Consider the following 133710-nt stretch of genomic DNA (forward strand, 5'->3'; position numbering starts at 1 on the left):
ACATGGGGCATTATGACAATGGTTTTATAAACATTCCTAGAGTGTCTCAGCAATTATTATTCAGGGGGAAAATTCTGTCTTATGACCTACAAAATCCTGTTTTTCCTCCAGAATTCAACCTAGGAATCTGGCTTCCCATTCTGGCTGTAGTTCAGAACCCCCTGGAGTGCTTGCTGGACCTACAGCGGTCCTGCCCCCACTCCCTTCTCTACCAATTTTGACTAATTACATGTGGGACACACTTGGAAAATGTGCATTTACTTTCAGTTGCCCAGGTGATTGTCTCCTGCCTGACAAGGTCTTGGTGTCCCCAGAGAATGCTAAATGCAGAGCCGTGTGCAAAGCAAAGTGGCGAAACTCACCTTCCACACCCTGCAAAATTGCTGGGGAGACTGAGAGTGTAGCACTCTGTGGTCGTAGCAATCTTCTTCCTATCAGGGCTGGAACAGGGAGGGGTGGAGATTCAAGTTGATCATTTACACTAAATATACACTTACTGTTGGTGCTCAAGGTGCCTCCTCATTGGTAAGCAACAGAATTTTCCCTTGTGTGATAAGCCCCTTTTCAGTTCATGACATTGGACATTGGAAATGTATTTGAGGCTGGTGCGCTGATAGTCAAAGTAATTAGGTAGTACTGGCTGCCAAATGAAAGTTTTATGAGGGGAAAATGTATATAAAGGGCAGGAATCATGTACTATTTGAAAAGTTTCTGTTTGCCTACCAGGGACATGGCTTAGACACAACCCGACGAGTTTGACTAGAAAAGAGGAAATGATCATACCCGATACTGGCTTTAATTCAAGAATGTGCCCTGCCCAAAAAAAACAAAGCCTCATACACTGTTGGAAGGAATGTAAATTGGTGCAGCCACTATGGAAAACAGTATGGCGGATCCTCGAGAAATTCAGAATAGAACTACCCGTATGATTCAGCTATCCCACTTCTAGGTATTTATCTGAAGGACAAGAAAACACTAATTTGAAAAGATAAATGCACCCCTATGTTCCTTGTGGCATTATTCACAATAGCCAAGACTTAGAAGCAACCTAAGAGCCCAGTGATGGATGAGTGGATAAAGAAGATGTGGTAGATAGATATACATACAGTGGAATACTACTCAGCCACAAAAAAAGATGATATCTTGCAATTTGTGACAACACGGGTAGACCTTGAGGGTAGTATGCTGAGTGAAATAAGTCAGATAGAGAAAGACAAATACCATAAAATTTCACTCATATATGGAATATTAAAAAACACAGAATTAATGAACAAACAAAACAAAAACCACATAGATATACAGAATAGATTAGCAGTTTCCAGCAGGGAAGGAGGTGGGGGGAGGGCAAAATGGGTAAAGAGGGTCAATTGTACGGTGATGCGTGGAAACTAGATTTTTGGTGTGAGCATGCTATAGTGTGTACAAAAGTCAAGTTATAATGTTACACACATGGAACTTATATAATCTTATAAGGCAATGTTACCTCAGTTAAAAAAAAAAGCGTGCCCTGCATTTTCAGGCCCAGAGTCCTGACCTGCACCAACCCTGCCCTCCTCCCGCTGACAGGTGGCTCTCCCAATTAGAGACGCCTTTTTCTTTTACTCCTCATATTTCTGTCCAGCCTCATCCGTCCCCAGCCCCATAGCACAGTTCAGTCAACAGAGTTGACTGAGTGGGCATAATCTTTTTTTTCTATGGTGATTGTTAATGGTTGATTCATATACAGTTGATCCAATAGCCATATTGATCCAAGCAGTCACATAGCTATATTTCCATTAAAAACTGAGATTCTAAATCACTGAATCAGTCATGTCTCAGCCTGGCTGCCTTTATTATCAAGATTGTCTTATTTTTCACTAATGCATCAAATACGCTTGTGGACACAGTCAGAGGAGACTGGCTAGAATCTTCTTATCCATTTATCTGACCAAATAAGGCAGGCCATTCAAGCTCTCCTCTCATGTAGCCCAGCAAATAGAATTATTACTGCAATTCTGCACATGGAAGGTACATTTCCAGTATTAAATTAGAGAATTTTAGAAATGTCATTCTGCAACCTGGCCCAGTTTTAGACTGTGCTGCTGAGAGAACGCCCGCCTTTCCAGACGCAGACTCTGTATTTGCTTCTTCAGAGATTGCTGGACACTTTGCTGACTTTCTTATTCTGAAGCAAAGGAAGACACCGTGTTACCATCCTTTTTCACAGTGTCAAAAGATGATCAAAGAAGCAAGTGGCGAGAATGCAACAGAAATTGGATGGAGGCTTCAAGTCTAAGACTGCTGCTACTTGGTTATATAACCATGGATAGTCAACGCATTGAGCTCACTTCTCTCAGTCATGCATTTTTTTATTCAACATACGTTTCTTCAATTATGTGCAAATATTTAGAGCCAAAAGAGTCTCAAAAATAAAGTGCTTTGGGAGTCCATGTTTTCGGCTTGGAGAGACAGAGAAGGTCTCCTGGCCTTGAAGCCCAGCCCTGTGCCTGCCTTGTGCACAGTGCAGCGGCTCTTATCTTCGTAAATCCCCCAGCAGTTCACGAGTCATGAACTTGATGAATGTGGCCCTTTGTTGTTATAGAAACAGATAGTTCCCATTATTCTTATTAGCTGTATTAAAATAAATCATTCAGTGAGGTTCTAGTCAAAAGGCTTGGACTTCATTTCCTGCAGGGCAATTCACTCCAAAAGTAAATCAGAATGGTATTTTTGACATTCACATTTAGGATCAAGTTATACCTGATGCTCCAGCTCTGATCCCTCCCCTCTGGCTTCACGGCAGGCTGAAAATTTTTCTCACTGACTGTGGTCAGTCCCACGTCTTGGCCACGCAGCCTTCTTGGCCACACCTGACGTGTCCTGCCTTCTGAATGAGTGGACACAATTCCCTCTTCAACCGCTGTCATCGCCTGTTCTCTTTACTCTTCAGGCTGCAGGGCTGTCTCCTGCAGAACTGGAGGTGAGCTTCGTGACCTCGGGCCCCAGGTCCTGCCTTCTACACAGGGTCTGACAGAAAGTGTCCTGAGTCTGGGAGATAGGAGACCTAGCCATGTGTGGCACATAATAGGCACTCAAATCAAAATCGATTAATTGAATTGAGCCTGTATTCTAGACTTGGGTTTACAACTAACTAGAGCAGGAGGTTCTAAGTTTGCCCACTTGTAAAATAGAAGAGTTAGACTGGGTCACCTTGACTATCTCTTGAGGCTCTGAGATTCTATGATTTACATCCTGCTTACTCACAGCTTGGATCCACAGTTTAATCTTCCTGTGTGGGACCTGATAGCCCCTGAACTGCTCCATGAAAGGGTGCTAGGCAACCTCTCTAAGTCTCAGTGTCCTCATCTATAAAGGTGGACAACTATCCTGAGGTTGTTTTGTGGCTTAAATGAAATAAGTGATATGAGGTGCCTAGAAACATTCCTGACACATAGAAGGTGCCCAACAAATGACAGTTGTTGCTGTTTTCATTACTAACTAACAGCTTTCCCCTACTCTGTTAACTAACAGAGCTTTGCTAAGTCATTTGGGCTTAAGTGAACTAGAATATATAACTCAAGTCTCTAGTTTGAAAATATTCAGTCACAGACTCCAGCATTGGGCAAATTCAGACTCTAGTAATCACTCAGACACTTGCTAGCTGTGTACACTTGGAAAGGTCACGTCACCACTTAGAACCTCAGTCTCCTCATCTGTAAAATATGGATCATTATGCTTCTCTCTGGTTTTCTGTGAGGATTAATTGTACGTAAAGAATCTGGCATAAGAATGGCTCAACAAATACCACTATGATCACAAGGCCATGGTGTTAGGCAAGCCTGGGCTCTGGGCTTTTTATAACTCCACCATCCACTGGAGAAAACAAACGTGTGTACTCTATTAAATTCCATTCTACAATGCAATGTGCAGTGATTTCTGCCAGCCTTCTCCATAATGGTTTTATTCCCCTCTCCCCACCTTATTTGGGAACGTCCAGATTATTATGAAGAACGTTGATAATAAATAGGTGAGAAAATTTAAGCGGTTCCAACAATGAGGATAGTTACTACAACCTACTCCCTGTTACAGTACTGCTAAAACACCAGCTTGGGACAGCTAAGTAATCCAAATCAGTGAGTAATACAAAAATCATTTTGATTTGACTTTGAAATGAGGCTTGGGATGTTGCAGTAACAAACTTCCTCTCCAATTAGTTCTGCCTATGATGAAGTCAATTCCTGTTTCCTGAGCTCGCATCAGTGGAAAGCAGGAAGAGACAGCTCAAAAACTGACTAGGTTTCAGAGAAGCCCACCTTGCTCAGTGTTAAACATTTGCCACAGAAATCCTCCAGCGATCTACAAAATCCGTAGAACCAAAAATTGTCCACTCACCAAGTGGGAAATGTGTGGAGAACTGACTCTGAACCCAGCAGGCCCTGGCCATCCCACGCACAGGCATCTGGGTTCTTCCTGGCCATCTAGGGGCCTGGATGCAGCCCTCGGGGACATCGGACTGCAGACCCCGCTGTCAGTGGCTTTGTCCATGGGACCTCAGGCTCCCCGCTGAGGAATGCCAGAGTCACTGGGAGTTTCATCACCTGAGAGGGGCTGGGGACACCTCTGCAGGGCTGTTAACCCACAGCGAGGCGGCCTTCTGTTTAGATCACAGCTAATAAAAGACCAACCAGGCTGTCCTTAGAACCAGAAATGAAAACAATCTGCAACTCAAAAGGAGGGAGGTTTTGAAGGGCCTCTCTCTTTATTCTTATTCCAGCATCAAAACCCACATAAATATCCAGCGATTCAAGTGCCTGAAGGAGGTCTTGGCCCCCAAGGCGCCTGAAATAGGTCAGCTGCGACCTAGGGAGGAAAAAGCCGCGTTCACTTGAGTGAGTGAAATTGACCCTTTTTTAATATTTTAATTTAGTTCATAGTATATTATATTATAATCCATGGTATCTGGGAATATTTGGGGGAAAAATGTGGAGAAGGAGTAGACGCCTTCTCAACACCTGACAGTGTTTGTGCTCTGGACATGAGGCTTTTGTGTGAACTTTAGAAACTCTGTTTGATGAACTTTGGAACCCCCACCCAGTCAGATAATTCTACTTCAGTTACTCCTGAAAAGCAGATTACTTTGAACTGATTCTTTTAGTGACATTATTGTCCCTTCCCTGAAGGAAGATGAGTTTGGAGCACTAGACATTGTGAAACAGGGGCAGCTGGAACCTGAGCCCCAGGCCTGGCCAGGGGGCAGTGGGAGGGGAGAAGCCACATCTGCTACCCTAAGTGTTGAGAAAACTCCCTGTGCAGAGCATTGCGGCTGGAGGATCGTCTGAACCATGAAGTTCTGTTCTGTCTCCATGAACATTCTCTGTTCTCTCCCCTACCCCCCTCTCCCCGTTCTGGTTCTGGTTTCATTGCCTCAGAGGAGCACAGGCAAGATAGGAAGCAGGAGGGTCCATAGGCCCTTCTGGGTTTTGTTTCCTAAAAGCCAAACCCATGGACAAGGACAGGGTTTGAGGGAGAGGCGGAGGCCTGGAGGACACTGGAGGGAGGTAATTAGGCTTTGATTATGTCGTGAAAATGATACTCTTGTGAAAGATGACACGAGTGGAGCCATAGTAAAAAAGAGCTGGAGCAGCCATGTCAGAGGAATTGCCTCACACATCCTGTTTTCTTTAGTTTCCAAACTGCACCATACCACCAACACTCGGAGAAGTCAGTAAGGACAAGAACATCCTGTTTGTAAGGGCTGATGAAACTGGACCGAATCACTAACCAATCAATGAAGTACAAGTCTACTCTTTTGCCTGATGACCGAATCTCAAGCCAATCTCTGATGTACAAACCTAGCCACACCTCATCTAGTACCCATGAACTCTTTCTTAATACAGTTCACCTCATCTTCCTCCCTTTTCCCATAAACACCCTGAACCCCTCTCCTGCAACTGGGACACTATTTGGGTTTCTACCTTAATCTATGTTCCCCAAATTGCAATTCTTCCATCTCAGATCAACACTTTGCCTCTTAAACTAGTTTCTGTTTTTGTAGGTTGATACTGTCATGATGAGATTAATATTCTTTTAAGAAGAAGAAGAGAGATCGTAGTGAGCTCTCTTCCCACGCACATGCCCCGAGGAAAGACCATGTGAGCACACAGCAAGAAGGTGGTTGTCTGTGACTGAGGAAGTGGGCCCTCACCAAGAATCGAATCTGCCAACACTTTGATCTGGGACTTCCCAGCCTCTAGAACTCTGAGAAATCAATATCGAGTGTTTAAGCCCCCAAGTCTCTGGTATTTTGCTATAGCAGCCGGAGCTATGGGGCTATAACACACAGGGAATAGGTTAAAGGCGGTTATTTAGAGAGCTTTTCATTACTGTTAGCCCTCTGTGAGCCTCCCTTCCAGATTCTGATGCAACCCTGGAAGGGAGAGAAAGGGCCCCAGTACTGACTAAATGAAGTCCAGGTCTATTCAGATAGAGGCTTGAAGTAAAGATTAAGTCAGTGAATGAATTATAGAAAAAAACAGTATTTCTTGCATAAATGCTTTTGTGGATGGAGAGTCATACCAGCAAGAATAGATGGTGCTATGGTCGGTTTCTGTGTCCCCCCACTCCCAGCCAAATTCATATGTTGAAACCCTAATTCCCAGCGATGATGGTATTAGGAGGTGGGGCCTTTGGGAGGTAATTAGCTCATGAAGACAGAACTCTCATCGATAGGATTAGTGCTCCTGTGAAAGAGACCCCACAGAGCTCCCTCACTCCTTCCACCATGTGAGGACACAGTGAGAAGCCTGTGGCCCAGAAGAGAGCCCTCACCTGACCATGCTGATACCCTGATCTTGGACCTCCGGTCTCCAGAACTGTGAGAAATCACTTTTCATTGTTTATAAGCTACCCAGTCCATGGTATTTTGTTATAAGAGCCTGAACGGCTTTTTGTTTTCAAACCATCCTGAATTTAAATTTTTGTTTTTTATTTTTTTTAATTGCAGTAACATTGGATTATAACATTATATAGTTTTCGGATGTACATCATAATATATTATGAATTCTGTGTAGATTACATTATGTTCACTACCCAAAAACTAATTATAGTCCATCCCCTCACATGTGAGCCTAATCACCCCTTTTGTGCCCTCCCCCACAACCATGGTAACCACCAATCCATTCTCTAATGCTATGTGTTTGATTGTCGTCATTTTTACCTTCTACTTATGAGTGAGATCATACGGTATTTGACTTTCTCCCTCTGACTTATTTCACTCAGCATAATACCCTCAAGGTCCATCCACGTTGTCACAAATGGCCAGATTTCATCATTTCTTAGGGCTGAGTATGCTGAATTTAAATTTTTTGAGAGTCCCACATTTCACTGATCAGAAGTAATAATAAACGCGACTCTTCTCTGTCTATCTTTTGTATTTTACCAAAAAACAGCCACATTCGTCTGGAGCCAGTGTTCTTGGCACCAGAAGAACTGTTTTTCTACCTTTTGTTCTGCGTTTTAAAAGACATATGAAGATGGGCAGCTTATTCAACCCCCCTAAACTGTGGGTTTTCATCTGCAGAACTGAGAAGGCACTTACTGAACTGACAAGAGCCATGACAAAGCGAGGTCTTGCTATGCAGGCTCTCGCTGATCCACCCTTGGGCTCCATGGCTGTGCCACCCATGAATTAGCTCCTTCACCCGGCTTTAGACAGTGCTGAGTGGACAGGGTGTAAGTGGCAAGGAAATTGATGATGAAGATGATGATGAAGAAACTGCATACTGATAAGAACGGCCCTGAACATCTGTCAAGTGTTTTATGGTTCACAAGGCAGGTCCAAATATGTGATGTGATTTGATACTTCACAGATACTCTATGAAATAGGTACTGTTCTGCTTCTTTTGCAGATAAAGAGACCCTGAGAGTTAAACTGAGAGGTCACAGTGACGGTGTCCACCTGTCGAATGACAGAAGCTCCCTAGAAGTTTGAGTTGTTCCCACAGTGACACAGAGCTGGTTTTAGCCCCGTCTCCATACCTGAGTCCTGACTCCTTCTTTTAACCAGAAATTGGAAATGTAAGTGTTGTTTTCCTTATTTTGCTTCATAATAAATGCCACATAATGCGTCTGGTTCCTCTAACTCTCTCACTAAGGTTATTGATAGAAAACACTAAAATAAAGAATATTTGTGTTCAGCGTCCCCCAGGCTCCCTTCTCAGTCCCACATCTCCCTCTTTGTCCAGTCTTCATACTTCTTGTCCTCTTATGCTGCTTCAGCTTCTTTGATTGCCCCAAGGGACAGGTTGGCACAGTTGTTCCCAGTGGGAGCCACACCACCTTGTTCATGGCTCTGCCACTTAATGGCTGCATGACCTCAGCCAGTTCTTCAACCTCAGACACCTCACCTTTAAAACGTGGACAGTGCTCACTTCATAATGTGATTGCAGTTAAGTAAGAGTCCACAACACAAAGACCCTTGCTTAGTGCCTGGCCGTTAGAAAGTGTGCTGTAAATGTCAGGTGCTGCTGTGGTCACTCGGGAAAGCCATCTCATCAACTCATCTTGACTCGAGAGTGTCAGGCTGTTTTTTGTCACAGGGTCTTTTACGTTTTGATTTAATGCTCTAGTTCTCAAACTTAGAGACTAACCGGAATCCCTGGGAAGCTGTCCACCTTCCTGGGTTCTGTGTCGGTAAGTCTGGGTGAGGCCAGGGCGGCTGCCCTCTAAGTGGGCCTGAGGGGACCGATGTTTAAAAGCCACAAGTATAATGTGAAATGCAAAGGCTCTGGAGGCAGACCAGAGTTGGTTTCAAGTCACGTGAGCTGGGACCTGTCACTTAACTCTCCACCCCACACCCAAAAACTAGGCCTAAAAATACCTCTGTTGTGGGGTCATTGTGAGGAAAAAGCCAAAAGTCTGCAAAGACCCTAGCACAGTGGGATCTCAGTGCATGAGGACAGTGTACATGGAAGGAACCTCAGAGAAGTTCTGATTAATCCTGTTTGTATTAGAGAAGGAAAAATAGACGTAGGAGGTTAAATTAATAAGTCCTCAAAAAACACTCATTGAAAGGTGACCCTGACGTTGAACATCAGACCTGGGACTTGAACTTGTCTTTCCTGTGATGGTCAAACTCAGGACCTTCACAAAAGTCCAGGCTCCAACACTTGACCACAGAGCTCACTCTCATGTTAGACTGTCAGCGTGGAGCCCTCTCAGCATCATTAGAAGGCGTGGTGATTACACACAGCATTAGACTGGTAATAGTGGACATTTATGCAGCACAGAGGGAAAAGATACATAATTGTAGTGTGATTTGGGAGAAGGAAGTATTAACTTCTCCCCCTCCCTCTCTTCCTCCTCTTCTTTGTCTTCCTCTTCCTCCTCCTCTGCTCTCCCACCCCCCCACCCCCCACTTCATTGAATGAGTTGCGTTCAATATGGAACTGCAGCCAAAGGGAAGATTAACCCTGAGGGCCCTGGAGGGCTTCCCTCACTGCTCCCCGCAAGCGTGAAATGTTGAGCTAGATACTGCGTTACCCTAGAAATCCGGTGCTGTCACCGCGCTATCATGAGCAATTTCCTGAATTGAGGAAGCACAGGATAACTGCCTGCTCAGCACAACCTGAAGTTGCTGGCTGTTGGCATAAGTAATTCTTCCTTAAAAATAAAATTTTTCTGCTCATTTCCTTCTTCAAAGTTGCAAAGAAAAGTTGGAAATATTCTACACATCTTGAATTTCAGAGCTGGATCTAAAGAGAAGTGCTTTCAGTCCTTTTTGACCATGATCTATAGTAAGAAATACATTTACATATGACCCAGCATGTGCGTGCGTGCATGCACACACACACACACACACACACACACTATCTAATACGTATTCTGTTCTATTTTACATTATTTTGTTAGTTTGTTATTTATTCTCTTTCGTTTTCTACTGTTTATTTGACCCATTAAATTGGTTTCTTGACCCATTAATGGGTCAGGACTTGAAGTTTAAAAACTACTGTTATAGAGATTACAGTTAAACTTTTCCATGTTACCCTAGAAAACACCAAAGCTCAGAAAGATGAAGTGGCTTTGCACATAGCAAATAGTTACAGAGAACAGCAAACTCCAAAGCAAGGAGGAGTGAAATAGAATGTAGGGGAGGTGGGCAGAGATGGGGGAGAGAGGATAGTGAGGTCAGTAGAAGCAAACCGGAAGCTCTCTGTGTGCCAACACACATACATGCTCACACATACAAACTCCACAAACTATGGGAGCCAGGAAAGGATTTCAAATAGGCAGCTAACCAACAAAGTTTATGTTTCCAACTTTTGGTGGCCAGAGCGCTGAGGACATAATGGGAATGGAGCAGGGCAGGGACAATCTCTCCTTTTCTCAATGCCATGCCTTCTCTCCTCCTTTGTAGCATGTTCCAACCCTTGCACACATTCCCATCTGATGCAAAGATCTCATCCCTGGACTTCCTGATACCAACCCTGGTGACTTAAAAATCCATTTGGGTGATCCCTCTAACATCAGGGTTCATAGGTCTATGCTTCCTTGACTCTGATGACCTCCAGTCAAAGCCACGCCTTAGCCCATACCAGTGCTGGAAACTGTTCTCAGGTCTTATCCCATGGAATTCCCATATTCATTTCACTTCTCCATTCACCCACTCCAATTCCAGCAGGCATTTATTAAATTTATTAAATTGGAATGTATGAAGAGTGGAAGATAGCAAGTTGTATAATACACAATCCTTGTGCTCAAGAAGATCCGAGCTGTGGGAAAGACAGACAAGTAAAGAATTACAATCCAGAGTGAGAAATGCTATGCTGCTGGTGGTGGCACTAATAGTAGTAGTAATAGTAATAATTAACATCTATTTGGTGCTATTACCAGGCTGTGTTCTATGTGCTTTATGGGTATGAACTCAGTCCTCCTAACTAGTACAGGTAATTTACATGGTAGGTGTTGGAGCCAGGATTCACAGTCAGATAGTCTGGTTCCAGAAGTCATGCCAATAACCACCACCCCATCATCAAGAGACACCTGTTGCTGTGGGAGTCCATTAGGGGGCTGCCTAATGGAGAACATCCTGGAGAAGGTGACCCCTGACATGAGTCTTGAAAGGTAATTTAGATATAGCCAGTTGGAGCTTTGGGTTGAAAGGAGGTGATCCAGGTAGACAGAACAGAGTTGGAGGTGAAAAACGATAGAGAACATTATGGGTGAAGCAAATGGTTTAGGCTGGCTGGAATGTAAAATGCTTATGTGGGAATGGCAAGTGATAAGGTGGGCAAGAGGTGAATTTTGTTTCTGTCCCCTGACACATAATGTTTGGGGCTCAAAAATGTTGACAAATGCTTTGGCCACCTTGAAGTCTTTCTTTATCCCTGACAACCAGAGGTTTTCCTTCTGTTTTGAACTCAAATAGCATTTTGTTTGGTATTGTTCTTGCAGCATTTGCATTGGCCCTGTGCCCCATGGCCCCCTCACACTGTGACCCCCTCTGCCTTTGTCTTACCGTCTGCTGGATTTTAAGCATTCCCCTAGAGTAGAGCTTTGCACAAAGCAGACAGTCATTTACTCACTTACCCAACTCCTTCCGGGAAGGATTCAGGGGAGCGAATGAGTACATATTTGGCACATTTGGCCTCTGATTCAAACTGAGACAAACCCTGAGTCAGGTGTGTTGATGCAAACAAAGCATGTGTTTCACGGGTCGTGGAGGTCAGTGGCCATAGGAGAGGAGAAAGGAAGTTTTAGGAAGGACTAGGACTGCAACCCAGGACAGACAGCAACCAAGTACGTAGAGAAGAGGAGAGCTGAAAGCCACTTTCTGATTTGGTGGGACTCAGGGAGCTGAGTCAGCAGAAAGAACCACAGAAGAGACCCCAGGTGGCCTGGGCATTTATTCCCTGGCTACTCCTGGGTCCTCTCTCAGGGCTCAGCCCAAAGGTTGCTTGCACAAGGGCCTGACGCAGGCCCTGAGTCCAAAGGACTCATCATCAGCGTCTGCAGTGGACAGTGGCCTCGGCGCCAGCACTCACACACTCCTGGGTTGCCTGGGAGCCACTTCACTGCTCAGGAGGCCATGAGGCCCCCTGGTTGCTTTCAGTTGGAGATCCCAGTGCAGGCATCACTCCTGGAGTGAGAGCCAGGGGCTCAGACGGAGCTTGGGTTTCACGAGTCAGCAAGCAGGGCTGGACAACATCGTGAGTTTACGCCTGGACTGTACTCCCTGGCTGATGTGGTCAGAGAAAACAGTGGCTGGAGTCCAGCTGAATGGACCCTTATCACCACAGTGAGCTCTGTGAGGCCGCATCTGTGCACCTTATTGGTTAATAAAAGTGCAAGTCTTGGAGTGGGACCCACAAGTAAAAGCAGCTCTGCAGCCTACCAGACAAATCACTTGGTCTCTCTGAGCCTCGGCGCCTCATCCATAACAGGGGATAAGAACTCCCTTGAAGCATCCCTCTGAGGATGAATGTGATCTCACCGTCAAGTGCCCAGTGCAGTACCTGATGCGTATTAAACACTCCCCTAGTTATGGTTGTGTGTTTTTCCTTCAAAACCGACTGGCTCCTCCTGTATATGAGTTGTGGAAACATGATAAACTATGCATCTAAATGTCAAATGATGTCTTGATTTATATTTTTCTTAATATTTTACATATATATTTTAAAAACTATTTTAAACCACTTCTGATTTTTTCAGGGTTTTATTTTGTAAGAATGTGGGCTGAAGCCCACATCTTTTGTCGTGTCTGGGAGGCATGAGGCCCTGAACAGCTGTCAATGACATTTCCTGAGTGCAACGGCACAGCGGGGCTCACGTCAGATGGCAGGCAAGAAAGCCCCGAGGAGAAGCAGGAGCCCATTTGCATTATGATCCTGCCCGTGGCCTTTCTCATGAAAGCCCAAGTGACATGGATGCTGGAAAGCTGAGGGAAGCAGAAAAATAGAGGGTGGCGAGGAGCTGGAGGCAGGAGTAATAAGACCCCACATTTCCTGGGATTCTTGGCTACGTGGCAGTTCTTCATACACATTTTCTCACTTCATCCTCGTAATGGCTATGTGAGAGATGGCTTATTCTCCTGTTAGGAGGATATAGGAAGAAGAAATATCTCAGCGATGGTCAGTGACTTGCCCGAGATCACACAAGGCCTTTGCATCTGTGTCTTCCCGATTCCAGAGCTCATTTTCTTACTGGACAGAACAACCAAGGCTCTCCCAGGCTGGTCCTGAGTCTGCACCAACCACTGTGTTCAGGGACCAGACTTCATCTTCCTTCTTTATGGTTAAATTAAGGGGTTGGACTGATGATCTCCACAATCCCCTCCACCTCTCACCTGCTGCCCTTGTCACTTTGGAAAGCTCTGCTGAGTGACCCAGGGAAGCAAAAAGGAAATGCACGGAGTGAGTGCCTATTGACTAAGTGCCAGATATCGTCCTTTACTCTAATTAATATATGAATTTCCAGCCAACTTTTGATTATGAAAAATATCAAACACCTTGATTCAATAATTATTAAAACTTTGCCATATTTGATTCTTTCATATCTGTCTCTACTTCTATCTATCAGATATCTGAATATTTGAAATTAAGTAACGGACATGTTGAGATTTCACCCCTAAATATTTCATTCTGCATCTCCCAAGAATATTTTCTTACATCACCACAAACCATTATCACATGAAAGAAAACTAACAATAGTTCCCTATTTATAACCAAGTGTAAAAACCAGTCCAGATTAAAATTCCCTTCTTTCCAAAAGCTTTTGTAGCTTTTTTTGGGGACCAAGATCCAATCAAGTTTCACTCATTGTATCTGGTAAACAAACAGAGCAATCCTTCAAACTTTGGTGTGTGTGTTGGTTTCATGGCATTGCCCTTTAGAAGGGTGAAGGTCAGTTTGGTAGAATAACCCATATTCTGGATTTCTCTGATTGTTTCTTGAGGCGTTACTTAATTTTTTCCCTCCAATTTTTCCTGTAAACTGGAAGTTGGGTCTAAAGGCTGGGTTGGAGTTAGGTTAAACATTTTTGGCAGCCATACTTCAAGGTGACTTGTGCTTCATGTCGCTTCAGTCAGGAGACAGAATGCAGGTTGTCCAGCAGGAGTGATGCTAAATACGATCACTTGACTAAAGTGACCACCCACAGGCTCTTCCATGTAAAGGTGTGGGATTCTCTTGAAAATCTGTGTGGCAGGGTGTGGATGGTCTGTTCCACAGGAACCTTGTACTCAACAGTATCAGCGCCTGTTGCTATTTACTTAATTGTATATATAATTTAATTGACAGTTGTGAAATGGTGACTTTCTAAATTATCATTTCTTCTTCATTTATTTTCAGGCATACCTCTGTAACTAAGAGCTTTTCCTTACGTATTGGGGATGAATTACAGCTCTTTTTAAAAAGGCAGGGTAAGTGCCTCTTTCTCTTCGATTGCTGACTTTGAGAGCAAGGAGTTGCTGTAGTCACTTGCAATGGTGGCATATTGGTTTTTTTCTGTCTTTTCTTTGGACAGTCCTATGGACTTGTGGTTTTTCATTTATTTAATTTCTATAATGAGTTGCAGTCATTTTTGGTGTTCAAATTGCCCCAAATGTGGCCAGTGGGAGCTCCTTCAAGCTGGCTGGCTCCTGTGTCCTTTGAGATGTCCCCATCATTCTTTGAGCATTTCCCTGCTTTTTGGCACAGGAAAATGTCCTGGACTCATTTTGTACTTCCCATGCTCCAGACCCAGAATTAGCCCTTTCTCCAAAGAGCCCTGAGACCTTTCACTGGAGAATAGTATTTAAAAAACAAGATCTCTGTACTCAGTGAGCCCATTGCTATTGGAATGTCATTGTCTTCAAGCTCTTTCAGGGGATAAAGCTAAGAAATATATTTATTTACATCAGAGTTCTTACTGATACTTCCAGTTCAAATTTAATATTACACGGCTTTTCTTAACTTTTTTGATTTTATATTTGTACCTCTTTTCTCTTACATAGAAAATCTCAGTTCCTAATAACATCAATGTATTTTCTTATTTACCATAGTCTACAATACACATAAAGTAGATTTAAAATTGAAATATCAGAAAATTACTTGGTGAATTTTAAACTGTTTTAGGGGGCATTTCCTTTTTGTCCTTACAATATGTTCGATTAAAGATGAACAGTGCATACTGTGTTCCAAAGTCACTTGAAAGAATTATTTTCTGTGTATATGTTAAAGTAATTTGTTTCAGTTTGATTTCAAATTTGGTCTGCCTTTCTTTTTCTTTGTGATTAAATTTGATTTTTGAGCAGGTAGAACATGATTGAGCATTTAAATGGCTCAAATTCAAAACTATATACAAATGTAGTCAGAGAAATCGACTATATTCATCCATTTCCCCTCTACCGTGCCTCTCTTCCTCTCAACACCTGGCCTCTATGGGTAACCAATTATTTTATTTCTGTTGGTTTGATATTTTATATCTGTGTGCACAATATCCTCTCCCTCCTTACACAAAAGAAAACAAACTATATTCACTTCTCTGTGCCTTGTTTTTTTCCTAACAATATTAACAATATATCTTGAGAATCCATGTAAGCACATCCATATCTTCCTCATTCTTTTTCGTGACTGCATACGTTATTCAGCAGTCCTCCTCTGCTGTTGCTGTTTAGCCCAAAACAAGCAGCTTTGCCCATTTTGCCTTTGTTTATACCCTTCTAGTCCTCATGGGCATTTGAGGTTGCGACCTCTGCTAAAGCTCTCCAGCTGGGCGAAGGCGGAGAACGCCAGGTACAGTTGATTCCCAGAGGATTCATCGCATCAACCCACTTGCCTTTCGTGGAGATGATGGTGAATAGGAACCGCAGGGTTGCTGTTTGCCCTCAGTTGCAGCCCCAGCAGCTGGGCTTTTTCCTGCTCAGGCGGAGAGCTGGGGAGTGACGAATGAGGGGATGGGTGTGGCTTTAACACAGCTTGGTTTTACCTTCTGCATCTATTCCCTTCCCCTTCTCCAGGAGGCACAAATGGGACTCATTTCCCTCTTGTGCTGATTTAAAGGCAATTAAAAAAACAAAGGAACGCAGGATTTCACTAACATTCAGAAGTCATACCATTTGGTTGAAGAAAGATTTTACTGCACACTGAAGCTGGAGCTTCTATTTTCAAAAATAAATATTTTATATTTCTCAGAATAGCTATAAATATACAGCATTCGAGTTCTTTTTATGCTGACTTTTCCCCTCATTCATCTCCAAAGCTCATATCACACACAATCTTTAGTTTACTTTTTCTGCTATATGCCATTCATCATTCTCAGAGAAACCAGGGTCTCCCTTTTTTTGAAATGATAAAAGTTCATTTCTCACGTTATTTGTTCTGTTTCTGCCCTACTCTAAAAAAAAAAGTGGATAAACCAATTTGATTAATTTAAAAGGTTTTTGCCTTTCCCTAAAATGCTTTTCTTTTGACCTTTACGAGAGTGATATGGCAAAAAGAAACTGAGGCGATGAGGAGCGCTTGCCACCTAATGCACGCGCGCCGGGTGCGTGACCACCGCCTGACTTGTGAATTATTTATGCTCCAGCACATGCGGAAGAAATTAACCTAGCTCTGAATACATCACCGATTAGTCCTTGCAGGAGAAGTGTCTCAAAGGAATCTGAAGAGTCCTGTGTGAGGGTCATCCTCCTTTTTAGCTTTGGAGTCGGGAGCAGGGTGAAGCAATGATAATTTCCTTTTCTAAAGGGAAAGGGAGGGGATCATGAGAAGGAAAAGGAACACGTGTGGGAAAAGAAGATGGAAAAGTAGATATGAGAAAAAGTGGGGAAGAGGGAGAGAGGAGAACGGGAGAAAGAGAGAGGAATGGGGCATATTGCAGGGAAAGAACAGAAAGGGTGAAAACCATGTCCCAGACGTAGGTCTGGCGGGAAGATCTCTCCGCCGAGGGTCGGAAGGCATGTTTTCCAGTTCTGTATCCCCTGTACACGGTGCAATCCAGGGAATCTGAGGAATTTGGTTGTTAATCAAGCACTTTGGGAAATATAGTGCCTCCTTTTATTAGCAGCTAATATTTATGAGTGCTTACCACGTGCCAGGCACTTCTCCAAGCACTTGGCGTGGATTATGTCATTTAATTCTCACCCCAAGCCTAGGAATTAGGTTTTATTATTATCTCTGCTTTACTGATGTGGAAACTGAGGGACAGATGCTATGCAATCTACCCAAGGTCACACTAAGCACATGACTGTAGCAGTCACTGTTGTCTTGTTTGCTAGCATAAGCCCAGTAGTTTGGGTTGGCAATATGCCTACCCTCCACCCTAGTCCCAGGGGATGAATGGTAACAGACCTGAACCCACCTTGGCTCTCCCATTCTTTTTCCTGGTATACATTTTCCCAGCCTCCCTTGCAGTTGGCCATGTGACCCAGTTCTGACCAATGAGGTTTAAGGAGGAGGTCACTGGGGGCTTCTGGGAAAGCTTTTCCTTCAAGATAAGAGGAAAGCCTATTTTTCTCTTGCCCTCTTCCTTCTTCCTACTTGGGATCATGGCATGAAGATGCCATACTTGCGGTTGTGGCAGCCACCTTGCAATCATGAGGCAACAAGCCCGAAGGAGAACATCATCATGCTGAGGTTGGCGGAAAAGGAAGTGGAAAGTGTCCTGGGCTTTGAGGACGCTGTTGGATTGCTACAGTAAACCTGGATTCACCTCCCTGCACATTTCTTGTTATGTGAAATAATCAAGTGTCACTATGGCTGCTGGAAATTTGTCAGGTTTAGCCAAACTTGCAGCTGCGTGTGTATCAACTGATTTGGGGACAGAAGTGGGTTTTGGACAAAAGAAGCCTGCCTCTGTTTCAGGCTGATAGGCTGCCCTGCAGCATTGCAGAACTGTGTCCTCCAGCACCTCCTGCCTCATCCTTGCCTCCGAACACACTGCTGTTACTCTTAACCAAGGAACCACGGCAAATGTAACAAGTTATAGGAAAATAGACCCCAATGAGATCTTAACTACCTAAAATATTATTCTACTTTACTATCTAAAATGATAATGATGCATATTGCAAGTAAACTTTAGGTCATACTACAGAGGCTCCTTTCAACAGACTCCTAGTCCCTGTCTCCGCATTGTTCTCACACAACCGCTCACTCACTGACCTTTGTCCTTCTAGCCGGAACTTTAGTTTGTGCTAAAACTGTTTATCCCGCCCCCGACGCACACTCTCTATTTTATTAATCTTCACATTCCAGCATCTAGTAGAGTGCCTAGTGCATAGCAGGAACTTGACAAATGCTTGTGGTATGGAATTAAAATTGCATAATACCCCCTCTATTGAACAGCTATCAAATTCATAGGCTTCTCAGGAATTACAAGGATATATTAATATTTTTCTGATCTTGAGAGATTATTTCTTAATAATTATTAAAAATTTAAAGAAATGCAAATTGCTGAAGACAGGAAGTTTAATAAGTTATTGATAGAGAGCAGATGTTCAACAAATTGAACTGAAAGATGGGGCTTTTAAAAAGCTGTATGTTCTGGGCAAATGTAAACTGTGGTCAAAGTAAAACAGACATTTCACTATGTTGTTCTTGGGCAAGAAGAAGTGAATGAATTTTTCAAATACGTCTGGTTTATAATCAGGAAGCAATTGAGACTGGAAGGACTACAATTCCACTACTAAGTGCTTCATCTTGTCATAAACTTAGTAATATCTGGGTTAGATCATGGCTTCTGAGTATGGTCAGTGGCATTCATAGGAAGTCTTGCTTCCTGACATCAGTGTTAAACGGAATTCCACTTCATGCAAAAATGCTCTCCTCTCGAAAGATGCTATTTAAACCCAACGCTCTCAGTGCAGTGGAGACCCAAGTGGAGCAATCTCTGCAATTTAAGTGGCCTCTCAGTGAACTGGAGAGAGATGGATGCAAAGAACTGAGGAAAAAGAGTGGTAACCTAATGGTAAAGTGCTCTACGTTTTTGAAGTCCGTTGATTTTAATTTTAGGAAAGAGTTGAGGAATTTAAAGGTAAAGATCTCATTGTTCTTTTCAAAATCATTATGGCTTAAGGTATGAAAAAGTACTGAGAGCAGATGTTCGTAATTTCCATTCAGCAGACCCTTCAAAATCACAGGAAAAACAATCACTAAAATAATTGCTGCAACAATAATTAACACTTTGTTTGTTTAACCTGACTTTTCCATTTTCTCTAATTGTAGCTATGTATAAACATTTTCTTAGACTTCCTCTGTTGCAATTATTCTAAATGGCCTCTATACCTAGCATAATGAGAAATTATAATGATCTGAAAACGCATTAGCAATGTATTCATGAGTCAAAATAGTTTCTGAATTCAACAATAGCCTAAATGTAAATTTTTGTTTATTATAATATGGTAATCATTCACAAAGCAGTGAACTAATAACCAAAATATTGCAGAATATTGCAAGTTCCTCTAACTCGTGTTGCCTAGAACTATTTAGGCAATATCAACTTTAACCTTTATTTTGTTATCATGCTATCATCTCCTGACCTGGAATATACTCTGGGGGTGGGGGGAGATTATATATATATATAGCTCCAAAAAAAAGTTCATTAGGAGAATCCTACAAGATTAAAAAACAAGACAAAACAATAAAATCTAGCCTTTGCCTCCGAGCACTCTTGTTCGATGCTCATCTTCTCAAATGAGCCATAATCTCCATGCGGGCAGGGAGCGTGTTTGATTTACTGCCAGCATCTAGCACGGCCTCTGCACACACTGAATGAACACAGCAGCAAGAAATGAACTGCACACCAGGCTTTCAGGCCTTGCTGTGGTTATCAGCCAATTTCAGAGCCTCCGTGTCATGGTTCCAGGATGGTGGCCTGTGCCACTCACCTCTCTTCTCACACCTTTTTTCTCATTTTCTAGCGGGAATAAGGCGTGGGGGAAATGAAAGTGTTTTCTCCTGACAGAGAGGATTGGGAAACTATTGAGTGGGTTGAATGTGAACTGATTTAAGAATATGTCCTGGAGGTTGGTTTCAAGCCTAATTCCTTACTTTATGATCTGTCTCCAGTCCTTAACACGAGTGCTGCAAGTTCCATCCATTTCAAGGATTGGTTAGTATGGTTCCTGTTAATTCAGATTTGATTTTATGAAGAATAGACAGAATGGGCCTGATGAGGCAACATAAAATCCAGAGGCTGGATTCTCTTAGGAACGTCAGGCTGCATATTTGACTTTACTGCTGCTTCATTTAACCAATATTCCTTTTATCTTAAGTACAGCCTCTAAACTTCATTAACATCAAAAATATTTTGTTAAGAACTTTAACTGAACATGGCACTGTACCAAGAGGCTTATACAAACCAGATCCTTGTTATTTAGAAAGTTAAAATCACAGACATGAAACAGAAGTATTTATAGGATTTATAAGCTTTATGCATGTAAATTTATTTATAGAAAACCATTCCCTGATTTACTTTGCATGATTAATAACAGCGATACTTATTGAGTCCTCTGTCCCAGGCACTGTGTGAAAGAGCACTTTCCATACATCTTCTCCATTAAGCCCCCAACAACAGGGTGGGAGGTGAGGTATCGGCAAGTTAAGAACATTGTCTAAGTCATACAGCTGTGACATTAATCTAGTTCTGGCTTGGAGGCCCATTTCTTAACCACTCTGACCTCCTCCTGCCCTTTGGCTTATAACCTCCTCATCCACAAATCTGTCACCCACTAACAGCCAAATGTGTCAGCTCAGCTTTCAGAAGAGCAACTGCCTCGAGCAGAGCAGGGATTGTGACAGGCATGGTGTGGTGACTGAAGTTCCTTAAAAAGTTAAATCCTCGGGGAGCTAGACAGTATTGGATGAAGTGCTGTTAAGAACAGGGCGGCCCTGACAGAGCAGAATTATCAATCAGATTCAATTCCAGTCTAAACAGAAAATCTGGACACTTGAGGCTCCATATGGTTTAAAAGAGCTCTTTATTTAATCTGCAGATAAACCTTCATGAGGAATGTTCATGTTCCCTGATTCCCCTTCAAGCTTCTGTCCTCGCTTGTCCCCTGTATCACTCCTCAACTTCCAATTAGAAGAGACCATATCGTTGCCGCTACTGCCTCATCAGCCATCAGCCCTCAGGCCGCAGCAACCTGGCTCCTGCCTCCCCCCTTCTGCTGGAAGGTCAGCAATGACAAGAAACCATCATGATACTAACACCCCGTGCTCCTTGCAGATTTATTGGGAGCCAAACTCAGGGCTTTCTTTACCTTGGAGGGAGAAACCAGGAGAAGCACAGGGCCGATCAGGACTTGCAGACGGTTTTACCTTAGTTGGCTCAGTTTTTTAAAATTAAGTTGACACTGAAAAATCAGAATATTTCAGACAAAAATGTGAATATTGGAGACGTGTTGTCCGGTTTGCTACAGTGCTCCCGGTGAATACATGTGCACTTGGATCTTGCTATCCTCTTTCATTTAAGTTACCTGCCCAACCCCTGTAGGAATATGACTTACTACCCCGTCAGGATTGTACAGTTGCCGGGAATAGACACCTGCTTAAACTAGCTCAAGATAAAAGACGGGGGTTAGGAAACAGCAACCCAAGGGCAGGAACTGTGGCAGACCTGGATTCACGGAGACTGAGACTGGCCGTAAGACGCTGCCAGCCTCGTTAGTGTCTCTGCTTCTCACTCCATAGCGGCTCCATTCTCGTCTTGTCACAGACAGACTTCCTTCTTTTTGTTCTTCATTTCAGATCCCTCAGTGCCTCAGCTTGCTTCGAGCTTCTCATCCCCACCCCACCCGCCTGGCAGCATCTTCCTTTATAATCCTACTGCTAACTGCCTTAGTCTTTCGATCTTCCAACTGCAAATTCCTCAAAGAGGACCAACATGTATTTTCAAGCCTGGTCATACGTCATAAATTATTTTCAAGCTGAAATAGGTCACATCAGGGGAGGTACACAGATGTGGTCCAAACATCTGTAACCAGGTGGAGTGGGAATGCCCTTCAGAAGGGCTGTGTGTTGACAGACACTATAATGCATAACTTAGAGAACATCCTAAGCATAATTAATCCTCATAACAATCTTGACTGATACCCATTATTTATATTCATTTTATAGACATGAAAACTGAGGCTTAGAGAGGTGACAAAATTTGCCCAAGGTATTAAGTGGCAAAACTGGAATGTGAGCTCAGGCTGCCTAACTAACAAACTCAAAGCCTCCATTTTCATGAGTATCTTTCTAGACTTCCATGTAAGATGTCAAGTCACTGCTCTCTTCTTCCTGTAATTTGAGACTCTTCTCTTGGGTTCTCTTTTGGTCTCGTACTTTTCTGATTGCCTTTCCACGCTTAAATTCCTTGTTCTCCTTCCAATTCTTAAACGTCGGAGTTCTCTAAAGGACCTTCATGGCTTCTTCTTGTGTCTTTCTATACTTTCTTCTTAGGCAACTCCACAGGCTTCTACAGATTTGGATCCAGTCAGACACCACAATTTCTTAACCTGGGGTTCTTGGACACACACGCCTCCCAACCCACAAAGGACGGTGGATAGAATTTAGGGACTTGATGAATAAGAAAAAAATAACATCTTCATGTTTTCACTAAACTCTAAACAAAATTTACCAATTCCTTTAATTATGAATGTAGCAAGAAACCACGGTATTAGCAGCAAACATTTGTGATTTTGTTACCAACAGAAAGCACAGGTGTTTTAAGATTTTCCAAGTGTTGCAAATATCTCAAAATTTTATTTGTTCCCGTTATATTTCAAAATTATGGTGGCTATTTAACCCACCACTAAATCTTGATATTTAATGTATTAATAAAGAAGCACATATATTACCCTATCAAAATTTAATATTTTGATAACTGTTTTGTAATATAAGTAGTTTCCTTTGTAATCCTGTCTCTTTTATTTTCTGTATTTAGAAACTTTTTTTTTTGAGAAAGGGTCCATAGACTTTATTAGACTGTGAAAGGTTAAGAAACCCTGCTTTACAACTCTAGCCTATTAACTAACCTCATTACGGTGATCATTTCATAATATATACGTATATCAAATCATCATGTTGTACACCTTAAATTTACGCAATGTAATATATCAATTATGTCTCAGTAAAGCTAAGGAAAAAAAACAACACTGTAGCCAGATGGACTAAGGCTTTAGTCCAGGGGTCCTAAAACTATGACCTGTGTGTCAAATCTGGCTGTTTGTTTTGTAAATATTTTCATGAGACTGCATTCCTTTTCATAGGAATGACTCCTAAAGGGGATCTAGCCTTAGGCAACGTGGGAGTAACCTCCCTGAAGCCTAATGACCTACTCAGTTTTCTGAGTTCTGTCTTCAAGTGTTTCAGCTGCCTGCTTTATCTGCAGACTTTACTTGTCAGATGGACATCTAACCCTCTCTGTGGGATGAGAGCCTGGTGTTGATCTTGGATGGCTAGCTTATATCCCAGATTTGCTTTCTCTTCTTGGTCACTCATCCACTTTGGCTACTACTGACACTGGGTCTCAACTCCGCACTGGCCCTGTGCGTTCCTGGACTGCTAACACTTTGTCCTGCATACAAGCTCTAGAGATAAACTTTTTCAGGGTGGAAAAACCAGAGCTAACCATTATCAGAGAACTATAATCTTTTCCAAGTATAGTTCTGATGATATCCTTCTCTTCCTCAGAATGCTCACAAATTAAGTACAAACTTCTTAGGACACCTTTGCTTGCACAAAACAGAAACTCATTTATGTTTATCTTGTAGGTAAGTAAGGAACGAGGAATTTAGGATATGGATACAGGGACGTTACACAGGCCTCAAGAACACGGCTATAGGAACAGGTTGAATCATAAACAGGGATTGGCAAACTTTTTCTGTAAAGGGCCTGAGAGTAGATGTATTAGGTTTCAAGGACCACATCGTTTCTGTCACTCTGCCATAGACAACATGAAAAGGAAAGTGTTCCAATAAAACTTTATTTACAAAACAGACAACCAGTAGGATTTGACACACAGGTCATAGTTTTAGGACCTCTGGACTAAAGCATTATCAGGACTTTCTGAAATTCATCTCTGTCACCCTCCACATGTCTGATTTGTTGTTCTCTTCGTCCTGACTAGCTTCTTCAGCTTCTCTGGTCCTCATGTTGGAACATGGCTTCCGAAAGCTCTGAGCTTCCATATCACAAGTTACTCTCGCTTTCCCAGTCCTAACTACAACCCCTTAGGGTAGGGAGGTTGCCTGCCCTTACTTGGGTTAGGAGCTCACCCTTACACCAACCAGCCACGGCCAGGGGTCTGGGTCTTGCTGTACGAAACAGGGCTTTGGGGCACCACCCCTCAACCTCTTGGATCAGTGTGGAGGAACAGATTCCAGAAAAGGGCAGGAGCTGGGAAGACAACCCAGTGAGAATCCCTTGTGGTATGCATTCAAACTTACGTTTTCTGCATTGTCCCCTAACAGTCCCCTTATATGCCCCTCTGAAGCCAAACCGACTCTTTGCTGTTCTCACAGACTCTGCATATTCTTACCCAGCATCCCCTCTATCTGCCAGCAGAAATTCTACTCATCTTTAAAGTCTCTTCTAAAAGGCCACCCTTTCCCTCTCTTTCGTTTATATCCACCCAACACTCTATGGGTACAGTGCATCTGGTTCTGTTGCTATTTCTGCACCTGTCGTTTTCTTTTGCAGACAATAGGTGCTATGCTGACTGAGGAAATGACTTGTTCAACTTGTCATCCACTCGGCTACCTTTCAGACAATAGGCTCTGAGTTCCTATTTGCTGAGTTTAACCGTATCTTCAAAGCTGAAAAACTCCAAACTGAAGAAAATGTTGAGTTTTATAAAGTTGCATTTATATAGAAAATATAGTATCTATCTTTAAGAAAATTATTTTAAAATTTATAAACATTTCCACATTTTTAGTCGTCAAATTAAAGTACGTTTGCAGAGAGATATTAACTACAGCAAAACTTATATTTAAAATTGTTGAATACTAAGAAGAAATAAATTTCCATTAGAATTGCATCTTCTGTTACTGTCCTAAATTAAAAAGGAATACTACAGAAATGACTTAAGTAATAGGAAAGGTTATAAACTTGGAATAGTCAAAGCTGTTCTAAAAAACAAATGCTCCAAAACAATTAGTATTTGTGCAAGAAATTTGCCAAACCTCGTCATCTAATTTCTTTCTTTCTAGAACGTTAATTAACATTGTTCCCAGAACTCCGCTAAGCTCCCCTGCCGAAAGGAAGAAAGTAAATACAGTGCTGCGAGGAAAACTGGTTCATTTCCACGAAACTGTGAGAGGCTGCGCTTTTGTGAAACAGAAAACACTTGCTAAGGAACTATTCCTAAACTATTAGCAACCACATAAAAGCTTTTTATCTAACAGCATCCTCCTGGGAGACTGCGTTGGAATGTGCCGCAGGTCTGAAAAAGGCACAGATTTGGCTCAATTGTAAATATTAAGTGCACAGAAGCGAAGCCATTGTGTAGGTTAGAGGGTGGGGCGGGCGGGGTCCTGACTCCCAATGCTGATAGAAGGATTCTAATTTCGCTTGGCATTTATTTTTTCCTACTACAATTACAGTTTTGCTGAGAAAAATAAAATATCGGTTGTGCTCTCATCTGGTTTCTACTTTTCAGTGTCTACAGAAAAAGAAAACCCCTCATTTACCTAAAAGAATCACTTTTCTGCAATCTCCAGAGCCGCTGGGAAAACAGAGGAGCGCCCAGTCCCGCCGCCCCTCGCCCGCCCTGCCGGCCGCAGGTCCTGGGGGCTCGCCCCGCGCGCCTGCTGCCCAGAAACGGTGGGTCCCCGCGGCACTATCGCGTCCAGTGGCGTTTCTGGGTGGGGATGCTCCAAACCAGTAAACCACAACACAGAACCCAAGCATGGACTTTGAACCAAGCCCTTTAGCCTAGTTTTCTTTCTCCTAGTCTCACCGGGATCCTCGCCACCCCCCTCCATAGCTTCTCCTGGCTTCGGGGTCCCCTCCAGCCACCTGGGCGCGTGCAGGACCGACGCGCAGGGAGGAGGGGCTGGAAGGAGCTGGGTCCACCAGCCACTCAGGGGAGAGACCGGGACTACGACTCCCAGCATGCCCCGCAGCCAGCTCTCCCTCCCCCCTCCTCTTCGTCCTCCTCCCCTCGTCGCCCCGCGGCCGGCGGCCGGGAGGCTCCGGGCTTTTATCTGCGGACCAGGCGGGAGGGAGCCGGGTCCCCGTGGTCTTCCCGAACCGGAGCGCTCAGCCCCGCGGCGCCAGGGGCTTGTAGCCGAGTTTTCCCTCCTTGCCCGCGCCAGCCCGGAGCCCCGCGCGGGCAGAAGGTCCGTCCGGCGAGAGGATGGTCATCCGCGTGTTCATCGCCTCCTCCTCGGGATTCGTGGCGGTGAGCACTGCGGACACCGGTGGCCGGCCGGGGTTGCGTCTGCGGGGTGGGGCGCGGGTGCGGGTGCTGCGCGGGGCGCGGCGCTCGGCTCTGCACGTCCCGGCGCGTCCGGCCGCGGGAGCGGGCGCCCGCAGGTGCTCCATCACACCGGGACCACAATGGAAAGGGCGGGCAGCTGAGGTGGATGGGGGACCCCGGCGCACCCACATGCCCACCCTGCGCGGCCTGAGAGGGAGACAGCGCGGCGGGAAAATGGAGTCCGCGGGATGCCCCCCGCTCTAGTTGGGTGTCTCAGGAATTTAGGGAGGGGGTGATCCGAGAGCTTCGGGGGTCCCGCTCCCCTTGCTGTTAGTTCTCGATTTGGGACATTCAGCTTGGTTAGGTTTTGTACAGGAGCTTTTTAAGCTGCTTGGTTTGCCAGCCTAGCTCCCGAGTGAAACAAGTTGAAGTGGGAATTGCTCTGCACCCTCCTTTCCCCGCCACCAAGTATATTTCTCTAGTTTTATACCTGCGCAAAGAGAAGAGTAAACCAGGTTTATCCTGTCGTGTAAGGGTTTTTTTGTTTGTTTGTCATCATTTTGCCTGGGGTGCTGTAAAATATTTTTACTTCTTTCTGTAAATGTGTGTGCGATTGGCTCCTTTCTCCCTGTAATGCTATGGTCAGTTTCTTCTTGGGGTTGTATAAATAGTGGTCTCTTTAATTATTTTAAGCTGTTTTGTTCGGTCGATATTCTGGAAATGTTTTTAGGAGGAAGAGAAGTTAAATAGCTAGATGTCAGACTTTAAGGAAAAATTCAGTAGTACACTTGATGGCCCACTGAGTAAGTTAGGTAGCAATATGTTTTACGTGATTATTAAGACTTGGTTTCCTTAGCTAAGAGTTAAATTATAGATTTAAGAGGCTCTTTGGTGAGAGATATAATCAAATACGTCAAAAAGTGCAATATCGATTGCTTAAAATTTGGTCTGGCCAGTTCCCTGCCCAGCAACTCAACCAGATTGTCCCAAAATTTGTTTCCGAAGCGGGTCGGATGGGAGATAGTATAAAATATTGTTTGCAAATCCTTATAAACCACTGAGGCTTTTTATTCAAAAAGAAATTATAGTACAAAAAAAGACACCCTTTTGCCTTAAGAACAATAGATGGGAAACTCCACCTTATCTTTACATGCAGGCTGCACTGTTCCCCAGACTCCTGGTAGTTTTGTGGTTGCTTAGTCATACCTGCCTTTTGTAGATTTCTCCTCTGGAGATAGGCTTAATGTGTTTGGATACCCATTCTATTTCATAGATAGATTTTTTCAGATGCACTGCTTCAGAAGAATGCTGCAAAACTTTTGGTTTCACCACCAACTTGCACGCTTCAGTAATTGTTCCAGTAGCGTTTTGTTGATTGCGGAGGAGATGCCCTATAGTATTAAGAAGCCAGGGCTATGTCGGACAAGCCAAAGTGAAAACTTAAGGTAGTTCCTTGGCTTATACTGTCAGTAGGTGTAATAGCAAGATAGTTCTGGAACCCTGACTCTCTGTTTCCTCAATTCCATTAACAAATATTTATTGCCTGCCTGCTATGTGCCTTTTTAATTTTTAAATTTAATATTATGTGTTCTGCGCGTGAACCTAGACTCCAGAGACCCGAGTTTTAACGCGGGCGGTGATGGTGGTGTCAGCTTGGCTGAGGTGCTCCCTCTCTATCACGTCTCTCGTCTGGAGAATGAAGGGTTGTGATGAAAACTCAGAAGTGCGCTCTAGCTTTAAAATGCTGTGACTTCACCACTTGGGAAAATGTGGATAAATCGTTGTAATAGCTTCTTTCACTTGAACAGTATCCATATTAGCCTGCAAGGTGAGTTTGTTCTTGTCCTTCAGTGTTTTCCTGTGAGGTCTCAGTCCTCTCACTGTCCTCTTGGTAGCATGTGTTCTGACTTGGTTTGAGTTAACCTGGAAGACATACTCTGTTATCACATAACGTCCAGCCCGTAAACGCTAATTATCTATTTTAATGGACCTGATCTTTTTCAGTTTCAGACAATGCTCAGCCAGTGAGTCTCTCCAGTTATAGTATTCTCTCTTGTATCTGTCTGCAGTTTTTCTGTAATTATGTAACATTGATACTTTGGGAGATGTTAAGTTTATGCTAATATACAAGAATAATGATTTCTAAGAGATAATGAAGTTGTTGAGGGCGACTGTTGGGCTGGCGAGGCAAATGGGGCTTATAGCATTAAGCTGCGTTAAGCTTTGCTAGCCTGGCCGTAATGTCTTCCCTCCAGCGGTGTTGTGCTGACCATTGGTGCTGTTTATTCCGTGACCAACAAGTGCATGGGAGAACAAATAATTTGGTTCCCAAGTTGGTTTGGTTTTAGCTGAAGTTTGTTAAACCACAAGGAAGGAAGGTGACTAGAATTAGACTTAGCTAAGTAAGTCCCGAGAATTTCCAGAAAGATACTCTGCCCCGATCAGCAGTAGATTTAAACAACCCACTTAGAGAAAATCTTCCTATCTTGTTCTGATTTCTCTGAACTCTCCAGCTTCAACACGTAACAGTGGTAGTTGGAATAATTAACACCACAGCGTGCTTGCCCTCTTACCTTCCCCAGCTCTAGGTCAAATCTACTTTTACTGTGAAGTAAAAGTGATGCCACATTATTATGCTATGGGTACCTGAAAATCAGATTTCTTATGCAGCTGATAATGTTGCTGTAATTCATATTGTAGTGAAGGACATTTTATTTCAGTCCTAAGAAAATAGTGTCTTCATACAAGTGTCATTTTAAAATTTAATTTATTCTGGTTGTATACCCAAAAGGGGAGGTCTTGGTAACTCTATTCAGGAAATATATTAACATGACTTATTAATTTAAAAACATTGAAATCAGTCAGTTCTTTCATCATTCATTATTTTATTCATTAAACCAGTATTTTCTAGGGGTCTGCTGCTTGCTCAGCTCTGTCCTTGGTCTCCTGGGGAGCTGGAGGAGGAGGGAAGGTGTGGGCCTCAAGGAATTCAGGCGGGGAGATAGGAAAGGTAAGCCACCTGCAATAAAGTACAGCCCAAGGACACAGGCCTCTTTCAGGAACCTTCTCTCCAGAGATAGAAATAATATAGGCGGCAGAGAGATGCATTGCAGGATGTCAGATAAGGAGGAAATGTGCCAGAAATCATAAAATATGCATGTGGGAGCCATAGGCAGATGGCAGGGAGAGGGACTGGCTTAGATATGGAGCCTGGCAGAGAGCACACGCGCCCACCCCGTTCAGGCTGGAAAGGGAGGGCAGGCAGCAGAGGTCCCTGTGGACCTCTTTTGAGGACAGGGGTGCCTCTAAGTCCCTGAAAGGAGCCCTCGATGACAAATCCATAGTGCTCAGCATCTCAGAGATGTCTTTAGCATCTGCCCCTTGCGTGCTGTCTAGAGCCTGTTGTCCCCAGGGAGCAAGGTGCCCTCTGGCAGGGAGGGAGCCCTGGTGTGTGATTTTGGAAAAATCTTTACCCCTGTTTGCTTTGACTCAAATTTCTCTAAAAGGACATAAAGTCTTTCGTTCTCTGTTCAAGTTCCTGGGTTCAGTTCTTAGAGCTGGAAGAAAACCTGAAGAGATTTTCTAGTGACCTCCAACCACCTAGTTTCTCAGAGAAGGAAATTTGGGTGTAGACATTAAGTGTCTTGCCCTGAGATCATTTCTGTCAGTCAGTGCAGAGCTGAGGGCTAAATGGAAACCAGGTGTCCTGACCCACGAGTGTATTCATTCATGTATTCATTTAGCAGTGCATTCATTCCTGCCTTAGCTGACACTGGCATTCATCAAACAATCATTGAAAACCTACTAAGTTCCAGGCTGTGTGTTAGGTGCTGGGTGTATGTGATCATCAGAACAGTCTTAGGCTCTGGCGTCATGGCACAAATCAGTGCTCTCCACGACCCAAAGACTTGGCATGCAAACTGTTTAATCGGGGACCGTGAAGGACTGATGCTGGCCTGGGGGAGGTTTCCATGGGGCATGGTGAAAAGAGCTGGACAGCAGTGGATCCCTGCGTGTTTGAGAGGGACCCTCCCTGGGAGCAAAAATTAAGAAGTTGGAAGCAAAGTTGGAAAAGGGGGAGCTTTGTGCAGGGCTGCAACTATGTTTCAAGTTGGGGTGGGGGTGGCGGGGAACACACAGAAACTGCTCAGAGTTGTCTGGCTCTGCAGCTGTAGAAGGCATGCCCTACTGGTTTGCGTGACTTACAGCTATTTTAAATATGCATTGACTAGTTAAGCCGTTGCATCTCCGCACAGTGTATCCAAGGAAGCTTCGCTGTGTAAGGATGCCCTGGAAAGGAGTTCCTAGGCAGTTAAAAGTCAGGATGTGACCATGTAGAACCAACTGGGCGTGATCCTTAAGTGATTCTAATGCCAGAGTGAACTAGTCAGGGTAAGCCTGGGCTCGTCAGAATGTTTAATTCACTGAATTTTCAGTCACTTGGCAAGGTAGTTTTTTCCATTTTACAGATAAAGAGGCTGAAGTTAAGAGACCTCATTGAGATCATATGCAGTAGATGGTGGAACCCTGAGTCAAACTCTGGTGGGCTGCAAACCTTCTAGAGCAAAAGTTCTCCACTGTGGGCACTGTCGCACCCTTGGGGGAAGGAGAGTACCAGGGATGCTCTGCATCCTGCAGTGTGCCAGACTGTCCCCCATAAGAACTGCCCATCCAAAACGCCACTGGTACCCCTGACAAGAAACGGTGCCGAAGGGCTTTGGCAGGGGTGGGTGTGCAGTGACGTTAGGGAAGAGGTGGGAGAGCATACAAGAAGTGATCAGGAGAAGCAAGGATAAGTTGGGGGCGCAAGGACAAGGATGTGGTTGTAAGAGAAGGTCAGATTAGGATGGCCTGTGTGTTAGTTTCTTAGGCTGTCGTTAACAAAGTACCACAAACTAGGGGGCTTCAATAGCAGAAATTTGTCTCTCATTCTGGAAGCTGGAAGTCGAGATGAAGGTGTCAGCAGGATTGCTTCCCTCTGAGGGCGTGAGGGAGACTGTCCCGTGCCTCTCCTATCTTCTGATGGTTTGCTGGCAATCTTTGCCGTTCCTTGGTGGGTAGATGTATCGTTCGATCTTCTGTCTTCATTTTCACATAGCGTTCTCCTTGTATGTGTGTCCTGCTCTGTGTCCAAGTTTCCCCTTTTTATTAGGACACAGTCATGTTGAACTTGAGCCCACCCTAATGACCTCATCTTAACCTCATCATCTGCAGAGATCCTGTTTTCAGATAAGGTCACGGGTAACAGGTACTGGAAGTTAGGACTTCTGCATCTTTTTGGGGGGACACAATTCAACCCATAACAGCATGCAAGCTGAGGGTTGAAATAGGAAGGTTAACTGATGGAATTTTCCCCCTTTAATTGGAAAGATTGTGGGCAGATTTCTTCAATCTTAAAGTCAGCAGCTTGATGTGGAATTATAGTCAATGTAGAAGGCTTATTACTGGAAAGAGAGATTTATTAATAACCCAAGTGAAGACCTGACTTCGGTTTTTCTAGTTCGTTTTATTTTATTTATTTTTTTTAAAGACTGGCACCTGAGCTAACAACTGTTGCCAATCTTCTTTTTTTTTCTGCTTTTTTTCCCTCCCCAAGTCCCCCAAGTACATAGTTGTATATTTTAGTTGTGGGTCCCTCTAGTTGTGGCATGTGGGATGCTGCCTCAACGTGGCCTAATGTGCAGTGCCATGTCCGAGCCCAGGATTCGAACTGGCGAAAACCTGGGCCGCTGAAGCAGAGCGCGTGAACTTAACCGCTCAGCCATGGGGCTGGCCTCTCTAGTTCATTTTAATATTTCCCAAATTTTATATTTTTTCCATTCCACAATCATTTAAACTTTTAAATATAAATATAATCATGGGCATGGACTCCTTCATGAAATTAGGGACTTTTTATCCACTTGCATTAGGACACTTGAAATAAACATTTCAGTCTATTTGAGGAAACTAAATTTTGACAGCTGTTTATAATACGAAGTATAAGGTGGTTTCCACATTGCACGACTGCGAGACTACTTGGGTTGTGTTTTTTCTGGTTTTCAGTTTTTTGGGCAAAAGCAGGAAAGGAAAACAACTATTGCGAAAAACTCAGCAGTTCTGCGGGAGGCAGTGTGAGATACTAAGTCTAAAGAATGTTTCTTCTCAGATTTTTTTCATGTTTAATTTATAAAAAGTTCTAAAATGAATTGTTTTTTTTGTCAGTGAAGTTAGAAATGGGTGACAGAATAGAAAAAGTCTAGAGTCTTAGCAAATGTTTCACTTTTAAAAATAAAACTTAGGATGACTTTTCATTATATATGAAAGTTTAAAATACTTTATTTTGAAATGCAGATGTAAAAAAAATGGGATCAAGAAATTACTAGTTCAGCTGCTAAGTGTTAATTTTTTTCAAAGTTACCCTCCCGACTCTAAATTCAGAAGGAGACCCTTTTAGGGTTCAGCAGGTTTTCATCAGGAGCTCCTATTAGGGGTTTTATTTTAGCTGTAGAGTTATTTAGAAACTTATTCTGATTTAAATCACATTCCTGTATTCATTATTTTTCTGATTGATTTTATATTATACTCTTTATCCATTGTGTGAAAAAGGATCTTAGCTTTCCAAATTAGAAGTTTAGTGAAAACTTATTTTTTCTATGAAGTGGCAAATGCTTCTTAACATTTGAGGGAAATTTTCCGCTTCTGATTATGTCTGATTGTCTTTTTGGGTCCTCTTTCTAGTTGTAGCTTAAAAACATGTCATTGAACCTCTCTGGTTCGTGTTTTTTAGACCAATAGTGGTCAGTCTGTGGCATTGCCAGGTTTTTGATTGGTGTTTGGGGTGGTGGGAGACGTGGGGTGGGGTGTTAGGGACGATTTGGGGGTTGGAAGCCCGGACCAGCTGCGGCTGAGCAGTCTGCTGCAAGGCAGTGTGGTGTCCCTTCTGCCCTGGTCATAGGCTTATCTGAGTTTATCTGCCTGCACTGGCTGGTTATTCAGGAACTGGTCTATGGTAATTTAAAGTTAGTGTTGTTGTTTCTTTTGTGTTTTATTGTTTTTTCCAAACTCTAAAATAAGAATTCAACCTGGGGAAAGTCCTTAATTGAATGTTTTCCATCCTGAACTCAGGACAGCTTTGCTGTGGGACTGAAAGCTGAACTACGTGCTGGCAGATGGGGGCCCCCACCTGTAGACCCAGGCGCTTTTAGGCTGGTACAGCCCCCGGGAGAGTCTGGAACAATTTGATTGGTCTCCTAGATCTGGTTCCCTTTGTTATTACCATTGACAACTTATATCTTCCTGAGGGGGCCTGACTCTTTGGGGCTGGCTCTGTACCTGGCAGAACCCCAAAAGGGGTTTCCTGGAACTGACCCCTGAGAGTGGAAGGGCAGGGCACGGCACGGATCAGGGTGTGTCACCTGGTTATGGGACCTTTGTGGGCTCTCTGCCAACTTTGCTTCAGAGCTCCCGTAGCCGGAAATGGAACGTTGGCTGTGACCGAGGGCAGAGGGTTCCCAGGGCTTCCAGGTGCATTTCCCATCTCCTACCAGTGAAGGCCCAAATCTGGAAATGGCTTTTGTTGTCTTGGATCCAGTGGCTTTGGGAGTGGAGGGCTGAGTAAGGGACCCAAGTCGGTGGCTTGCTCGACAGGTTAGTTCAGTGGTATTTGGTGAATGCGAGTGTAGTTTAAGTCAGCAGCTGTTGCTGTGTACCAATTTTTGTATTAAAAACAAAGCGAAGCAAAACAAAAAGCCCAAATTAACAGAAGCAGCATAGCTTTTGAGGGAGTTTGTTTTCCTCCTGTGGCTTGCACAAGGAGTGGGCGTATGGTCTTCATTCATGACATTCCCTTGGGGTTGAAGCTTACTTTCTCTGCTGTAGTATTTGTGTTCATTAGGACGGGTTCTTTGAGGGGAATGGGCCACTTCCATAAGCTGGGGTCCCCAGTTGACAGGTGTTTAGGTTGCACTGTCCTTTCACGATAAACTACTTACTAGCCAAAGTAGGTGTCTGGGTTGAATATTTGCTAATTTGTTTAATTCTGGAGATAGGTTATGTTCAACCCAGGCACCCATTCTGCCTCATCTGTGGATGGTCTGTTGTGGGAGGGCAGTGTAGCCTAGTGGGTAAGGCAGGGGCTGAGTCCGAATCCCAGCTCTGCCTGTTGATGAGGGACGTGGCCTTAGGCCAGTCGCCTCTGTGTCATCATTTGTAACAGAGGGATCGTGATGCTGCCTTCTGTCTAGGGTTGCGGTGGGCCTTGAACGAATGAAGTATTCCTCATAAGGCATTGGCAGAGTGCCAGGTGCATAGTAGTACTCAGTGCATGTTAACTGTTATTTCTATTATATCATTGTTAGCAGCAGGAGTAATAAAAAAATAAAAAATTATAACTTTGGATCATGTAAGATCTTTAATGATCAAAAAAATTATGTACAATACATAGTACTTACTAAGCCGAGGCGGCATGCTGGTATAATTTTAGAGTTTTTAGGAAATTTAAGTATAAAGAGTTTTCTGGTGAAATTTGAATTAATAAGAACGTTACAATTTGAAGTCATTCCCTAAACAAACCACTTAGAGTTCTTCTGTAATTTTTGAACATTTTATAGGTACACAGCATGTTGTGCATGAGTAACTAAACCATATTTCTTCACTGCCTACACAGTGCTTACTATGCAAATAGGCATGATTCTTTGCTGTAAGTAGTACATGATTTTAGAGTCCTGGTTTGATTTAAGGCTTTGCAAACTTGGCAAGTAGATTTCATCCTAAGTGACAGCTCTGATTGATGGATGTTGGCTGCCTGGAGAGCTGGGAGAGGGGTTTTGGAGCCTGGTCTGGAATCAGCTGGAAAACAAACAGCGTGATTGATTCTTGATGTCTGCCCTGGCACCGGGGGAGGGAGGCCGGGGCTCTGTCAGGTATTTGCCAGCCCTGTCTTCCAGTCTGTGCACTTGGACTCTGCTTTCACATTTGTGTAACAATGTAGAATATTTTGAGTCTCTGAGTAAGAGCGAGGAGAAATATGGGATACCAGCTTGAATTGATGGATAATATCCTCTGCAAACATCTCAGCTCAAATTTTGGGGGAAGGGTGGTGGAGAAGGGCCAGGATTTCTGTGTTTAGTGAAGATGAGTGATACTTCCCAGAAAGACAGTGATTATGCCAACCATGAAACCGAACACTGAGTCTTGACGCTTGTGAAATGTAGGCAGAGGGCTTTCAAATCGGGCAGGTAGATGGTCGTAAAGAGATAAGGGGACTTTAGGGAGAAAGGTGCTGGAGATAGGAGAGGGAGCGAGACCTGGAATGGGGGATTCTGGGTGTGCGTGTCCCCTGTGCTGAGCCTCGGAGCACTGGAGGGTCAGGTGAACAGTTAGAGGTTACCTGTGCCCAGCAACGCGGTGGGATTTTCCCTGCCGCTTGTTTAATCCTTACAGCGATCCTACAAACTATGGTTTATTATGCTGATTTTACAGATGAGAATATTGAGTTACAGGGTGATTAAGTAACGTGCCTAGGATCACTTGGCTCAGTGAATCCAGATTCGAACCCCTGTCTTCTGATTTTGTGTCTGGTGCTTTCTTCATTGCCTCCGCTGCTGCCAGAAGAGCCCCTGACTGGAGACCAGTGAGAACCAGAAAGCAGGCTGGGCTAACAGTGTGTGAGAGCAAGCTAAAGGAAGGGGGACGGGCAGGGCTGCTCAAGAGCAGATCTGGGGGTTTCCGCTCAGCTGTCAAGCAGGTAATTGTGGGCACAGTGTCTTCAGGGCATGTCAAAGCAGTGGCCTTGCTTCTGCAGAGACTGGTAACAGCTATAAGGAGCATGGGCTGAATCGGAGAGCTAATGTTCATAAAAATAATAGCAGCAACTACATTCACGCCATGGACAGGAGGTACTAGGGGCTTTGTGTTTGTTATTTGTATTCCTTAAAGTAACTCTGCATGGTGGCCATCCGTATTCTCTCTCTCCCTCTCTCTTTCTTTCATAGGATAGGAAACCGAAGCTCAGAAACTTTACATACCTTGCCTTGTCATAGGACCCATCAGGTCCAGACACCCAGATTTGTGCCATCCTTCCTCCTAATGGCCGTGTCCCAGAGGAAGAAATCAGAGGGTAAGGAGAAATTAGAGTAGGCAGTGCTTCAAAGGGACTGTTGGATGTCCTGAAACCAGGCATATGATTTGCCTCAAATATAGTTCTCTTGCTGTGAGTGATAAAGTTGAGGAGAACGGACTTGGTGTGTTGGACTGGAGGGAGCAGGGCAGGATGGTAATATGAGAGTAGTAAATGTGCACAGGGTGGCTGGAACCCAGGGATGGGGTCGAGGGCAGAGATATTTAATCTCTCGGGACCTTTTGGGCAACATGAGGTCTCCTGGGACAAATGGTGGTGGAAGTGTCTGCCTTCTTTCTTTCCATCTTGGATCCTAGGTTTCTGGAAGATGTTTTCTCCATGAGGTGATCATTCCCTCTTTCTTACCCTGCAAATAAAGTGTCCTTTGGGTAGAAAGAGTTTATCAGTATATTGCAGCCTTCTGTGGGAGCTCAGTGCAAGAGTGACTAGAAAGTGGGAGTCAGGAGCCAAGCCGAGCTGGAGTCAGGGCTGTTAGTGGTTGGAGGGGAGGGCAGGAGGGCCTGTGCAGACAGCCACTGTGTGTAAAGAGAAAGATGCAATCAACATACATGGGAAGGTAGGAGGGGCCCACAGGAGTGGGTGTGCAAAGCTGTCGTTCATACGCTTCACTACCTGGTTTAATTGTTCCAAGATCTTTGTGCCTCTTTCATTGGCAGCCATCTCTCTTTCTAAGATCAGGTTCTTTACATGTAATTTACTGGGAGAGCCTTGTAAACTTGGTAGGTAGAAGAAACTTGTGTGATACAAACAAGGTGATACATGGAAAGAATGTGGATTTTAGGAGCAGAAGACCTGGGTTTGAATTATGGGTTTGGTACCTTAATTAGAGGGTGGCTTAGCAAGTCTTTTAACTTCTCTGGATCTCAGCATCCCCATTTGGAAAGCTATTGGAGCCTAATGAAATGGCAGCCAGTAATGATATTATGAATTTCATGTAAATTTGTCAGCTGTCATTCTCTGGTCTTTTGTGGGTTTTAACCTTTAAATGAGCTATTAAGATTTAATTAAGGAAAAAAATGTTCTTATAATAGGACAGTAGGTCCTGAGTTCGATGGAACAAATCCATGGGCAGACCTGAAACTGACATTGTTTGTTAGAGTTAGTGGAGGCTAGAGGTCATGGTCTGGGTGCAGAGGCTGGAACCCGTTGGATTTTGGTTTAACACAGTGTTTTAAAAGTTTTTTGAGCAAAGATTTTTAAATACTGGGAGATGTCTTTCTCACACACACACATCATCTGAATTTACCAGTCTTCTGGCGACATCTGGAGATCTCTCGACCTGGGTGCCTCTCTCTATCCTGGTGGGGATCCTTTGAAGCTGATCAGCGGTGGCCCCTGCGGGGGCATGTACCCCGGCGGTCTCTACAGCCCCCTCACCTTTCCCACCATCTTCCCAACTTGGAGCCGTTTGTTAGTGAGCTCCGTGATTCTTTTTCTTATAATTGAAAGTCTTTCTTGGCATCTATGTTTGTCAAAAGTGGGAAACCACAAGATTATATTGAGAGGGTTCTGTGTGTTTCATGAAGAATGGGAGCCAGTGAAAGTTTTTTTGTGGAAGGAAGGACATAGTCCGCAGTGGTTATTAGGTGTTTGTTGGCTTCCTTCCTTTGTGTTAATCTCTGACTCCTGTGGGCATTTGAATTTTCAACTTGGTGTGGAAGCAAATTATTGTGGGGGTAAAAGGTGTCTCCTTCCCGTGTGTGCGTGTGCCAGGCTCCCCGTCACTCTGTAGTCGCAGAACGGCTGCTTGAAGTCCTCATACTCGAGAACAGGACTTCCTTGAAAAGCTTAGAAAGAGAGTGGCTCACACCCAGGCCAGGGTTTATCACTGACATCACTAGTGACGTTTGGGGCTCGGTCGTTCTTTGTTGTGGGGGCTGTCCTGTGTGCTGCAGACATAGAGCGGCATGCCCTGTCTCTACCTGTTGGGGCTGGTAGCACCCCTGCCCCCAGTTGTGACAACCGACACGTCTCTAGGTGTTCTTGGATGTCCCTGGGGGGCGGAGTCACCCTTGCTTGAGAAACTCTGCTCTGAGCCATAGTAGCAGAGAGGAGATTCACAGGCTGAGAAGACTCAGCTTACAACTGGAAGGGACTGGAGAGACCATTTAATTCGTCTTTCTCTTCTCATGAGGTACGAGCTGTTCGCTGACTGGTTCGTGTCTCCGCCACTGTCCTGGTGCTTCCAGAGCCGTGCGCTGTGGACCGAGTTCTGCACTGGAAGCTGGGAGACTTCGAGTCCGGTTCCCATGATGCTATTTAATCAGCTTTGTGCCTTTGGACAGGAGACGTAGCTTCTCTGGGCTTCACGTTGCTCATTGTGTTGTTACTGTTGTTTTCCACTTGAGATATAATTCACACACCATAAAATTCACCCTTTTAAGTTGTACATTTCAGTGGCTTTTAGCCTATTCACTGTGTTGTGCAACCATCACCACCATCTAATTCCGGAACCTTTCAACACGGCAGAAAGAAACCCCATGTCCATTAGCAGTCACTTAGCATTTCCTCCTGCCTCTCGCCGCTGGCAACCACTCATCTACTTTCTGTCTCTATGGATTTGCCTACTCCGGGCATTTTGCATAAATGGAATCATACAGTATGTGACCCTTTGCATTTGGCCTCATTCACTTAGCGTAGTGTTTTCAGAGTGCATGCAGGTTGTAGAATGTATCAGCACTTCATTTGTTTTTGTGACAGAATAATAGTCTATTGTACGGATACACCACGTTTCGTTTATTCATTCATCAGGTGATGGATAGTTGGGTGGTTTCCACTTTTTGGCTGTTACGAATAATGCTGCTGTAAAGGTTGGGTGCAAGTTTTTGTGTGACCGTGTGTTTGCAGTCCTCTTGGATGCGCACCCAGGAGTAGAATTGGTGGCTCCCAGGGTAACTCTGTGTTTAACTGTGGGAAGCTGCCACGCTGTTTCCCAAGCAGCGGTCCCATTTTACATTTCACTGGCCATGTATGTGGCTTCTCACGTTCTCCACATTTTCACCAGCACCTGCTATTGACCGTCTTTTTGATGGTAGCCATTTTGGTAGTGTGTGGTGGTATCTCAGTGTGGTTTTGATTTATATCTCACTAATGTCTGATAATGCTGATAGTGTTTCTTTTAAAGATCGGCACCTGAGCTAACAGCTGTTGCCAGTCTTTTTTTTTTTTTCCTGCCTTTTTCTCCCCGTATCCCCCCAGTACGTAGTTGTATATTTTAGTTGTGGGTCCTTTTAGTTGTGGCATGTGGGACGCCGCCTCAATGTGGCCTACTGAGGAGTGCCATGTCCGCGCCCGGGATCCGAACCCTGGGCCACTGAAGCGGAGCACGCGAACTTAACCTCTAGGCCACGGGGTCGGCCCCTGATGTTTTTTAATAACTGGTTTAGATCCCTTTTTTAAAGAGCTCTTCTAGCTCTGAATTTTTAATTTTTTCTTCTATTCCATATATAAACCAATACGAGTAACAGAAGTGAATTTTTAGAGGATGTGTATTTTGGAAATTACTTGAGTTAATCAATTTCCATACATGTATGAGTACCTTCTATTGCCCAGTGTGTGGCCGTGTTCAGGATGCAGAATGAGTATATGGCATGATCCTAACCCCCTCATAATCTGACTGGGGAGAAAAGATGAACGGGGAAAATGGAAGACAATCCAGAGTGACATGGAATAAAATGCTAACATGGCCTGTCCTGTAGGTGAGTCTCAAGGGCAGGTGTATTTATTTGAATGAAGACAAAGAAGGTCATAATCAGAGCTAATTAGAAAAATAGCATCTCAGGTTGGGAAGGTGGCTATTGTTAAGATTCTAGAAAATTACACTTAAATGAAAGGCTCCAGTGGAAAATTTTTCTTTTTCAAAATATTTTATATGAGCTTGTGAACTGGAACAGATGTTACCTTCCCTCTTCTTTTTTGTCACAGAAATGAGTTTGATTTGTGTCCCCCTGCCGCCCTTCGTGTTAGACCAGATGCCTCCTTTTCCATCGGTGTGTGTTTCCTGTAGTGTGAGAGCAGACACATGGACACTCTGCAGTTAGCTCCATGGTGACATTTTAATAGCTAGCTTGGTTCTAAGAGATAATTAACAGGGATGAGATGGTTAATAATTCACCTTTTGAATTCCTTTTCCATTAAAGGAAAAAAAAAAGCATCATCCTTTTAACGAGACTAAGTCTGTGTGTTAGGTTGAGAAAGCCAAGAAAAACCTCATATCAAGCTAATCAGGAGCTTGTGACCACACTGAATGGATGGAATGCTTCAGAAAACATAAAGGCTGCGAGGGACACGGTTTATTTGACTGCTTCTTAAATAAGTGGCATGAAGAATCTATGTTTTTGGAGATAATTTTATTATAGTGATGTCAGAATTCTAGGACCCCCATGTGGGGTGAAGCTGAAGGACCTGGAACGAGGCAGCGCAGCCACTGAGAGACACTTGGCTGTTGTACATTCCGCAGGGCAGGGGGCTGCCCTTCGCCCAGACAGCCGGGAAGGGAATGGGCCACAACTGTCTGGACCCAAGTGAGGGAGTCGAAGGGGAAGCTCTGAGAGGTGACAGCTGCCTTCTGAAGGCAGAAATGGAGAATTCCAGAAGCACAGCTTTGGGCTCCCTTTGGTATAGAGCAAACCAGCAGACTTTTCACGTAAGTGACTCTGAGAATGTCAGTGCACCACATCAAAGTGCAAAGTGGATCATCCTGCTGATTCCGAGTCGAGAACAGATGAAATCAGGTTTGGCGCGTTTGGGTTTGATGCATTCTGCTCAACAATGCAGGGGCACATGCTGTGCCTTTTAGAAAGATTGCTGAACTAAAAATAGTTTAAAATAAAGTTATAATAAACTTGCGTTTAAAGGGATGAGCTTTATACAGAAAACCTCAGTCTCCAATTCTGGGAGAAAGTAACTTATTTGCTCCCGACTCTGCCCAGGTTGCAGCTGCTCTTTTCCCTTCCATGTCCGTTCTTCCTCCCTTCCACTGTCATGCCTGTACCCTGTTTTTCCTCGTCATCCTAGGAGCTGTTTATTTTGTCTTCCTTCTCTTCATATTTCTGATGCTGGGCTTTTGTTCTTCATCTCCACACCACTGTAGCTGCATGGCCTCGCCATGCACCTTCCCCACGAGCACTCCCCTTTTGGCTGCCCTCGTCCTATAGGTGCTCCTCTGTTACTGCCAGTTTCAAGTGGAAGTTGCTTGTTGGCAAGCCCTGTCTCCCCCGCCCCGTTAGACTATGCACCGCATCAAGTTAGAGGCCTTGTGTTGTCGCCTGTGTTCCCTTGGTCCTAGGACAGCCTAGCACATTGCAGGGGCTCCACGAGGTCTCGTAAAACCTGTTGAGTGAACGCTGGCTCCTTAACCCTTTAAAGAGACTTTGATTTTTCTTTGTGCTGGCTCTCCATGCTCTCTCTCTCATCCTCCTTTGTTAATTCTTCACTTACTCTTTTGAGTTAAGACGGAATGGAGAATTATGTGGCTGAAGTTCTAGAGAAACTTGAGGTGGAGACACCAGAATTTGGAGGCATTCTTCTAGAAGGACTTTATCTTGTCTGGAATGCAGGAATTAGGATCATCTGTAGGAGGGGCTAGTGCCTCAGGAGATTTGAGGAAGCTGTGAAAGCTCCTAATGGCTCTTAGTAGGACGAAGCAGGATCTAGTCTCCAGCTGAAGTTAGATAGTTAGAGTTTTTGGCAGACCAGGCACACTAGAGTTGCGCAGTAGCCCAAGGAGGGAGGAGAAAGCTGATGACAGAGCTAGCCCAAGACGAGGCGGGCCCAGGAATGCAGGTAAGAGCATCCAGACTTTCTCTTATAGATAGCCATTTGTGCCTACTATGGAAATGTGAACTAATTACATGATTCCCTGTAAAATGTAATTGTGAGAGTGATCTGCTGTCCCAATTTTCAAACTTAAACAGAAGTCGTTTCTAGATCATCTCCTAGGATCACTTTTCACACAATTGAGGTTGACTGATGTAGAAACAGGAACCACATAGGCCAAAACACCACACGTTGCAGAGCAGCATCTCTGGCCGTTGATAATGGCATAGCCTTTGGCTGAAGTCCTGTAATTGTTGCCTGTGGAAAATACTGTCCTCAGCAAGATTTCCTCTTTGCTGCAGAGGATTTTGACTGTTAGAGCAAGTTTTGCTGGAGCAGCTCTTCCGCAAGTATCCTCTAATTAACAGGAAGCATGTGTGTGAACAGTTGTATATAGTTTTCATAGACAGTCTCGTAAAATAATGACATCCTAAATTCATATTTTATACTTGGCTGACTTTTTTCTTTCAGGAAGCAAACATGTAATCTTGACAGGGAATGTAAAAACAGTAAAATCAAATCACCCACATCTCTCGTTCCCTGTTTTTGCTAACATTTTATTATGGCTTCACATAGCTAAATAATGTTTAAAATGCAAGTTTTTTAAAAATGCAGACTAAACGTGGTTTAGTACACAGATTGATGGAGACATTAGTTAGAGCCATTTATATTGCATCAAGCAGGTGGGAAGGGAGACGGGTCAGCTCACAGGTAAGTGATGGGCAGCTCCTCTGAAGCTGCCTCCTGAGTCCCGTGGGATGTAGGTGCTATAAATCGCACACGGCCTTCATGCTCCAGAGGAAGTTTTAGTGAAGTTGGGAAAAAAGGCACAGATACACACCGCTGTTACCGAACAGTGCCATGCTGTATATCATTAGATGCTGGGCTGGTGGTGACCTTGGGTATAATAAGAGTTTGGTGAAAGATATGATCTGGGAGGGAGTGGTTGGTGAAAGTCCGTGTTTCTCAACATCAGCACTCCTGAGGTTTTGGGCTGGATAATTCTTTGTTGTGGGGGCTGTCCTGTGCCTTGTAGAACGTCTAGCAGCGTCGCTGGCCTCTGCCCATTAGATGCCAGTAGTACCCCTCAGTTGTCACAACCAAAAATGTCTCCAGACATTGGCAAATGTCCCCTGGGGGCGGCCAAAATCACCCCAGTTGAGAACCACTGGGTAGGCAGAGTTGAACTGAGCGCAGTGTGGGTTTGGGGCTGAGCCATGAAGAATAAGTAGGATTTGGATAGGATTTGGGTAAGTAGAATATGGAGACGATTTTAGTTGAGAGGAACCATTCCTTAAAGACTCAGTCAGTTTCTGGGTCAGTCACTCCTGGAGCAAGGCTGCTCAAAGTGTCAGCTGTGGACCAAACTTTGTTACTGATGTAAGTACTGCAAGTGAGGGTAAGCATTTAGAAACTTTTATAGCAAGTTTACGGAGTAATTTTATTTTATTTTTTTTACTATAATCATGAAAACGTCAGGCTTCTATTTTGTATTCTTTATTTCATTTTTTTCTAGAAATTCGTTTTCTGAAAGTATCAGTCTGTGACAGGTGGAACATTGAGACAACGAGAACAACAGCAAACTGGTCCTTTACCACTGATACTTGAGAAGCATCGAGGCTGTGACCAGACTGGATTTAGGGTACACAGTGGGGAAATAAGATGGGCTAGGGATGGCCCAAGTGGAACATGAAGTTGGACTGGTTTCTGGGATCTCACAGGTGCCTGGTGGACACGTCTTAGGCCTGGTTTGTTGTTAGTGCCGTTGAGTCGATTCTGACTCCCACCGCCCTTGTGTACAGCAGAGCAGAACCCTGCGCTGTCTTTTTGCACCATCCTCTCACCTTGGGGAGCTGAATCAGGCAGAGTTCCACTATTCATAGGGTTTTCATGGCCAGTTTTTTCAGAAGTAGGTGGCAGGTCAATCTACTTCTGAGTCTGTCTTAGTCTGGAAGCTCCTCTGAAAACTGTCCACCACAGGTGGACCTGCAGGTATTTGAAATACTGGTGGCATAGCCTTCAGCATCCCGGCAACACGCAGCCAGGTGGTGTGGATCCCTGACCAGGAAATGAACCCAGGCCTTGGTGGTGAGAGTGCTGCGTCTTAACCACTAGACCCTCAGGCCCAGCTCTTACGCCTGGGGGTCAATAAATGTTTTCAGGATGAATGAATGAATGAATGCTTGGAAAGCCTCCAAGCAGAGCAGAATGGACCTAGGAGTAGGGAGGGGGAATCCAGTGGATATTTTTGAGATGGGGGTGGCTTTAGGAGGGTATGTTGATGTCCTTTAGCCTGTCTCTGTGGTTTTAGTCTTTTAGCATCTGATTCTCCCCAGTTAGAAACCTTTTCTAATTTCTTGCCCTTGGATGTAATTTGGAACTGATAGTTGCCTATTTGAAACTTGAACTTCTGCATTTTAGACCCTGTGTTCCAATTATGTGTGTCCTTCCCTCTTGGGATTTATAAACACTTTAATGTCTTTGGCGCAAAGTAACTTTTGTGATTATTTGGCTAGGGCTGTGGCCGTCCCTTAAAGGAGTAAAGGAGAGTGCCTGTTGGTTTATTGGTGTTTTCTGTGAGTGGAAGAGGTCCGTGCCCTGGCGTGTTTTAGTGGGGTTGGTGGGTCTGCCCCTGTACTCCTGCTGTGGATTCTTGTTTGGATCCGTGGGTCGTGTTGCTCTGAGCTTGAGGAGGCCGATTCCTTGTCCATGGCCGTGGGCCTGTGCTTGTGTCTTCTCTAGAAGCTCGAAAAACTTCAGTTTCTGAAATTCCATCTGCCACTTACTTTTTAATCACTCTTCTTCTTTCTTTGAACATATTAAGCGTACTTATTTTATATTCTGTATCTGATAATTTCAGTATCTGAAGCGTTCGTGGGTCTGGTTCTCCATTCTGTTTTTGTAGCTCTGGCTTACGAGGCATTGTGTGTTTCCTGGAATGCTTAAGTTTTGAATATTAACTGCTTCCTTGCTAGTATCTTAAAACTAATTGCTTGAAATAGTATACGGAGCTTAAGCCTTTGTATTTTCATTTGGGATGATATTATGGGACATGAGTTCTTGGTTTCCCAACTCCTAAATGGAAGTCGTTTGGCAGAATGGAGAAGTGGATGTTGGCTGCTTGTTAGGAGATCTGGATTCTAGTCCTGACTGCTGCTCTTTACTTAGGGAATTATTTTGGGTAAGTTCCTTAACTAACCTCTCTGTGTCTGTTTTATCATTTTGTCAAAAAAAATAGGTCGGCAGGTCATTGAATAGTTGTAGGACAAATGAATCCTTTCGGGACTGTGGTGTAGGCACTGGCAATTTCATGTCCCTTGTTTTCTGCACCTTCGTTTGCTGAGGTAGTGTGCAAGGTACTTTAATGTCAAAGAGGATAGGAAATGTTCCCCACCCTCCAGAATTTAAAATTACTTGACTAGACAAGACCCAGTAGCTCTTAGACACAAAATGAATGTGGGCAGCATGTTCTGTGGAAGTTGAGAGGAAGTAGGTGGAGAATATTCTGGATTGGGGTGGTACTATATGAGAGGTGGGCTTTAAGTCGGGCCTTAAGTCAGGGGAAGCAAGGGTCAGTCAGTGTGGTGAGGAAGTAAGTATATGGAAAGGAGAGGTGGGAGGTTATGTGGAAAAGTTGACACCTCAAATGCCAGTCCCACACCCCTTAGCCGTTTCCCCGTGCCCCCATGCTCTGGACGCCAGCCCTAGACAGCCACTAATCTGCTTTCTGTCTATGGATTGGCCTGTTCTCTGGACGCTTTATATAAATGGAATCTTACAATATCAGGTCCGTTCTGACTAGCTTCTTTCCCTTTAGCATGTTTTCAAGGTTCGTCTATATTGTGGCATGTATCAGCACTTCATTCATTCTTATGGCCGCATAGTATTCCACTGTATGGATGTGAAATGCAAATTCTTGAGCGCCACCCAAGTCTTACTGAATCAGAAACTTTGGAAACTTTCCACAGTCTGTGTTTGGCAGGCCCTCCAGGTGACCTGGAACAGTTTACGGGGTTGAGAGCAACTGCTGCAGGGTGAGTGGGAGAGAGGCATGAAGCTGGAGAGGTGGGCCTCGTGGGCCTGGGCATGGATGTTTACCCTCAAGGATAATGGGAAGTTACTGAAAGGTTTTTAAACAGAGATATGAAACCACTAGGTTTATACTTTTTTTTAAAAAAAAAAAAATTCATTTTAGCTTCTTTGTGAAAAGTGGTTTTAGGGGAATCTGACCAGAAGAGGATGCGGAAACTGTAGACCAAATTGCGGAAACTGTAGACCAGATTTGGTGGCTTGGCTGTCACGCTCAGGCCAGGTGGGGGCGACATGGAGAAATGTGGGTGGGTTCAGGAGAATTTGAAAGCAGAAACTTGGTGATTAATGACTTATGATTAGTTGTATCATCAGGGAGAGTCTAAGATGAAATCCAGGTTTCTGGGTTGGGCTGGTGAGTGGGTGGTGGTACCATCACTAAGACTTCTAGGTTTTCTGGTTTTCTAATATGTGGGTAAATATTAGTCACCCATTCTTCCCCCTAGAGTCTCCTCCTTCAGGCAACCCCCAGAGACAACATGTTGGATGACATTTGAGCATATGCTATGTGGAGAACACTCTTGGGAGATAAGCAACACACATCTGGAACCATAAGTAACCAGGATTCTAAGGTGAGATGGAGACAGGGCATGGCTGGTGAGAGGCCTGGAAATCTACGAGCAGGAGAGTGCAGAGCTGTCTTTTTAAAACATTTTTTATCATGAGCCAATGAGGAATTGGGAAGTTCGGGCAGGCAGTGATACATGCTTGAGAAGAACATTCTGGTCAGCTTTTAGATGGGAGTGTGCAGGGCGGTCAGATTCCTGGAGGTATGGCTAGCAGCAGGATGGGAGCTGCAGAAGGGGCAAAACAGGCAAGATAAGAGGAGGAGTGGAATTTTCAGGACTTGAGAGCTGAAGCCAAAAGAAGGAGGTGACTTCCTGGCTACTAGGAAACTGGGAGAGGATATGACTGTTGTAGCTCGTGATGGAGGAGTTGAGGAGAGAGGACAGCTGTGGAAGACACTGGTTTTAGTTTTTTAACATGAACAAGTAGTAACATGAGATTAAACATTTAAGTATAGTTTTGAAAAATAAAGTTATTAAATTTGAGGTGTCAGATTGTATAGACCCCTTTATCTTTTAAATTTTAATTGTCCTACTTAGCTGTCTTTTAAAATTATACCAAGAATTAGAAGCAAATATTGCTTCAGCAACCTATGATCCAGAATGTGAAGGGAGTTGACTAAGCTATTCTGAAAATATTGGTTCCCAAGCAGAAAATCCTTACAGGGAACATTTTCCTTAGTGGTGGATGGGAAGAGTCAGGGCAGCGGCAGCCTCTCTTTGATCTCTTGTGAAATACTTTAAAGTCGAGAACAGTAGACCATGAAGTCGGACACCTGCCTGAGTTTCAGTTAGGGAACTAAATGAGGTGACTGGATTTAATTACATATTAGCTTCTTGATCTTAATCTGTAATTCCAAAAGAGAGACAACTGAGTGTGACTCAGAATAGAAAGGGGTTTAAATTGATGTTGGTTATCAGTTTAAAAATACACCAGGAGAGACTGTAAGCCCTAGGGGACATTTGTTAATTCCTGTTTGCTTGGCTGAAATCTCCGGTTCCTCCTGTTCCACTTTCTGGTTTTGACGTTAGCATTCCTTTTCTCCGTTCTTGTGTGCAGCAGAGATAGGAGAGTCAAAAGGGAACTCTCGGGAACACACAGCAGTGAAGAGCCCTGCTCGTTCCTGGGTTTGCCCGTCTAGACGGGGCAGGTGCGCTCCATTCTGTGAGTGACAAGCATCTGTCCCCCAGTGTGCACAAGGGACCCCTGTCTGCCCTCATCACTTTCAGTCTGCTTTAGCCTGCTTCTCAGTCGGGGATGGAAGTATGGCCATATTAGCCTGGGTGGAAAATGCACTCTCACAGAGCATATTTGGCTAGTGCAACAACATTGTGCTCATATCTCGGGGGAACCCATTCTCACTAAAGGGTATCTTCCCAGGAGGTGGGTCCTCTCTCTGTTTGAATCCAGTTTATAGTTCGGGCACTGTCTGTGCTTTGACCCTTGACTCCCCGTAACTCATAGCTTTCTTGGTCGAACTAACGTAAGGCAGAGGCAAGTGGGTCCCCCCGTGCCTAGCACAGTGCCTGGCACCTGCTAGACCCTCAAAGTGTCCTAGTGGAATGGCTGTGGAGTTACTAGGCCCAGGTATTCCCAGTAACTAGCAGAAGAGTATGCTTGTTGAAGAAGAGAATAGCTGATGAGGTTTGTGGCCTTAGAATAACGATTATACTCATAATGGTCACTAACGGGTTGACCTCTTTCAGTGTGCCCTGGTCTAGAACTCTGTGAGCGTTGTGTCATTTAATTTTCATTGCCACCCTCGGAGCTGAATTATGATCTGCATTTCACTGATGAGGAAACTGAGGCTTTGAGAGAATAGAACTTGCCCAAGGTGACCCAGATCTGCCCCTTTCTGACTGTTGGGGACTAGAACATAAATCAGAGCTAAGTGGCCCAAGTGAGGATCAGGCCACTGCCCTTGGCATCATTACCAGAGTGTTCTAACCATCATGAAAAAGTCAGAGATGAACCAGGGTCCCACGCAGACGTCAGAGCCAAGCTTGTGGTGGCCAGACTTACCTCCTCACCTTTGCAGCATCCCTGCTTTAGTGCCACCAGACTGAGCACAGGAGGGTGCTGGTTCAATAGTGTGTATGTGTGTGTGTGCACACGCACACGCGTGTGTGTGTGTTTGTAAGAAGGTTTTCATTTAGGTTGGTTATTTTCAGAACATTGTTAAGTTGTGGACTTAACAGGCGGTTCTGTTGTCATGCTGAGTCATTAACAAGTGGCACGTTGTTAGTAGAAACAGGAAAGTGCGGAGGAGGAAGTGGATTAGGGGGTTGACCTTGTGACAACAAAATTTTTGTTGTTTTTATTTTAGCTGTCAAGTTTGAGGTGAATGGGACATTTAATCTTAAATTTCCAGCAAGACTTTGAAACTGTGGGATTGATCCTTGTGAAAGATGCCAATTTTGAAATGCAAATTTTGGATATCTCTTTTTTTTTTTCCTGAGGAGGATTCTCCCTGAGCTAACATCCCTTGCCAGTCTTCCTCTTTTTTTTCCCTCTTGAGGAACATTAGCCCTGAGCTAACATCTGTGCCAATCTTCCTCCGCTTTGTACGTGGGTCGCTGCCACAGCATGGCTTGACGAGTGGTGTAGGTCCACACCGGGGATCTGAACCCGGGCTGCCGAAACAGAGTGCGCAGAACTTTAACCACTCAGCCTCGGGGCTGGCCCCTTGATATATGTTCCTAGAGATGATAGTTGAAGTCATGGAAGTATATGAGGTCTTCAAGGGCAAAAGTATTAGTAGGACGAGGAACAGATTATAAAGGATATTGCAAGCCATTGTGATGACTCAGGTCCGTTAGTACATGCTTATATTCCTGTCTCCCCGCCTCCAGATTTATTACCATGTCTCTTTTATGTTAACTTGTAGAAAATTTGTTATCATATAGTATACTTCTATATCTACAGTGAAACTGGCTAGTTTTCCAGGATTTCTGTATCAGTCTGGAATTTTCCCGGTCATAAGTATGCTAGAATGCTTCTAGACGAAGAGTATCAAGATTTAAGCCATACTTTTAGAAAAGATGGTGGGAATTTTTTCCCGTCTTTTTGCTGGTTGTGCAAAATAAGAATTTATAAACTGACTTTTGAGACCTAGTATAAGAAGAAAGGGACTGAGAAATTAGACTAATAGAATTTAATATTTCTCACATGTTTGGAACAGAGATTTACCTTGTGGCTTGAAAGTTATTTAGACATATTTTTACATTATAAAGGAAAATAACATATAATCTTGTGCATTTGCATACCTACATTTCTCCTGGTCCCCACAGTTCTCTAGTGCAGTGATCTGCAAAGTTTTTTGATCAAATATCCTAATAATAAAAATAATCCTTTGAGCATTTTTCCCCAATCTGTGTATATTTTAATTAAATTCTATGCATATGTTGCTGTACTAATAAAATGTCCACAAAATAGCAATTATAAGATGTTGGGATACAGTGGAAACAATATTCCTAATTTTATTTTTTAATGATAAAAATTTCTTTTTCTCTCATCAAAACCAGTTTTTTTTAGAACAATGAGAACTGACTACCAATACTATAATTTGAAGGCCTGCTCTTAACAGTTGTCATTGTTGAAAGCGTACCTCCCCAAAATATGTAGACGTCAATGGAGAATGAGCATCATTCAATTAAAGAACAGTGGTAATCATTCTTCTGATCCCATTAAGCAAAAGTGGTTAAAATTTTGATAGTTAAAATCATAGTCTTCCCCAATGTCAAGTAATTGCTCCTAAAAACCAACTGAAAGATGTTATATTTTTACATTAAAAAAACTCACTGAAAATTTTCGTTTGAAAGACTTTAAAGAGATTAGAAAATTTTATTTCTAGGTTTTCATAGTGACAATTTTTTTTCCCCGTTTTTGGGTGAAGAAGATTGGCCATGAGCTGACATGTGTTGCCAATCCTCCTCTTTTTGCTTGAGGAAGATTGTCCCTGAGCTGATATCTGTGCCAATATTCCTTTATTTTGTATGTGGGGGTGCCACCAGTGCATGGCTTGATGAGCGGTGTGTAGGTCCATGCCCGGGATCCAAACTCATGAACCCCAGGCTGCCAAAGCAGAACGTGCTGTACTTAACCCCTGTTCCTCCAGGCTGGCCCCTTGGTGACCATTTTTTTATGGACAACAAACATTGTTCTCAGTAACAAAATAATATCAAACATTTCCTAAAATCTGTGTTCTAAAGTAGTTACTTGATAAAGTATCACCTTCACCTTGAAGGGATAAATCAAGAAAGGAGAGAAAGAGTGTGTGTGTGTGTGTGTGTGTGTGTGAGGGTGTCCATGTGTTGTAATATCTGGTAGGTAGCTTCCTGCTGATGTCATTTGTCAACATGAAAAAGTCAGCACATTTGGAGTAGTTTTCTTTTTTAATAAAAGAAAATCTCTAGAACATACTTGAATTTCCAGTGATAGGATAATGTTCTAAACATTAGTGTATTTAATATAATTTATGCATGCACTGACTAGGAAGATTATAAAAATAGAAAACATTTGTAATGCAACCAAAACATCCCACCCCAAATATCTGTGTTACTATGGCAACTATATAAAGTATATTTGTAAATGTTGAATCCTCGTAAGGTAATATGAAAAGTAATTACTTCAGGGTGATGACATTATGGCTTTTTTTTAATAAGAAATTTTTAAATTGAAAAGATGACAACATTATCAACGTGAAGAAAAGAAACCAATGCAAATTGGTTAGGAAAACAGGACCAAAAATGTTGACTGGTTCAAAAGAAAATATGTTGAAAGTGTTTATTCAAGCTCAGTAGTGTTCATTTGTTTAATACAAACATATTGAATGCCTGGTGGGTGCCAGGGACTGTGCTGATGACACGGAAAGAAAGAAAAAGCTCAATCTTCTCCATCATGGAAGTTGTATTGCTTTAATTTACAACGTATAATAACGGTTCTTTCAAATACTGCCCTGTATTTCATAGTCCATCTTTCTGACACTGATTCCATAAAACTCAAGTTTCAATCTCTTGCAAGACGGGCTCTCTCACTGTTATCTTTGGCTTGGGAACCTGGTATTTGCTTTCTAGTAAGATAAACTGAAACAGACACCAGAGACGGAGTCCTTTATGTTTAATCTCATGTTTAGTTAAACAGTGTTAGAATGTTGACAGCAGATGGCTTTTGGGGCTTATTCCACACCTCTGCCCTACGCCCAACAGTGAGTGTTTTAATTAGGAGTGTGTTCATCTGCACGTAAGAGAGAACCTGCCTAACGTGAGCTTAAAGAAATACTCAGAGTGTTTGGGTCTCTGCTGCTGACTCTGGAGGCTGACTTGTTCAGGGCCTGTGTTTCTGGGATTCTCTTGGCCTTTTCCTGATGCTGGTTGCCTCACTGCCTCTGCGCCCCTAGCCCTCACACTGGGGTTCCAAGCAGGAAGGAGGAGGAAGGGCAGGGACGAGGACCCCCTTAATCCATCTGCTGCAGCAGGAGAGCAAAGCCTTGTCCAGAAGCTCCACCCAGAGGACTTTGGCTCACACCTCGGGCCAGATCTGGTCACATGGCTGCCCCAGCTGCAGGGTGGCTGGGCGAAGAGGAGCTTTAGTTTTCCAGCCTTCAGAGAAGAGGTGGGGAAGAGCTTTGGGGTGACCAGTCTGGTGTCTGCCACAATGCTTTGTGCTATTTGCGTCCTCTTTATGACAGTATAATGCTGAGTGAGTCCAGCAGGGAGGTATTAGTTAAAGAATTTGCCATGGAATTATACATCTTTGATGTACCCTGCTCTCTTCCTGAGCATTCCTGGGATCAGCCCTTTGCTCCTGTTTTAGTTGAGAGGACCCTCCCCGTCTCTTGGTCCAGTCCAACCCCTCCTTGTAAATTTGGTCGAGTTATGAGAAAACTCACCCTTTCTGTTCTCTTTCCTCTGCCTGTCTCTGACCTTTTCCACATGAGATTCGTAAAACGGCCTAATCAGCCTTACATCCACCTCAAGTCAGAAAAAGAAAACTGTGTCTGAAGTGTGAAAGTAGGTGACATAAAGAACAGTTGCATCGAATTCCTAAAGCCTTTGAAAGTACCCAGGATCACTTTATATTTTTTGCAGAAGGCCGCATCTAGGGCAAAGAAGGAAAAGCTGATGTGTTTGAGTGAATGAAACAGGTTGAGTAAGTGTCTGTTATTGCTTAGCTCTTTTCTTATTTCATCCTCCAGTGAACCTGGGATAAAAGATTTTGGGTCCAGTTCACAGATTTGGAAACTAAGGCCAAGAGGGAAGCCCAGTAATTTCTCCAGGGCTCCTCAACTGACAGCACCAGGATGAAAACCAGGACAGTCAAACTCGAAGATACGTACTCCCCCTGCCCCACCCCGAGTTTTCCTTGTTTTTCATTTGTGTTTCATTTGCTCTAAACTTGCTTTCCCACAGTTGCTCATTAAATCTCAATTAAAAAAACAAACCGTATCTTATTCAAATAGATTGTGCCTCTTTATTTACTAGCGACTCCCAAGGTCCCAGGGTGCAGCATCCGTGCTGTACACCCCGGAATTCACACATGACGAGACATGTCTGGAAGCCTCTGGAAGGAATCTGACAGGGCTGCTTAATTCCGTTAAGTTGACTGGCAGCTTTCTGGGAAAGAGCTAATGCTACAGGGGGAGAGAGAGGAGGAGTGCAGGTTTACTTAAAAGTGCCGCAGAGTCGGGGGTGAGTCGAAGTCAAGTGCCATGTGACTGTTTAGCTTGTCCTCAGATCCAGGCCCAGGGCTTCCTGGAGCCAGGAGGCAGCCGGTGAAAGAGCCGCAGCGTCTTCGCTGAGATTTCCATGGGTCACTGAGTGTTCGTGCCACGTCAGCGGATCCAGCAGCACCAGCCCAGGCAGCTCATCAGCAGGCACCTGTGGGGGCGGGTCCCCAGGGTTTGGGTGCAGGCAGTGGGGTCCTCAGCACATCTGGGTCTTGCAGGGGTTTGGAGTTGGCAGGGTAAAGGTTTTACTGTCTTTGTTCGTGCTATTATAACAAAATACCACAGACTAGGTGGCTTATAAACAACAGAAATTGATTTCTCACAGTTCTGGAGGCTGGCAGTCCAAGATCAGGGTGCCAGCAGGGCGGGTTCTGGTGAGAGCCCTCTTCTGGGCAGAGACCTTGGACTTCTTGCTGTGTCGTCACGTGGGAAGGGCCAGGGGAGCTGTCCAGTCCCACTCCTGAGGGCTCTGCCCGTATAACCTGATGACCTTCCACAGGCCCCCACCTTGTGACACCATTGACTTGGGGGTTAGGTTTCAGGATACAAATTTTGGGGGGACGCATTCAGGCCATGGCACCTACACATGCATTGCCCAAGGAGCTTGCTTCAGAGCTCCTGCAGACACGTGGAGGGGCTGAGGATGAGCGAATCCTGTGGCAGCCGGTGGGAGCAGAGGCAGTACTAACGTATTCGCTTAATTCTCAGTCGCCATCAATTTGCAGATATCTCAACAAGTTAATGAAAACATTTGAGCCAGACAAAACACTACGTTATGCACTTGCAGTTTTTAAAATGAACTGACAACAGCATTTATTTAAACATAAAATTACATAAAACTTCTTCAGTATCATTGTCAATGTTAGAGGTGAAGCCTTTTTCGCATTGAGGGTCTAGAGATTCTTCCGCATTATTTTGGTTATTTACAGTTACGTGTAGCATCCTAGATACACTGCTTTTTATTTATTTTTTTTATTATTATTTTTTGAGGAAGATTAGCCCTGAGCTAACTGCTGCCAATCCTCTTTTTGCTAGGAAGACTGGCCCTGAGCTAACATCCATGCCCATCTTCCTCTACTTTATATGTGGGACGCCTACCACAGTATGGCTTGCCAGGCGGTGCCATGTCCGCACCCGGGATCTGAACCAGTGAACCCCGGGCCGCCGAAGCGAAACGTGCGAACTTAACTGCTGCGCCACCAGGCCGCCCCCTCCTGCTTTTTAAAGTCATACAGCTTTAACATTAAGTGAGAAATGCTGGTGTTTGATCTGCATTCCTGTTTGGCTAAACTTGTTAGTTACATTTGTTCCTAAATTCAGTTAGCCATTCACTTTGGTCTCTTGAACATCACCTGGAAATCTTCGATGTCCAGCATCGCAGTGATAACTCTTTAATCCTTCATTTCAGTTAATATTCACTGAGGCCTCCTGCACACTAGTCCCTGTGCTTACAGAACTCACACTGTGGATAGAGATGACATAAATACAAGTACACTGATAAATTAATAAAATTTTGGTAAATTTCGACCGTAAAACTTCAGCTGAAGCCGTCCGAGAGGGTTCTCCAAGGAGGCGATACTTCCAGTGTCTCCTCCTGGATGACGAGAGCCAGCACTGCTGCTGCGCTGCCCTGCTGTGAGAGTCCCGTCCTTGGACAACTGTCTGCTGAGTGGCAGCTGTGTACCGGAAGCCGTTCTAGGCCGCGGAGATCCAGCAGTGCACAGAGCAGCAGACGGATCCCCTGCCCTTGTGCAGCTGATTTTCTGGTAGCAGGAGGTGGACAAACACGTAAAGCATCCAGTGTGTCGGATGCTAAATGCTGTGGTGGAAAATGAAGCATTGAAGGGGAGTGGGGGATTCTAGGGGCGTGGGTGAAAATGTAGAATCAGGCCGTCAGGGAAGGCTCACCGAGAAAGGGAACTGGGAGCCGGAAATGAAGCTCTCTGATCTAGCCCAGGCTTGGCGAGTCCTTTAGGCTTTGGGAACAATACAGCCTCTTGCAGCTGCTCAGCGCTGCTGTTGCAGGGCGAAGGCGGGTGTGGAGAGTACGTAAACGCTGGGTGTAGCTGTATTCCAGTACAACTTTATTTATGGACACTGAAATTTGCATTTCATATCATTTTTACATGTCATGAAATTCTATTGTTCTTTTGATTTTTTTCCCAACTGTTTAAAACTATAAAGACTAGTTTTGGCTGTGTGCCATACAGACAGTGAGTGGGCGAGGTTCAGCCTGTGGGCCATAGTTTGCTCTCCTGGATCGAGCCCAGGAGACTTAGCGGTGTCTGTTCCCTTTAATTGCTTTGGATGGTGTGTAATGGTGGATGTTTGAATGATAAGGTGAAGTGCAACTTTCCAGCTTTTGTAGATATCTTCCTGTTTAGGTTTGACAACTTTGTTGTTGCTTTGCAAGGAAAATAATGAAAATTCAGCTGTTTATCCAGTGACAAATATTCTCTTCACGTGTATGAAATTTGTGTCTTACGGCTTTTATTTCTAGGCTCTGCTGTGCGCTAACAGCGTTTATTTTCAATCCATCATACTACAATATTTCTGGAGACATTTTTGTAGCAATTAAGAACTTTACCGAGTAGCATTGAATTTGAATGCAAGCTATAGAAAACTTGGTAAAGCACTCAACTAATTAGGGGTCTATTTGTCTGTTTGTCAGAAAGGTTTAGAGTACGCTGCACAAGACTAGTGTGGCAGCTGTGAAGTGTCCTCGAGGCCCCAGCTAGTGTCATTCTGCTTGAGCATCCTCAGCGTGTGGTGTTTGCTTTCACGTTTGCGGGATGGTTTCTGCACCGCCAGGCCCCCGTCTGCGTTTCTGCAGGGCAGAAGGGAGGAAGTGCAAAATGCGCTTTGTCTTGTCATTTGTGAAGTGGAACCTTCCCAAGGAGTGTCTTCCGTGTATCTCCCGGCCAGGCCTCTGTCGTGTGATCACCCCTAGCTACAGAGGAGTTTGGGTAAACAAGTTTTTGTAGCTGAGCACATTGCGTTCCTAAACAAAACCAGGCTTCTGTCATTAAGAAAGAAAAGGAGATTGGCTCCCGGGTAAATAACTAGCCTTCTGCCATAGCTTCTAAGCATGTTTGGAAAAAAACCAAACCGCGTGAATTATAGGCACCTTCCTCTCATGGCTAAATGAACATGGGTGAAGGCAGCGACTCTTATCCTGCAAGTTACTTCTCTTCCGTGTGCTCCCCAAATTTCTTTTGATATTGACTGTAAGGTGCGTGTTGTTTCAGGACCGTTGAAACATGGGGAGGATAGAGTTCTTTGTGTCAAGGAAATGACGGAGTATGTTATTGCTATGTGAGCGCGGGGTTTGTGCCAGCACATCAAGTGGCCTCGACGGCTTCCTCTTGCCACGTGGGAAGCCTTTCTGTTACCTGGGCCCGACTTCTCCCATGTCCCTGCCTCCTGCACTGGGCTGTCCCTGCCCCTCAGGCCTGGGCCCCACAGTTCCAGGCCACATTCACCTTGGCAGATGGATCTTAAAAACAGAGTGACTTGTCTTCCTTCCTGATGCTGCTGTCACAAACATGCACTTGAAAACTGCCTTCTCTAGGTTAAATTTCTCCCTGTTGTTTATTTGGGTGATTTGCTGTAGTATTAGTTATTTTCCTAGCTCGTTTTTTCTTTTCTTTTTCATCATCTGGCCTTTCTTACAAGTGTGAGGAAACATGGAGGCCAGCGCGTGACGGAGCCGCCTGGCTCCTGCTCCGCGGCCCTGAGAGGCCTGGTTTGTGCAGAGCTCTCCCGTCTCTGTGGCGCCACCACTGCTCCCCGCAGGCTGTGCTCCGGGAAGCTCGCTTTCTCTCAAAATAAATTTATTCTGTTTCATCTTTTGAATATTGACACATTCATGCTTTTCAAACAAGTTTTCAGTTTACACATGTAGGAGTGAAAACTCTTGCTCCCACTTGTCCCTGTCACCAGGTCCCACTCCCCACCACCCGGTAACCACTTTTGTTGGTTTCTTACAGTCTTCGAGTTGTTCTGAAAAATGAAAATACAAGCAAATACAAACGTGTTCCTATTTTTCTCCTTTTTTCCCCGAAAAGATTGCCTACTCCGTACAGTTTCTTTTTCACTTACTAATATATCTTACCGACCTTTTCATAGCAGTGTTAACAGTACAGAGGGAATTTCTCCGTTTTTCTTTTTAAGTTGCATAGTATTAAAGTGATCTCTTTGTACCAAACTTGGTCATGCCTCCCCTGCGTCCCTCTTAAAATAGAGGTGGAATTACTTACAATTTACTCCTTGCACTGCTGTCGTCATCAGCATTGTTAGTAAGGAGCTATCCTCTGCTTCATGAGCATTGTTACTGTAGAATCGTGCATTTGAATTTTTTAAAAATAATAACAGCAGCTATTTTTTTCTAGTTTTATTGAGATATAATTGACATATAACATCGTATAAGTTTAAGGTGTACAACATAAGGATTTGGTATACATATATACTGTGAATGATTACTGCAATAAGTTTAGTTAACATCCATCACCTCACACCATTTGAATTTAAATATTCTTCGATACAGCTTTCACCTGTTGGCTGTAAGAAGGGAGGGGTGTTGACACAGGGACACTTTCAAACCTTGCTAATGGGAATGTACATCGATGTGGCCTTGTTGAAAAGCAGTTCAGCCTGGGTCCTTCAGGAGCCTGGAAAACGCCTCCAGCCTTTGACTTGGGTTTCATTAGAGGGCTTTGTCCTAAAGCGGTATTGAGAGACACAGTCAAAGATTTATGAATAAAGATGTTCACAACATGATGTTATTCCTAGTGGTGAAAACAACAAGGATGCTAAATATCTAACAACAGAGTAACAGTTAACTGCACCTGCTAGAATGGCCAGGAAAATATTAAAATTCATGCTTTTGAAAAATTTTTAATGACAGGGGACAGTACTCATGATATATTGTTGAGTGAAAGGGGCAAGACGCAGCTATTTTTACTGAGAGTGATCCTGTGAAAGGAAAGACCAGTCAAGCTGCAGGGGGCTACAGTCCAGCAATAAATGCTGCGTGTGTGTGTGTGTGTGTGTGTGTGTGTGTGTATGTATAGGGCAAGGGGTCAGGGAGTAAAGAAACTGCATGTCTTCGATGTATCCTAGCACTGAGAGAACGTGTGTGTTTTTAAGTGCCCACATTCTGGGGTGGTGGTGGATGTTATATGTATATACGTGATATGGAAAACCAGGGTTTGACTGTGTATCAGTGTCAATTTTGATCTCTCCCATGAACATTTGAAATGTGCTGGATATGTCGAGCTCCACACCAACATTAAATCCAGACCTTTTCCTCTAGATTTTCTCAGTGGTTGTCTGTAGTAGGAGAGGAGGGAACTTTTTGTTTGTTTGTTTTACAATTACCAGACTTTTAAGAAGGCAAATACATTGCTTTAGTAGCCAGAGGAGCTGGATTATGCACGTTGTGCTGTGCTAAGAAGTGTCGATGTTCTTCCAAGGGTGGTGTGGACCCACCAAAGAAGAATTTTAAGTAGGAGAATGACACAGTTGTCTTGACAAGAACACACGCTAGAACCTTGATCAAAGTAGCTGACACTTTTGATCTCAGGGATAATAAAATCTACCTTGTAGCGTTGTAAGGGGGAAATTCAGTAGGATGGATGATCCTTTTTTGCAAGCTGAAGTTACAAAATAATGTAACTGTATTCTGAAATTGTCAATAAGGAAAAAAGTTAACTTTTTCAGACAGGAGAAATGACTTAATTGAAGAAAGTGAGATAATGTCATTTATCAATTTGGATTTATAACCATACAGTAATTCTCTCATTTTCTATCATTGAGCTTAAAGACGTCCTATCTTGCCGGCTTTTTGTTTCTGTCCATACTAACTATGCCATCTTGTTAGTCATTCATAAACTTCAACCCAGTGATCAGAATCTCTTTCCTTGTTCATGGCGTATGACAGATTTCGACCTCAGAGACACATGCCATTGAGGCTTTTAGGGGGAGTTGGGCGGGGGAATTGCTGGGGGGCGCTCAGTGTGTGAAAGTTCGTTTTGCAAGCATTTTATCTTCTGTGATGAGAGGTCTTTCTGGCTGCTTGACCTCTCAAAATGATTCTTTCATTTGGCCATTATAAAATGTACTTCACTGCTTACATTCATTCTTTATGCAGATTTCCCAGAATTATTTAGAAAAAGCAAGCTGGTTTTCTCATGTTTTACATGCTGTGTTTAAGATACTGAGTATTGGCGTCCCATCTAAATTAGTTACTACCTACCTCAAATTAAGAAGGCTGGTGGCGTTCCGAAAGCCTGCTGGCGTTTGCAGCTCTTCAAGCACACAGCTGACCCCTAGTGACTGAAGAGGGAACGTGGAAGAGCAGAGAACAGGAGGGCTGAGACAGAGTCAGGGCGAGGCGGTGCGGCTGTTTGCCCTCTGCCTAGAGGTGGAGGACTTTTTCTCCTGTGAATTGGTGAAAGGATGCTTTCACGACAGTGGCTACAGCTGTGGAATATCTGAAAGAGGCTGCTGAGGGGAATGAAAATACTGCTGCTCCCGGGAATCAAAGAAATGTCGACATCTCTGATGGGCCGTGTGTACGTGGTTTTTAAGTGGTTTTGGCAGAGGGAGCTTTTGTGACTGTAGACGTCAGTTTCTGAGGGTGAAGGGGGCCCCCCGAGAACTAAGTGGACCTCTCACCTCATCCAGAGTCTGTTCCTTCCAGGCAGTCTGCGTTGTGCCCCCAAGTTCTGGGGAGTCCAGGTGAAGAAACAGCTGTGTCAGGACTTGCTTAGATCTCTGCTGGATGTGCAGCGAGTGGGCAGTGCGTGGCGCCTGTGGGTGGCCTGCTTTTTGTGTCAGTGACCTCTGACAATGAGAAAGCAAATCCAGTTCAATTTGGAAATGTGTACATATTGTTTCAGATGAGCCTTTCTGTTTACTTCTCTTCTTCTCTCTTTAGATAAAGAAGAAGCAACAGGATGTGGTTAGATTTCTGGAAGCCAACAAGATAGAGTTTGAGGAGGTGGATATCACAATGTCAGAAGAACAGAGGCAATGGATGTACAAGAACATCCCCCCGGAAAAGAAGCCCGCTCAGGGCAACCCTCTGCCACCTCAGATATTTAATGGTGACCGCTACTGTGGAGTAAGTGCACATTTGTCATCACACTGTTTCTTTTCATGGCTCAAATCACAGTCACCTAGAGTGCTGGTGGGGTTTTTTCCATGAGGCTGGTGACCTCTTCATCCCGTGCCTGTTCAGGTCCACAGATCTAACAGAGGGTGAAGTCAAGAGGGGACATGAGTCCAGGTCACGGACTATGTGGATGTGAGCACATGCGTGTCTGTCAGTCTTCCTGTCTCTCTGCTTTGGAAAGGGAGTGGGGAGGGAAGCTGTGTGTGTGTGTTTATGGTGTTCTAAATTTTAAAGCATACTTTTTGATTAACACATTTTGAGGAGGCAGAGTAGAAGGGGTAATTATGCTAGAATCTTTTGCTCTATATGGTATAAAAAAACTGCTAATAGCTGATTATAAACAAGAATTTCATTTTTTTTAATGATAATAAGCCAGATGGATCATTCTGAGCATCTAAAATATATTAGTTGCCTTCCTGCTATATGAAGCATGTGGGAAGATAAAGTCACTTTTGTCTGATTATTTATTTTCCTTCTCACTCTTTAGGTTAAGAAAAAAAAATTGAGGGGCCGGCCTGGTAGCGCATGGTTAAGTTTGTGTGTTCCGCTTCAGCAGCCCAGGGTTCACAGGTTCGGATCCTGGGCGCAGACCTAGCACCACTCATCAGGCCATGCTGAGGTGGCGTCCTACATAAAAAGAAAATAGAGGAAGATGGGCATAGATGTTAGCTCAGGGCCAAGCTTCCTCACACACACAAATAAATAAATAAATAGAGAAACTTCTCTCCAACGAGTAAGTTAGGATTTGCTTTTGCCACAGCTCTGTCTAAGTTGGTGTTTATTTTGGGACCTGGACTCCAGTTCTTTAAGGATGGCCTGGAGAAGGAGAAGGGGCTACAGCGCTGGGGTGTGTGAGATGAAATGAATAGCTAGGCTGTCATTAGAGTGGAGGAAAGGGATCACAGAGTGCTTTTGGCAGCTTGAGAGGAAATGCTTCCCTTCCTCTATGTATGAGGGAGAATGAGTTGTTGGATCATAAGGCCAAAGAGATTGTGCGGAGACCTTACGTCCAGTGTCGTGAGGAGAATCCTGAACGTGGCGTTAGACATAGGTTTGAGTTCTGTACACCTTCATGTTGGCTGGGATGCCTTTGGAAAATCACTTACCTCTTTAAGCCTCAATTTTCTCATCTTTAAGCAAGGGATGATATTATCTATCTTACTTCATGGGATTATTTGTGACTGTTTCTAAAGTATTTTTGGGGTAGATTGTTATATAGAAGTAAAGGTGGTTATTTTTGTGGAATTTTTTATGTCATGATCTCATATTTTATTAGGGGAGTATGTGGACCAAGGGTGTATCCCATTCATGATCACAGGCTGTAGAAGATACACTGTTGTGCCGGTAGACAAAATGAGGTAACAGTTGAAAATGTTTGTAAACTGTGCAGTTCAAAATAAAGTAAAGGTGTGAGTCAAATAGCACTAGCAGGCTTAAAACAAAAATCCAGCAGTTTTCCATTGCTCAGGCTTTGCAGGTATGAAGATGCCTTTATTCTGGTCTTATCGTTGAGTGGTAGTTTGGCTGGGTATAGAATTCTGGGGTGGAAGGAATCTTGATGGTATTGCTTCGTCATCATCCAGTTTCCAGTACTGCAGCTGAGAAGTCTAATGCCATTTTTCTTGATCTTTTCTATGTTTTCATCAGTTTCTTCTGTGCAAGTTTTAAAGATCTCTCATTCATATGTGTGTCCTAACATTTTTTGGTAAATTACCATGATGTAAGCTGCTTTTCATTCACTGTGCTCAGTGCTCATTAGGTCCTTATAATTTAAAAATTATGTGATTGAATTATCAAATATGTTTATATTATTTTCTTTGAAAATTTTCTCCCTGCTTTCTTCTGTGTGCTCTCTCTCTGTAGTACCTATTAGTTTGAATATTGGACTTCTTATTTTTTTTGTATTGTCCGCTTCTCTAACTTTTTGTTGTACTTTCTGGGAGATTTCTTTAACTTAGCTCTGAATCTTTTCATTCAATTTCTTTATGTCATCTTTTTTTTTCCTCCTTCTTTCTGATTTTTTTCTTTTAATAATCTTGTGCTTTTATGAGATGAATGCAAGATCTTAGCTCAATGGAGGCATTAAATATGATTTCTTTGAAGTTGTCTTCTTTTACCAGTATTGTCCCTGTTTCCACTAATTTCCTTTTTTTTGCTTTATTTTGATCTTTCCTTCCAAGTGTGGTGGGCTTTCCTCGGTTCTCTGGTGATCCTTGTCTTGTTTATTTAAGAGGTGAGGCACTACAAAGCAACTTAGAAGCTGTGTGTGCCCATACAGGCTTGAAGGCTCGTTTCCCAGTGGGCTTTGCTGTGGGATGACAGGGTAGCCTGCTAGTTTCTCGTTACTGATACTGCTAGCAGTATCTGTAGGTCTTTTCTCAGGTGATGGTTTAATTTTTCCAGAGAATGACCCTTTATTCTCTTGCATTGGGAATATCAGCCTGGCTGCTGGAGTTCTGGCCCTGTGGGTGCGAGAACTGGAGGGTCTTACTCTGTCATGCACATTTTCACTTCGTGTCCCTGTTCTCACTCCTACTCCCTTCAATGCTGGTGTTTATCAGTTTGTTGCTTCCCAGAGGTCATGTCTATGAACAGTGTACCTTCCAGCTCCTTTAGGGAGAGCAAGGTAACCTGGAGTCCAGCTGCTGTTCATGTAGGCTTGTGAACGGTCTCTGTTGTCTGCCTTTGCCCACTCACCCCACCTTCACAAGAGCCTCCAGGTCCTCGTGTTTTCTGGGGGCCCTGCAGCTTGTTTCTTGTTGATGCTGCCTCTGCAGACACTGAGGTTTGACCGTCCTTTGCCATGTAACGTCCCTCATTGTTTTCTGCCCACTTTCTGTATATGTTGTGGTTCAGGGCTGTAGATGTCTCCTAGGTTTATAAAAGGAAAGAAATGGAGTTTCTGGTTTTATAAAAAAATCCTTATTGTTTTGTTAACTTTCAAGAGAAAGTAAGTAGAGACATCCTTGCTCTATCATGATGAAAGCAGAAGTCTTCAGAGCCCTTTGAATAGGGGAATGTACTGGATGAATGAAAGAATGTAATGTTGTGAAAAAAAGTTAATCCGGTTTTATTTCCACCTCTTTATGACTTTCTAAATCTGTATATATCTTTGCCCTGTGGAGTCTATGGAAATTTTTCAGATAGACTGTCTGGGAGCTGGCTAGAGGCTTACATATTGATTAAACTGTGCTAGATAAATGGCATCTTCTCTGCTTGAGTGGGGTTAGTCCCCTGGGGATGGTGACAGTCGTGCTGGTGTGTGCACTCTCGAGTCTGTTCTGGCAGGAGTGTTGAAGACAGTATCTGCTCTTATCAAGGTCAAGTAAATTCAACTTTGACAAAAGCAAAAGCATTAGAGGGCAACTAACGATGGCCTCATTCCTTTCACCTGCTCCTCTGCATCTTGCTGTCTTTACCCAGTGCTAGTTCATGAGTGGCCTTATCTGGTTGGATATAAGCTGTGGAAACCTGCCACATTGCAACTGACAGGATCCAGGAAGCATGAAGATCCTCCTATTTCCTGGAATTGCTTGGAAACTTATTACTGTATTTTAAACTGGAAGCGCTAGGCGTGTGAGACATAAAGAGCTGCTAAACTACGTGGTAAGCAGTGTGGACAATTGTCTTCTCTGTCTCCCTTAGCATTTGAAGATCCTGCCTATTGGGAGGAATTCCCCCACTGAATGGAAGCTCCCTGGCATGCCCAGTCAGAGTCGCCGTGCCCCTGCCCCTGCCGCCCCCCGCCTGTAGAATTTTAACATTGAGGGGATGATGCAGAAACACACGATCAGTTGGAGGGTGGCAGTAAGTGTCCGGGGGTGATGGCACCAGGCATAGCTGTGGCTGGTGTCCTAATGACAGCCTGGGGTCTGGCCTGGGTGTGTTCTTGTCTACCCAGACACAGAAAGTCCTCCTCTTTTCTGAACTTGTCCTTCAGCTTTAATGTGGATTCTGTGAGCTCCCCACTAGACCTCCATAAATTCCTTTCCTTTTAAGTTGCCAGTGTCCATTTCAGGTGTCTGTAGTCAAGAACCCAAATGGGCACAGACTGGTTGTCCTTGTGGTATCCCTGGCACGTCTTACCATGAGCAAGATTCTTCTCTGGAAATGGGGTCCGAAAGGAAAACATCCCAACACCTAGGCTTTTCTGATGGGTTTTACAGTCTGCTTTGGATTTTAGAAAGCCCTTTAGACCTGTCCTTGTGTTCAAGGTTTAAAGTTTATGCTTTCTCTGTCGACCTGGCATGTGTGGAATACCAGAAATGAAAATGCACACATCTCCACAAAAGGAAAATATTTACTCCCTTTTGATTTCTTTCCTCCCTCCCTATTCAGCAAAAAAGTGATTTGGATTTCTTTATATATTTTTCTTGTTTTCTATTAAAAAGTTTTTATTGTGATAAAAACACGTATTATAAAATTTACTGTCTTAACCACTTTTAAATGTACAATTCAGTAGTGTGACATGTATTCACATTGTTGTCAAGCGGATCTCCAGAGCTTTTTCATCTTGCGGAATTGAATTCTGTACCCATTAAACAGCTCCTGTTTGTCCCCTCTCCCCAGGCCCTGAGAACTAGCATCCTTCTTTCTGAATTTGAGTACTCTGGATACCTCATAGAAGTGGAGTCACGCAGTACTTGTCCTTCTGTGAGTGGCTTATTCGCTTAGCATAATGTCCTCAGGGTTCCTTCATGTAGTATGTCTTAGTCCATTAAAGCTGCTGTAATGAAATACCACAGACTAGGAGGCTTACAGACAACAGAAGTTTATTCTCACAGTTCTGGAGGCTGGAAGTCCGAGATCAGGGTGCCAGCACGGGCAGGTTCTGGCGAGAGCCCTCTTCTGGCTGCAGACTGCCACCTTTCTGCGGTGTCCTCGAGTGGTGGAAGAGGCAGCCGAGCTCTCTCACGCCTCTTTATGAGGGTGTTAATCTCATCCGTGAGGGCTCTGCTCTCATAACTTAACCACCTCCCGAAAGCCTTTGGGCGTCAGGACTTCAACCTGTGAGTTTTGATGGGATGCAAACATTCAGCCTGTAGCATTGAAGCATGTGACGAGATTTCCTTCCTTTTTAAGGCTTCCATTGCGTTAATATAGCGCGTTTTGTTTATCCATTCATGTGTCAATGGATGATGGGTTGTTTCCACCTCTTGCTATTGTGAATAGCGCTGCTATGAACATGGGTTTGCAAATATCGCTTCAAGATCCTGCTTTCAACTTCTTTGGCTATAAAGATAGAGGTGGGATTGCCGCATCGTATGGTCGTTCTGTTTAAATTTCTTGGGGAACCTCTGTACTGTTTTTCGCAGTGTTTGCACCATCTTACAGTCCCACCAACAGTACGCAAGGGTTCCAACCTCTCCACATCCCCACCAACACTTACTTTTTGTGTTTTGTTTTGAGAGTAGCTATCCTAATGGGTGTGAGGTGATGTCTCACTGTGGTTTTGATTTGCATTTCTCTGGTGATTAGTGATTTTGAGCATCTCACATGCTTGTTGTCCATTTGTCTATCATGTTTGGAGAAATGTCTATTCAAGTTCTTTGCCCATTTTTTAATCAGGTTATTTCATTTTTTGTTTTTGAGTTGTAAGAGTTCTTTGTATAGTCTGGATATTAACTGCTTATCAGTTACCTAATTTGCAAATATTTTCTCCCATTCTTAGGTTGTTGCCTGTCACTCTGTTGATTGTATGCTTTGGTGAAGAAGTTTTTAAGTTTGTTGGAATCCTATTTGTCTATTTTTGCTTCTGTTGCCTGTGCTTTTGGATTCATAGCCAAGAAATCAGTTCTTGCCAAATACAGTGTCAAGAAGCTTTTCTCCTATGCTTTCTTCTAGGAGTTTTTTAGTTTTGGGTCTTATGTTTAGGTCTTTAATTTATTTTTAGTTAATTTTTGTATCTGGTGCAAGATAAGGGTGTGACTTCCTTCTTTTGCATGTGGATATCTGGTTTTCCTAGCATCATTTGTTGAAGACACTGTCCTTTCCCCATTGAGCGGTCTTAGCACCTTTGTTGTAGGTCATTTGACCATAGATGTAAGGGTTTGTTTTTTGGGGGGGACTTTCTGTTGGTCTGTGTGTCTGTCTTTATGCCAGTACTACACTGTTTTGATTACTGTAGCTTTGTAATATGTTTTGAAACCAGGAAGTGTGAGCCCTCCACCTTTGTCCTTTTTCAAATTTGTTTTGGTTATTTGGGGTCCCTTGAGATTCTGTATGAATTTTAGGATGATTTTTTTTTCTGTTTATGCAAAAAATGCCATTGAGATTTTGATAGGAATTGTATTGAATCTTTAGATGGCGTTGGGTAGCATTGACATCTTAGCAATATTAAGTCTTTCAGTCCATGAACATGGGATGTCTATTTATTTGTGTCTCCAATCATTTCTTTCAGCAATGCTTTGTAGCTTTTAGTGTACAAGTCTTTTACCAGCTTGGTTAGGTTTATTCCAAAGTATTTTATTCTTTTTGGTACTATTGTAAATAGATTATTTTCTTAATTTCCTTTTCCAATTGTTCATTATTAGTGCATAGAAACACAAGTGATTTTTATATGTTGTTTTTTTGTCTTGCAACTTGTCTGAATTAATTTATTAATTCTTTTATTTTTTAAAAGATACTGGTAGACAGAATTGAGAATGCAGTCAAGTTTCATTTGCCTGGGGTCACATTAACCAGTTTGTGGATTAACCATCAAGAGGGAAAAAAACAGTGACGAGTCGGTGCAGGTTTGGCCAAGGCTGACAGTTGGGCCTTGGGTGAAGGTGGGGAGAGAGATGGACTGAGGTGGCACGTGTGGCTGGAGTTACTCATGTAAAGCCCCGCCTTATTAATGAAGAGAAAACAGCTCAGTTGAGAGAGAGATGGCAGACTATTTTATTTTTAGTTGACTTTTCATCTGTTTTTTTAATTGAGTTCATAATAGTTTACATCAATGTGAGATTTCAGTTGTACATTATTTCTTGTCTGTCACCACGTAAGTGCATGCCTTCACCCCCCTGTGCCCACCATTCATGCTTCCCCTGGTAACCACTGAACTGTTTTCTTTGTCCGTGGGTTCATTCATATTCCACATGTGAGTGAAATCATATGGTGTTTTTCTTTCTCAGTCTGGCTTATTTCGCTTAGCATAATTCCCTCTAGGTCCTCCCATGTTGTTTCAAATGGGATGAATTTGTCTTTTTTTATGGCTGAGTAGTATTCCATTGTATATGTATACCACATCTTCTTTATCCAATCATCAGTCGCTGGGCACTTGGATTGCTTCCATGTCTTGGCTATTGTGAATAGTGCTACAGTGACATAGGGGTGCATATGTTACTTTGGATTGTTGATTTCAAATTGTTTGGGTAGATACCCAGTAGTGGGATAACTGGGTTGAATGATAATTGTATTTTTAGTTTTTTGAGGAATCTCCATACTGTTTTCCCTAGTGTCTGCACTAGTTTGCAATTGCACCAGCAGTGTATGAGGGTTCCCTTTTTTCCACACCCTCTCCAACATTTGTTATTTTTAGTCTTAGTGATTATAGCCATTTTAACAGGCATAAGGTGGTATCTTAGTGTATTTTTGATTTGCATTTCCCTGATGATTAGTGATGTTGAACATCTTTTCATGTGTTTATTGGCCATCTGTATATCTTCTTTGGAAAAAAGTCTATTCATATCCTCTGCCCATTTTTTGTTTGGGCTGTTTGCTTTTTTATTGTTCAGTTGTGTGAGTTCCTTATATGTTATGGAGATTAACTCCTTGTCAGATGTGTGATTTTCAAATATGTTCTCCTAGTTGGTGGGTTGTCTCTTTGTTTTGATTCTAGTTCCTTTTGCTTTGCAGAAGCTCTTTAGTCTGATGAACTCCCACTTTTTTTTTTTTTCTTTTGTTTTCCTTGTCTGAGAAGACATGGTATTTGAAAAGATCCTTTTTAGTTTGACGTCAAACAGTGTACTACCTATATTATCTTCCAGGAGTTATCTTCAAGTCTTTGATCCATTTTGAGTTTATGTTTGTGTATGACATGAAATAATGGTCTACCTTCATTCTTTTGCGTGCCACTGTCCAGTTTTCCCAACACCACTTATTAAAGAGACTGTCTCTTCTCCATTGTATGTTCTTGGCACCTTTTTGAAGATTAGCTGTCCATAGATGTGTGGTTTTATTTCTGGGCTTTCAGTTCTGCTCCATTGATCTGAGTGTCTGTTTTGTACCAGTACCATGCTGTTTTGATCACTATGGCTTTGTAGTACATTTTGAAGTCAGGGATTGTGATACTTCCAGCTTTGTTCTTTTTCTCAGTTTACTTTAGCCATTTGGGGTCTTTGGTTGCCCCATATGAATTTTGGGATTCTTTGTTCTATTTCAGTGAAGAATGTCCTTGGGATTCTGATTAGGATTGCATTGAATCTGTAGATTGCTTTGGGTAGTATGGACCTTTTAACTATGTTTATTCTTCCAATCCATGTGTATGGAATCTCTTTGCATCTCTTTATTTCATTATCAATTTGTTTTAGTAATGTCTTATAGTTTTTGTTATATAAGTCCTTCACCTCTTTGGTTAAATTTATTTCTAGGTACTTTATTCTTTTAGTTGTAACTGTAAATGGAATTGTATTCTCTTTTTGTAAGTTCATTATTGGAGTGTAGAAAAGCAGCTGATTTTTGTAAGTTGATTTTGGACCATGCAACTTTATTGTAGTTGTTAATTACTTCTATTAGTTTTCCGATAAATTCTTTGGCGTTTTCTGTATATAAGATCACGTAATCTGCAAACAGTGTTTCACTTCTTCACTCCCTATTTGGATTCCTTTTATTCCCTTCTCTAGCTTAATTGCTCTGGCCAAAACCTCTAGTACTATGTTGAATAAGAGTGGTGAGAGTGGGCACCTTGTCTTGTTCCTGTTCTCAGGGGGATGGCGTTCAGTTTTTGCCCATTGAGTATGATGTTTGCTGTGGGTTTGTCATATATGGGCTTTATTATGTTGAAGTAATTTCCTTCTATCCTCATTTTGTTAAGAGTTTTTATCATAAATGGCTGTTGGATCTTATTGAATGCTTTCTCTGCATCTATTGAGATGATCATGTGGTTTTTATTCCTCAATTTGTTGATGTGGTGTGTCACGTTGATTGATTTGCGGATGTTGAACGATCCCTGTGTCCCGGGTATAAATCCCACTTGATCATGATGTACGATCTTTTTGATGTATTGCTGAATTTGGGTTGCCAGAATTTTGTTGAGGATTTTCGCATCTATGTTCATCAGCAATATTGGCCTGTAGTTTTCCTTCTTTGTGTTGTCCTTGTCAGGCTGTGGTATCAGAGTGATGTTGGCCTCGTAGAATGTGTTAGGAAGTGTTCCGTCTTCCCTAATTTTTTGGAATAGATTGAGAAGGATAGGTATTAAATCCTCTGTGAATGTTTGGTAGAATTCCCCAGGGAAGCTGTCTGGTTCTGAGGTTTTATTCTTTGGTGATGCTTTTGATTACTGTTTCAGTCTCTTTGCTTGTGATTGGTCTATTCACATTGTCCGTTTCTTCTTGATTCAGCTTTGGGAGGTTGTAAGAGTCTAACAGTTTATCCATTTCCTCTAGATTATCCATTTTGTTGGCACATAGCTTTTCATAGTATTCTATTATAATCCGTTGTGTTTCTGTGGTCTCCATTGTTATTTCTCCTCTTTCATTTCTAATTTTGTTTATCTGAGCTATCTCTCTTTTGTTCTTTGTAAGTCTGGCTAGGAGTTTGTCAATTTTATTTATCTTCTCAAAAAACCAGCTTTTGTTTCATTGATCCTTTCTATTGCCTTTTTTGTTTCAATTGCATTTATTTCTGCTCTGATTTTTTTTTTTTTACTATTTCTCTCCTTCTGCTGACTTTGGGCTTTGGTTGTTCTTCTTTTTCTAATTCAGTTAGGTGTAATTTAAGATTGCTTATTTGGGATTTTTCTTGTTTGTTAAGATGTGCCTGTATTGCAATGAATATCCCTCTTAATACAGCTTTTGCTGCATCCCAAATGAGTTGGTATGGTATGTTATCATTTTCATTTGTCTCCAGATAATTTTCTGATTTCTCCTTTAATTTCTTCAATGATCCATTGCTTGTTCAGTAGCATGTTGTTTAGTCTCCACATCTTTGTCCCTTTCTCAGCTTTTTTCTTGTAATTAATTTGTAACTTTATAGCATTGTGATTAGAAAAGATGCTTATTATTATTTCAGTCTTAAATTTATTGAGGCTTGCCCTGTTTCCCAACATATGGTCTCTCCTTGAGAATGTTCCACGTGCACTTGAGAAGAATGTGTATTGTGTTGTTTTTGGATGGAGTGTTCTATATATGTCTATTAAGTCCAACTGGTTTAGCTTTTCATTTAATTCCACTGTTTCCTTGTTGATTTTCTGTCTGGATGATCTATCCTTTGATGTGAGTGGAGTGTTGAGGTCCCCTACTATTATTGTGTCATTATTAATGTCTTCTTTTAGGTTTGTTAATAGTTGCTTTATGAACTTTGGTGCTTCTGTGTTGGATGCATAGATGTTTATAAGTGTTATTTTTTCACGATGGAATTTCCCTTTCATCATTATATACTGCCCCTCTTTGTCTCTCTTTACCTGTCTTATCTTGAAGTCTACTTTGTCTGATGTAAGTGTTGCAATACCTGCTTTCTTTTGTTTGCCATTAGCTTGGAGTATTGTCTTCCATCCCTTCACTCTGAGCCTGTGTTTGTCATTGGAGCTGAGATGTGTTTCCTAGAGCCAGCATATTGTTGAGTCTTGTTCTTTAATCCATCTCGCCACTCTGTCTTTTCATTGGAAAATCAATCCATTTACTTTTAGGGTGATTATTATTATTATTATTATCATTTTTGAGGAAGATTAGCCCAGAGCTAACTACTGCCAATCCTCCTCTTTTTTTTTTATTAAGATTATGATAGTTTACAACCTTGTGAAATTTCAGTTGTACATTATTGTTAGTCATGTTGTGGGTACACCACTTCACCCTTTGTGTCCTCCCCCCACCCCCCCTTTCCCCTGGTAACCACCAATCAGTTCTCTTTGTCTATATGTTAACTTTCACCTATGAGTGGAGTCATACAGAGTTCGTCTTTCTCTGTCTGGCTTATTTCAATCCTCTTCTTTTTGCTGAGGAAGACTGGCCCTGAGCTAACATCCATGCCCATCTTTCTCTGCTCTATACATGGGACGCCTACCATAGCATGGCTTTTTGCCAAACAGTTCCATGTCCGCACCTGGGATCCGAACTGGCAAACCCCAGGCTGCCGAGAAGCGGAACGTGAGAACTTAACCGCTGCCCCACCAGGCCGGCCCCTAGGGTGATTATTGATGAATGAGGGCTTAATGCTGTCATTTTATCACTTGTTTCCTAGTTTTCCTGCATTTCCTTTGTTTCTCGTCCTGTGTGTTTTGGTCTGCCCATTGAATTATGTAGTTGTTTATGATGTGTTTCTTTGTTTTGTTCTTATGTATTATTTGTGTCTCTGTTCTGCTTTTTTGTTTAGTGGTTACCATGAGGTTTGTATTCAGAATCTCATCTATAGGATAGTCCATTTTCTGATGGCCTCTTATTTCCTTAGTCTAAATCGATTCAGTCCCTCTCCTCCTCCCCTCCTAAGTTGTTGTTCTCATATCTTATTCCATCTTGTTTTGTGAGTTTGTGGTTAAACTGACAGGATTATATTTGGTTTTGGTTTTTTCCTTCCCTTTATCTTTAATGCTATACTTGAGTATTTGCTATCCTATTATGATTCTGTCTACTTATTTATCTCCTTACTCTGTATTTTGTGACCCCTTTCTCCTTTTTTTCCCCCCAGATATGAGGGCCTTCTTGTGATTCTGTCTACCTATTTATCTCCTTACTCTGTATTTTGTGACCCCTTTCTCCCTTTTTTTGCCCCCCAGGTATGAGGGCCTTCTTGAGGATTTCTTGTAGGGGGCATCTTGTGGCTACAAAGTCCTTTAGTTTTTGTTTGGGAAAGTTTTTATTTCTCCCTCATATCTGAAGGATATTTTTGCTGGATAGAGTATTCTTGGCTGAAGATTTTTGTCTTTAAAAGATTTGAATATGTCGTTCCATTCTCTCCTAGCTTGTAAGGTTTCTGCAGAGAAATCCACTGAAAGCCTGATAGGGGATCCTTGGTAGGTTATTTTCTTCTGCCTTGCTGTCCTGGGTATTCTTTCTTTGTCATTCATTTTTGCCAGTTTTACTACTATATGCCTTGCAGTAGGTCTTTTTGCATTGACAAATCTAGGAGGTCTGGAAGCCTCTTCCTCACTAATTTCCATCTCTTTCCCTAGGTTTGGAAAGTTCTCTCATATTATTTCTTTGAACATACTTTCTGCTCCATTCTCCTTCTCTTCTCCTTCTTGAATACCTATAATTTTTATATTGCATTTCCTCATTGAGTCAGATATTTCTCAGAGACTTTTTTCATTTCTTTTTAGTTTTAGTTCTCTCTCCTTCTCTGTCTGGAGCATTTCAACATGTCTGTCTTTGATTATGCTGATACTCTCCTCTATGATGTTCCCTTGAACAGTTCAGGGACTCCGTATTTTGTTTTATCTCTTCCATTTTGTTTTCCATCTCTAATATCTCTGATTGATTCTTCTTTATAGTTTCAATGTCTTCAGTGGAGTAGCTCCTCAACTCGTTGAATTGTTTCTCTACGTTCTCTTTTACCTCATTGAGATTTTGATGATAGCTATTTTGAATTCATGGTCATCTAGATTACATATTTCTGTGTCCTCAGTAATGAGTTCTGGGTACTTGTTTTCTCTCTGGTCTCGAGATTTGATGTAGTGTCTGGTATTGCTAGAGCTGGGTTGGGTCTTATGCATTTTGATATTATTTGATTGAAGTTACTGCCTCTCGCCACTGGGTGGGGGTCGAGAGCCACATATTCTGAGCCCTCTGCTTTCAGCCCAGATCCCAGGCAGTGGAGCGGGCATGCAGCAAGTGGGGGAGGGGCACTGTCTCCTGCCTGCTCTCCCTATCTGGTCTCCTGGCATGTTGACTTGATGAGGTCACCCCCTGCTAAAGATTTCACCCCATTAAAGGGCTTCCCTCTAGGCTGCAAGGGACCTAGGGAGTCCTTGATGTTCCTGTGAATGAGTGTCCCCTCCCCCATTCCCTCACGGAGACACCCATGGTGACTGATTGCAGTCTTTAGGGGAGGGAGCGAAGTTCTCTCTTACCCTGTTCCAGCTCTTCTGAGGGGGTCTCCAGCCTCTCCGCCCTCCTTCATATGGCTTCATGTCTCTCTGATGTTTTTGCCTTGTGTTAGGATGTCCTCTGTTGGAGTGTGGATGCCCCTTTTTGTTGTATGTTGCAGGGGAGAGAATCCTGGGCTAGTTCACTTCGCCATGATGCTGACGTGACTCTGATGGCAGACTGCTTTTATGAAAAATAACCTTTTGATCATTTTATATGAGGCAACTTATGGAAGATTATCTGTGTTTTAAAACTATTAAATTTTTTTTTTCACACTTTCAGATGATGGTTGTAGAATGTTAAATTTGAACCTAAACATTGGGTTTATTGCAACCAAATAAGGTTACGTTAAAGCTATTGACTCGTTTTGTTTAAGTAATGATTTGGGGGCCAACTATGACTGCTGTTCCCCATTTTACCTTGGTTAATTGGAGCCTGAAAGTAGACTAGAGATGGGTTAGACTAATCTTCACGAGGTGCAGACAGGCTAAACGACCAGCAGTGGTTCTTTGTGGCATCTCCTCTCCTTTTCTTTCTTTCCCATGAAAGGAGATAAGGACATGTGGTATCATCTTCTGACCATTGGTGGAGTCTCAGAAACACCCCACAAGAACTCCTAAATATGTGTAGTTACATGGTGCCCAAATACAGTGTTTATGTAAGACTTTTGAGAGGATTGTCATGGGATAATATATTTTAAGTGTGTTTGGGAATCTTTTTTGAAGCACGAAGAGCCAAATCCCTTAATTATCAGTTTTACAAATCCCTGATTCATACATAAGATCTTATTTTTTTAAAAAAGGATCATATTTATATATATGTCTCCACACATAAATATAAGAAATGATCGTCAGCCAAAGGTCTCAAAAGAAGTTGTTGGAAAAAGATATTTAAAAGTTTTCATACTGAATTGGTTATCCAACATTATTATTGTTTATTTTTTCCTCAGCACTAAAATGAATATGAAAGTAGAGAGAATTTGAAAAATGAGAATGGGAAAGAAAGGGGGAGTGATCAATTTTACCTTTAAATAAGACTGCAAACATTTGGTCTATACATGTTCTATTTTCTTACAGGTAGATTTAAATTTTTAAAATTACTTTTTTTTTTTTTTTGAGGAAGACCAGCCCTGAGCTATCATCCACTGCCAATCCTCCTCTTTTTGCTGAGGAAGATTGGCCCTGAGCTAACATCTGTGCTCATCTTCCTCTATTTTATATGTGGGACGCCTGCCACAGCATGGCTTGATAAGCGGTGTGTAGGTCCATGCCCAGGATCTGAACCCTGGGCTGCCAAAGCAGAGTCGTGAACTTAACTGCTATGCCACTGGGCTGGCCCCTAACATCACATTTTTTGATCATACTATATATACCGTTTTGTGCTCTGCTTTCTTCTCTAACAACAGTTTCCATGTCATATAGACTTATTTTTTAGAGGTTATCTATTATTCCCTTGGGTAGATTATTATAATTAACTGAATCATTCCCCCACTGTGGGCTATTTAGTTTGTTTCCATCCACCTGAAACCATAGTTTGTAACTAGCAAGCTGTTGTGAAGAATGCATTAATTTGAATGTTATTATAGAAATTGCATTCTCATTTTAGTCTATTCCGCTCTTCTTCCATTCCTTAGAGTCATCTATCAAACAACAGAAATATTTTGGGGTAAATTGTTATCAAGATATGAAGGGTTATTGTTGGTGGCCCCAGAATCTGGGTTCAAGGTCAAGAAAAACTCATTTGGTGAAATGAAAACTAGTAAAAGTTAAAACAAAATGAGTATCTATTGTGCTGCTGGTAAAGCCAGAGTTAGCTTTCGCAGGGCTTGGGAGTGCCCAAAGTTGTAGAATAAAGACTGCCCATCTGCCCAAAGCGGCCATTTGACTTGAAGATAAGTACGTTGCAAAACATAATATGTTTTAATAGAAAAACAGACCCTGATAGATTATGGGGCAGGATGCCCAATTTCCATAAATTTTTAAGATTAAACAAGGCTTCAGAGAAATTTCACATTTGCAGGGGCTGCATCAAAATATATCCTCCAGTCAGGAGTCGGGCCACCTGGTAAATACTTTAAGCTTTGCAGGCCACTTAGTTCTCTGCTGTGTGTTCTTTTTTGTTTGATTTTTGTTTGCTTGTTTTTGTTCTATTGTCTTACCCTTTAAAGACCAATCACGAGTAAAGAAATTGAAACACTAATCAGAAAGTCCCAAGAAAGAAAAATCCATGACCAGATGGCTTCTCTGGTGAAGTCTACTCAACATTCAAAGAAGATTTATTGCCTGTTCTTCGCAGACTTTTCTGAAAAATTGAAGTGGATGGGACACTTCCTAACTCATTGTATGAGGCCAAGATTGCTGTGATAGCCAAACCAGACAAGGACAGCACAAAAAAGGAAAATCACAGGCCAATATTGTTGATGAACATAGATGCAGACGTCCTCAACAAAATATTAGCAAATGAATTACAACAATACGTTAAAAGGATCATACACCAGGATCAAGCGGGATTTATTCCAGGGATGCAGGGATGGTTCAGCATCTGCAAATCAGTCAATGTGATACACCACATTAACAAAATGAAGAATAAAAATCACATGGTCATCTCAATAAGCAGAAACTCTTGAGAGACTCAAGTGCAGAGAAAGCATTTGACAAGATCCAGCATCCATTTATGATAAGATCTCTCAATAAAATGGGTAGAAGGGGGCCAGCCCCGTGGCACAGCAGTTAAGTGTGCACGTTCTGCTTTGGTGGCCCGGGGTTCGCAGGTTCGGATCCCAGGTGCGGACATGGTACCGCTTGGCAAGCCATGCTGTGGTAGGCATCCCACATATAAAGTAGAGGAAGATGGGCACGGATGTTAGCTCAGGGCCAGCCTTCCTCAGCAAAAAGAGGAGGATTGGTGGCAGATGTTAGCTCAGGGCTAATCTTCCTCAAAAAAAAAAAAAGGGTAGAGAAGGAAAGTACCTCAACATAAGAAAGGCCATGACAAACCCACAACCAAGATCACACTCAATGATGAAAAACTGAAAGCTATTCCTCTGAGAACAAGAACAAAACAAGGATACTCACTCTCACCATTCTTATTCGACATAATACTGGATGTTTTAGCCAGAGCAATTACGCAAGAAAAAGAAATAAAAGAGATCCAAATAGGAAAGGAGGAAGTAAAACTGTTGCTATTTGTGGATGACATGATTCTATATATAGAAAACCCTAAAGAATTCACTGAAAAACTATTAGAAATAATCAACAAATATAGTAAAGTTGCAGGGTACAAAATCAACATACAAAAATCAGTTGCATATCTATACACTGATGACAGACTAGCAGAAAGAGAAATAAAAAATAGAATCCCATTGACAGTTGCAACAAAAAGAATAAAATACCTAGGAATAAATTTAACCAAGTAGGCAAAAGACCTATACACTGAAATCTGACATTATTGAAAGAAATTGAAGAAGACATAAAGAAATGGTAAGATATTCTATGCTCATGGATTGGAAGAATAAACATAGTTAAAATGTCCATACTACTAAAGCAATCTACAGATTCAGTGCAATCCCAATCAGAATACCAATGACATCTTCACAGAAATAGAAGAAAGAATCCTAAAATTTATATGGAACAACAAAAGACCTTGAATAGCCAGGGGCCTGCCCGGTGGCACAGCAGTTAAGTTCGTGTGCTCCGCTTTGGCAGCCCAGGGTTCATGGGTTTGGATCCCAGGTGCGGACATACGAACTACTTATCAAGTCATGCTGTGTCAGGCGTCCCACATATAAAATAGAGGAAGATGGGCATAGATATTAGCTCAGGGCCAATCTTCCTCAACAAAAAGAGGAGGATTGGTGGCAGATGTTAGCTTATGGCTCGTCTTCCTCAGAAAAAAAAAAAGACCCTGAATAGCCAAAGCCATCTTGAGAAAAAAGAACACAGTTGGAGGTATCACACTCCCTGAATTCAAAATATACTGCAAAGCTATAGTAATCAAAACAGCATGGTACTGGCAGAAAAACAGACACACAGATCAATGGAACAGAATTGAGAGCCCAGAAATAAAACTTCTTATCTGTGTACAGCTAATCTTCAACAAAGAAGCCAAGAACATATAATGGAGAAAGGAAAGTTTCCTCACTAAATGGTGTTGGGAAAACTGGACAGCCAGGTACAAAAGAAAGTAGACCATTATCTTACACCATATGCAAAAATTAACTCAAAATGGATTAAAGACTTGATAGTAAGACCTGAAACCATAAAACTCCTAAAGAAAATACAGGCAGTATGCTCTTCGCTGTTGGTCTTAGCAGTATTTTTTTAATACCATGTCTACTCAGGCAAGGGAAACAAAAGAAAAAATAAGCAAATTGGACTACATCAGACTAAAAAGCTTCTGCAAGGCAAAGGAAACTGTTCGCTTGAAAAGACCAAATGGGAGAATATAGTTGCAAATCATATATCCGACAAGGGGTTAATTTCCAGAATAAGTAAAGAATTCATACAACTCAACAACGACAAAATGAACAACCCAATCAAAAATGGCAGAGGATATAAACAGACATTTTTCCAAACAAGATATACAGATGGCCAATGGGCACGTGAAGAGATGTTCAGCATCACTAATCATCAGGGAAATGCAAATCAAAACTACAGTGAGATATCACTCGCACCCATAAGTATGGCTGTAATTAACAGGACAAGAAATAACAAGTGTTGGAGAGGATGTGGAGAGAAGGGAACCCTTGTAGACTGCTGGTGGGAATGCAAACTGGTGCAGCCACTAAGGAAAACAGTATGGAGCTTTCTCAAAAAATAGAAATACCATATGACCCAGCTATTCTACTACTGGGTATTTATCCAAAGAACATGAAATGAATAATTCAAAGATTTTATGTACCCCTATGTTAATCACAGCATTATTCCCAATAGCCAAGATGTGGAAGCAACCCAAGTGCCCATTGATGGATGAATGGATAAAGGAGATGTGTCATATGTATACAATGGAATACTACTCAGCCATAAGAAAATGAAATTTTGTCATTTGCAACAACATGGATGGACTTGAGGGTATTATCCTAAGTGAAATAAGTCAGACAGAGAAAGACAAATACTGTATGATCTCACTCATATATGGAAGATAAACACATGGGTAAGGAGAGCATATTAGTGGTTGTGAGAGGGAAAGGGGTGGGTGGAGGGTTAAGGGGGAAAGGGGCACATACGTACGGTGATGGATGAAAACTAGACTATTGATGGTGAACATGATGCAGTCTGTCCAGAAACTGAAATAGAATAATGTACCCTGAAATTTGCACAACATTATAAACCAGTGTGACCTCAATAAGATAAAAATAAAGAAAGAAAAGAATATTAAAAAAAAAAGGCAACACCCTGCCTGGCTCACACACCCCTTCATAGTTTACTCCTGCTGTGGGCGGTCCATTCACCTTTCCCTTTGCCTCCTTGGCTCCTTAGTGCTCACATCGGAGAAACACAGCATCAGCTGCTTCCGCAGTCTCCTCTGTGAGAATTAAGCGTATCCTCTGGCGGAATGGAGTAGAACATATTGATGGATGGAAATTTTGACCTACGTTGAAGCCTGTCTGCAGTAATTACGTGTTAATAGAACTCTGTTTAGAGGCAATAAGGAAAAAAAAAAAAGGAAAGCTAAAGTCCAAACTTCTCAAGTTATCCACAGGAGGAGATGGATGTTATTATGTGGGGTTAATGGCTGCATCATCTACACCGTACTCAGGGCGAAGTGCTGAGTCTCCCCACACCCATCTTCCTCGCCTCAGTACTCAGTTGATGACCAAATCCTGTCATTTTTACCTCCTACTTAATTCTGTCCTCTGAGGAAGATCTCTCTTGCAACATGCACTTCAAACGGGCTTTGTTATTGAGCTGCTCTAATTAACTAGGACTCTGGTTATTACTCCCCCTCCCCCATGCCCAGCAAACCTGTGCTGCGTTACTGCTATTATGACTTTTCTCTCATAGAATTTTTTTCCGTGTCTTTGCCTTCAAGCAGTCTCTGAGTTCCTTGTGCTCACCCTCAGCAGGCTCTGTGGCATATTTGTCTTAGTATCTGGTACTTTTCAGAGTGCTGGGAACAGAGAACATAGCAGAATTGGTTAGATGAACAGGCGAATAGCTACACAGATGTTTGCAGCTGAGCGGGTAGCTGACTCGTTCCAATGGGTCTCGCCTTGTCAAGGTTCTGAGCATTTGCATTCCCTTTTTATTAATAAAAGCCAAAGCCAAATCTCTCAAAAGCAAGTTTGTAGAACCTTCTAAATTTTACAATGAAATCTATTTGGGAAGTCACCTCTTTTAGAAGCTCACTCATCCCACAGGTAGAATTTTTGTAGGAAACTTTTGATCTGAATTTGAAAATCTGTATTCCAAGTCCTTTGTCTAAAAGATACTTATCTAATCAAGGAGAGTCTTCTTCAGATGTTTCACTGGAAATGATCTCACATGGCGTCCTCCCAGATACTAGGAGAGGAAAGTCAGGTGGGGGAGGGGTGATATAAATTCCTCTTTATCGCTGATTGCGGATCAGCTGTATGCCCAGAAGCATACCAATTTAATTAGATATTCTTTGCAGTTTTATCTCTTCTATGTAACCCTGGTTTTTACTCTTCTGTCTATAAATGTTCAGTCTCCCATTTTCACCTTACTGCGACGTTTGCCTCAATATTCTACAGTGATGAATCCCCGAGACGTGTCTCTTATAAAAACAATGACTTGTGCTGTGGATATTGACAACCTTCATCCAGACAGTTCCAGGCCACCGCACTTGCATGGTTGGCAGTGTATCTTAACTAATATCCAAGCTGGTGGTTTTCTTTTTGTTAAAATGTTCTCTCTTTCTGAAGTTAGTTAATGAAAAGAAAACTGTTAAGACACCAAGGCCACGTTAACATCAATGTTATGACAATAAAGCCTGTTGACAAGAGGGTCACAGTGAACAGCCAGTTTCCCTCCACCCATCTCTGTCTGCCACCTCCCCCAGCTTCCCAAAATGTGCCCTCTTCTAGGAGGTTCTGCTCTGTAGTTTCCTTAAGTTATCACCACTCTGTGTTTCGTGTACTAATATCTGTATTCCTTGCTTTTATAGTTTAGACAGTTTTTGTTTTTCTTTGAAAGATGATAAGTTTGCATTCTTATAGCTTCTCTCATTCCTCTCACATTTTTATTTACACACACAGATGCACACATGTATGCACACACGTACACAGCATTGCTAAAGTTTGTCACATTCTGTTCTGTAACTATAATTATTATATATGTAAATATATATTATATTTATATTGTTACAAATATATAAATACCATTCTCTACAGAATTGTTTAGCTGTGCGAACAGTCATAGAGGAGGCTATATAATTCTGTTTTGCTAAATCCTTGTGGCTTAAAGGATAATGACACAAACGGCAATATCCAACAGATTCTCTTAATTAATTAGCCTTTTCACTTACTCCTCTGGGTATTTCTTAAAATTTTATTACTGAGGCCAGCTCCGTGGCCGAGTTCCACTGCGGCGGCCCAGGGTTCGGATCCTGGGCGCGGACATGGCACCGCTCATCAGGCCACGTTGAGGGGCGTCCCACATCCCACAACTGGAAGGACCTGCAGCTAAGATATACAACTATGTACGGGGCGGGGGGTGGGGCGTTGGGGAGATAAAGCAGAAAAATGAATTAGGAATTTAAAATCCTCATCTTTGGGCTTACTCATATTTTTGGTTTTCGGCATAAAAATTGCTGAATGAAGCTGTTTCAGACAACTCCATCTTACATTTCCTGCCAGAATTGGAACTGTCAACTATTTTTTCCTTCTGTATCAAGATTTCATAAAATAGAATATAGCATTAACAGTCCTTAACCATTTAATCAAGAAATTCTGCTAGAGGCTACCCTCAGGCTTGGAAGAAATTGTAAGAAAAGGAGCCTCTGCTCATTTTAAGCAGCAGCAGCTGCAGCAGCAGTAACTCATAGAGTCTTAAAAATAATTTTAAAAAAATTTTCTTTTGGGTAAACACAGTTTCCTTTGGCTCCTTTAGAACTGGTTGCTGCCACCATTTCTTGTGGCCTGCGTGTTGTTTTTGTTCCGTGCAGCCTCCTATTTGGATATGCCCTTGGCGTGTGGAAATAATACGGGGCTGTCACTTAATTGTCCTTGCCTTAGTGTGGGAGGCGGTGCAGCTCCTCCGAGTGGCTGCTGTGGGTTTTCCCCACTGTTCTCTTAGGGAACAGCAAAAAGGCAAAGAACTTTGAGGTCTCTGTCTCAGATGCTTGTCTAGGCTGCAATAGTGGAGCCGTGGCATGTGGTAATGTCCTTAGGAAGCTCGGTGGGTGGAGGAGGCTGCCGTGAGCTCTCCCTGTTCTTGGTTCTGTCTGAGCCTTTACATGTCTCTGACATTGGTTTTCACTTGAACGCAAGCAGAAGTATGGGTGATGGAAGCTAGCTTTTTCTTTTCAACAGCTGTTTAGCTTGCTTTATTTTTAAAATTTCAGCATTTGGGTAAATGTTCTATCAGTAACAGTGCTCAGTTGTGCTGAGATCTATAGAGTCCAGAAATTTTTCTTTGCATAAGCAGTTGGCACTAGAAACAAAGTGAATTTTTCATCCTTTGTCTTAAATGTAATAAAAACCTACCAGCTTCTGAGTCTGGGCAGTTTTATCTTGAATATGCTTTGTGTGTTTGTGTGATATTAACTAATCATTATATTCTATAGACACAGAAAGTTGGTTGTCCTGAAATGTGCAGTTTGCAGACAAGCAATTAGACACTTCAGAGAGCGTGTCTTTGACTCTAAGGAATTCAGCAAGCCCATTTAGAAACTTTATAGTGGGTTCTTAAAATACAGTGCTTTGAACTTTTCAAGTACAATCCCTAATAATTTTTTAAAATATAAGCCTGATAAGTGAAATGAATTTGATAAGAAAGCAAATCTTTCTCTTTTATTGGAGAATGCCTAGGGCCATAATATCAGAATTTATATCTTAATAGCACATGATTTTAAAATTTCTAATACTGGGGCCAGCCCAGTGGCACAGCAGTTAAGTGCACATATTCTGCTTTGGCGGCCCAGAGTTTGCCAGTTCGGATGCTTGGTGCACACATGGCACGGCTTGGCAAGCCATGCTGTGGTAGGCATCCCACATATAAAGTAGAGGAAGATGGGCACGGATGTTAGCTCAGGGCCAGTCTTCCTCAACAACAAAAAAAGAGGAGGATTGGCAGCAGATGTTAGCTCAGGGCTAGTCTTCCTCAGGAAAAAAAAATTTCTAATACTGTTTTACTCTTAAATTATTTCACATCATACTATTTAATTTATTATCCCTGAAAGGAGGTATTAACTATTAAGAAATGCTAGACTTTAAATTATCAATCACCTACGCATTGCCTAAACATGGTAAAAAAAAAAATGTAAACTCTTACACTTTGAGATTCACCAGGCCACTCAAAACCTTTCAAATGTCAGGAAGTAAATTTGTTACATAATTCTTTAAAACCCGTGAGTAATACAGTAGAAATGGGATTTACTCAAATTGTGTTCCTATGAGATTACCTAAAACATGACATGGCAGTCAGTAATTAGCAACCACGACTCATTCATCACTTGACAAGCATTGCAACCTGGTGTGTGTCAGGTACTGTTCTAACACTGACTTTTCAAAATGATTTCCTTTAAGTTATTCTGCTTTTAAAGTTAATTACCAAGTAGTATATTTGTCACTTTGGAAGGAACTGATTAACTTAAGTCACCATTTCTGAACTGTTGGGAGGCTCCAATTCAGTATTCGGGCAAGAAGCCCCCTGACCGTAGTGATGCGGCATTGAGTTAAAGGTTCATAACATAAAAATAATGCATATAATTTTTATGACAGAAATATAGTCCAAGAGTTTTTTACATAAATAAGAAATGTTGCCATTCTGAGATTTCTAAATGTCTGAAATCTCTGAATACTTTTGTTTGTGACTAAAATTTATGAGGACGTTTATGGTTCAGTGGTTAAAGGGATTATTTACAATGTACCATATTTTCTCTACCTGTACATATTTTATTTATCTTGTTTTATATTTTTGAAACTTTTTTGTGATAAGAAAGTCGACCTTATTTCCAGTTTTGTGATTTGGAGAATTCTAGTCATTTTAACATTAAGATTTTTAATATACACACTGAAACCTGAATTATACACATCGTGTCGTTGTAACTTGCCTTTTGATGTTTTACATGCACAATATTTTTATGTTAGCACTTCATCTTTTAAAGTAGAATTCACAGTACATTTACAGATTGAGTCAGGCATTGTTTCTCATTTTTTAGTTTTTACATTAGTTTTTTTATTCCTGCATTTTGCACTGACATCAGAAATTATTAATCAAATAGAAACAGAAAAGACCTTTCAAAATTCAAGAGCAGGGACAGCATTTTGATGACTAAGTCACTAGTCCTCAATTTTTTTCTCTCACTGTTGTGTTTTCCCTTTCCTGTTCAGTTCAGCCAGAGAGAGGGAGACATTTCCGATAGGTCTCCAGTAACTGCAAGAGAGGCTGGACTTACACCTGGACACAGCTAACAGCCCATTTAAGAGCACCTCCACTGAATGCGCCATCATTTCATAGAATTCTGGAGCTTCAAGGGACTTGAAGTATCTGAGACAGAAAGGAAGAAACAGTCTGAGGAGGTTAAATGAGTTGATCAAGGTCATATAACTCAGATAGTAGATTTCTGGACATCGTATCTACAGTTGCCTGAGCATATATACCACTCAGTTTCCCAGAAATGAATCTGCAAACAGACAGTGGTCACTGCAGGTGGAAGTACAAGACCTCTCTTCTCCCCAGTCTTGACTAAATCAGAGCGCAACCATATAGCACCTTTTTTGTCATGTCAAGAATTTTAATCTGTTTTCTAAGAGCAGTGAGACGTCTTGATGGAAAGGATTTAAGCAGACAATATGATCAAACTTGCATTTTTAAAACATTAGTCTGTCCTTGCTTGAGAATAATTGGGTGGAAATAGGTTAGATTGGAGAAGGGTTGATGAATTGGGATGCTACTGCAGAAGTCCAGCTTGAATTAGAGCGATGAGACAGATGTAGAAAAATGGAGAGATTGAAGGGGTACAGAAGACAGTTACTGTCTAAGGGAAGAGAGGATTCCTGTGATGCTTGATTTCTGACTGGTAGAGCCCATTAGATGGTGGTGACATTTTCTGAGAGGTCTAACTTGTGGAGTAGAAGGAAGAACATGAATTGAGATTTAGACCCCATTATGTTTAAGAGTCTATGAACAGTTACTTGCTTTTATGGAACCGGAACTGAGACAAGAAATCAGAGTTCGAGATATGGATTTAATGAGGACCTTGGCTGTGAATGAGATTCCCTAGGGAAAGAATTTAGACTGAGTAGTGGCAGAATATGGTATCGAGAGGAACAAGCACACCAATTTTGACATAGTGGATCTCTACAAGGGTGAGATAAGTCTGGCCATAGTTTAGCGCTTTTCCTCCTATTACCACATTGAATATAAGTAACAAATGGTCAGGTAGAGAAAGTGTCTATTGAACAGGATTATTTCTTGAACCCAGATTAATGAAATGCTACTCAACTATTTGGAAGCATCTTTGTTACAAAGACTGTTTGTAACAACTTTTTCAGTTCATGGGATTTTGCCTAAACTGTATGTCAGATTTAGACCTGTATTATTTGTGACATACTTTCTCTTATAAAAATTCTAAAATTTTCCATAAAATTCTACGAAATCTGTAAAATCCTAGAGCCGCTAGGAACCTCCTGCTGCCCAGCTGATATCTTCTTCACTTGGATGTCTCATATAATTTCTCAAACTTAATATTTCGAAACTCAACTCCAACCTTACCCTCAAAGCTGCTTTTTCTCTGCCCTTTCCATCAAGTCACAAAGCTCAAAGCCACTTTAATTCTTAATTCTCTCTAACCTCCTGCACCAATTGCAAAATCAAATATGGTCAGTTCTTCCTCCGCAGTGTATCTCCAATCTGTCCACTTCTCTCCGTCTCCACCACCATTGCTCTGGTTCAGGTACCATCGTCTCTGACCTGAATTACTGTGGTACTGTTCTCACTTTTCTCCCTGCTTCTCTTTTTGTTGCCCTCTCTCTCAGCCCTTCTCCCCACAGCTGACTTAGGTATTTTCTTAAAGGAAGCTAGAGCATTCTGCTCCCTTGCTCAGAACCTGTATATGATTTCCTTTTTGTACCTGAGATAAGATTAAAAATCTTTTTCTCAGTTTCCAATGTCTGGCATGTGCTGATCCCTGTCAAACCTGCCATGGTCGCTCTTCACGGGTGCTGTTCCCCGTCGTGAATGCCCTGTCCCAGCCCTTTACTAGGCCAGCTCTACTCATCCTTCAGATTTCAGCTTAAACGCCACTGTTCAAGGAGGTCTTTGCTGAGCCTCTCTCTTCAGATGTGTTGCTCCTTCTTGGCATGGTCAAGGAAGGCCTCTCTTTGGAGGTTGCTGGTGTTAGGGCTGATCCAAATGACAGAGGGAGCTACCCCGTTAAAATCTAGAGAAGGAGCAGGGAGTGCAAGGCCTGAGGCTGAGATGACCATGGCTTAAAATCAAGCTGGCTTCAAAACCGTGAGACTCAACTTGCTAAAGCTTTTGGACAAGAGGGTCTCTACTCTACACAGAGTGAAAAATGCAAAGATTTCTCTTGAACTGTGGCATGCTTTGCAAGAAGCAGATCTCTGTAAGTCATCGACTCTCATTTAGATTCCTAGACAGATTTCAAAAGTACTTGTGATGCCATTGGCTCCACTCAGCAGTGGATTCATTAGGGCTCAGTGATACTGGTGTACAGAGTGCCCCATACCTGGTTTCCTCCTGGGCGAGAAGCTTCACAAAATACTAAAAGCATCAGTTTCAACGTCAAAGAGAAGTGGGCCCAAATAGCTGTCTCACGTATTGGCTGTCACACTTGGGCAACATATTTCTTTGCTCTGAGCCAGACTCCAACTGGGTGGGCTGTGGTGGGCATTCAATGACGTCCTGACTTTAAGGCACCTAGCACAAACCAAATGCCTAAAAATAATTCTGATCATTATCTGCTTATGATATTTACCTCTAGGATAGAGTTATCAAAGGGACTTCTACCAAATTTTAGGACTGCTTTAGATCAGCTTAGAGACTGTGCAGTATTATATATGCAAACTTTTGAAAAGAAACTATTGGTGAACATACTGACCAGATTTCCTTGATGGCTTCTTTTATGAAAGTAGGAAGATAAAAATGATTCTCTGTCTGAGGCAAAGATAAATGTTATAGAGAATATAGTCTCCTCTAGTTTTTATTTGATCTTTTTATTCTCTCTGAAGACATAGTCTCAAAGAATGTGGGAAACTTCAAAAGCAGAATAGAGACACACGTTGACTGAAGGAGACCTTTATGGCCTTCTGTTTACCCAGTGATGTTTTTTAAGCCCTAGATAACGAAACTTCAGGATTGGAATTGGGAGGCAGCCTTCCATGTTGAAGTGCTGGAGTAAAATCTTAGGTCAGAGTGATTCCACACAAAAAAACGTTAGTTTGCATGCAAGGGAAAGGGAGCGTGTTCCAATTTCATTTCTGTTGTCAATGTTTTACATTTTAATCCTGTCATAGGTTTTGGATTAAAAACTTGTTACATTCATCATCTTGCTCAAGGAAATGTTTTGGCTCAAACAGAGCAAATTCAGTAGATTTATGTAGCTCTTCCCTGGCCCGATTGGAGCAATGGTACATCTTTTATTTCCATAAGAAAATTTGTCACAAAGACCAAATACAAAGATAATTGTTTGCTTTTGTTTATTTTATCCTCCTTTTTTTCCTAGGATTATGACAGTTTTTTTGAATCAAAGGAAAGCAACACTGTCTTTTCATTCTTAGGCCTAAAATCACGGTTGGCATCAACGGTAGGTAAATCTTTTCTTGTTTTAAAATTCATCTCTCTTGAATTGTTCTTAGGGATCGAGGTTGACGATGTTAGAGGAATGCATATATAACCTCCAAGCTTGTAGCTTTTGCTTTCTCAAATGCGCTGTTAGAGACTGCCCAGTGCAAAAACACACAGAGAAGCCCAGTTTTTTCTCTTTCCAATTTTCAATTGTTGCTGTATACTCGAGTTTATTTTTACTTATAATTTAGTTTATTTATAATTTATACCCCCTTCTTCCAGGAAGAATTTAAGGTAGCAAAAAGTAGTAAGTGCTTTCTGTTTTAAAGTGCAAGTTTATATTACCTTACATTTTTTGAAATAGCAGAATCAAAGCCATGTTTTTCAAGTCTTCTGCACGTTCATTTACACTGGAAGGGCGATGGTCTGCAATAGCAAATGGTCGGCCTTGAAAAGAATGCTGCAGTTCCTGAGTTAATCAAAATGTTTCTGAAGCAACTTCATTATGTCATATGTCCTGCCAAGAACGTAAAAAGCTCAAGCTCTTATAATCTTTAGACCTAGAAATAATGTATATTATCACGACTTCGTAAAGCATGTGCATCCACTTTCAAAATAGAAAATAGCATTTCTTTATCAAATGAGGTAATGTTTTGTTTGTTATTTCCCCTTTTAAAAAACACTTTTTTTCTGATTATGAAAGTAGCCTAAGCTTATTTAGAAAAATTGGGAAACTACAAAGAAGTACAAAGCAGAAAATAAAAATCACCTCTTATCCCACCACTGAGAAAGAACCACATGAACATTTTTGGTGTATTTCCTTTCAGTCTTTATATACATAGCAGTCGAGGTTTTGACTGTATTTCAAATTGAGACGGAATTCTAAAGTGTCTATTTTTAACACTGAATTGGAATGAAAGTACATTACTGGGAGCTGTGATGTCTGTCATAGGGCTTCTGAGGCTGCCCAGCGTTTGTACCATTTCTGGAACACCTGTGGGAGGAAGGCAGAGACTATCGATAATATAAATTATACACCAGCCCCTGCAGCTCACAGCCAAGGTGAAATCTTGCTTTGTTTTTACATCAGTGAGCCCACAGATGGTTGTGGGTGGTTTCCATGCACATGTTTTAAACAGAGGCAAAACCCACACATGTAATATTTAAAGGTTCTTAAAACTAATTTTATAAAGATGGAACATTGGAATACTTGTTAGGAAAATTATAGTATTTTTATAACATGTTTCATCCAAAGATACTAAATCCAGATTTATCTTCAAAGAACTAGAAAAAACTAGGGTAGGGGTAATCTAATGGATGTTTAAATCCAGTGGACATTATTGTCTATGCAAAAACCTTTAAAGAAATACTGTGTGCTTGCCATCTTTGTTCTCATTTTCCCCAAAGATGTAGATTCCTTAGAGACTCTGAAGGCTGACTTTTTACTTTTTAAAAATATTGATTCTCTCAGAAATGTCTCAGGAAACCTCTGATCTATAAAATTTGCATCCTCACGTGACTCGCGGTCATAGTGTTGGAGTTGGTCTGCCATTGATGTTTACTTGATCTCAGTGGACCGTTCCAAAGGCAGGCAGGGCTCTGGGCCTCCCCGCCGTGCAGCCCACCATTTCAGGTGCCTGAGACACTCACTCACAGCTGAGCAGGAGCACACGGAACCAGAGGGGCAGTCCGTGGAGCAGGGTCTGTGCCGTGCCCTCAGGAGCCGTTCAGGGCCTCATGGGTTAACAGCAACTCAAACTTCATAAGAGAGAAATAAAAATGTCTTCAAGAGCAGTTCAGCATCTTCCTCCTTTCTAGGTCTTCATTTTTCACCTTGGTAGTAATTCAGTACACTGTCTACACTCTAGGCCCGGCAAGTGCAGGCCTAGACAGAGCATTCACAGGTGTGAGGTACTGAAAGGTGGAAGCTCCTTTTCTCCCCTCTGTGCAGCATGCACACATAAAAGCCAGGGCTAGAAAGCCTGCAGGACCATGTAAAGACACCATTAGCCTCTGTGATTGCTTCTTAGCGAGGAGAGAGAAGGGGGATGCTAGGAAAAGGAAGTTCTTGGCTGTACACGGTTACAGTGTAGACTCCGGGCAGTTCTCAAAAGTGGACAGAGCAGCGGGAGGTAGGAGGCCACAAAATTGTGGCCTGCAGGCCACATTGACTCTGGATGTTTTTGTCCTGCATAGAATTTTTTAAAAGAATTTAAATGGGTTGCTAATATTTAAAATACAGGGGCCCGCCCCATGGCCGAGTAGTTAAGTTCATGTGCTCTGCTTTGGCAGCCCAGGGTTTCACCAGTTCGGATCCTGGGTGCAGACATGGCACCGCTCATCAGGCCATGCTGAGGTGGCGTCCCACATGCCACAACTAGAAGGACCCACAACTAGAATATACAATTATGTGCTAGGAGGCTTTGGGGAGAAGAAAAAAAGAAAGAAGATTGGCAACAGATGTTAGCTCAGGTGCCAGTCTTTAAAAAAAAAAACAACAGATTTCCCACTTTTCTTGAAAAGTAGGAAGGTGTGGAAACCCTGGGGGGAGCCCACTTTCTCCCGTGGCTGGCCGGAGCCAGCAGTGGCTGGCCCACCATGGTACCTACCTAGCAGAAAAGGAGGCCTTTTCACCAATAGTTTTCAGGCAGAAGACTATCAATTGTAATTTTAGTAGATGCAGAGCAGGGCCTGAGGTAGAAGTCTCTGCTTTCGGATCTCTGCCATTCAGAGGTGGTGTTCACGATACGTAACAATTGGCTACCCCTGGGTCTCTGACCAGCCAGTGCTGGAGCAGGTCTTGGAGGCCCCCTGTGCCAGGTGTCTGTTTAGTGGTTGAATCATGGAGCCATTCCAGGGGGAGGGGCTGGAGTGGCACTTAGAGGATTGGGGCAGTGGCTGTTTACCAATAGATATGGCCATACTGGTGCTCGGGGCCCCCTCCCGCAGTCCCCCTGAGTGAGGTAACCCCCACCCCACACACTCTCTCAGGTGTGAGTGGAACAGTACCTCTCAGAGGGGTCTCAGCAGTTGTTGAAAACCTGTGGCTTTCTTTCCACTTTTATATGTGGCAGGTCAGGTGCGTGTTATTTCAGTCTGGGTTCTGACCCTGAAAACCAGTTGATAAGATTGCTCTTATCAGTCACGTGGAGTGGTTTATTGTGATTTCCAGCCACCCTGTTCCTGACATTTAAAATACCACTGCCAGGGTGAATTTTGTTGTCAACGCAATACAATAACTGACATTTTTCTTTTTTTTAATAAATAGGCAGAACCTTAGAGAAGACGGGTGGAAGATGATGGAGATGCATTGGGAGCACCCCTGGTACTCAGCACACACCTGCTTACCTAATGCATCCCTGTGACAGAAGCCACATGCATCACCAGTTACTTTGCTTGCCATGGAAAAGGTGTTTCTGGAAGATGTGGGTATAATGGGGTTGCATGATTGCGCTAAACCAAATCAAGACTGTGGAGGGTTTTTCCTTATTTTCAGAATTGCCTGCAGTTGCCTCACTCCCCTGGCGGTGCTGTTAACCTGTTACAGGTGTACTTCCTTCATGACTGAAAGATAAGTGGGTGGCACCCTTAGAGAGAAAATGGTGCATCTGCCCTGGGTTGTTATTGATGCCAGTATTGGTCAGACCTGCTTCTCTTTAAGCTGCCTGGATTGTATCCTGGAAATTAGTCTGCACGCTATTACACTCTTTTGATCAGAAAGGAAAAAAGCAATGCTGCTTGACAAAGGGCTGAAGAGTTTTGCTGCAGAACCACAAACATCACTGTTCCAGTGCTTTGTAATAACACCTGTAGAAAAAGTTAGATGTTCTGCCTTCCTTTCGGTAGTGGAGACTCGTACCCCCATAAATCCTCCAAGCTCCTACAGATGTTTCCAGAAATCACTGTTGCAAAAATGTGTGATCAGACCCAAGTGACAGGAATGAAAATAATTGCTGGTTTGGAAAATATATGTTTCTTTATCTCTTGCAAGGGGGAAGTTTCACCTAAATGCATAAGACTGCTTAAAGATATATTTTAAGAGGTGCACTAATTAGATAGTGAATTTCTAGGCAAATTATCTGACTTATATCTGAAGGCATTTGTGGCTCTAGCAACTTATTTATGCATAAGTGCATGTATTTTTAAATGCGGCTCCCCTAGCTAGCAGCTTCTTATTCTATTTTGTGAAGGGATTATATTTTTTTGAGAAAGGAAGATCTTGGTTAGATATATTTTGTGAACCCTTGTTGAGGCATATTAAAAGATACTGATACTACTGTACAATTTAGTATTTTTCCTGTGTTACTCCTCCTTGGTCCTCTAACTTTGCTAGGTCATGTTTCTGGCCAGTGCACAGTCCCAGATTTTGCAGAGTAATGTAGGTATGTGGTCTCATTCCATAAGAGCACCAGTGAGTTTTCAGAGCAGCATATATGAGAAAGGGGCCAGCAGAGAGTAACTCCGAATTGTACTTAGTGTGTGTCTCTACTCCCTTTGGAGTGGATGCTTCTAAACACTGAACATGTCTACTTCATGAGGGTAGGGGCTGCTTTTCTGCATTCTTGTTCCTGCTTCCATTTTTTTAGAGTGTTTACTTGCCAAACATGGAGACAGTCTTGAATAGGATAAAGTCTCAGAGGGCTGCTTAAAATATCCTGTTATTCTCAGCATCCTGGTGGTGGACCTGCTGTTTAGATTCCGAGCTGGAAGTCTGTAAGAAATCGAAAGAACAGAGTTAAAGCCCGGTCACAGGTGTTCTCTCACCCTCCAACTTGCTAAATGTGGACTCTTCTAAAGAACTGCCGAAGGCTAAAGCTGAGGTCCCAGCCTGACTCACAGCCCAGGACCACAGCCAGAAGAAAAGCATGCCACAGACTTCTACTTGACTGGAACAGACAGACGATCCACAATTTTCTCTCCAAGGAAAACTGTTGTGAAATCATGGGTATTACTGCTTAGTTGGCATTAAATAAAATCCAGGTCAAATTCCATTTGATAAATCCCAGGGACTATCCAGCAGATTTTTTTTGAACTGGATTTTGTGTTTGAGTATGAGAGTCATCTGATAAGACTTAGAATTGCTGTTTATGATACAGCAATTTAAAATATCTTAACGTTACCGTGATCTAACTTAATAGTTTAGTCTGCTTTTGCCAGTGAGCACCAAGAGCAAAGTTAGTAAGGCAGAGGCTCTGCAAGTTCGATTCTGGCATTGTAGGGTCATCATAATGCTTGCTAGACAAAGAAAGCTACCCAGATGTCTGTCTTGAAACTTTGAATTACTACGGTTATGGTAGGCCCAGTAGGCTTCTCATAATTGGACCAGATGGATAGTAGTGCTAAATTACTCCCACAGTTACACATCGTCTACCCCCGCCCCACTTTTTTTTTTTTTTTGATCAGCAAAGACATAGGAGAGACCAGCCTGGCTGGTCCTGTGCTGGCTGTGAGTGAGCTGGACGCACATGTGTGACGTCCACCAGAGGACCCAGGCCCTACAGATCCTGTGGAATTGCCCTCTGGGACCACGCCGTTCCGAGAACATTACTGTATCCTTATTTGTGCTGTTTTACTGGCTGAATTCCAAACATGTAATCATTTTCTTATTCCCTTCTTTAACTAGCTGCCTCTGGATAATCACAGTTTTAAAGCCTAGGAAAGAAGTGGATGAGAAGACATAGATGTAATAACAAGGGCATTGCTAGACAGGATTTTTATTTCCTGTAGTAGGCTTGTTGGGGCAAAGGAAATGTGCTGCTGAAAGTCAAATTATGCTGTTTTACAATTAGATAAAGTACAGAGTACCATCCTGCTGGGTCTGTGCAGACCAGGAGAAGATTTAGTTGGGCAGATAGTTGTTTTTCCAAATTCTGGTGTTGTATTAAAGTCAAAGAGAAGAAAAGGAGAATTGTTTTCTTTCAGATTCCAATGTATTTTAGATTTGTTTCTGTTTTATAGATTTATTCAATACTCCCATGTAGATGTTTTTATATTTCATGAATTTAATAATGAACTAAACTTATTTTTGTCCTCTACTTTTGAAAGGTACCAAAGCCGCCTTCTGTTTTGTTTGTCTTGTTTTGTTTTTTTAATTTGATTTTGCTATGTAGGGTTTTGATTTTCCTAGAAATGCTTCATTTAACAGCTTAAGTGTCAGGGCCCACTTTGAACTGCGTAATTACTGTTTTTAGATTTCAGTTTGTATGCGTTTGTCTCCAAAGACATGGGTGAAATCCCAGATTTTATATTCAGCATTAAAGAAGAATAAATTCCAGAAAACACATGTTCTGAAAATGGAGTGTTTGTTCCCTGCCATTTCTTACACCATTTCTAGTTTGGCTTCTGTTTGGTTGAAACCTTCCTGTTTATTTGGGATGCTGTGCTCCTACTGCCTTCTGGGAACCCCATACCTGAAAGCTGCAGGCTAGTCCTAAAAATGCAGACAGATCATTTTACCATTCGAGGACACGCACGTGCAGTCCTGCCTGTGTGTGTGTGTGTGTGTATGCATATGTGTGTGTATTGGGAGCTAACCACAGAATCATCTCAGACAGTGACCAGGACTGGGACAGTGTTAGATCGCTCGTCCTGTGGTTGGTTCAGGTGGATGACGGTGGTTTCCTGGGGACACGGAAGCCTCGGGCTGGTGGATTTGCCCCCCTGGTTGGGTGGAGAGCACGGGTACAGTGGAGCCGCAGCTCGTCATGGCGGGGCTGCCTTCGATGCAGCCACCCCCGAAAGCAGAAGACAGCGCTTCTGAAGGCGATCTCAGCACTGAACTATTCAAACTCTACACACCACGACCGAGGGAGGGTGAGGAGGAGATGAAAGAGAACAGGCTGTAAGTTTGCAGAAATGTGCTAAATCACTAAACCAAGTCAGCCAAGTAATCACCGCCTACTTGTAACTCAGATTTTCAGTTTTCCCAGTTCTTCCAGAAATGCAGGTCAGGTTAGTTTGGTCATCCTTCCAGTCAGCGTCTGTTGAGTCCCTGGAATGTAACGGGTGTGTCTGAGCGGGACGACTCTCCACCCTCGAGGATGGGAGAAACAGAGAGGCGGCAGCAGCAGGTGCAGCCGAGCAGTGAGCAAGAGCACTGAGGTCCGTGCACGGCGCTCCAGGCGATGGTTCGTCGGCTGAAACGTTAGGTATAATCTGTTCCTTTGTTTAGTACAAACATTCCAGTTTTTAAAATTATTTCATACGTGCAATGGAGTATATACACATACACATATATATTATGTATACATACACAGACATGCTAAAATATAGAGAAATAATCAAACCCACCCCTGCGTGCCTGTCCCCAGCTCTCTGCCTTTCCTCTGAGGCACTGTGCCTCAACTCTGACCCTGTCCCGTCCCTGTTCGATAGCGGCAGCGCCTCTCCTGAGCTCTGTGTTGATCGTAGCCTTTCTCTCCTTTATCGTTTTACCTCCATGTGTGTATCTTTACATAATAATAAATGAGATTAAACTGGATTCTTCTGTCACTTCCTTTTTATGTTCACAGCAATTGAGTGTTATAATTTTGAAACAAGCACCCTAGTTCGTTTGTTTTCACTTCTAGGTATTATTTCATTGTATGAATATCACGGTTTTTCCCTTCTCCTCTTGCTGGACGTTGAACTGCGTCTTTCTTTGAAATAGAGGAGATGTTGCTATGAACATTCTTTATGATTTCTGGTGTACATACACAGAGTGGATGTACACCTTGATTGAACTGCTGTGTTGTACAATAAATCACATCATCACCTTTAATAGATACGGCCAAATTGTCTTCCTGAGTGACGGTACCACCTTATGCTGCCGCTGTGTACTGGAATTTCCGGTACTCTAGCTCCTTGCCAGTGTTTGAGATCGTCAGACTAAAATTTTTGCCAAGCACAGGAGTGTAAAATGGTGTCTCAATTTGCGTATATTTGAACACAAATCAGTTGAACGTGTTTTATTGTGGGAATTCCTATTCTAGAAATCCATCTTCAGTCTTTTACCTTTTTTCCTTTTGTATTATTTTTAATTACTAATTTTTAAAAGTTGTTTATACTTACCTTAATTAATGCTTATTTAACTATTAAAGTGAAGTGAAACCATATTTAGAGTAGAAAAATCCTCTGAAACTATTCCCAGAAGTATGAAAAGCATGTGAAACTTTATTCTATTTGGAGAAAATAAAGTTAAAAGCCTGTCTTGTGTGTTTTTATTGTGTGCTAATTTTCCGCTTATCAGCATATCAGCCAAGAGAAGATGTGCTTTGGAAACCTGTCTATGCTTTAGAACTGTTGCTTGCATTATAGTTCTATTGGGCAGTACTGTTCTGTACCAACCTCTACTGAATTTACAATAGAGAAATAAATACCTTTAAAAGGTTTTGGGGGCGTTGGCAAAAATATCTCCTTCTTTGACTTGTAATATGAAGGGAAATGTGAAGATCTTCTGGAATATAATTTTCTTTTTTTTTAAAGATTTTATTTTTTCCTTTTTCTCCCCAAAGCCCCCCATTACATAGTTGTATATTCTTAGTGGTGGGTCCTTCTAGTTGTGGTATGTGGGATGCTGCTTCAGCGTGGTTTGATGAGCATTGCCATGTCCGCGCCCAGGATTCGAACCAACGAAACACTGGGCTGCCTGCAGCGGAGCGCGCGAACTTAACCACTCAGCCACGGGGCCAGCCCCTGGAATATAATTTTCTAATCCTGCTGCCAAGATAAATGCGTTTCTCATTTTGTTTTTCTGTCCCTCTAATTTGAAGCATTTTTCTCTGAAGGAGGAGTTCTTTGTCTCCTGGAATAAGAGAGTAATGTGTGTGTTGTGGTATGGGGCATCTTGCTATGTGTCCAGCCTCATGTTCCTAGATTGTCTTAGAAGGTTGATGTCCCCTGTTGAATTGGTCCACATCAGTGAACTAAGTCATGGTGGGATTTTTGTGTTTTTTCTTTTTTTAAAGGTTTTATTTTTTTCCTTTTTCTCCCCAAAGCCCCCTAGTACATAGTTGTATATTCTTTGTTGTGGGTCCCTCTAGTTGTGGCATGTGGGACGCTGCCTCAGAGTGGTTTGATGAGCAGTGCCATGTCGGCGCCCAGGATTCGAACCAATGAAGCACTGGGCCGCCTGCAGTGGAGCGCACGAACTTAACCACTCAGCCACGGGGACAGCCCCTGTTTTTTCTTTTTTTAAAAGAAGGTATTTAATGAACCACACAGATAACCATCTATAATCCACAGAACAGTGATGAATATTAATAGGATTTGTCCTAGATTTCCTAAAGTGTTAATTCTCTGTATCTGTAAAACTCATTTGAGCTCATAAGAGTAAGATGGATAATCTGCTTTTTAAAAGTTTCTTTCTGGTCTCTTTGCCAAAGATTAAAACAGAATGTGAATATCAAGGGAAAATCTCTTCCTCTCCCTGCCCAGACTTTTTAACCTTTTTTTTAAATTTTATTTTTTGCTACTTTCTTAACAAAGTAGTTTTGGGGGAAAACCTGTATTATTTTTGTCGTTAAAATAATTGATGGTAACAGTATTTGTTAAGTGGGAGAATGTTTTTTGAATTATTTTGTTTGGGACCCTTGCCTGAAATGAGAGAGTGATTGCATTCTGGTCTTCGCCAGCCGGGAGATGACAGCCTTTTGTGTCTCACCGAGCAGCTTTGTGTGTTGCTTTCGGTTGATTAGTTGCTATTCTAATGAACTGCCACACCTCTGTGGGATTTATCCTTTGGGCATGGGTGGAACAACTTGTCTGAGAGAAATTCTAGGCATTTTTCATGCTAATTTGATTTAGCTTATTGGTATTGTTATCCCATCTGTTAAGTTGAGATAATATTTTTCTCCCTGTCAATCCATTTTATGTCATGTCCTAAAAACATCACTAGGTTGAAATACAGATTCTGGGCTCTGGGACGGTCGGTCCACAGCTAGGCTCAAAGATGACTCCAAGAAAATAGCTGTAGCGAAAAGACCAGCAGTTGGCATTGACTCTAATCCTGGACCAGACTCATCCTTCCCTCTCTCTCTTCCTGTCTTTAGTGGTAAAACACTCTTAATCGGCTCCCCGCCACGTCCTAACCAACTAGTACGGTAGCAGAAGTGATGACAACAGCAATGTTTTTATTCCCCAGATTGGCAGCCAGAAGGAGTGACTCCAGCTGCAGCTTCCCGTACTGTACTATTTTACATGCCTAATAAATATTTATGACTATTCTGCTTCCCAGTCATAAATGAGAAACTGAATACTGACAGATTTCCCATCCAGTTAGGTGACTGTGCAGACAGGTACATGCTTAGCAGGTTACATACTCAGCAGTTACATACTTAGCAGGTAAAATGACTGAAGCATTCAGGCTGGTGGACAGTTTCTGAATGACAACAGCAGGAAATCTGTTCTCTGTCATTGACTCATTTAGGGACCAGCCTGCCCCTAACTGAGACAATTCCAGAGTGACCCAGTTCCCTAGGGACAGCTTTCCAGGAACCCCAAAACATAAACTGTTAATCTACAGTGAAGACGTACAGAGGTACTGCTGGAATCCGATATGCGGGCAAACGACAAGTTGATGGTAGGGGACTTTGGGTGGTGGTGGTGTCTACCTGGAAAGACAGCTGCCTTCCTGAAAATGTGTCACTTTAGCAGAGAATGGATTTTAAGTGTCGGTGAAGATCTATTTTCTCCCACGTTTTCGTCGTTACTGAATATTAGTCATTCTCATTGCCTATGGCCTTTGATTTGTAGTATTTTCAGTATATTGTTATAATTTACACTCAGATCTTTGCTGATTGGAGTAGTATCCTTTGCATGGCTTGTGGTAGATGCAAGGGTCGCCAAGTGACCATCCAGCCCGAGCCCGAGCACTCTGTGCTGATAAGTCATTTTTTTTCTCTTTGTACTTTGGCTCGTAACTTTTACCTGGTGAAGATCTGAGAAAGGAGAGAATAAGGCCTTTCTTGTTTCAGTAAGGGCACAATCATCAATCACCGATTAGGTGAAAATATGATGATATAAAAACCAGATCCATTATCTCTTATCTTGTGTTAGGACCATTGTGTGGCGTCTGTTGATCCTGAGGATTGATGAGTATTGATATGTACGTTTGCAGGATGTTGATGGCAGTCAGTACTCTTTGTAACTTACTGTGAGCAAATGTGTTTACTGTTGAGTATCTCAGAAGCTGCTGCTTCAGGGTTTTTTTTTTAATACTATTTGGTCTGGGTTAGCTTTGTATGAAGAGAGAGAAATTACTTGTATGTCCTCTTTTTACTTGTATACAATAATTTGTTATATAAAAGCTGACCCTACAGTCAAATGAAAGACATGGTTTATTAGTATGTGTTCATAGTCTATCTGATAATTAAATATGTGGCCATGTACTCAAAAGTCTAGTTTTTTCTTACTGTATCCTGATTCCTTATGTCTTTTCTGCTAACAGTCACCAGTTGCTAAGTGTGAAACATGTTGTGTCAGCCTATTACCAATCAGGAGATAAACACCACATGGCGAATTAGGTCAAATACAGAGAATTATTAAACTCTGATAAGAGAGCCACTCTCGGGTATGAGAAAACTCTATTTTGCCCTGAGGCTGAGGGAGACTACCCAGGAAGGGCACCCTAGAAGGAGGCAGGCCTCAGATCTCCTTAGAGAAGTAGCGTAGGGATGGCAGCTGTCGAAGGTTTCCGGGGCAAGGCTGGTCCGCGGTCCCTGGGCAACAGGAAGCAACCCCCAGAGTGCAGCGGGCTGGGCAGCTGTGGCCAGGCTGTGTGGCTGCAGTGCAGGCGGGCGGCCTGGAGCAGGTGGTGTCCTGGCCAAGCGGGCTGCAGGGAGGCTATCATCAGGCCACGTGAGAGCTGCAAGGTCCCTGAGGGACCTGTGTTCTGGGACCCCAGGCTGAGGCAGCACCATCAGACCCACACCGCCGACCACCGTGCAGCCCCCCCACACGAGAGCCCCCTTCCTCCTGCGGCATCCCTCCAGCGCCCTTGACTGAGAAAGCGCAACGTTGTGCTCACTGTGCAGGAGAAAAGCTTAAAGGAATTCTGTCCATTATCAAAGAACGTGTGTTGCAGGGTAAATTTGGAGCTAAGACATGATAAATTGATAACTGGCAGGTGTCATAAAAGGATTCTCTTAGTGACTTCTTATCTGGAATTAGCCATGTTTCTTAAGAGCAAAAGGATCATCAGTGTTTTGTGAAGTACAGGTAATTTAAGTGAAAATTTGCATTACAAGCAACACTGATGCCTTGCCGTCCAGTATCTAAACTTCGTCTTCGGGAGCTAGCAAGTCAGTTGTTAGCTAAACCAATGAGTGTCTTGTCACAAAAATAAATGTTATAGGAAGACGCCAAGCTCAGGAATGTAACCATGACTTCTAGTCCTCCTTACTTTGTGGTTCTCAGTTTTCTAAAGCTGTTGAAATGTTATTTAAAGGAAAAAGCATGATGCTTAAATAAATATTTAAAGCTTCTAGAAATGACTCTTCATGTAATCAGTTATTCAGAGGATATGCACCAAGCTATGTTTAGAGGATTGGTCTTAGCCTAGCACTAGAATTTCTCGTTAATTCCAAAACAATACATACCAAGGACCCACTGCTTCCACAAAGGACATAGCTGTTAGCTCTTTCTCTTTTTGTTTTTAATTTTCTCCTGCGGTGAATAGAAAATTGAAAAAACTTCTCTGTAAAGTCTGACCTATTCACTCACCCTAAAAAATCTGACTTCTATGGAAGACAAGGCAGAAGGTTATTAGGAAATGGTAGATGCCAGATCTAATTAAATCCAATGATTATGGACATTCCCAGACTCTCAGTCCGTGGTGGCTAGTGATTAAGTGGTGGGTAGACGGAGAGAGAGATGATCCTGTCAGACATCTTTCTGTTATTAACTTTTAAGTGAGCCTGGAGTGAGAGAAAAATTAATTTCACTGAGTAATTGGCTTCAGAAGACGGTAGGCCAGGACGCTCCGTTCCTCGTCAGGGCCTCTCACAGCTTGCTGCTGGAACACTTGGTTTGCCCGTTTTCTGTTTTGATTTTCTCATCAGTATTGGAGGGGTTTGTGTGCCATCAGGACATGTTCACTAAATCAAGAGTAACAAATAGCTGTTCAGAGGACCAGCACTGTCTGGCCTTTGTGGGGAATATAAAAGTAAGTTCCAGTGCGGCTCTAGCACACTAAGAGCTTACAGCGTGGACATCATTGTGTGCCACCACGCCCACCTGTAGAGAAGATTTCTGTGGGGGTGGTGAGCTGCAATGGAGAGCCTCTGCGCCCTTTTAAAGCTTCAGTTCAATGGGATGGATTTGACCCATGCCTGTAAGTCAGCAGTGACGTTGCTTTTAGTTGTGGGAATTAATTACCCATCCCTCACAAGCCTACACTTTGTCAACCAGGGAGGTTTGGGACTATTTGCTAGTTTACAAAAGTACTAGTTAAACATTCCAATTTCTCCAGTAGCCACATGAAAGAGCCACTGCTGGCTTACAATAAAAGCAGACGAAAATCTGAGACTCACTGTTGTTACGTAACTATCCACCTTTTCATTTTGATGGATATTCTTTTATATACATACTTTGTTAAACCCTTAACTAGCACAGCCAGTTCAGTCACTAACATAACCTTTGGGTGGTTTCTCTGTTCAAGGGAGAACTCTGACCTTCCTGGGCCCTGATTAATTTTACCTCCAAAGTCAGAAATCAATATGAATTGCTTTTAGAAGCCTGCCAGCAGACTGCCAGTTTAGCAGTAACTAGATATAGCCCTTAACATGAGCTAACTGCTGTTCAGTGTTTTTCTTGGGTAGAGCAAGTAGGTGGATGATAAAAACAGCGTGTTCTCTTGTCTTAAATAACCTTGATGATAGCCACAGTTCTTTGCCTAACAATAGCTTTGGTTATATTCAAATTTGTCAGAAAATGACTGTGTAAATATTAAATGTAAGATTTGGAAAGCTCTCCTTTTTATGTGTGTGTGTATACACATACATACGCACTTATATATCTTAGTGGCGATTTGTCTCAATTTTTAGTTCTACTCAATCTTAGTTTTAAAAAAAAGAGAGTCGAGTATCTTTAAACAGAATATCCTTTCCAGCTATTTAATTTAAGTCTTGGCCTTGCCTATGAACTTCGACCTACAGCAGCCATCAGAAGTAAAATGCGATCATTACAAAGTAACAGGAAGAGTTACGGGGAGAGAGTGACAAGTGGAATTGCAGGAGTGGCAGCAACGCCACAGCACAAATAAGGACACGTGGACCCAGAAGGCAGATCTGGCATAAAGAGAGAAAGCAGAACAACTGAACGATGATTTTTGTAAAAGTTTGTCGTATGTTTTGAAATCAAGACAAACTAGTCTTCTGAACTTGGCAATATAGAGAAAAACCTCATAAAGTCAGGAAGGAGCTGCACTGAACGAAGGGCAGGTTTTAACCTTTCCGAACCCTCCTGAATTCACCCACCCACCTTGTTTCACATTCAGATACCATATGTTTGCATTTGTAAGCTGTGCAGCTTCAGAATGCGGAAGAGCCACGTGTCAGTGGTGCCTGGTGACCTGTCCGAGTTTCCAGAGCTCTGCCCGCGTCCACTCTTCCCTGGGTGCTGCTTTCCACTTGTTTTGACAACCAGATCAGCTCACAGCAGCCCTCAGAACTGTGTGCAGATCGAGAGGGAAGGAAAACAGGCGACGGGGTCCGACAGGAGAAACAGTTTCTGTGTGTGTCTGTGCAACCGGGTGCATTGTTAATGAGTATTCTGATAGTCAAACAAAATCCAGGATGTTCCAGGGCTGATGTGGAAAAGAGAACAAAAGAATAAAATTAAAAAGTAGCCAGGTACATCGTTTACTCTCTTAGTTTGATTTTTGCACAGAAAACTAGAGCTAGAATGGAACAGGAAAATGGCAATTTTCTGTGATTTATACAGTATATGTAAATAATATAGGCGAAAAATATATATGTTTACACATATATAATATATATTTTGTGTATATTTTTTCCCTGGATAATCTTGAAAAAATACCAAGCGCTTAGCCGGTGCGCACGGGCGGGCGCCCTTTGATCACAGCGCTTGGGTGCTGGCGACACCTAGAGGCCGGACGGCTGAGTCCAAGTTCCAGAGTGGACTTGATGTTGCATCTTGAGCGTCACCAGAGAAATTAAACAGAGCTGTGAAGATCCCTGAAAGGAAATCTACCTTTAAAAAAAGGCTTTTTCAGTACATACTTACATACGTTAAGCTGGAGCTGAAGGCCTGGGAGGGGGCGCTTGGCAGGCTTTCGGAGAGCGAGCGAGCGGGGCAGGAAGCCGCGTTCTCGGAGGAGGGGGCGGCCCTGCTTCCCGGGGGGCGGCGGCGCGCGGGGCTGTGGTGCCTGAGTTTACCTTAGTGCAGCGTTCCTGTTCAAGGAGTTCTAGAGGACGTACGGTAAACTTTAGACCCGATAACATTTCCCCCAGCACCAGCCACAGCGTCTTGCACCCATAGGTTACAGAAGATATTTTATTAAGCATGTCTCTGCGTTTTGGTGGAGTGACATAGTGGGGAGTCCCTCATCCCAGCCATGACATAGCTGGGCCAGCTGAACACCTGTGGGAGTGAAAGGTACCTGGTCAGGTCTCAGGGCCATCACTGCAGCTTCCCTTGCAGCTCAGGGAGAGAGAGGAGAGAGAAGGGACACGAGGCCAGAGAATATGAGCCTAGAGGCGTTTTTCTATTCGTGTATTCCTTAAAAACATTAATTGAGCACTGCATTAGTGACCTATTGCTGCTCTAACAAATTACCCAAACTTAGTGGCTTAAAACAGCACAAATCTATCTTGCAGTTCAGGAGGTCAGAAGTCCAAAACGGGGCTCACAGGCTAAAACCAAGGTGTTGGCAGGGAAGCGTTCCCTTCCGGAGGCTCTAGGAGAAGGTCCATTTCCTCGCCTTTCCAGTGTCTAGAGGCAGCCTGCGTGCCCCAGTTCAAGGCTGCATTACTCGCCCTCTGCTTTAACGTCACGTCTTCTCTGACGCTAACACTTCTTTCCTCCTAAAAGATCCTTGTGATTACATTGGTCCCACACAGATAATAACCTAGGATATACTCCCCATTTCAAGATTGTTAATTCCATCTTGCAAAGTCCCTTTTCCCAACATAAAGCAACACCTTCACAGGCTCAGGGCATTAGGATGTGGACATCTTCGGGAGGAGGGGAAGATAACGCTGCCTACACAACCACCTTACAGTCAACACTGGGCCAGCCAGGCTCAAGAGATTCGGTTCTTGCCTCTAATAGGGTGGGATAGGGATCATACAAATAAATGGGATTTTCCAGCAGTACAAACAGCAGTAATGGTAGGTAACCCCGTGAGAAACTAGCTCAGCTGAGGCAATCAGTTCACACCTCCTAATCCAGGTGACATTTGACCTAGTTCTGAAAGATCAGGACGAGTTGGCTCTGGGGGTAAAGAAAGGGAGTTTTAAGCAGAGCAAATAGCATATGTAAGAGTGCAGACGTGTAAAATAGCCCAGCAGTTTCCATGATTAATAAGACTGAGTTGTGTTGCTGGAAGTGGTGGGAGGTGACGCAGAACCTAATGGCCCAACCACGTTATGAGACGTTGCTCTTCCTACGATAGTATCTGTTTTGGGCTCAAAGAAAGAGAAAGTTGATCTTGTCTACATAAACATTTCTTCCCAGCATTCATGGCGTAGGAAATTCTGTTCAACTCTGGTCAAACAAGCAAATATATTTTCATCTGCCTTTTTATTACCTACCTCTAATGATAAGAGAAAAAGGAGCTAAGAAGCTAGAATGAAGATAAGCAATTGATAATCCAAAGCAAAATGACAATATCTAGAGAAAGATGTATAATATATTTTTCATAAGACTCTTAATATACTTCTGTTCCCTCACCACTGCCTCATGAAAATTTTAGTGAGATTTTCATTAAGAAAAAAGATTACTGTGGTAAAGACCTCAAGGTGAATTGTTAAGAAATGTGAAACAAATGTGCTATTATTGAATCATTTCACACTAAAGAGCTTGTAAAACATGTATTTCCCTATTATTATGGAAATTTTATTTGATTTATCTTTTGACTATGGACTAATCCCCAGCTGGGGCTTATTTCACTGGCTGACAGAAGAAATGAGAACCGTGGCCAGAAGAACATGAGGGTCACTGCATGGAGGTGGAATGCAGGTTGGGAGTGACTGAGGAATCTCAGGTATTTCCCGGGCAGTGTCAGGAACTGCAGCTGCAATATTCAGCAGGGACCAGTCTGTAAGCGGCTGTGGGATTTGGACATGAACCTGGAACTCTTGCTACTCAAAGTGTGGTCCAAGGAGGAGCAGCACGTGGAGCCTGCTACACCCCCCACCCCAGTCACAATCATGTTTTAACACACTCTTGGTGATTCAGAGTCAGAATGAAGTTTGAGAAGCACAGCTGTAGGTGTTAGAAGGCATTGAAAGATTTAAAGCAAGAGTGTCAAAGAATCATATTTGCATTTTCAGAAAATCACAGAGTTGGCAGTGAGAAGAGAAGATGGGATGTGGAGAAGAGTAGAGGCTGGGAGACCAATTAGTTTATTCAGAGACGATAAGGGCTTGAACTAGGGTCATGGCCAAGGAGATGTCTTCTTAGCCGTTGGGGAAAGGGAAGAGTAAAGGGTGACACCCACATTTTCTGGTGGGGTTAATGGACTCAATTCACGGAAATCGGGGAGTAATGGGGCTGCCTTTGGCCACTATGAGTCTGAGGTATTGGTGACACACGGAGGCCGTTAAATTCACCGTCGGGCAGCGCAGTGCCTGTGAGGAGATCGTTCAGGAAGTCCTGGAGAACGGGAAATGAAGGACCCGTCTGAGAGGAAGAAAGAACAGCAGAAAGTACAGTATGGAAAGCTGAGAGACAAGAGTCTCAAAGAAAGGTCAGATCAAACAAACACATCCTTTGGATTTGACATCCTGGAAGTTTTGGGTGAGCTCCTTAATTATTTGCATGTGGGGAAGAATTGCTGAAATTGAGAGAGAGTGACTAGAAATGGAATAGGACCAGTGAATGCAGGTAGAAAGTTGCTGAAGTCGGGGCAAGTGGACTTGTAGTAGCAGGTGTGACTAAGGACTCTCCTGGAAGCGGGCAAGGCACTTGAACCAGGGAATGCTTCCGCGAGCCAGCTGAAGCCTGGGGAGCCCAGAAATAAGCGAAATTGAGAAAAAGGAGATCAGAAGGGTTAGAGGCTCTAGGAACATTTTTACAGAAGGAAAACAGAGAAAAAAGTTGGAAATTAGTGATGGAGACAAAGGTAACTTTTAAAAACTGGTTTTGAAGAATGTCTTCAATTTTGTGCTATTGCATTAAAAGCAGAGTTCTTATGAACTCCTTATAGAGTTCTTACTATGGAGTTGAACTGCCTATTGTCTCACATGACTAATAGCCTCTCAACTATCTGTTCATGCTACACAATGTGTTGGAAGCTCTCCATGTGCTAGGCCTCCTCTTACCTCTCAGTATTTCACTCCTAGGTGTAATTCTTTAGTGCATTAGAAACCGGGTTGTCCATGAGCTACAGAGAGATGCTTTTTATCACAGTAACTTATTTTTTAGTGTCTTCAAAAAAAATGTATGCTCCTGGGGATCTGTTCTACTCACGGAGCAAAGCCCACGGGAAGGCTTCCGTATAGGTCAATGGCAAAACCTCGGACACTTGGGTCACTAACTGTGTCTAATTTTACCCTCTCCTATTCCAGAATAACTCTCTGAAATTTGATTTAAAGCTACCCTTTGGTGCCCATAATTTTTGTGTTGCTTTTTAAAAAAAGTAATTAAAACCAAAAACGAGAGACTGATTACTATACTTGCAGGAGTCTTTATTTTTACTTAATCACTACATACAATAATTTCCTCTAAACAAAACATCATACTCTGAAAAGTTTTTAAATTGCCTGCTAATTGGTTTAGTTCAGTCGTTGGCCCTACAGGGAGACGTCCCATACATGGTCTTCATTCATTTAACACGATTTGTTTGCTGTCGTCTTTCCCGGTTTACACATCTCCTTTCCACTTGCATGATGTGCATAATTGAATTTACAGAATTCTTAACCAGGCACTGACACTTCCATTGTCTTTCTTTAACCCCACCTCATTTACCATACCACTGCTCCTCACTGGGGAACCTGCTGTCCATTATCAGCTACCATGCCAGCACTTGTAGCCAACAATAGTCCAAGGATAACTTTGGATGTGAGGCAAATGGGACCAACCTCTGCTTTGTTAAATTCAAGCGATGATAACAGAATACTGGTTTGAGAACTGAAGTTAACACGTTAGGAGTGGCTGGGTCTTGGAACTCCAGCCATGTTGCTAGGGCTCTTTCTCTCCAACTCTCTGCTTGAGTCTGCGTCTAGCTTCATTTCACAGATAGTCTTCCATGCTGAAGGAAAAAAAATCTCCAGATTCCTATGGTCCTTAAAACTAATGACCATATGTCAAATATCAGGGAAGACTTTGGCCAGTCTGGGTCACATAGCCACCCTACAAACAGCCTACCAGAACCACACGGAGTAGGGAGGGGCGGTTCCGCAAAAGAAAAGTTGAGGGGCAATTGCCAGATGTCAGCAGCCATGCTGGTCAGATGAAAATAACAGATATCTACTACATCCCAAATAATGAGTGAAATTAGCCATTTGGAGATGATCTGAAAACTATCAGAAACCACATAAATCAAGAAGCAATAAGACCTTGTGAAAAGCGGAAGTTGACTTAAGTCAGTCAGGCCATGACAGTATAGAAGATCATGGTCTGAATGATCACAATAACATATCAGGAGGAATGTGAAGAGAAAGAGAGAGGTCCTCATAGGGAAGGGAAGGCAAGGCCAGAAATTTCCAGCAAGCCCTAGATGGTCCCTGACGGGATGAGCAAGTATCCTTTAGCAAATGGATTGAGCACCTACAGCGTTCCCAGCCAAGGACTTTCAAACTTTTTGATCATGAGCCACATTGGGAAATATGTCACATATCAAAACCCAAATACACACACACACAGACCATATAATATAATAAAGCTATATTAAACGTTTGCTCCTTCAGTATAAAGTGTTCCCTGACATGTTCCGTTCAGTCTATTGCATATCGCTAAGATTCCTGTGTACTAGTTTGCCACGGCTGCCATAACAAAGCATCACAGACTGAGTGGCTTGAACAACAGAAATTTATTTTCTCACAGTTCTGAAGGCTGAGTCTGAGATCAGCGCGTCAGCAGGATTGGTTTCTTCTGAGGCCTCTCCCTTGGCTTGTAGATGGAGTCTTCTCCCTGCGTCTCCACACAGCCTTGCCTCTGTACGTATCTGTGTCCGAATCTCGTCTTCTTGGAAGGACACCAGTTATACTGGATTGGGACCCACCCTAATAGCCTCATATTAACTTAGATACCACTTAAAGGCCCTCTCTCCAAATACAGTCACATTCTGAGGTAGCGGGGATTAGGACTTCAACAAAAGAACTTTGGTGGACACAATTCAGCCCATAACATACTGATTTCTACTCAGAGACTTAATTTCACTGCCTACTATTGGGTTGTGACAATTTTTAAACACTGTTCTAGGTGAAACAGAGAGTGCCTTCCATCAATTTGCTGTCTGGCTCAGGGCTGAGTATGCTTTTTCCATAAAGGGACCAATAGTAAACATCTTAAGCTTTGCTGATCACATATGGTCTCTGTTGTATGTTCCTCTTTGTTTTTCTTTACAACACTTTTATTCTTAGCTCGAAGTTCACACACAAACAGACCACGGGTTTCATTTAGCCAGTGGACTGGTAGTCTGATTGCCCACTTGGCAGGCCCTTCCTTCAAGCCTTACAGAAGAGGATACTATATTAAGATAATCTTCCTCCATCCTGATTCTAATTCTCTTTGTGCAACCTCTGGAAATAATTTGGCTTTCCAGGTAGTTTGTCCAGCTTCTAAGAAAAAGTCTACTGATCAGAAAACACAATATTCTGGATTACTTAGCAGCTATTTTCTAATTTCAAACTAATAAATTGGCAATCTGATTTTCACAACTTCTGTGTATGTCTGTGTATTTGTGTGTGATGTTTGTTTCGGTGAACCAGCTCAGCTCAACATATACTGAAAAACTGGTTTGGAGGCCTGTTTCCTGAGAGCTAGATCTTGGAACATGGTCACTACCAACACGGTGGTTCCATCCTGGGCGGCCCCAGTCTAGGAAAGTAGACAGCATCCCTTTCCCCAGAACTATCAATTTTCTATAAAAACAAGCGATTGAATAGGAAGAATGGCTGAAATCTGACACAGGCATTGTGTTCTTGCTACTAAAAGGGCAAACCTGGGTTCCACTCCATCCTACTTGTTGTCCTTTTAGGAATCATTTCACTTTTCTATCCATCTCTTTGCATGCAGACTGTCTACAAAGGTGGCTGCCAACACATTTTCCATCCCTGTACCTGAAGACCACTTGCCCCATCAAGAGGTAGAGTCTATTTCCCCTGCCTTTAAAGCTGGGCTGGCCTAGTGACTTGCTTTGACCAGCACAATGTGGTGGGAGTTGATGCTGCACTAATTGCAGGCCTAGGCTTCATGAGGCCTGGCAATTTCTGCTTTTGCTCTCGTGGGCCCTAGCTACTGTGTAAAGAAGCTCAGGCTGGACTATGTATAATGGCAGACCCCATGTTGAGACTCAGCTAGCCCTCAGCTGAGGCACCAGGCATGTGAGTGAGGACATTTTGAGTGTTCCAGCCCCAGCTGAGCGCATGGCTGAGTGCAGACCCCCTCTAATCCTGGCTGACACTGTGTGGGCAGAACCTCCCAGCCCTGTTGACCCATCCCAACGAATCACAGGAAATGTTAAGTTGTTGTTTTAACCCACTAAGCTTCAGGGTGGCGTGTTTCACTGCAGTACATAGCTGAAACACTGCATGAAGTCTCTGTCTTCTCACCCCCGTCCCCAGCAGAAGGCCTCAGAGCTCCGCCCTCCCGACATTGGAGGACAGCAGAATGGAGGCAGAGATAACTCAGGAAAGCTCCTGGTGATCCTGCTGGTACCCTCTCTCAGTTAAGGACAGTTTGGGCTGTAACTAATAGACAAAGCCCTAGTCACAATGGCTTAAACTACGTGGAAGTTTAGTCCTCTGCCACGTGAAAGCTCAGAGATACTTTGTGAATAGCTGGTCAGAAAGAGCATAGAGTACCCAGGCATTTTCTACTTTGGTCAAGAACGTGCCTTTTCCAACACAGTAATTCTCTAACTATCTGCCCCCCAGTTAGCATTCTGGATTTCAGGTTACTGAAATGATGCTCGCTCCTTTAGAGCCGCTCCACACCAGCTCTGAATATAAGAGCGCTTTGGTTTTAGCTCAGAACACCTGAGGGGGAAGCTCCTCGGACTTAGTTACGGCATTCTACTCTCCCTTTCACTGCATCAGGCTTGAAGAGAGACCAACTAATGAGAAGTATCTTTTTGGAGAAGCCAAGAAGCCCAAGGCTGGATTGTCTAATAACCAGCGGAGGTGAACTTCGTGATAACTGTCAAGCTTCAGGGCCCTCATTCACACAGCTCCCTTTCAAGGCAATGGGAGGGGCCCGAGCGACGCGCTCATATGAGCATGTTTGTGTAAAAGTCACCATAAGACTGGCTAGGATAGCTGCCTCTTTCCCTTCCGATATGTTCTCTGTCGCTTTTTCTCTTATGTCAAGTGTGTCGGAGTGGCAGTGGTCCAAAATTTGGCTAAGGGGAAGCTGAACTGCGGATCCGCTTGGTCTGAGAGCTGTCTGTGTGGTTCACGATGACTTCTTTGTCCAGGGAAGTTACTGCTCACTGGCTTGGTGGGGGATGAGCTCCCAGAAGACTCCTACTGCCCCTGTGCTGCTTCACAGCATCCTGGCACACGGCTGCAGGACCGGGGCGTCACGCTGTAAACGTGTCCTCCCACAGCTGCCCGCAAAGCCCATGGGCAGAGAAGGGAAAAGAAAGGTGCGACGGACAGAGCCGCGAGCTAGCCGACGGAAACTTCCTCCAGTCATCTGTGTGCGAAGTTGTACACAGAGGATTCAGTTCTCACTGACGCCTTGTCAGAAGAGAGCTTCTTTTTGGTCAGGAATGCAGGCAATAAATAGTACCTATAACTATAAAGGTGCCATATACTCTTTTTTTCGTTTTTCATAGAAATTGTGCAAAATAAAATTTAATGGAATTCCTATGTTTGGAAAAACAAACCTGGAGCATATTAGTGAGAATATCTGTATGTGAATCACTCATTTTATGTATCCTGACCTATCAGATTGAGTCTTAGCAGTTTTGATACATGCTGTCTTGACATAGCCTAGTGATTCCAGGCAAAATGACCCACAAAATTGAGTGTTATCAGTTCAAGTAATATTTAAGATTAGTCGCTGCATAAAAATTTTGAAATTTTATAACACACGTATGGAAGAAATTTGCCAAAAGTTTCCTAAAAACATACAGGCCATTAATAATGAGTTGTGAAATTAGAAAAAATTTTTCTAAACTATCAATAATTTTTTAAAAGTTCAATCAACTATGCCAGGAGAAAGCATGAATTATTTCTAATTTCTCTACAGAAAATTGGGTTAAAAACTGATTTTCATATGAAGAAATGATCAAAGAACATACAACCAAAAATGTAGGAAAAGTTAGACGTGTAATTATAAGAAATATGCTTTTTCTGGATTTGGGAGTGCTGGTATTAATCAATTTTTTAAAATTTGTAATTTTATGTAATATCTTTTCTCACTCCAACCAATGTTTCCTTTCCTACCCAATTCTGTATTGTTAATCTTGTATAAACTCCAGGCCCCATGAAGTTTGAATCCATCCCTGAAGACTAGGAGAAGATCTCAGTGGGCTCGGCTGAAGGAGAGCAGCGGTCCGCCCGCAGGACGAGGCGTCCTGCCCCCGTGTGTGACAGCGGCGATGCTGAAGTTCAGAGATGGTGCTTCCGGGATCCGCAGGCACGTGTCTCCAGAGATGAAGGAGGCGAGGCTCCCGGGCTGTGCGGAAAGTGTCTTGGGATGTCTGGCCACCGGAAGGCATCATTTTGTTACTATTCTGGGGCTTATTCTGGTCTAGTCTAGTCTGCTGAGGTCCGCACTGTGTCAGGGAGCTGCGGCCCCCAGCTGGCGTGGACCGTGCCCGGCAGGGGGGCGCTGTCCTGGTTTCCGCCTCTGGACTCTTTGTGTTCGAAACACTTATTGCTTGAAAAGAAAGAAGCTACTGGGCTGGCCCCGTGGCCGAGTGGTTAGGTTCGCGCGCTCCGCTGCAGGCGGCCCAGTGTTTCGTTGGTTCGAATCCTGGGCGCGGACATGGCACTGCTCATCAAGCCACGCTGAGGCAGCGTCCCACATACCACAACTAGAGGAGCCCACAACGAGAAATATACAACTATGTACTAGGGGGCTTTGGGGAGAAAAAGGAAAAAATAAAATCTTTAAAAAAAAAAAAAAAAAAAAAAAAAAGAAGCTACTTCTTTTTCCTAGCCAAAAAGTGAGTGTTAAATAAATTGTTTAAGTTTAAATTCTATCCACAGGCATATTTTTAACCGATAAATCAGTGAACTTTGCTGTATTTACCTTCATTTTCTTAATTTCCTGCTTTAAAATAAACATTTCTCTCAGAGAAATTTAATTTTAAGCAGAGATGAGACATTTAATAATCAAGAATAATCATTACCCAAAATAAGTTCTCCTTTTCATTTGAATGTATATTCCCGGGACGGTATCTCAACTCCAAGTATGTTAGGTTGGTTAGGAAGACATGTGCATGACCCTCTAATTAGAGTTCAGGAAGTGGTGCCCAGCAGACGAGTAAAATATCCCTTTATTTTGACATTGCACCGTTGTTGAATTTATGGAACAAGAGAAAGTACCAGAATAATGATTCACCACTTCTTAGTGTTCACTGCAGGCACTGACCTGAACTGCATGATTTTTAAAAGAAACTGGACATTTTAAATGTTTTATTTTCACCTGAAAAGTACCTAAATACTTTTTTCTGAGCTAGCAATTTGTCTTTTCTTTTGAAGTTTTGTTTTTTCTTTACTTTTGGAAGTTTCCTAGAGTTTTTATAACCTAATCCTAGTTGCCTAAAGAATCACTTTAAAATATATAAGAATAATTTAATACAGAAGTTATTTTCTTAATGGAAAAGCTTTTACAATACACCAGTTGCATTTTATTTTTAAATGTAACCATTTATCTTCCCTTTCTGTTGGCAGAAATAAATGATCTGAAATTAGATCATTGTACCCTTTTATTCTTATGGAATTTAGTTCGTTTAGTAGTATAATCACCCTATTGTGCAGAAATTAATCTAGAAACATGTTTCAGTTTCAGCGCTGTCAATTCCTGTCCATGCTAGTTACTCATGAACTTGTGGATTAATTAGCAAAAGATTTAGATGTTTTGGGCACATTCTTAAATATAAAACTATATAGTCTATGTCTTCTCACCATCCACACTAAATTTACTTATACAGTGAGATAATTAATTCTATTCCCCAAGAAATAGTGGTTTGAAGTTTTTGTTAAATTTTTTTAATAAGCCCTTTCCTCAAGCATGCAAGGTCAATGTGATAATTGGTTTTCTTCTATTTCATACCTACAACAAGCCATCTTAGTCATGGAATACTTTTCATGTACGTTCCTTTTTTTCCAGTCATTTTATTCTCATGCAAACAATAAGTGCAGTTATGGTCAGTGTTGACAAGACCCTCCATATCAGATGAATCGGGCCTTTGGGCCATTCATTCCAAGCCAGTCTGGTCTGCTCAAATCAGCGCTCACTGCCTTCTTCAGTGCATCACCACTGGGACTCAATGACTCCTAGTAAAAACTGTGCACGATGTTAAATCTGCTGGTAAAACTAACAAAATTATTCTTCAATTTATAAAAAATAATTTTATTTTATTGTATGAGTCAAGATTTTTAGGGTTTATCACCAACCCAAATGGTAAAAATCTTGCCTCTTTACGGCACTATAAAAACAGTAGCATCTGCTATTGTCCATTCTGGTGAAATCTCTAAGGTGGAAGTCCTTAGGCTCCTCTTATAATCTTCACAGACAGGGGGTCATGACCTTTGTGTGAGCTCTGAGCATCCCTTGGGATGGTCTTCTCCAAGCTTCACAGCTCTGATTACTGTTGCTCAACATTCCCAGTGGGGATGTGGTCACCTGTCAGCCATGACGTTGGTGCTGTAGCCACTATTTCACTCTAATTGTGGCCACACTGAAATAGTCAAGAAAGAAGGTGATTAAAAAAAAAAAAAGATGGTGAGTATGCTGTGTGTTTTCAGCAGCTTCCTGAATAGTAAAGATATTTGACTTGATTCACTCTCCAGCATTACACTTTCTCCACTCCCTTCTCTCCAGGAATTTGGAGAGAAGCTCTGGGAAGTCTGGTCAGGAGATAAGAATATTACTCAGGGCTCCAGTCTGAGCATGTCTCTCTCCCCGATTCAAGGTTGATGGCTTTAGCAAATGTCCTCTGAGTCTCATCCCACTTGAACCACTTTCCCTTTTTATTCTTTAATCCTTCGTTCAGGAGGGTAGGGGACATCTGTGGTTCCCCAGTTGTTTAGGACACTTTCTAAGGAGCCGGTTGCCTGTGCCAATGCTTCTACTCATTATCTTTTCAAAGCAGTTCGTCAGCTCCTTGCGTAAATGAAGCCATTGGCTGTGTGGCCAGCAGTTGGTCATGCCATGATGTGCCTAAGTGCACAGTGCTAGCTGCACAGTTTTCGTCTTTATTCCTGGGCTTTTGTTGTTTTTGTCCTCAGAAGCTCTGGAGGATGTGTCTGGTAGGACTACTTCTTTCCTAGCTTGTAAGGTCCAAGGTACACATTCTATTTCTTACTGCTTCTCTCTCTCCTACTCGGATATCATCAGACTTGTCTGTTTTCTTTGTGTTTACATAACTCTTCCCTGTGCTGTCACTTTGACAAATACCAATGTCTTATCCTTCTTCCTTACAGAAGGATTCTAGGTTTCTCCATTGTCAGTCTGGGAAGCCCTTCATCCTGGCTTTCAAAAACCTTCCCAAATTCCTGTCCCTGCCCTGTTCCTCTCTATCTCCAGTTTCTCCCCATCATACTCACCTGCTTCAGCTTGGCTGATCTCTCCTTTTGTGGAGTGTGCCTTTCTCACACCCAACACAGAGCCATTGCTTGTCCATTTTCTATCTGGAATGCCTTTCTTCCCCTTCCCTCCCGCCAATAAGCCTTCAAGCTCAGCCCAAGTCCTTCCTTTCTTAGGGGGCCTTTCTTGACTACTTCTGCTGATTTTTAGCTCCTTTCTTTTTGAATGGTTCTATAACTTATTTCTAGAATTTCTCGTTTGTCACTGGATTATCATCAATAATTCATATGTTTTTTTAACTCCCCAAGGAGATTACATATTTTTTGGAAATAAGGGCCAAAAGTTAGGCTTCCCATCCTTCCTTCCCATTGACTCTACCACATCCTTCCCATGGGAGGCACTAAATAGGCATTTGTTGAGCAAATGACCTGCAGCACCTGGTGCTGCATGGCAGATGGACAGTTGCCTGATATTGAACTGATCCTCAGAAAGGTTAGATGATTAATTGCCTTAGGTCACATAGTTTTCTTTTCATTTCTTTTTAAAGATCGTCACCTGAGCTAACATCTGTTGCCAATCTTCTTTTTTCTTCTTCTTCTTCTACTCTCCAGTAAATAGTTATATATTCTAGTTGTAGGTCCTTCTGGTTCTGCTGTGTGTAACGCTGCCTCAGCGTGGCTTGATGAGTGGTACTAAGTCTGCGCGCGGGATCTGAACCGGCGAAACCCTGGGCTGATGAAGTGATGTGTGCAAACTTAACCACTCGGCCATTGGGCTGGCCCCACAGTTTTCTATTAACTGTCCAGTTTCCTGCTATCATCATGAATGAAAATTTAGCAGTTTACATGTAATGTAAACTGTGAAGTAACTCTCTACTCATTTCATCATCTCTAAAATCTTCTCTTGTGTTCTGGTTCCCCATGAGGCAGCCATGTTTTAGTGCAACCCATTCCTGGCCTCAGTATTTTGTGATATCTTGTATGCAGATCTTTCTCTCACTATTGATGATATAGTACAGGGGTTGGTGAACTTTTTTTGTAAAAGGCCAGAGCATAAATATTTTAAGCTTTGCAGGCCCTGTGGTCTCTGTCACAACCACTTGACTCTGCCATTGTAGCATGAAATCAGCAGTAGATAATACGTAAACAAATGAGGTGGTTGTGTTCCAACAAAATTTTTTATTAACATCAAAATTTGAATTACATATTATTTTCATGTGTCATAAAATAATATTCTTTTGATTTTTTTTACAATCATTGAAGAGTGTAAAAACCATTCTTAGCTGGTAGGCTTTACAGACACAGATGGAGGGCTAGATTTGGCCTGTCAACCCCTGATACAGTGTACTGAAGTGCAGCCTAGACATCAGCCAGGGTACTTTAAGTGGAGGTAAGAATGGCTTGAGCCGGGTTCCCTGGCCTGTGGAATTTCCAAGCTGTCCCTAAATTCCTGTCTGTTCTTGGTGGACATATGCGCTCATGACCTTCTCAATCTCCTGATTCCTCTTTCCTCATGTCTGGTCTCTGTTCTGCACCATGCTGCCCTCCTATGAAGTATCACCCCTTCACTGAGCTCCTCAAAAAGTCACCACCCACACAGGTCTTCTTGAACAAATCAAACTTACTAGAGATTTCAGAAGTGGAGTTTGTCACAGAAATATAAGCATGTCCAATGAAGTGGTAACATTACATTTCTTAAAAGGTTGTTCTATCACTTCACCACTCGGTTTTATTTTTCCCAAATAAATACTATGTCTTCTTTAAGGGGACTGGTTCAACTTTTTATAAAAGCAGTACATTTTCTCTTCTTTCGAATGTTGGACATTCATTTGCTCTTTCATTCAACATCCATTTATTGAATGTCTAATACAGTGCTGTCCAAAGAAACTTTCTGCAATGATGGAAATGTTCTGTATCTGCACTGTTAATACAGTAGCCACTAGCCACATGTGACTACTGAGCATTGAAATGTGCCTAGTGAGACTGAGAAACTGAATTTTAAATTCTAAACTTAAATAGCCACAAACGGCTAGTGCTACCATATTGATGAGCACAGATCTAACAAGCGCAGGCCACTTAGATGCCCCAAGAGGCTATATTAATACTCATTCCTAAAACTTAGCACAAAGTTGGGACTGGGCCTTCACTGCCAGTGGGCAGGCTTTACTAATTAAAATTCCATGGTCTATCATGGCTGCCTTTTAATCAATAACGTTTAAAACTTTCACTCTTTACTCCTGTCATGTAACTGAAGAGAGTCCCTGGCTTTCACGGTTCTCTCTTCTTTTCCACTTCAGTTGTACACAAATGCAAAAGTTCTTTTCTCTCAAAGGCATATTCCTCACGCAAAGTACATCTTCAGCCACATGTCCAAAGGCTATATCAATTCCAGCTGTTTCTTTACCAAGTACATAGACACAACAGCTGGTCTTCGTTCTTAGTGCTTCTCTATTTAGGCTAAATATTTCATCTTAAATACTGTTTTAGTATGTTAACATGAAGATGATCCATATGGAAACTATCCTATGGAAATATTGATGGTTTATACACAAAAGGGTTGATCTAGCTGGATTAGGAAGGTTTTGATATAGTGCTGGGGCACTTCTCAGAAATGTTGATGGAACCTTAATTTAATCACTGCAGACAAACACAGTCCCTTGGGCAATGAAGTCGAACTTTTGGCATTGTCACATGGATATAACTAACTTTTGCATTACAGCAAAGCTGGAATCATTGTTACCAGGCCACTTGGAACATTCTGCCAGAGAGTATAATATTCAAATACATGTGGATTTTGGAGAAGCTTGGATCTACAACTGCAGCGGCTAAATTACTGTTGCAATTCACTCCAATTTTATGGGTCAAAACAAGATGGTATCTAAGAGGGCGAGCATATTCTGGAAACCAGGTATGTCTAGCCTTCCCTAGCTGTTTGAGTCTTTTAGCAAGTGGTAGGGGTATAGGGTTCAAGATATAAGATATTGATAACTACTTTCCAGATTAAAAGATAGATTAGATATAAAGCACCCAGTTTAGACCTTGTCATATAATAATCACCTGACAAATGTTAGTTCCCTTTTCCCCCACTTTGCTCCCTGGCCTTTGAGACTTCAGTTCTTGTAGAGATGCCATATTTAAAGGAGCCTTCTCCCAGGGATGTTGTGACCGGACAACCCACCTCCATGCAACAGAGGTGCCCTGGAGGGACTGTGAAACAAGGCAGAGGGGAGAGATAGCTCTGACCAGGCTGCTCCACACAGTTCACAAGCAGTAGGAGATGGCATTCCTCTCTACTGTAAGTATTATAAACCCAGAACACAAAAGATTCTCAGAGAATGTTCCAGGAAACGTGAGCTCAAATTAAAAATGACTTAAATGCAAGAGGAAATAAACTACTATAACTAAGAATTAACAGAAAAAGCAAACTGCAGAATTAAAGGTTGGATATTGGAGATATTTGATACCAGAATATAAAAGAGTATTAATATGCATAAAGAAATATAAAAAGTATTGAAAATATGAGCGGGACAAAGAGATTTACAAAATGACCAGACAGGATAAAAAAATAAAACTTATGGAGATAAAGAAATATGTAATTATTGAAATGAGAAACTCCACGGCTAAGTTAAATAGCAGTTAGACCTAGCTTAAAGATTTGTGAACTGGAAGCTAGAGCTGAAGAAGTTACTCAGAATTAAATTAGAGAGTAATAAGATAAGAAATATAAAAGAAAGGCCTACAGTGAGAAGTTTTAACTATAGTCAATCCAGAGTTTCAGAGGAAGGTAATAGAATGGAGGAAAGGCAATATCCACAAAGACACTGAAAATTTTCCCAAACTATAGAAAGACTCAAATTCTCAGATACAGGAAACCCAAACAAATCTCAAACCAGATAAATAAAAAGCAATTTTTATTTAGACACATTGATGTGAAGGGAAAAAGAGAAGCATATAAAAGAATCCAGGAGAAAAAGAAGGATTATACTAAAATTAGATTAGCAGGTAGCTTCTCAATAGCATCAATGAAATCTAGAAAGCATCTTCAAAGTACTAAGAGAAAATCACCATCAATTTAGAACTGTATGCTCACAGAAACTATCTTTTAAGATGAGAGCAAAATAAATAAAATTTCAAACAAATAAGACCCAAAAATGTTCATTACAAGCTCTCTGCATAGCCTAAAAATAACATGTAATGTCTAATTAAAGAGTAATTTATACATTGTCCTGAATGAACATATATTATGTCAATAATCAGAAAACATAACTACCAGTCATACATGTAGCACTATGAGTAAGACAAAGGTACTCCCCCATTTGAAATGTCTATGACCAGTGCCTAGCACAGGGTCTGGTACAGGGGAGACACTCAACAAATATTTGCTGACTGACTGAATATTTGACCTAATTTATTGTTTATCCATTCATTTGACTCTTCCCATTTGGGCATTTATATGACCATGTCATTTTCAAAGCCACCAAACCTATCAAGGTTCCATTGTTTATCTTCTAATGACCAAATTGGCTTATCTCGGGTTGGAGAACTAATAAGAACTATTTTAAATAAACCCAGTGTCAGTTTATGTTGGAAGATAGTTGCTAGTAATGCAGTGGGGAAGAGAGAGATTTCAAATCCCACCCCATAAGTAACAGCGCACATCCCATTCCGCGGGGTCTGTAAAGATCTGTGGAAGTACAGTATGGGGAGATCTGCTTTGCTGGGGGAACAAGAGAGGTGATTTTTAACTACATTTTGGCATAAGCTCAAACAAGGCTGTAAAGAGCAATGAATCACGTGGTGGAAAAGCACTGCTTGGTGATCAGGCGACCTGGGATCTAGCTCCAGCTGTCTGTGCATCCAAGCTGAACACTTTGACACTGAGTCTTAATTTCCCGTTTCTGAACCATGCGTCTTGAAGTAGGTGACCTCAAGGGGGTTTGACACATTTGTGATTCAATAATATTTCACTACAGGAGTGATTTTTGTAATAGCTTTATTATCCCTGTTAAGAAAACAGCGACAGCAGTATCTTTAGCTGTGTTTTCAGAAATACCATCACCGAGGCTGCTTGACTCTCATCGTGGTCTGAGTCCACCATCAGTGCTGACTAAGCCTTGACACACAGTAGACACTAGAGTCCATGGTACTTTTAGGGCCCATGAAAATGTTTTAATTTCTTTTAAAATCAGAAGGGAAAAAGGAGCATAATAATGATGAATATGAAATAATGCAGTTTTGATTATATTTGTCTTTATACCAACTCAGTTATAAAATACAATTTTCAGTTTTTGTTTTAATGAAAGAAAGGGTCCACAAGTCATAGTGCTGTCCTCTCCACTATAGGTCCTGACATACAGGAATTTATAAAACTTCTGGTTGAGGAAAACTAGGAGAGACTATAAGGGTCTCTATCTTCTAGGTCCAGTAGTTGGTACTTGCTGGTCACATTTAAAGCAAAGCTACATTTTAAGAGTTAAACTAGTAAATCAACATAACGAATGAGACCAATAATTTAGAAAAACTACTTAAAATACAGGAAGCCTCCAGGAAGAGCAAAGTTGGGGTATCTGTGATAGCAACTATAACCATTATTGAGCATCTATAGTGTACCAGGTGTACCAAGCTTCTTATGTGCACTGTCATTTAATCCTCACAATAACCTTTTTAAAAAATTTTTTTAATGCAGTAACATTGGATTTTAACAATATATAGCTTTCAGATGTACATTGTAATATATTTCAGATTCTGTGTAGATTGCATCATGTTCACCACCCAGAAACTAATTATAGTCCATCCCCTCACATGTGAGCCTAATTACCCCTCTTGCCCTCCCCGCCCCTTCCCCTCTGGTAACCACCAATCCAATCTCCATTGCTATGTGTTGTTTGTGGTTGTTTTTATCTTCTACTTATGAGTGAGATCATACGGTATTCCCTTGTGGTTTGATGGCTTTCTTTAGTGATATGTTTGATTTCTTTTGTCTTACTTTTTTGCTTACTTATTATAGGTTTCTGATTTGTGATTACCATGAGGATCCTATATAATAGTCTGTGTATATAATTGTCTATATTGAGTTGATAGACTCTTTAGCTTGAACTCTTTCTGAAAGCTCTACTTTTTCACTCCCCTCCTCCCACATTTTATGTTTTTGAAATCATATACAGTCTCTTCTTTAGTGTGTCTATTAATTACCCTCTTATCATTGAAATAGGTGATTTTAGTACATTTGTCTTTTAACCTTCGTATTATCTTCACAGGTAGTTGATCTGCTTCCTTTACTATGTGTTTACCTTACAAGTGATTTTATTGCATGGTTTTTTGTTGTTGTTGATTTGTTTTTTTGATAATTTTTTTAAATCTCTACTTGTGGTCATTGCTTTCCCACTTAAATAAGTCCCATCGGCATTTCTTGCAGAACTGGTTTCTTGGTGATAAACTCCTTTAATTTTTGCTTGTCTGGGAAGCTCTTTATCTCTCCTTCCATTCTGAATGACAACCTTGACGGATAGAGTATTCTTGGCTGTAGTTTTTTTCCTTTTAGCACTTTAAATACATCGTGCCATTCTCTTCTTGCCTGGATGGTTTCAGCTGAGAAGTCTGCTGATAGCCTTATGGGCTTCCCTTTGTATGTCACTTGTGGCCTTTCTCTTGCTGCTTTTAGGATTCTCTCTGTCTTTAATTTTGGACATTTTAATTATAATGTGTCTTGCTGTTGGCCTCTTTGGGCTTATCTTATTTGGAGCTCTCTGTGCTTCCTGTACTTCGATGTCTGTTTGCATCCTTAGGTTAGGAAAGTTTTCATCTATTATTTCTTCAAATAAATTTTCTGCCCCTTTGTCTCCCTCTTCTCCTTCTGGGACACCTATAATCTGAATGTTGGTGTGCTTGATGTTGTCCCGGAGTTCCCTTAGACTGTTCTCATTCTGTCTAATTCTTTTTTCTCTTTTCTGTTCTGCTTGGGTGATTTCCTCTAGTCTTTCGTCTAGCTTGCTGATCTGTTCCTCTGCATCCTCTACTCTGCTATTGAGTCCCTCTAGTGAATTTTTCATTTCCAGCATTGTATTGTTCATTTCTGGTTGGTTGTTTTTTATATTTTCTGGTTCTTTGCTGATGAGCTCACTGTGTTCATCCAGTCTTCTCCCAATATCTGTGAGCATCCTTATGAAATTTTGTTTGAACTCTTTGTCAAGGAAGTTGCTTATTTCTGTTTCATTTAGTCCTTTTTCTGGGATTTTATCCTGTTCCCTTGCTTGGAATGTATTCCTTTGTCTCCTCATTATGCCTCTTTCTCTGTGCTTATTTCTATGTATTAGGTGAGCCGGCTATGTCTGCTGATCTTGGAGAAGTGGCCTTATGTATAAGATGCCTTATGAGGCCCAGCAGTATGCTTCCCTCTCGTCACCAGTCCAGTGATCCAGGAGTGACCCCTTTGTGGGTTACTTGTGTCCTTCTGCTGTGGCAGGGTTGCTCCCACTGCAGGTACCCAGGGAGTCTAATCTTTCCTTCCCTGGCCAGCTGTTTGTAAATCCGGTTTGGGGAGCCTCAGCACCATTGGCTACAAAGTCTATCAGCACACTCCTGTTGCAGTTTTCCTCTTAATTGGGTTGGTACCCAGAGTAGCTGGTTGCTAGGCTCAGGGGTTTACAGTTGCCATAGGCCTCAGACGTACAAGGCTATTGTCAGTTCTCTTAGGAGTGCAGCTGAGTGGGGCTGGCCCTAGGCATGGGGGCACTCAATTGTTTCAGGCTTTGGAAGGTGGGGCTGATCCTTTTTATGGCTATTTGTGAAGCACAGGTCTTCTGCCACTGATAAGCCTCACCCCCCCACAGGACCACACACACTGTCAACACAGTCCTGGTCCTTGCACACTTCCCAATCCCCTGGAGCATACCCTGACACCCAACTGCAGAGACCCCCTCCTTTCCCCCAATGCCCCCCACAGTTCACCTGGTCCTCACACAGGCCCTGCCCCACAGAGGCGGACACCCTTGCCTGCCTGTAGAGGATCAAGACACCCAGTAAATGCAGGCCGAAAACTAGCCTGAGGGCTTGCTGTTGGGTGGGGCCAGTCTCTAGGGCAGGCTGCCTGCCCTGGCTGAACTGGATTAAATCTGTGCTCTAGTGGGTGTAGCAGATCCCTGGGCTTACAGGCCAAGGGAAGAACCTCCGTGGCACCCACTGGGGTCTGTGTCAGCACGCCTGGACCAGCTCAGAACAATGGCCCCCACCAATGTCTCAGTCTCTGGAGAGGTCCCTCCTCTCACCAAGATGCCCCCAGAGACCACCTGGTGAGTCTCGTTTCACCAAAGGACTGTCAGCCTTCACTCTGGTGATTTTAGGTTGCTGCAATGAGTGAGTTTGTGCGTGGGCCCTTTAAGACCCAGGTCTTTTCGGCTTTCAGCCGATAGCTTTTCTGGGGGTATCCTTGCTGCAGTTAATATCCAGCAAAGCCAGACAGCAAGACCCCCGTCTCAGTTGGGCTGCGTCTGCAGGATGCTTAGAGCACTATCGGGCCCGCTCCGGACCTCCCTCCTCCAGGGAGGGCTGCGGACCTTAGGGTGTCTCCCGCGTGGCCAGCTGAGAAGCTCTGCTGCTCCCAAAGGTGGCTTTTTTCCTCTCCAGCAGGAATTTCTACCTCTTCTGCCTTCGTCAGGACTGTCCCTTGTTGTGGGGGTTCTTTTTATCCAGTTTTCAGTTTTCTATCTGGGGTAATTGTTCCAAAAATAGTTGTAACCTGGTTGTGTTCATGGGAGGAGATGAGTTCAGAGTCTGCTCACACCGCCACCTTGACGAGATCTCCTGTCCTCACAATAACCTTATAAAGTGAGTATTATTATTTGAACCTCATTTTATAGAGGAAGAAACTGAGACTTAGAGAAATTAGGTTAATTTACTGAATGTCACACATTTGGTAAGTGGCAGAAATAGAGTTTGAACATGGAATTTGGGGCGAACGCAATAACGCCCCAAAAAGCCGCTCCTCTTGCGAAGGGCACTGAAGCCCTGCGGTGCTAACGCAGAGCCCAGCACAGGCAGAGTGGGTCTGCGCGGAGCACAGGGAAGACGACCTCCCAGGGTGGGTGCCAGATGGATGAGATCTCGACGTGACAGGTAAAACTCAAAGGCTAATGGAAGAAAATTGCATTTATTTTATGACCAAGTATTAGATTAAAACCTCTTGGGACACAAACCAGTGGAACTCTGTAACTGCAAACCTTTCTCAGGTAAGTAATTGTCAACAGGCCTTTCAGGAGGAACTCTTGAAATGTTTTTAAAATTAATAACAGATTGACAAAGTTGTAGAAAGACAACTGGTGAAAATTTAACCTTCCTAAAATCTAAGTTTTCAATGGCTATGAATCAAGAGAATGAAAAATTTTGAACTTAGTTATAAGGAATGTAAAGAAATGACCATTCCAGCAGACTGATGAGAATCATAAAAGAGAGGCTCAGCAGACGAGGTGATAGCAGGCCTGAAGTAGAGAAGAGAAACCCAAAACTTCCTTTAGCCGCACGGCTAGTGGCTCCAGGGATGCCTAGTGAAATAACGTTGGAAGTTATTACAAATACCGCAGCACACAGCGCTCATAGTTTGCAGCAAAGAACTGTGCCCAAGCTAATTTAGAGGAGTGTGTTTACAGTTCTTATTCCAGATGGCCTTCATTAAGTTATTCTCGATGACTCCTTTTGTGATCGTTATTTAGCGTTGAGTTAATGAGCTTCTCTGGTTTTAATGTCTATATCCAATTGATCTCAGTTGGTGTATTAACCATGCCTTTTATTTTCTGATGCTTTGACATCTTGGGACCTTGCTGCCCCTGGAGGGAGGGACTACCTGGATAGCAAACGACTCGCCTGTGAGTGCCTTTCATCTGCAAGCCAGCCATAGAGAGCCCAAAGTCCTCAAGCACCCCCTCTGTGGGCTCTCACGTTCTGGGCCCCCACACACCCATGCGCATCACCACGGGGCCAGGTACCAGACGACAAGGTATGGATCCTATGCCCCAAGCCTGCTGACATTATTCAGACTAGTCAATCCTAAACCTGTCTACACTGCCTCACCAGTTCCTTCCCATGAAAACCGCAATAAATGCTCTTGCTCACATTTTCCCACTCCCTCAGCCTCCTGACCAAACCTGGTGCTTTCTTTGTGGCCCCTCGTGGTGTAGCCTGCCCCTTCCTCCTGAGATCTGTGAGTATAGCAGACTATCTTTTCTATGGCAGTTGCCTTCTGATCTGTTGGCCTTGCCATACCTGGACAGTAACCAGACCTATATTTTAAAATGACTGGTAGTTGTCTTTAAGATTCTGGTAACCTGGGTGGGAAGACCAAGTTAGAAGCTCTCTTCACTGAATGCCACCTTAGCCAGCTCTCTTCATAGCCGGGTGTGTGACACACATTACTAAAGAACTTGAGAGTGTTTGTTCTACTTGTTCACAGAAGAAAAACACACCATCTGGCCAATGTTAACATTCTGGCCACTAGATAAAGAATTTCTGTGGTTGCGCGAAACGTAATTGTATCCAAACCCTTTCATAGCCACAGGAGAACGCAAAGGAGAAGGGAGCCGTGCTGCAGGCACCATCCCTTTCACTGCTAGTCCCTGAGGGAAAGCCCAAGAAGGCACCCCAGAGAAAGGAGGGTGCGATGCCCTCAACAAATCAGAGTCAAGAGTATTAATTGACACGAAATAAGAGTAAATACATTTAAATAAGAGGAATATGAATCATTCTCATGGGCCAGATGGAGGTTTGGAGGGTGGAGCAGGAATAAAATTACATCTCACAGTGTGATGTGTGTTTGATTTTAGATATTTTAGGAGACGAGGAGCCCCAAGCTGGATTGGAAGGCGCCTCTGGTCCTCCTCCTCTCTGCGTCACAGAACCAGAGCTCTCTCTTCCCTTCCAGACCCCACTGCCCCCCCCCGCCCCAAGAGTCAAGGGGTCTGGAGAGCGGTCTACTCACTTCTCTGTGAGCCAGGAGAAAGCTGGAGAAGGAGCAAAGCCCTTCACCAAGAAATGGGACGGTTACAAGGCATCACAGTGGGGATGAGCTGTCACCAGTTCTACAGGGAACAGCAGTGTCTCGGGTCCTCATCCGCCATATTGGGGTAATAAGAGCACTCACCCCTGAGGTTGGGGTCAGTTGGGAGATGTCTATGAAGCACTGGGCGCACAGCCTGGTCCATATGGCTGTTCGTTAAGAATTAGCTATCGCTGTTATCCACATAACGCTTCACAGGTGAGGAAACTGAGGCTTTAGGAGAGACTGCATAACTCTCCAGGGCTTGTTGTTGGTAAATAGCTAGGCTGAGCTCAGACCCAGATCTGACTGACCCCAAAATCCACACACCCAGTACTATGCTTCTTCCTCTGGGACAACAGAAGGCATTCCCTGTTGTGGGAGTGCGCGGAGGCCTGTGGGAGCCAACCTTCAAACTCCCCCTTCCTTTGATCCAATTCCACGCCTGCCAAGCAGCCTTCCGATGCCTTCCTGGGATCCTCGTGTCAGAGGGGGTGCTCTGGCTAGCAGAAATGTATAGTTAGCTGTTAGGAAGATTTCTGACCATTAATCCCAGGATCAATGAATTGACACTGTGGCTAATACAGAAGTTTTTGCTTTGCTTTCTGTTTTTTGTATCACTCAAACTGACAACTTTGGGAGCACTGGCAAAATTCAGTTCCTGGCCCTGGAAAGCTGGTGCACAGACCTTGGCTGTGGTGACCCTAACAAGGGATCGTCACACTATGCATTGCCTTCTGGCCAGGTCAGTCTTTCACCTTCATGCCTCTCGGTCTGTCTCCGGCACTGCTGAATTTTTCTGACAAGGCCCCAGTTTATTTTGCCATCTGTGTCATCCTATGACCTTAATGTGGATCAGCGTTTTTGTTTTTCTTGACACTGAAATAATTTTCCATCTCGACAGCTGTTCTTTTCAGTCCAATGAAAAGTTTTAAATGTGGTCATTATTCTTGATCTTTCATCACACAGAGAAAGTTAGAATTTCTCAATATTACTTGTAGGAAACCAAGGATTCACTTTGGAACGAGGGAAGTGAAAGTAAGAGGAGGCCTCTATGAAAATTCTCCAACCTTGGGGAGGAAATACTGGGATTGAGTTAAATGATGTGACTTATTTGCTTTCTTCCAAGTTTGTGAGAATATTGGGAATTATTGTCTAAAATTGATGGCATCATGGTGATTGCTTTTTTCTTGGGCACTTAAGTTCAGGCCCCAGATGGGATGTGTTGGTAAAAGGAACACAGCAGGCCTCACCCAGTGCGGAAGCTACTCTCTTGGATCATCCCAACATCCTGGACAAGCCTTGGCCTTCCCCTGAAGTCCAGAGGAGCGTGAGTGTTTGCATAAAGCTGGGCTCGGTACCTTCTCTCAGAGGAAGTTTTCCCTTTTTTGTGGAGGGAGATGGCAATCTTTGCCAATCTGTTCCAGCCAATGGTAGGCACTACATACATGTATGTGGAAATAAACAAAATCCCGCTATGGGTAAACAAAGGAAAAAATGTTCACCCAATCTATTATGAAGGATGATACTATGTACTTGTGCCCCACTCTAAGTGAATTTAAAACTCTAATCTTTTTGCAGATAAATGGGGAAGTTATTTTCACTTTATAACGTTAATTCTTCATAGGAAGATTCCTTTAAATACTAAACATTGGTTTATCTGAAGTAATGGAAAAAATATACATAAGGGCAACTTTTAATAAATCTTCACTGTGCCCTCTATCGATGTTCCAGCCACACGATGTGGTTTCTTGTTCCTAAACTACCATCCCAGTTCATGTCTCTGTGCGTTTGCACAGACTCATCACCCCACCTGGAAAGTCCTCCCGCACTTTCCACCTGTTGGAATTCTACTCGGATTTCCAGGTTCTTCTGAGTACTAACACTCACATGGCACTTCTATTAATCAGAATTGGTCTTTCCCCCTTGTCCTCCCGCAGCTCTGTTTGTGTTCATTGTGAACATGTTTTCCACTTCCTGATTATAAGCTCCCTGAGTGAAAGGAACATGTCGACTCTTTGTACTTCCCAGGGCGACATGCCTAATAGCCTGTCTTGCCTAGAATGTTCTCACATTTCCCCTTAGGTACCTCTTATAGCAGAGGAGTGTATGCCTTCAGACTGCTTTAGGATGGAATTTCTTTGAAGCTGTGTTTTATCTTAAAAATTCATGTGAATTTTACATTCAAATTCATCATATAGTATTAGTAATTTTCATACAAAAATGTTTAAATTGACTCCTGCATAAAACTTAGACTCTAGAAACTGCCCCACAGTTTATGCTTGTGCGAGTTAGACTTTCTAGCACGTGGCCCTTGGAATACACGTTTCTCAGTTGAAAAGAGTATAAGTAGAAGCTTTAAAATATTTATTGAATTGAATTAAACAGGTGTAACATAATGTAAAGTAAAGTATTTGTTCCACAAGCCAAGTAATTGAGAAGATATAGTCAAGACAGATAGAGGTTTCTTGTCATTAAGAAGCCTAGAATAACGTTTCAGAGAATAATTTAAAATAGCATAGGCCCCCAAAATGCACTGTACTCACAATAGCTGATGTTGTCCCCCACCTCCTGTGGTTCTCACGTTCGACTTGTGAAGTGATACTTTCAACACGCTTGCAGCCAGTTGTCCTGAAAACCCACAAATGCGAGTCCCGCGAGAGGAAAATGGCCTCCCTATTTTCCTTTGGTGGGTATTTTAGCCTACAAGCTTCTGGACCCGTGTCTATTTTCATATTACGCTAGAGCAAAGCTGAAAAGACTTTATAAGTAACTGACACCTAGTATTAATATCTTATCTATCTGCTGAGGAAGTATAATTCACTTTTAAAAGACATGTCTGAAAGAGATGTCTAAAATGGCCTGGGAGAATACCAGATTAATAGAAAGCCTTAGGAAATCAGTAAGTTGCTGAATTTGAACGTATAAATATATACAACATGCCTAGCGCTTACCCTCTGCTGAAATAGATACGAATGCTCAGGGACTTGAAGAAATCACTTCCTAAACAACATTCCTATGGCCCAAAAGTTGCTAAACGCCTCCAAAAGGAAATATCTCCATGATAACATGAGAATAATGTAATCCAGCGTAATACAGAATTCTCCAGATTCTGTGGGGAAATGTACTTATGGAAGAACCAGACACTCTTCCTTATAACCTCCAACTACAATCAAATCAATGATGGCAAAGTGCGTCTTTAACCAAACAAGGCAACCTGAGCATAGGTGTGACTGTTCTCTTTGCATTCTCCACATATCCTAGCAAGACCCCTATTAATGTCTGTTAAATGGAGGAGGGAAGTAGACCGCCACAAACAGCTACATGACGGAATTTTCTCTCTGTAGTAGTGTCTCTCCCTACGGCTCTTAAATTGCTCTTCTAATCTAGCCCGGTGTACTTGGGCCAGGTGTGAAAAAAAATGCTTTTATATTTTTCTCTCCTTGAATATTTGCTTGTGATTGTCCTTCCTTGCCTACTTACAGATCAACAGAGACGTGCTTTTCTCGCATCTGGCTTTGACGATGTAATGGAATGCAGGGCGTCCATTTCTCCTTTCTTCGTGCTTATCACGCCGCCCTGGTCCTTGCGCTGAAACAGCCATTCTGCCTTGTATGGCTTGGCTGTCTTTCCAGTGCTGCCCTTATTCTGAGTATTTTCTGTTGCACTTTGCTGGAATCGTATATATGCAGTAAAATCACCGAACCGAGGAAGATCTGCTTGCCTGGGGGTCCCACAAGGCAAGCAGCATCCAGAGGAGCAACTCATCATGGATGCGGTGATGTCTCAGTCACACTGTGACTGTGCGCCCCGGTTCAATCAACTCCGCCGCAGACGTAATTCACTGTGGATCCCTTTTGTTTCGCTTATCGTCAGAATGAATACACACAGGAACCCCTTTAGCCCCCACCGTTTGTCATCGGCTGCCACGTTAAACATTGATTTTATTTTCCCAGGTCAGAAATGATGAAATCAATATCTAACACGGCCAGTTGTATTTGCTCGTACCTTTTCATTCAGATTCCCTGACAAATTTTAAACATTTTACACTGCATTTAATTTAAGGATTAAGTCTGTAAGCTTGTAGATTTAAATGTCAGTAAAGGTTAAGAATTAATTGTACATGAAACTGACTACATTAAATTTTAAAGCGAGAGTAGTTATTATTAAACACACGTGGAGGTATTGCGTTATTTTATTGTTATGATCCATTCATTAGTTCATTTGCCCATTATTCATTTGGCATACATTAATGCAGCATTTGGTATTTTTCAGAGAACTTGAAAATAAAAGGTTATTGACATATAAAAGTGTTTTTAAACTGTAAAATTTCATTAAAATAATATATCTGAAATACTTTTTGCATTTCAATTTATTCAGTCATTCGCAAAATGTCAGGCACTGACTGTGTATGGCCCAAGCCCTGAGCTAAGAAGTGTGGGTTCACAGACCAAGAAGAACTGGCCTGCCCTCTCTGGGAGCTCAGAGGTTGGTGGGGGAGAAGCCAGCACAGCAAAGGAGAGGCTTGTGAAGAAGTCACGGAAGAGGTTATCTCCTCCTTGGGAACCTCCTAGGTCTCCTGCTCCGCGGGCACCACAGAGGGCAGAGGGGGCAGAAACCAGAGAGGAGAGGAACGTCAGCTCGAAAAGGGCTGGAGGGGTTTAGGGATGTTGAAAGATATAGTGCCTGGAACAGGGATGATAAGAAAAGTGACTAGAAAAATGTAGAGGGCCACGACGTGACAGGCTGTAGTGCCGAGACTTCATCTTTCAGCCATGGGAAACCACTGGCGATATTTACGTTAAACAGTTGCGTGTCAAGTCAAGGCTTTTCACCCCGTACCGTAGTTTATTGTGTTATTAATGCAATTTATCGTATGGTAAAGTTAACAATAGCAACGACAAGTCGGGGGTGGTACCATAGACCTGCCTTTGGTCCTGCACCTTACTATGCACGTTACTAGTCCTTTGAGAGCGTGCCGGCCACTGTTTTAGACTCAGAAGATGCAAGTCTAATTGCCGTTCATCAGCCTTGTAAACTTGCATAAGCCACTTGGTTTTTCTGAGATCAGGTCTCCGTATCTATCAAACACGGGCTAACGATACTACGCTCCCAAACTATCTCACAGGACTGAGTGAAAATGAGGTTAAATAATATACATGAATCTTTTCTTTTTTTGAGGAAGATTAGCCCTGCGCTAACATCTGCTGCCAATCCTCCTCTTTTGGATGAGGAGGACTGGCTCTGAGCTAACATCCGTGCCCATCCTCTTCCACTTTAGACATGGGATGCCTGCCACAGCATGGCTTGACAAGCAGTGCCTAGGTCCACACCCAGGATCTGAACTGGCGAACCCTGGGAAATCAAAGCAGAAGGTGAGAACTTAACTGCTGTGCCACCGGGCCGGCCCCTATACAAGAACCGTTTTTAAGACAGTGGAGCATGATACACATGAAAGGTATTATCATTAACATTATAATTATTTAAAAGCTGCGGTAAACCTGAATTACTTGGCAATTTGTCATCAGAAATAATCTTCTTTCCTGGATCACCAGATATATAATAGAGAATTTGTAAACATGTGGTAGAAATTTCCTTATTTAAACAAATTCTTTGAGAATTGGCAAAAATGTCTCCAGGTGAATTGACCGAAAATAAGTTGAAAATAAAGGGCTCACAGCCTCTGATGTGAATGGTGTCCCTAGAGTTGTGCAGTGCATCACCTGCACAACCGCACACAGTGCCTTTGCCAACCTAGGAGTTTGATAAGAGAGTAAGGAGGGGATAATGGGAAAGCAATGTTTAAAGAGAATTGAGCTGAGAATTTTCCAGAGTTGAAGGATGTGATTTACCAACCCAAAAGCAAATGCTCAGAGTACTGAGCATGATGAAGATAAATACATACTTCTAGCTCTACCGCTAATCGGCTGCGGGCACTGATCAAGACACTTCAGCCCCAGGTGCTCTGGTTTCCTTATCTCTAACAGGAAAACATTAAGAACACTTAGCTCACAGGGTAGTTGTGAAGTGTAAGCGAGCTCATATTTGTTCTTAGCACACTGCTACAGAACAGGCACTCAAACAATGTTAGTTACTATTACAAAGGAATGACAATTAGACTGACAGCATATGTGTCACGGGCAACAACAATGACAGAAGGCAATACACTAATATCCTTAAAGTGCTAAAGGGACAATAGCTATCAACCTAGAATTTTATATTACCTACGTAAATTATTATTCGAGACAGAGATAGAAAATAAAAATGTTTTCAGATCAAACTAAGAAAGTGTACAACCCTAAACCCTTACGAAAGAATTATTAAAGCATATACCATGCAAAAAGAAATGACCTCACAAGCCTAAATTACAAGAAAGAAAATTCATCATAAAAAGGAATTAAAATGTCTTAATTAGCTATTGAATATACAGCTTTTACTATTTTTGTATGTCAAAAAAATTTAATAATGGGGGGAGGAGCTTTTCGTGAATTTCTAAAGCATGCTAAGCTCTGCATCCTACACAGGAAGAAGATTAAAATACTGGAAAACTTCAAGTCTTGTTAGAAAAATATATAGTTAAATATTCACATTTTAAAGTGAAAGGTAATTTGTCGGCCATAAAATACAAGATATAGCTTCCAAATTGGCAGGGAAAAAATTAAAGAATATAAGAATAATGGTTAACAAGAAGTATGAAATAAGATGGTAGAAGCAAGACATCATTGTTTGCAATAGCCTAAATCAGGGAACAACATTACCAAGATGAGAATGGATAAATTAATGTTTGTATCATTGTTCAATGGTAAATGAGAGAGTAAGTCATGTGAGTGAACTGGAGCTTAGATATCAACAGGATAAATTGAAGGAAAAAGCAAGTTGCAAGGTATATACTGAGCGTGATAACGTTTATCTAAATTTCTTTTTTTTTTAGAGATTTTACTTTTTCCTTTTCACCCCAAAGCCCCCCGTTACATAGTTGTATATTCTTAGTTGTGGGCCCTTCTAGTTGTGGCATGTGGGATGCCGCCTCAGCGTGGTTTGATGAGCGGTGCCATGTCCGCGCCCAGGATTCGAACCAACGAAACACTGGGCCGCCTGCAGCGGAGTGCAGGAACTTAACCACTAGGCCACGGGGCCAGCCCAACATTTATCTAAATTTCTAAAGTATAAAAACATGGGAGGGAAGGAGAGAACTAAAATTGGCTAAAACCCAACAAATTTGTCTAGAGTTAATATTCTCATGTATTAGAAATTTTTTGTCACAATTTCTCCCACTTATCTGGTTCTTTTTATGAAAGCTTAGATGGTTTTGTAATATCTCATGTGCATATTTGACATTCTTGTTTTTCAGATTTATTTTTCCTTTTTAACTTCAAATTCTGTTTAGCCCAATATTTGAGCTCTGCTCTGCACATTGAGGATTTTTGTTTTTCCCTTCTCCCAGGGCTCCTGAGCAAGGGAAACAGATGGCTGATCTAACATATGACAGCTACGCTGCCTCTGATTCCCAGGAATGCGTCTCTTTCCAGGCATCTTAAATCTGCCCACAGCTCACAGCCTCACTACCAGCCCAGCGCTGACACGCCAACTCC

At 42.5% G+C, this 133710-nt stretch overlaps 1 protein-coding gene and 1 long non-coding RNA gene across 3 annotated transcripts; both read left to right on the forward strand.

Annotated features, from left to right (window-relative positions):
- Nucleotides 1-25864: 25864 nt before the first annotated feature.
- Nucleotides 25865-94292, forward strand: SH3BGRL2 (SH3 domain binding glutamate rich protein like 2). Of its 2 annotated transcripts, none has more exons than XM_008516288.2 (4): nucleotides 25865-26343; nucleotides 60619-60804; nucleotides 87948-88028; nucleotides 91278-94292. In XM_008516288.2, the coding sequence occupies exons 1-4, from the start codon at nucleotides 26299-26301 to the stop codon at nucleotides 91287-91289; spliced, it is 324 nt and encodes a 107-aa protein (XP_008514510.1). In that variant the 5' UTR covers nucleotides 25865-26298; the 3' UTR covers nucleotides 91290-94292. The 2 variants fall into 2 exon arrangements, with proteins under 2 accessions (XP_008514510.1, XP_070415118.1); XM_070559017.1 differs by having other exon boundaries at nucleotides 26147-26523.
- Nucleotides 46113-53410, forward strand: LOC139073616 (uncharacterized). Its single transcript, XR_011522533.1, has 3 exons — nucleotides 46113-46329; nucleotides 46831-46956; nucleotides 53148-53410. It is a non-coding gene; the product is annotated as an uncharacterized lncRNA (long non-coding RNA).
- Nucleotides 94293-133710: the final 39418 nt, after the last annotated feature.

Source organism: Equus przewalskii, chromosome 9, assembly GCF_037783145.1.
Source record: "Equus przewalskii isolate Varuska chromosome 9, EquPr2, whole genome shotgun sequence".
Lineage (NCBI taxonomy): Eukaryota > Metazoa > Chordata > Mammalia > Perissodactyla > Equidae > Equus > Equus przewalskii.

Bases quoted from the DNA above. Each gene is read 5' to 3' on its own strand.
- SH3BGRL2 (XM_070559017.1), top strand. From the start codon at position 26,299: ATGGTCATCCGCGTGTTCATCGCCTCCTCCTCGGGATTCGTGGCGGTG. The intron at 26,524-60,618 runs GTGGATGGGGGA...TTCTCTCTTTAG, and splicing joins GGAAAGGGCGGGCAGCTGAG to ATAAAGAAGAAGCAACAGGA. The intron at 60,805-87,947 runs GTAAGTGCACAT...TTTTTTTCCTAG, and splicing joins ATGGTGACCGCTACTGTGGA to GATTATGACAGTTTTTTTGA.